This window comes from Neltuma alba, unplaced genomic scaffold, assembly GCF_004799145.2.
Source record: "Neltuma alba isolate B1F8T4 unplaced genomic scaffold, ASM479914v2 tig00011426_pilon, whole genome shotgun sequence".
NCBI classification, from domain to species: domain Eukaryota; kingdom Viridiplantae; phylum Streptophyta; class Magnoliopsida; order Fabales; family Fabaceae; genus Neltuma; species Neltuma alba.
In genome coordinates, this window is record NW_021636109.1 from 39985 (window position 1) to 154127 (window position 114143).

The 114143-nt window shown below is 34.0% G+C and overlaps 11 protein-coding genes and 3 pseudogenes across 18 annotated transcripts; 9 read left to right on the top strand and 5 right to left on the bottom strand.

Annotated features, from left to right (window-relative positions):
* Window positions 1–8578: 8578 nt before the first annotated feature.
* Window positions 8579–12405, top strand: LOC114713440 (methyl-CpG-binding domain-containing protein 11). Of its 2 annotated transcripts, XM_028898088.1 has the most exons (3): window positions 8579–8641; window positions 8765–8857; window positions 11317–12405. In XM_028898088.1, exons 2-3 carry the CDS (start codon window positions 8771–8773, stop codon window positions 12142–12144), a joined length of 915 nt encoding a protein of 304 aa, XP_028753921.1. In that variant the 5' UTR covers window positions 8579–8641; window positions 8765–8770; the 3' UTR covers window positions 12145–12405. The 2 variants fall into 2 exon arrangements, with proteins under 2 accessions (XP_028753921.1, XP_028753920.1); XM_028898087.1 differs by having other exon boundaries at window positions 8628–8857.
* A 6918-nt stretch (window positions 12406–19323) lies between these two features.
* Window positions 19324–23744, top strand: LOC114713439 (methyl-CpG-binding domain-containing protein 11-like). 5 transcript variants are annotated; one of them, XM_028898081.1, is made up of 3 exons: window positions 19324–19395; window positions 19522–19614; window positions 22526–23744. In XM_028898081.1, the coding sequence occupies exons 2-3, from the start codon at window positions 19528–19530 to the stop codon at window positions 23486–23488; spliced, it is 1050 nt and encodes a 349-aa protein (XP_028753914.1). In that variant the 5' UTR covers window positions 19324–19395; window positions 19522–19527; the 3' UTR covers window positions 23489–23744. The 5 variants fall into 5 exon arrangements, with proteins under 5 accessions (XP_028753914.1, XP_028753915.1, XP_028753918.1 ...); XM_028898082.1 differs by having other exon boundaries at window positions 19335–19401; XM_028898085.1 differs by having other exon boundaries at window positions 19373–19390.
* An 89-nt stretch (window positions 23745–23833) lies between these two features.
* On the bottom strand, window positions 23834–25578 carry LOC114713441 (thylakoid lumenal 16.5 kDa protein, chloroplastic). The gene is made up of 4 exons (XM_028898089.1): window positions 25123–25578; window positions 24662–24801; window positions 24338–24410; window positions 23834–24117 (listed from the first exon to the last, which is right to left on the bottom strand). Exons 1-4 carry the CDS (start codon window positions 25496–25498, stop codon window positions 24008–24010), a joined length of 699 nt encoding a protein of 232 aa, XP_028753922.1. The 5' UTR covers window positions 25499–25578; the 3' UTR covers window positions 23834–24007.
* A 5575-nt stretch (window positions 25579–31153) lies between these two features.
* LOC114713461 (glucan endo-1,3-beta-glucosidase 14) lies at window positions 31154–35339 on the top strand. Its single transcript, XM_028898115.1, has 3 exons — window positions 31154–31541; window positions 32081–33108; window positions 34939–35339. The coding sequence occupies exons 1-3, from the start codon at window positions 31436–31438 to the stop codon at window positions 35020–35022; spliced, it is 1218 nt and encodes a 405-aa protein (XP_028753948.1). The 5' UTR covers window positions 31154–31435; the 3' UTR covers window positions 35023–35339.
* A 2478-nt stretch (window positions 35340–37817) lies between these two features.
* On the top strand, window positions 37818–39310 carry LOC114713463 (early nodulin-like protein 1). The gene is made up of 3 exons (XM_028898117.1): window positions 37818–38084; window positions 38176–38529; window positions 38630–39310. Exons 1-3 carry the CDS (start codon window positions 37889–37891, stop codon window positions 38989–38991), a joined length of 912 nt encoding a protein of 303 aa, XP_028753950.1. The 5' UTR covers window positions 37818–37888; the 3' UTR covers window positions 38992–39310.
* Window positions 39311–44641: 5331 nt separating this feature from the next.
* LOC114713428 (umecyanin-like) lies at window positions 44642–45692 on the top strand. Its single transcript, XM_028898071.1, has 2 exons — window positions 44642–44852; window positions 45209–45692. Exons 1-2 carry the CDS (start codon window positions 44669–44671, stop codon window positions 45493–45495), a joined length of 471 nt encoding a protein of 156 aa, XP_028753904.1. The 5' UTR covers window positions 44642–44668; the 3' UTR covers window positions 45496–45692.
* A 2083-nt stretch (window positions 45693–47775) lies between these two features.
* LOC114713456 (putative FBD-associated F-box protein At5g50270) lies at window positions 47776–49417 on the top strand. Its single transcript, XM_028898109.1, has 3 exons — window positions 47776–48741; window positions 48885–49040; window positions 49133–49417. Exons 1-3 carry the CDS (start codon window positions 48490–48492, stop codon window positions 49415–49417), a joined length of 693 nt encoding a protein of 230 aa, XP_028753942.1. The 5' UTR covers window positions 47776–48489.
* Window positions 49418–50915: 1498 nt separating this feature from the next.
* LOC114713438 (stellacyanin-like) lies at window positions 50916–51792 on the top strand. The gene is made up of 2 exons (XM_028898079.1): window positions 50916–51160; window positions 51299–51792. Exons 1-2 carry the CDS (start codon window positions 50980–50982, stop codon window positions 51625–51627), a joined length of 510 nt encoding a protein of 169 aa, XP_028753912.1. The 5' UTR covers window positions 50916–50979; the 3' UTR covers window positions 51628–51792.
* A 1456-nt stretch (window positions 51793–53248) lies between these two features.
* LOC114713465 (umecyanin-like) lies at window positions 53249–54241 on the top strand. The gene is made up of 2 exons (XM_028898120.1): window positions 53249–53492; window positions 53752–54241. Exons 1-2 carry the CDS (start codon window positions 53315–53317, stop codon window positions 54069–54071), a joined length of 498 nt encoding a protein of 165 aa, XP_028753953.1. The 5' UTR covers window positions 53249–53314; the 3' UTR covers window positions 54072–54241.
* An 80-nt stretch (window positions 54242–54321) lies between these two features.
* Window positions 54322–58142, bottom strand: LOC114713452 (uncharacterized; annotated as a pseudogene).
* Window positions 58143–61962: 3820 nt separating this feature from the next.
* Window positions 61963–63916, bottom strand: LOC114713436 (protein LURP-one-related 5-like; annotated as a pseudogene).
* Window positions 63917–67173: 3257 nt separating this feature from the next.
* On the top strand, window positions 67174–79815 carry LOC114713457 (WD repeat-containing protein 11-like). Its single transcript, XM_028898110.1, has 20 exons — window positions 67174–68171; window positions 68928–69396; window positions 70459–70546; window positions 70664–70848; window positions 71076–71212; window positions 71525–71591; window positions 72323–72472; window positions 72567–72679; window positions 73433–73508; window positions 73595–73777; window positions 74346–74506; window positions 75033–75135; window positions 76017–76221; window positions 76324–76607; window positions 76734–76855; window positions 77738–77882; window positions 77993–78085; window positions 78645–78718; window positions 78934–78987; window positions 79058–79815. Exons 1-20 carry the CDS (start codon window positions 67174–67176, stop codon window positions 79353–79355), a joined length of 4005 nt encoding a protein of 1334 aa, XP_028753943.1. The 3' UTR covers window positions 79356–79815.
* Window positions 79816–81606: 1791 nt separating this feature from the next.
* On the bottom strand, window positions 81607–84511 carry LOC114713446 (probable clathrin assembly protein At4g32285; annotated as a pseudogene).
* Window positions 84512–86577: 2066 nt separating this feature from the next.
* Window positions 86578–95428, bottom strand: LOC114713445 (topless-related protein 4). Of its 3 annotated transcripts, none has more exons than XM_028898093.1 (26): window positions 95268–95428; window positions 94945–95104; window positions 94641–94820; window positions 94440–94553; window positions 94203–94361; window positions 93924–94101; window positions 93698–93821; window positions 93260–93369; window positions 92357–92528; window positions 92125–92234; window positions 91946–92015; window positions 91740–91813; window positions 91471–91566; window positions 91303–91398; window positions 90842–90969; window positions 90510–90744; window positions 90260–90424; window positions 90097–90195; window positions 89842–89988; window positions 89488–89598; window positions 89193–89372; window positions 88360–88488; window positions 88178–88273; window positions 87608–87796; window positions 87302–87468; window positions 86578–87226 (listed from the first exon to the last, which is right to left on the bottom strand). In XM_028898093.1, the coding sequence occupies exons 2-26, from the start codon at window positions 95022–95024 to the stop codon at window positions 87028–87030; spliced, it is 3408 nt and encodes a 1135-aa protein (XP_028753926.1). In that variant the 5' UTR covers window positions 95025–95104; window positions 95268–95428; the 3' UTR covers window positions 86578–87027. The 3 variants fall into 3 exon arrangements, with proteins under 3 accessions (XP_028753926.1, XP_028753927.1, XP_028753925.1); XM_028898094.1 differs by having other exon boundaries at window positions 92357–92525; window positions 94945–95056; window positions 95268–95355; XM_028898092.1 differs by having other exon boundaries at window positions 94945–95056; window positions 95268–95355.
* Window positions 95429–114143: the final 18715 nt, after the last annotated feature.

Here is a 114143-nt window from a genome sequence, read left to right on the forward strand (position 1 = left end):
GTGGATCACAAAGTTTACAATTAAATTGTGTTCATATGGATACTCCATTTCTATGTATATACCTTCATTACAACGTACGCCAGTTGGGACGATCATCTTATTTGCAAAATTCAAGGCACATGTTCAAACTTATTTATTTCCTTGAATGAAACACAGCTACATGTCGACTGCATTTTTCCAAAAACCGAAATTCAAGCGTATTTATAATCAGGCAAAGAGACGAGGTTTTTTAAGTCCTGTTATAAATCACATCATTAAATTTTTAACATGGATATTCTAGTTTATCTTTTATTACATTATTATTTTCTTAAAAAGTGTACGTCTATACTAAATAGAAATAAAGTTAAAAATTTATTATATTTTAAAATAAAATTAATGCCATTTAAGTTTTTTTTTAATTTGTAATTCGTGTGAAACATGTTAAAAATGTTTTTCAGATAGGTGAAGAAGCAACTTTTTTTTTTTTGGGTTAACATACATGAATCTACCTCAATGACGTGCCTAGTTTTAAATTGAAGCCAGACAGTTAGCGTTGAAAAATGAAACTGAAAGGGAGAGAGAACAGAATCAAAAAAATATAATAAAATCTATGAACAAGATTTGGATTCCAAAAAGATGAGGGTTGTCTTCCTCTAAGTATGGCAACAAATTAAGGACCAACCTATATATAGCTATGGTGATATATATCACTTTCGGATTTCATATTTAAACTCTGTATATTCACATAGAATTCGACAAGATCAGCTGTACTATTTAAGTTTTGTGAATAGTATGACTTTTCGTAGTTTTGATATGTTATATGGATTTTTTTTTAAGATTATAATTATTCATCTATAAAGTCCAAGAAAGTGAGACAGATGTAATGAACGGCCAAGATGTTTGATGGGATAGAACTAGTGGAAGTCTGAAATTGCTTAATTACATTAATAATAATAATGTCAAAAACAAATAGAGAGAGGAAAAAGTGATAAGTAGGTAGCAGCCAAGGCTAGCATTCTAGATGGAGCCTCCATGTTTCCTCTCTTTTGTAGCAAGTGGCCAGAGAGACCAAAAGCATGTACAAACGAAACATGTAATCAATAATAATATTGGACACCCAAAATTACTGAAAGCAACCTTAAAGAAACACACATAATAATTAACATGCTGATTTATGGCAGTTTTTAGTCTTCAAAATCAAAAGCAATAGGTCAGCTGGGAAAATTCTATATGTTCATTCACGTTCATCCTATCAAATTAAACTCCCAGACAGATGTAAAGGTCAATGTTTAAATAAATACTTAAAATTTTCATATTCATACTCTTTTTTTTTTTTTGTGCTGTGTATTTATACTGATTGATATGATCAGTTAGCGTATTATATGCAATACTGATGAGAAATTGTAATTATATTTCTTAACTCAAGCACACTGTTCTTTCTATAATTTGAAAAAGACCTATAATAACGTAATTCATCAGTATAATTATAAAAAATATGGCTGAATCTCATAAAATTGAAACTCTGCTAAAACCAACACACCGTAGAAAAAAGTAATATCAGATTAACACTTTGTTCCTTTACTTTCTAAGTCTTTCTTTGATGATCATTTCTTACTTTATGGTCTTCAAAAAATGCTTCCTTCAATGTAATTCCACAAACAATTTATATTTATTCTCTTTCGCTTCAAGAGGATTGGTTGTGGAGTAATTGGCCTCCTTCTTTTCCCTTTAATTTTAATTTCTCTCTTCTGCCATCTCTCTCTCTCTCTCTCTCTCTCTATATATATATATATATATCTACGCATGAACTTGTGAATGAGAGGAGTACAAATTTTGTTCTTTTGATGAGGTCTAGGAGTGAGAGTATTGTGTCGTAGGTGTACATATAGCACACAAGTAGACCAACCTTCAATTTCCTCTCTCCTCCACCATCACACACACACACACACAGATGAAAAGTTAACACCCTAGCTTCTTTCTTGTTTCATCCTACCAATTTTTCATCCCACCTTTCCCTTTTTTGATTTATTATATATATATATATATATATATAACCCTCACTTGAATGGGGAAGAGATATTCATTCAAGTTTGGTGATCACAGTGTTAATTTATCAACAGTTGTCGGGATGCTTGAGTTAGACACTTCCTCAAAATTTTCCCTTGTACTCCAAAGAAGAAAGTGAGTGCCTTTTAGGCAGTCATATTTTAAGCATCCCCACTTAAAGTGAGATGCGTGTTTTTGATCTGTCTAAATCAATTAAGTGTGAGATCCCCCTAATATAATTATCTGGTCTCTTTTATGATTACATAAAAAAGGATCTGAGATATATATATCTTAACCCTCATCATTAATGTTTGCATGCATGTTATTATATTATCCACTGAATAATGCTTCAAATTAGTCATCTTTCTCTTGTCTTTTTTGTCCTCCAACGACCGTTTTAGTAGTTAATAAATAATAGGTTTTGAAACTTCTCCTGATTATTAATTTAATCAAATCATAGAGAGCGATATATGTCAAGTGTCGTACGTTGTCCTTACCAATGACCCCCATAAAACTATACTAATTAACTTAAAAAGAATCCCAAAACTATGAAGTACATATCAGCAAACGACATAGAGACATGTTCACTTCTTTCAACTTTCTGCTCTTTCGTCGCCATATAACAGAAAAGCTTGCAATTGCCCTCATAACCCAGTGGACAAAAAAAACCAAGAGAAATAAAACCAGCTAGACTTTTTACCTAGCACTCTCGCGGTTTATACCATGTGGATAAAAATTTTGTACTATCCCCCAATTTAATTTCTGAAATTTCCTGTCCAGAATATTCATATATCTTGCACCGAATTTATTGCACTTTTTAATCAAATCTTTGAGGATTCTTTGCTAACAACATTGTTCTGATTAATAATGATCAAACTTAAATCTAGTCATAGAACATCAAATTCCTTCAGCTAAGACACACACACACACTTGCATATATATCCATATATCTAACTACAAGTATCAGCTGACATATTTAACAGACATATATACACTTTACGCTGATATATTTCTTACTGTATTTAGTTAGCAGAAAAGGCATATACAAACAAATCAAAGCCGTCCAAACATATATAGGTAGCTTTAGCAGCTAGCTTGGCTATGCCTGATAGGCTATGTTATTAGGGTTCTTTGGAATATGTGGGGAAGAAGAGGAGAGGCTAAAACATGAATGGATGAGGAATCAAGGCTAGAAAGAATAGCATCGATCTCATGAATCCCAATAAACATTAATGGTCTTTTGAAACCAAAAGTGAAGGCTTTTTCAGAAACAAAGGAGCGTGATGGCTAGCTAGCTGCTCAAGTTGTGCCCACTTGATGTTTGCAAAAAGCAAGTGTGGGGAATGACCTGAAGAGCACGATGAACTCGCATGATTCCTCAAAACTTCTGCAACATCTTAACCCCATATATATGTATATATATCCGTCAGACACATATCTAATTTATCTACATATATATTTTGCAAGTTTCAATCCATATATGGCCCATACATAGACGCACGAGTCATTGAGTCTCATGTGAAGGCTGTTCCCTGATCACTATATGTATGTATGTATGTGTATATAGTGATTCCATTCGATTATCACGGACCAACAACACTACCTTTTCACTTGTTCAGACACACATGATGCTTTCTTTATCTGCAGTTGTCTGTTAAGGATGCACGCAACCCGAAGGTGGGGGTGTGTTTCGTTTTTTTGTCTGAATGCTATTCTGGATTTTGACGTTATACTATAACTTGATTAGTGTAAGGCGGTTCTATGAGAGCTAGGGCATGAAATCATGAATTAATATAGTATGTGATTCACTTGATTGATATGTCTTTTCATGCAAAGTGTAGTGATCCCTCTTAGATTCTCAGAAAAATGACAAAAAAAGAAGTTAAAAATTATTAAATCCCAAATCAGGTTTAGTAACAACTCGTTATTTGTTTGATGTTGATAATACTAAATTTGTAAATAACAAATTTTTATTGACATTCTTGATTTGGCATTTGGTAATTTTCAAATTTTTTTGTCATTTTTTTTCTAGATTCTCTATTACGTTTTATTTAATAGTCCTTATTTGTTTGACAGATATTATACGGTCTTTTCATGTTTAATAATTTCGCATGATCCCTCGGCTAATCTATATCATTTTTTTCGTCATAAAATTAAATTTGTGAACAAACTTTCTTTCTTTCCAAACATTACAATTTGATTCTCCCCTTTGATTATTTAAAGTAACGGGACAAAAGTATTCTTATAGATGTATGTAAAATTTAAAAGAAAAATCATATGCAATGAAACATACACATATATTAGTGTTAAAGAAAATAACAATTATTTAAATGAATAAAAATAAAATGGTAACTTAATTGTGACAAGTAATTTTATTCTATATTGTGTGTGTGTGTTGATATTAATATTACATTTTTACCATTTCTCTTTTTATGTGTTTCTCAGTATATGTGTGTGTGTGATGCAAGCTACATGTGCACTACTATCTCCGGTTTTAAATATAAAAGCTAGTTGACTAATTTGAGTAGATTAAGAAAATAAACTAATTTAGTTATTTGTAATGAATATGTATTATCTTTCCTAAAATATCTTTACTAATTAAGTTTATTGGTTAGAACTACCATTAGAAGGACTATATTGGAAAAAAAAAAGATAAATATGAGAGACCAAATAGATTAGGGTCTTATATTAAGAATCAAAATAAAATTCAAACGAGGTCTTATATTAAAAATCGGAAGTAGTATTTGTTTTTCAAATAGCCTAGCTAGAACAATTGATCGTTATTTCTAATATGGTAATAAAAGCATTCTAGTGATTTTACTTTTGAAAAAAATGAGTGAATAGTTGTTTTGTATAAGTCATAAATGTTACTCCTCCGATTCTAAATATAATACCCTTATATACACCGGAAGAGTTAGTATAAGGGTCTTATATTTAGGACCGAAGGAGCATGACTTAACTTTTAGACTTTTTTCAGAGCAAAAACCTACAACCTACTATTTAGCTAGTTTAGCAGAAATTAAAGTGCCGTTTGGTTTCTATGATTGTCGTCGATTTAAGTTGGTAATTATTTTGATGAATGCCAATTAGTTATTAAATCTGTAGTTTGAGGTAAATTATTCACATTTCACACAGAGATTGTTGATTTCGTGCCATAACAAGCAAGGGCGCTTCCCCACAGAGAATGAACAAATTACTGGATTTTGCATCGGCAGAGTCATGGGTCCACGTTATCCAATGGGCCCGTGAAGCCCAATTTATGCTGTGTGCTTTTAACTTCTTGTAGGCCCATAATCACCGGAGAGGTATATATTTAACATTCAATCAACTCATTTTTTGTAACCAACAAGTGTTGGCCCAAGTGAAAAGAACTTGGACTCCTTAAAAATCATGTCCTAGGTTTGATCTTTGGGGCAGTGCGTATAAAAAAAACACTGTTAGGAGCGGTCCTTGTTACTGTTCCTGACAGTATCCTGAAAGATTAATCTCTTATCGTTAGGGTGGGAGGATGCTCTTGACAACAACCAAAAAACTCATTTTTTGTAACAAAAAAAAACTTTGGGTGGTGAAATGAAACAAATTTATTATTTTTTTCCTAAAGCATAGGTATCCTTCTACTGAGACAATCATATTCGAAACCCTGTTAGATGCTAAATGTGAGCTCCTTTTCTTGCAAGGATTGGAACCTTGATTAGTCACGTTGTGAAGAGCTAGCTCATTAGACCTAACCTTTATTTGCATTTAGTAGATGTGTTTGTTTTAATTTTGAATATAATATTTTTAACTTATTTTATCTTTCAAATTTTGACTATTAAGAGGAATTATTAATAAGAGAGTCAATGCAAAAAATTAAAATTTAAAAGAGGTACTTCAAAAAAAAATAACACATATTTTTTAACTAATAACTAATAACTAATTTAACTAATTTTTTAACATTTGCAATTTAGTTATTCAGTTTCTACATTTAGAATTGGAAGGAGCTGGAGAAACAAGAACTGGGGGGATTACTTAAAATAAGTAAAGAGATTAAAGTGAGTTCTACTCATAAAAATTGTGTGTGTTTTAACCAGGTGATCTTTACGTTGCGGCACAAAGCCAACAAAATATAAAAACAAGAAAAAGAAGTCAAATAGGAGAGGCCAAAAAGGGGTAATCTGGGTTCGTTTGATGGACATTAATGGACATTAATGGGGACGGGGTTGGGGGGCCATGGCACGGAGACTAAAATGTGTGGTGGGTTTTTGCCTTTCCAATTTCTGGGATTTTCTCAGACTTTTGTGGGGTGTCCTTCCCCGCTTTATTATGATAGAGAGAGATAGAATGTTCCAGATAGTAAAAAATGTCCTTTTCGATATTGTCCCATTCATATTGCCACCTATCCAATTCTCTTTATACCCACACCCACATTGGCACGCACCTGATGTAATGTTGCTCTTTCTCTGATCTTCCCCGCTTGTTTTCCTCTAACCCTGCAAGCTTAGCGCATACTCTCAAATGTGAATGGACACCTTTTATTTATTTATTTTGGTATATTTGAGACTAATTTTCTTCGGGCTGAAAGTGTTGTTAAGATTAAATTTTTTCCAATAAATGCATTTCTTAAAAATCAAACTTATATTTTCTTTTTTATAAAAGTCAGACCACTTATCATCTTAACCAACAACTTATCAGTGAATAGACACCATTTATAATTATACTAACCCAAATCCTTAATATAACATCATATAACTAACTTCTAAATATTAAGAAAATTAGTTAAGTTGATTACTTATCATAAATATATACTCCTCTGATCCTTAATATAGGACTTAATTATTGAGTTGATTTTGGTCCTAAATATAAAAACTATTTTTCATTTTTATCGATTTTTTTCTAAATTATCCTTATGGATATTCCTTCAACCATGATTAAATAGAAGAGGAAAGGAGGATATTAAGAAAGATAATTATGGCGTTTTAAGAAAAATATGTCATATTTCTTATAATTAACTAATTTACCTAACTTTCTTAATTTAATCAAATTAGTTAAATAGACCGGAGGACTATTTTTTTTCTTTCTAAACTATGATTTTTAATAAAATATCTTGGATTTGGAACTACTCATTAGTGAAAGATCCTTAATATGTACAATTGATGAGAATGTTTTAGGAAAAAATTATAAATTTGAAAGACAAGATATATTAACGTCTTACATTTAAATCTAAATTCCAACCCCCTACTTTAAATACCGGAATAGTAAAAATTATTTGATTTCCTCCCAAAAGGAACATAATTAGTTAGCCAGTGTCCTAGTGCATTAAGAAATATTTGAATTAACTTTTTAAAAATAATTTTACAGTGTATAAAATAAATCTGTGAAAAGAAATGAAACGTCCCAAAAACTCAAACGGCCATGCGTCTTGACTATTTATCCGAAAAGATTTGTTTTGTCTCTTTTTGAGCGTAAAAATACCTTTTTAATTTTTTTTAACATGGCTCGAAACTTTGTATGATCAGGGAATGGGGATTACCCACCTTTTGTTTTTTTTTTTTTTGTTTTGACCAGGGGAATTACCCAACTGCACCTAAGCCAAAGCAACGAAGTTAAATGAAAGTTAACTGATTAAATCTGTAGAAAAATTATAGTATTTTCTTGAATATATGTTGCAATATTTTTAAAATCACGCTTCTTAACTTCAAAACTACCTTCTCGTAGTATTTAGCCGTAAGCCAGGAAAAAAACAACTATGCTTCATTCATTGTTAAACGATTAAATCAGAAAAAATCAAAAAGAACAAATTAATCTAGCAGTAGTATTTCATTGAATTAAAGGAAAATGAATTAAAAGTACACAAATCAAATAAATAATTTTTATTAAAAAATGATGGCAAAAAAATTCTTAAAATATGTTTTTAGTTTAATTTTTATTTCTTAAATAAAAATGTGTTCAATTAAAATTCTTCTTGCGCAAAATTCTTGGCCGAGTGATATCATATGTCATTTTTTAATAGAGAAGTCATAAATTCAAATTCGTATGAGTGTTTCATTTGACCTTGATTAATATAATTTGAAGTCTTCATCTTTTATTTTTTCAAGTTAGAAGCTTGATTTGTTTAAAATTGTTTATAAATATGTTTACGATTTTTTCAGATATTTATTTTATATTTTATAAATTATGATTAAATATTATTATCATTTTAAACAAGGCCAAAGTCTGGAAGAAAATGTATTTTTTAATACCTAAATACCTTTTTTTTTCCCCTCCAACTTAATGCCTAAATTATTATATTATCAACATGTTATCATTTTATTTATGACTATTATTCGCCGAATGAAATATGTGGACACGTGGCAGTAGAATATAGCACTGTGACGCTACCTGAAGCGCCGCAGTCAACACCCGCATGTAACCGAAGCATTCTGGGACAGAGAAACGCATTCGTGACTCCCCAACGTGTCCCCCGCAAATTCGCACCCGCTGGCCGCTGCTTAATTCTCTTTTCGCCTCGTTATTTACTCATTTATTTATTACTTATTATTTGTTTATCCATTTTTCATATTTCATCTTCAACTTCTTTGCCCCTCGCGCTCCCAGAAACGACTACGACCCAATTCTCTGAGAAAAAGGAAATTCTCAAGCAAGTGGTTTCCTCTGCACCCGTGGCTTTTTTTCCTAAATTCCTCCTTTTGGGGGGTAAGAATAGGGAATTTTCAGTCTCTCATGTCTCATGTTTTGTGAAAATTTCCATCTGAATTTGTAGGTGAAAATGGCGAGCTCAGTGGAGAAGGAGAGTTTAGCGGGGGAGGAAGCTCTCTCCGTGGAACTTCCTGCTCCTCCTGGTTGGAAGAAGAAGGTCCGCTTCTATCTCGCTCTGTCTCTCTACTTAGGCTAGTTTGATTTTACAATTATTTTATATGGGGATTGATGTTTCTTGCTATAATTCGTTGTGATTGTGCTCTAGTTCTTGCTTTGACGTTAAATTCTGACGTGGATTTGCTTTATTTTGGTGAATTCCGGTCTTTCACGGCCTAATTTGAGGCTTTGCTCGTGGGACCTTAGCTAGGGCATCTTTGCATTTGCTTGGTTCGTCTTAAATTATGAATACTTTTGCTTCGAAATTCACATCGAAGCTTTAGGGTTTTCGAGTAACGAAATTGGAAAATTATGCTGCTGCTGTGTGATTGTAATCCGTTGGGTTTTCTAGACCTGCCTAAAATTCCTATATTCCGAAGTGGTTAGGTTCTTACTGTGTCCGGTGCACTTTTGTGATCGACACATTTACTACTATTGAAGTGGTCAGACTTTTACTGAGTCTTCACTGTTATTTTTTCTTAAAGATGTTTAAGACTATTGCTTTCCTAAATCAGTAAAATATTTTCGAGAGTGCTTCTTCCAGTTCAATTTCGCAATGGGAGGGTTACATTTAAATTTTCCGCACGCTTGTATCGGAAATTTAGTTTCGCTCTGTTATCTTAGAAGGTGCCCCGAGCCTGATCAAGTATACTGAAGTTCACTCTCTATACATCACCATGTCGTGGGAAATCAGAATCGCACTGTATATTCTAGCTTATTTCCTATGACCATTTTTTTCTTCGCTATGCTAACGAGTTGTTTAGACCACATTACTGAAAATATTCGGTGATGCTGTTGCTTGCAGTGGCTGCGTGCCTGCACCCTTTGAGTTGGTGAGGTTGGAATCCAGGCTTGTTGTTAACTAGTTAATCACTTAGTCCAAGACTCATGAGAGTCTGGGCCTCTCAGTTTACCGGAAAATCTAGTATTTCACTTGCAGTTTGTGGGAGCCAATGTGTCACTTTAATGCAATCTTGTAATGATCGATTTAGTAACCCACTCTCAAATTGTCAATTATACCTTAGTTGATCTGGATTATACTTCGTCCTTTTTTTTTTTTTGGTAGATGATAATACTTATCCTTAGATTCTGCACATTTCATTATTATGATTGTAAATGGACACTTGCTATGATTTTAAAAGTAACAGTTTTATGCAAGCGGTACAACTTCTGTATTACTATCAAATTAGCTCGACTAACATTTAAGTATGTCTTTATGCTTTTTTCTAACTTCAATTGCGGAGGTTAAATTACTTCCACTGAAGTAAAACATATTGTACATCGTGAATATCTTCTCTTATTCATAAGATGCTGTTAAGATCAATTCCTGGCATTTAATATGAATATGCAATTTCGTTGCATCATATTGAATGGTTGTTAATAAACCCCTTTCCGGAAAGTATATTGCTTGTGATTGTGGTAAAAACAGTCAAGTTCTGAATCATTTTTTTTGTTCTTTTAACAAAGGAGTTCTTGAGAACTTGGAAGTCAGTAGAGGGAAAGAGGCAAGGGTGGGGATTCCCTTTGACAGCAAGCACAATTCACTTTTTAAAGATTGAAGTTGGCGCTAGTCATGGTCTCATTAGCCTTGCCATTCAATCTTAATCTGAAAAATTCAGAACATTCCTTCTTTTCTCATTTCAAATTTTAGTGTACGCATGACTAAGCCACCGTATGCAGAGTAGAACAACAATTGTCTTGTTCCTTTTTTGTATGTCAACTGTAACAATGTCATATTTACAACTTTATTTAATCTTTTTCTTCTTGTGATGATCACTTGGATTAATTTGACATCTTTCATCTTCCCTCTCTTGCAATTTGAAAACATGAGAAAGCCTGCTTGTGGACACATTATGACATTTTTGTGGGTCAATTCTGGGCTCTTTCAATCCATCACGTTTGATTTCAATTGAAGGATTTCTATATTAAAAATGGTTCATAAGCATTCTGTATCAAATGTGCTGTTTTTTTGGCACATTATGGACATTGGCCTATGGTGTTGACTTTATTGCTGGTCGTCTAATTTTTGGTTCCTCTTAATCATTTCCCAAGTAGAGCCTGAGTGGAAGAATTAAGGAGGGAATGAAAGCCTTCTGACTAGACAAGGTTAATTTGGCTCCACGTTACTCTTTTCCTCAAGTTAAATACTGAATTAGCCAGATTGCAATAGCTCATATGATGTATGGAGTGGTCAATTGTTCTGAGTCAATGGAGAATCATTCTGCCCCATTTATAGGAAGATTTAGTTGTATGAATTGGGCAAAGAATGAATAAAAGACCGAGAAAGAAATGATAGATGGATATTATATAGAGCTTGAGACACAGATATTGAAACCCTCTGCCTAAGCCAATTCCAGTCCAAGATAGGATCCTCCCCGTCCTAAAAACCATTTTATCAAGCAGTCATTTAGGGATTTTGCATCCTTGGCGATTTCTAATTCAATTGTGATCTTTTTGCAGTTCTTCCCCAAAAAGGGTGGAACCCCAAGGAAAAACGAGATTGTATTTACTGCCCCAACAGGAGAGGAGTTTAACAACAAGAAGCAGCTGGAACAGTATTTGAAAGCTCACCCTGGTGGCCCAGCTGCTTCAGAATTTGATTGGGGCACTGGTGAGACCCCAAGAAGATCAGCAAGGATCAGCGAGAAAGCCAAGGCTTCTCCCACAGAAACTGAACCCCCAAAGAAGCGCAGCAGAAAATCATCAGCTTCGAAGAAAGATGCTTCCCATGAAAACAAGGAGACAACAGATGTGCAGATGCAAGAAACTGAACCAAAGGAAGATGCAGTTGTCAAAGAAAATCAAGAAGAGAAAAGAGAGGAGGGTAGAGATGTCAAAGACGAATCCTTTCATCCTGTGGAAGATAAACCTGAAGAACATGTTAATAGACCCAGTGATGAGGAGAAGTCCGGGACTACTGGTGGAGAGCTTCCGGGCCTGAAAGATAACCTTGGCGGGAAGGAAGCTGAGGCTCCTGACAATAAAGATGAGAAGAGTGAGGGAACAAAACTGGAAGACAAAACCGAGCAACCTGAGGGTGAGACGAAGAAAGAGGATGGACCTGAGGTGCTGAAGAAACATGAAACAGACAACCCAGTTGAGAAGAAGGTTGAAGTGGAAGGAGAGCATAAAGATATAAACAAAGCTGAGGAAAAGGAAGGAACAAAAGAAAACAATGAAGGATATCACAAGGCCATTGAGGTAAGCAAGAAGGGTGAAGCAGAGGTCACTGAAAACGGCACCAATGGGAGCGCTCCTGGTGAGGCTGGAGCCCCGAGGAATGAATAATGAATAAGCTTTGCTTTATCCCCTCTCATGCTGACCCCCTAAGATTTGTCTTAAGATGACTGCGTCTTTTGTTGTTATTGATCTGATTGTTCATTGAAATAATCACATACAATTATAGAGTAGGTCTATAATGTACCATCCTTTGGTGTATTAGATGTGTAGCGTTTAGTTCCCCTGTGTAACATTAAGTTGTATCTATCTTGTAATATGACAAGAACCTATGATTATGTAAGTTCCTAAATACTCCGTTTACTCCTAAAATTCCCGTTCGCTATCCTCTGCCTCAGTCTGAGCCTGTACATGTCATTCACCTTCATGGATCACAAGAGAGAATTACCAAGGGGTTTCAAGAAAAAAATTAATTATTAAAAAACTCTAATGACCAGTGATCAGTTTAAACATGTTATTATTCCTTATTTTAAAACTTGCTATTGTATGCTTTTCACTTGTCAATAAATTTGAAGGTAATTAAATTTATTTTGTAGGACCTGATTGTAATTTTTTTGGATCATGACTACGTGTTAGAAACTGTGATGGTTTCCTAAAATGGGTAATTTTGCACCGCTGGAACAAAGATAGCAAAAAATTATATCTATGAAATTGCGTCAAAGTTGCAGTTCGCAGTTATCGGGTGCAAGATTAATTGATTAATTCATACTCGTTCCTGTCATGGACGTCCATTTGTCAAACGCTCTGGTTGAAGGAAGGCACGAGGGCGACTTTGGTGGCTTCAACATCCTTCCTAAATTGATAACGTACCATCCCGCACGAAAACAAATTCTAATTATTCTAATTATTTTATAAAAAGAAGAACATAGGAAAAGAAATTGAAATAACATAAAACACATTTATCAATTTGTAATCATATTTAGCTATTTACCGCTTTCATTTTAAACCAAATAATAATAAAAATTATTAAAATACCCCCTCCTTCCATCTTAAAAAGTGTTTGGATGAAACCAAACCATGGTTTGAAGAATAGCTTCTGGAGAATAAATTCCAGGGAGAATAGATTTTGTGAAGAATAGATTTTCTGAAAAGTGATTCTGATAAGTGAGAGTGTTTGGATAGTTGTTACCAGAAGCACTTTTTACATGTATCAGTTACTAAAAAGGGTATAAGTTAATATGATAATTATATAAAGGATAGATTTTATAATATATTTTGATTTGAAGAAACAAAATTGTTAATAAAATAATTTTTACTAACATAATTAATAATGTAAAAGATAATATAATTAATAAATAATTAATATGTGTATATATATATTTATAAAACATAATATTATAGAAAAATGATTTTTTTTTGCTAACAGAAAAATATCAATATCCTTTAAATATTTTAAACATGAAATCCCATAACATTTTTTCACAACTAATTTTTGTAACAACATACTACTTCCGATCTTTAATATAATTAATTAATTGTTACTACATGTATATATATTTATAAAATATAAGATTAAAAATATTTTTGGAGAAGATGAATAATTTTCCGTGAACAGAAAATTATTAATTTTCCGTGAAGATTATAAATATGAAATTGCATGATATTTTCTAATAAAATTGAATAAACACACATTAAAAACAATTTATTAATTATTAAAGTAAGTAATAATTGTCGTGAGAATATAAGGTATAATATTAATAAAAGGAATATAAATAACGAAGTGTCTTGATAATTAAAATGTTGCATCGATACATAGCATTTGTAATAGTTTTTTCTTTAACTACATATTACAATCTATGATAAAAAGAAATAAATTAGATATGACTACTATCCTTGTGTATAATTAATAAGTTCATCTCTTATGCTGTTATGAACCCGAGCCATATAAGATGAGATTGTATTGATGAATGTATATATGAAAATCCAACTCCATCATCATCTTCTTGTGCATAAGTACTTTCTTCTTCAAATTGAATGAATCTAGAATCAGTAATAGGCTTGTTTGACACAATTAATAGGTGGTTAATGGGTAGTACTCAATGACAGAAATTCACAGCCTTACTAGTACCCAGAATATCAATTTATATCATTTATCAAAAAACATATTTATTTTCAAAATTCTCGCATGCCATAGTTGAGTATACAAAGAGGTCATATACTAATTAAAGACCTACAATTAAATACTCCATCCCTATTCATTTAAATACACACACAAATCATCATAGGCATTTGTCACACTGATCTTATATCACAATTATTCTATATTGACAAATGATCAAAACCTTTTACACTTGAATTGCCCTAACAATATCACAATTTACATTTAAAACAAAGTTGAATGTACAACACCAAATGAGCAAGCCCCAAAAACATTCATACTTCAAGCATATGTAACTAAAATGAACATGCTCCAAAAACACTCCATAAATCTTTAATTAATAGTTTCAAACATATCATGCCTTTCCCCTGACATCACTCTACCACCGTCAAAATCATTTCAGTTTGCCCAAAATATGCAATTTGCACTTGTACATCACAAATATAGCAGAATTCAATTAATATAAGATGTATATTTAACCAGAGTTAAAGCAAGATGCGATTGTAGTCCAAGTTTTTATACATTTTCCATTATATATATATATATATATATCTCATAGTGGAGATTTAGAATTCACCATCTTAGCATTTTATAATTAATTAGCTAAGACCAAGAACTCTTCCAAATTATTATCTGAGCTCTTTTTTTCTTTACTAATACTGGTCATAATTCAGGCAACGATGGCCCTCAAATGAAATGTTTTAATCAGGAGTTCAGAACAAAGGAAAGATATTCAGAACATATTGCTCAGACAGTGTGGTCAATGTTTTTCGAATCAAAATAATCTCAAGGTACACAGCAGAATGCATAGGCTTTTATAGAAATAAAATTCTTGTACATCGATATCCCAAACATTTGCAATTCATAAATGTTTTTCTTTGTTAATAATCACCATTCATAAACCTGATTCAATATAATATCACAAAAGAAATTTTTGTAAACAATATCAAAAGCTCTGTTTGTCAAGTATCCATCATGGTCAAGATTGAAAAGACCTCTTCTTAATACATAATTATAAAACCATTTTTAAAATGATAACCATGGTAGAAAAGAATTGAGTTAGAGCTTTAAAATACTACCATGGTTATAAAGAGTTTGGCTTATTCCGAAAACATCCCAAATGGCTCAAGATACATAAAACACCCATGGGTTTAACAACACGTAGAACAAAGCCTCAGGGCACAGTAACCGCCCACAAGCCCAACATAATATTCATCCCACAAAGACTTAGGGCACAAGAAACATAGGGTGCTCAACCCAGCCCACAAGTCATACACATAAGAGTATCACATACAGCAGAGTCTTATGACCTTCAACCATTTTAACAGCATTCCATTAAATACAGTCATCCAAACAAAAGAAAGTAGACGTCAACACAGTCGTGAGCCTAAGATGGCAATATACATAACATTACATGCCTAAACCAGAAGAGGACTACTAGACTATGCTCGCCTATGCCTCTGGTTGCTTCCCTTCATGCCGAGCCAAACTAGATGGCTCTCCTGAAAAGCATTGAGGAATAGCGAGGTGAGACATAAAGTCCCAGTAACCAAGTATTAATTTATGACATATACAAGTAGGATGGCAAGTTGGTGAAGTAGTGCTTAAATATAGTTTAAGAAATAAATGATACTTGAATAGATACAATCACATAAAAAGAGTATATCTCTCCATTCACAACACAACTCATATAAAAGTACATATACGCAACAACACAATGAAATATGCCCTCCCATCACCTTGCTCCTCTTTATGTCTCCTTGATAAGGACCCGGGCTTTCTGTGTTGAGTAACCCGGCCAAAAATCACCCCACTCATATCAAGCTACGGGCCCCCTCCTGTACCTACACCGCCCAAGAATGGACTATGGTGCAAGAGGTGTCTACCCAAGAGTTCGTTCTCAATTCCAGGCCAAGGAAAAGGAAGAACCACAGGGGCCTAACAATAAGGTCAAACACTGGGATCCGTAGTGTAGGCATGCCGCACGGGCTTCAAGAACAATTATCCTCACATAACAAAATCCCATCCTCCACATATGAACCCCATGCATAGTCACAATATAAATCAAAATATCACAATCTTCAAAGTAAGATGATATAATTTCAAACAAAGTATAACACATTTTCATTTCATTTAATAACATAATATTAGTATATTAAATTCAGTACTACACGAAAACATAATTTCCAATAAAACACAACTCAAACATAATTAGATCATCATACTTCCCACTTCACCAAAATTTGTCATATAATAAAATATATATTTTATTTACAGGCATACTTTTACAAATTAACTTAAGAAAATAAAAACATAATAAACACCTTACAATCCAAAGCGTGTATATAAAATAAATTAACCCCGGTTACCTCTATTCCAAGTTTAACCTCACAGCTTGAGAAATAAGAGCACAAATTACAAACTCCGAAGTACAAGATAATCTACAAATAATATAGATACAATTTAATGTTCATACAAATAATTAACTTAAATTACATAGAATTTATTATTAATAATATCTATACATATATTTACTATCCAAAAATTCTTACTTCAAATAACAATTTTTCTCTACCCAAATAACTCATTTAAATTATAAATATTTATAAAATATTGTTTTTATCTAATATTGTAAGAATCTCAATTTATAACTTAAGTTTCCAGTTTCAAAATTTTTCTAATAATATAGTCTTAATCTATTTTACATTTTAAACCGATTAAAATATCAATAATATATTAAGTAACCCAAATAAGTTATTTAACTTAAATTTAATCGGTAAAAACATTCTATATATCTTGAATAATACATTTTCCAACCAAAATCTTAGTTTAAAATTCTCAAAACAATCAATAAACAAATATAAACTGATTAAAATTTCAATAATATATCAAACAACCCAAATAAATTATTTAACTTAATTTTAATCGGTATAAATATGATGTATATCATAAATGACAGATTTTCCAACAAAATAAATTTGATTTTAAATACCATAGGTAATAAATGGACAAATCTAAACTGATCAAAATTTCTTAATAATAAATCTTTAAATTTCTACGGTCAAATATTTTCGAAACTCAATACTTACTCTATACTCAGATCACAAAATTTTCTCTAAACATTATAATGATACTACTAATATAAAGCTCTAAATATATAGAAAATATTCATAGAGAAAAATTTAATAGAAAGAAGTGTTTAATGTACCTATATGATCCCCAAAGCTTGTATGACTCTTCAAACTGCTAACACTTCTTTTCTCTCAATCTCCCCTTCTGTGCATCTCACTCTTTCTTTCCATTCTTTGTGATCACTCTCTCTTTTTATCCTTCAAATTCCATTGTCCTTCATCAATTTTTTCTTCATTCATTAATGCTCCCTCCATATTTTTCTTCCTTCAGTCAAAAGCTTTCCCCTAAATTCCTTTTCCTCTTAAATATGTTCAGCTTTCGGTGGAAAGCTGAACGTGTTGTCCCTTCCCCCTTTTTTTTCCCCGAAATATTAATAAAATATTATTATTTAATCGTAATAAAATGTAATATAATATATATATTTTTTTTGAAATAATAGCTTTTTTTTTAAGGATGTTACAAAGATCAAAACTTTTAATCCTCCCTTTGAGCTCACACGTGAGACTAATAACACATTTGAAATAGACTACCCATTTTACAGAGCAGACTATATTTACACAAAATCAAATCGATGCAATGCATGAGTAAAGAAAATGATTGTTCAAGAGGAGAGACATTACCTAAGCGATAGATCTGAGCACCTCCACCTCACTTATGAATGATTGCCCAAAGTGAAGAATGCAAATTGCACACCAACAACGGATGGATCGGACAACCCAATGTGTAATCTTGTTCTTTCAAGCCGACAAACACCTCACCAACGCCTCTTCTTGCGAACCGATGACACAAATCCCACCATCAGGGACAGCATCTATTGAACGAGCAAGAAAAAAGGAGGAAAAAAAAGTGAAGCTTTGATTTTAATGGAGGGGCATTCTTGCCTAGATATCGTTGCCCACCCTCTCACACTCGTAATAATTACACCAACGAAGCCTTAGAAGTGAAATGTTTTCGCTTTCTACAAAATCATGGTTTTGGAAGCTGAAACCATGATTTCAGCTCAAACCATGGTTTTTTAAAATATTGGGGTGTTTGGACGGTTTTGGGTCCAAATCATGGTTTGAGTCCCAAAACCATGATTTTCTATGTTATCCAAACAGGGCCTTAATCAGAAGAGATGACTAAAATGCTCCCGCTCCCTCTCCCTCCAATTTTCAAGGGATTGTTTGAATTAATGTTGGGAGAAATGATAGAAAAATACTTGCTAAATTTCAAAATGACAAATAGGTTATGCTAATTATTCTTGTAATGATTTTTACCACTCAAAATATGTTAAATCACCCATTTATTATCTTAAAATTCAACAGGTATTTTTCTGTCATTTTTTCTTAATAGGTTGACAAAATAATTTTTATCCTAATTTTGCACTTTGAATTTGGGGTAACAAACAATGTGATTCATATCTAGATAAATTTTTATTAAAAAAATTCAATTTGAGAGAGATTCATTTGGATGGATGAATTGAAAATTCATTTCAAAAAATTTAAATATATAAAACAAATTAATAGCCCAAAACTGAAAAAGAAACTTCAGCTTTGAAACGATTTTTGAGTGGAAAAATCAATTGTTGTGAAAACGACGTTAAATATCAATTTTTTCATCAAACTAATGCAATTAACTTCTTCCTAACATTATCCAACCATGTGAATGCAATAAATATAGTGTTTGTTTGAGATAACAGTGAAAATCCTGTATAAACATATTTTATGTAAATTGAAACAAAATTTTAACTGAAACAAAATTCTTTTCATATACTTATCTGGTATTGTTTAAATCATGATTAAAGATTTACTTATAACAGTTTTATAAACAGTTTTAAAGAAGCCTGTAGTCAACTTGTTATTAGTTATCCCGAGCTCCTCAAACAAACTAACCAAGCAACGGCGCCCAATGAAATCTGGGGACACGTGGCAGAAAAAGAGAGCACTGTGACCCTCCCCGATTAACTCTCTTTTTCTCTCTCTGTGTCTTCGTTATTTATTCATCATCCGTTTTTCTCCTCCCATTTCTTCGTTTCCCTCGTTCCCAGATACAACAGCCACTGCCCAATTCACTGAAGAAGAAATTGTAAAGCAAGTGTATTTCCCCCTGAACCCGTGGCTATTTTCTAATTTCCTTTTCGGGGGTTTAAAAAAAAGCGATTTTTAGTCTCTTCTGTGTATCTCATGTTTTGTGAAAATTTCCGTCTGAATTTGCAGGTGAAAATGGCGAGCTCAGTGGAAAAGGAGAATTTAGCGGGGGAGGAAGCTCTCTCCGTGGAACTTCCTGCTCCTCCTGGTTGGAAGAAGAAGGTCCACTTCTATCTCTCTCTGTCTCTACCTGGGCGTCTTTCGATTCGACTATTCTTTTATATGAGGATTGACGTTTCGAGTTATAATTCGTTGTGATTGTTCTCTAGTTCTTGCTTTGACGTTAAATTGTGACGTGGGTTTGTTTTATTTTTTATTTTTCGAATTCCGGTCTTTCACTGCGCAATTTGACGCGGTGCTCATGGGACCTTGGCTAGGGCATCTTCTCATTTGTATGCTCATCTTAAATTATGAGCACTTTATGCTTAGAAATTCACATTGAAGCCTTAAGTTTTTCAAGTAATGAATTTAGAAAATTATACTGCTGCTGTGTGATTGTCATCTGTTAGGTTTATCTAGACCTTCCCCAAATTCCTATTTTCCAGAGTGGCTAGATTCTTGCTGTGTCCTATGCATTTTTAGGATCGACATGTCTACTACTATTGAAGTGGTCACTCTTACTGTGTCTTGTACTTTTATTTTTTATTTTTTTCTTAAACACGTTTACGACTATTGCTTTCCTCAATCGGTAAAATTATGTGAGAGTGTCGCATCCAGTTCAAGTTCGCAATGGTTAAATTTTCTGCATTCTTGTATAATGAATTCAGTTTCTCTCTATTATCTTAGAAGATGTTCTGAGTCTGACCGATTATACTGAAGAAGCTCACTCTCTGCACAGGACCGCAAAATGGTAAATAAAATTGGCACTATATATTCTAGCTTATTTTTTCGAATATTCTTTCTCTGATTTTGAAATATTTGGTTCAATAACTGGGATTTTGACATGAATGAATCTGCTTAGTTTAGATTTAGTGATTGCACCATTGGTCTAGATTTGCTAAATAATTTCATCAAGTATGGCTTCTCATGTGCTTGCAAAGTTGCAATTGTGGGTGCCTAATTACATAGTAATGATTTCTTTTCCTGTGGGCTGTGTCCATCAGTTTAGTTTGATGACATGCCTTACATTTGAAGTAGTTGTCAAACACTCAAACTATTTTCTTTATGACAAGCGACCTTAAAATATTGGTTTTAGTTGTAGGTTTGGTGAAATTACCTGTGAGTTAAGTTTCATAAATTTGCCAGGACACTCTGCAGATACGCACACTTATACATAGCCATTCTTGGAGGGACATGGCTGAGTTTTCATGCTTTTATTAGAATTAAGAATCACTTATATACTCTCTCTGCTTGTCTTCCCACCAATAAAAAATGCAGTGGAAAAAAGGATAGCTGCAGAAAGCAGAAAATATCTTAAATTTTGGGATCTGAGGAAAATTTTCATTTCCAAAACATTGTTAGACCATTTATTAAAGGCATAAAGCTGCTAATTGAAATTTGAAAGTTGCTGAAATGTTTTTTTAGAGTCGACTTGATCTCACCTTAAGGGGAAAACTGGGGCATCAAGTCATTAAATATTGTTTTTATGACCTTTTTTGATCTTCATTATACAGACCAACTAGTTTTTTAGACCTCACAGTACTGAAAATATTCAGCAATGCTGTTGCTTAACCAGCTCTGTTCTTTAAACTGGTGAGGTTGGAATCTAGGTTTATTGTTAATTAGCAAGTCCAAGACTAATGAGAGCCTGTGCCTCGCGGTTTACTGGAAAAATTTAGGATTGCACTTACACTTAGTGGGATCAGATGTGTCAGTTTAATGCTCGTGATCAATGTGTTCCACTCTTAAATTGTAAATTCTTGTACCTTAGTGGATCTGAATTATACCTAGTCTTATATTCTGCACATTTTGTTCATATAGCATGTCATTTTATCATAAGATTTTGTTGTTTCAGTTGCAAATAGACACATGCTATAATATTATGGGGAACATAGCCTTGTGATGCAAGAGGTGCAACTTCTGTATTTCTATGAAATTAGCTTGAATAACATTTACTTATGATTTTATTCCTACTAATTTCAGCCTCACTCCAACTTTAAAGACTGAAATTGATGCTATGTGAGCTAGCAGCTCATCACATTTGCCATCCAATTTTAATCCCAATTTTTAAGACTTTACTTATTGTTTTCTCACTTCAAATTTTGTGCCTTTCACATTTCTCTTCTGTACGCATGACTAAGCCACCATGTGAACAGAAGAAAAACAATTTTCTTTGTTCTGTTTTGTGTATCTACTGTCACAATGTTGTCAATGTCATAGTTAGAACCATTTTATTTTAATCTTTTCCTTCTTGTGGTGATCGCTCAGATTAACATCTTTGATCCCGCCTCTCTTGCAGTTTGAATACATGAGAAAGTCTCCATTCGATTGCTTTATTACATTTTCTTTTGGGTCAATTCTCAGTTATTTCTTTGCACGACATTGTTTGATTTCAACTGAAGCCTTTCTAGATTGATAAATAGTTCGTAAGCATTCTGTATCAGATATGCTCTTTTTCTTTTCTTTTTTCCCCCCTTTTTTGGCACATTATGAGCCTTGGTCTATGTTGTTGACTTTAATGCCCGTCTTCTAATTTTTGGTTCCTCCTCGTCATTTCCCGAGTAGAGCCTGAATGGAAGGATTAAAGAAGGAATGAAAGCCTTCTGACCGGACAAGGTTAATTTGGCTCCATGTTACTCTTTTACTTAAATACTGAATTTGCTAGATTGTAATAGTCCATATGATGTTTGAAGCAGTCAATAGTTCTGAGTGAATGAAGAACCATCCTGCCGTATCTGTAGGAAGACTTCATTAACATGAATTGGAGAAAGAATGAAAGAAAGAAAGAAAGAAAGAAAGAAACGATAGGTGGGATATTATATAGAACTTGAGCTATAGATACTGTCACTTTATTTAAATAAGCCACTTCCAACAAAAAGATCTCTTGCTCGCCACCCTAAAGACCATTTTATCAAGCATTCTGGTAGTGATTTTGTAAACTTGATGATTTATAATTCTTTTTTTTTGGTTGCAGTTCTTCCCAAAAAAGGGTGGAACCCCAAAGAAAAATGAGATTGTATTCACTGCCCCTACAGGAGAGGAGATTAATAACAAGAAGCAGCTGGAACAGTATCTGAAAGCTCACCCTGGTGGCCCAGCCGTGTCAGAATTTGAGTGGGGCACTGGTGAGACCCCAAGAAGATCGGCTAGGATCAGCGAGAAAGCCAAGGCTTCTCCAGTAGAGACTCAACCCCCGAAGAAGCGCAGCAGAAAATCATCAGCTTCAAAGAAAGATGCTTCCCAGGAAGATAAGAAGGAGACAACAGATGTGCAGATGCAAGAAACTAATGAGCCAAAGGAAGATGCAGTTGTGGAAAAGGTTGCTGTGAGCAAAAATCAAGAAGAGAAAAGAGAGGAGGGTAGAGATGTTAGAGACGAATCCTTTCATCCTGTGGAAGATAAACCTGAAGAACATGTTAATAGACCTAGTGAAGAGGAGAAGTCCGGGACTACTGGTGGAGAGCTTCCGGGCCTGAAAGATAACCTTGGCGGGAAGGAAGCTGAGGCTTCCAATAAAGATGAGAAGAGTGAGGGAACAAAACTGGAAGACAAAACCGAGCAACCTGAGGGTGAGACGAAGAAAGAGGATGGACCTGAGGTGCTGAAGAAACATGAAACAGACAACCCAGTTGAGAAAAATGTTGAAGTGGAACGAGAGCATAAAGATACAAACAAAGCTGAGGAAAAAGAAGGAACGAAAGAAAACAATGAGGTACTGAAGAAACTTGAAACAGACAATATAGTTGAGAAAAAGGTTGAAGTTGAAGGAGAGCATAAAGATATAAACTTGAGAACTGAGGAAAAGGTAGAACGAAAAGAAAACAATGAAGGATATCACAAGGACGTTGAGGCAAGAAAGAAGGGTGAAGCAGAGGTCATTGATAACGGCACCAATGGGGGTGGTACTGGTGAGGTTGCAGCCCCGAGGAATGAATGAGATTAATAAGCTTTGGCTTCATCTCTCTCCTTCTGACCCCCTAAGATCTGTCCTAAGACGACTGCAGCTTTTGTTGTTGTTAATCTGATTGTTCATTGAAACAATCACATACAATTATAGAGTAGATCTGTAATGTACCATCCTTCTGTGTACTAGAGATGTTTAGCGCTTAGTTCCCTGTAAACATTAAGTTGTTTTATCTTGTGATAAGAACCTATGATCATGTAAGATCCTAAATGTTTCGTTTACTCCCACATCTCCAGTTTGCTATCCTCTTCGCCTATCTCACAATCTGTATGTATAAGTCACCGCCAGAGGCCTAAGCGACCACATTTTTCTTGCAGATGTTGGAAACTGGCTGGCTTCCTTAATTGGGTATTTATACACAGTTTGAACAAAAATTTAGTTCTCAAGTTTTAGCATCAAAATTGCAATCTGCATTTATCGGGTGGAAGATTGGATAATTTATCCATATTCATTCCAGGACGACAAGAAGAAATAACCATGGTTTCCTTCCCTTCAAAGTCCCTTCAGCTGTGCAAACAGTCCTGTCAATGACGTCCACTTCTCAAATGCACTAGCGGAAGACACAAAGGCGATTTTGGAAGACTCCACATCCTTCTTAGCAACTACAAAAATGTAACATAGGGAAGGAACCTCAGTGCAGTCGTTTGACTTTGATGTACGCAATAAAAACAAACAAGTATATAAAGAAAAACGACCCAAAATTCTGGAAGGCTTCCTGTGAGGTAAAAAGTTAAAAACCAGCTTGTTTTCTATAAATTTCAGCATTTCTTTCTTGCATGAACTTGACTATCGGCATATATCATAAAGGCGGATGCAACCCACCTGATGAAATCAGAGATGCCAGTGAAGAATTGAATATATCCACCTCATCTTTCTCTTCAGGACTCGAGCTCAGCTGCATGATTTTTGTTTAGAAAATGTGATTAAACATTTAGAGGCTGGAGGAGCAAGAAAAACAGAACAAGAAGAAATCCACCCACATTCAAATAAAGATTAAATAATCAGTATCAATATAAAATCTAAAATATATGGCTAACCGTATTGTTGGCATGTCCATGTCTTATTCACCAAATTATATGTCTAGTTATTTGCGATTCATTTGTATCAATACCTTGCTAATGCAGTAATTTTAGACAGTAAATTTACCTTGTTAAAGGCTATATTAGCCTTTTGAACCCAGTCTGTACTAGTGCTTCCGCCAAGAACAGAACCGGCAGTAGCCAGATCATCGTTTTCAATGGCTTGACCAACTCTGCTCAGATTGTACACCAGGTCTTGAAGATATTCTGCATATACATTTCAAGTGGTTCGGACATTTTGAAAAATCAGTTCAAAAGAAGGCTTCTTTAGTTAAGTCACTCAGATGACAACTTTCCAGTATTTTTACTTTTCAATGGGGCTGCAAACAAGCTCTTACAAAAATAATGTTTTTCACTCAATTCGTGGCAGATCTGAACTTACATTGTGATGAAAATGGAGATATCACAAGATAAGACATCAAACTATACATCTTACCAGCCATCAGTAAAGATCTTGGGGGGGTTTCTACATTCACTCAAAAATGAAGAAAATATCAGGAAAAGAATCGTAAGAGAGAGGGATTTAACCTGTTTCTTTCTTGGATGAACTGATCACACCTTGCCTCTCAAGTCTCTTCTTTCTGTCCCTCTTCACTTTTTCCAAGAGCTCCTCATCATCGTCTGCCTCCAGTATAGCTGCATTCGCATCAGAGCTTCCCTTACCACCAGCAAATGAAAGCACGAAGCTAGTGAAGAAGCTAAGAGAGAGGATTCTTTTGGTTACAACAGGACGATGTAACTCCTCCGGGAGGTTCACCGATTTGCAGAGAATTTGTTTCCTCTTGAAATTGCATTTTAGGGGGCAACCATATGCTAACAAAGAAGACGATGAGGAAGAAGATGGTGATGGTGACGATGGCGGAAGAATGGGATTAGCTGCAGTGGAGAGAAAATTTGTTGCCATTTCTCTTTCTGTTTTTTTTTTAATGTTTTTTTTCTCCCCTTATTTTCAGAAGGCATGGCCATTTTGGAACTTTTCGAAGATAAGGTTGCGGGATTCTGTAATCTGATCCAGTCATTTTTGAAGATGCCCAGGGTCGGGGTTATTGTACTCTCTCTCTCTCTCTCTCTCTCTCTCTCTCTCGACCTGTAGTTTTGTCGAAAGTTTGAAACTTGAAACGTAGCTATGTCCATTATCGTCCACGGTGAAGGACCCAACCACGAACCATGCCAACGAATAATTGGGGGGTTTCCCTTCTTACTTTTTATATGGGCCAACCACCAAAGGAAAAAAATTTTCTTTTGATTTTTTTTTGGGAGAAGGAGGGTAAAAATTTTCTTTTGATCTTTGATATAAGCAAATTCTACCAATTTTTAAGTGCATTTAATAAAGATTTTCAAATATGCCCATCAGAAATACTCTTCCTATTGTTATTATAAATTTTAAATAACTAATTCATAAAGAATAAATAATTAGTTAAAATTAGTTTAAAACAATAAATAAGTTAAAAATATATTTTTATTTCCAAATATATGTTTATAATAAATAAAAAAAGAGAATATAGGAAAAACATTATAACAAAAATAAAATTAAAAAAATATACTAAATGTTAATATAGTAGATCGCACTCATCTCCTGATTTAGGGTGTGTTTGGATGAAACCAAACCATGGTTTGGAGAATAGATTCTGTGAAGAATAGATTTTGTAAAAAAGTGATTCTGAGAAGTGAGAGTGTTTAGATAGTTGTTATCAGAAGTACTTTTTATATATACAAATTACTAAAAAAAAACATAAGTTAATATGATAATTATATAAAAGATAAATTTTATGATATATTTTAATTTGAAGGAATAAAATTGTTAATAATATATTTTTTAGCAACATAATTAATAATACATAAGATAATATAATTAATAAATAATTAATATGTGTATATATGTTTATAAGATATAAGGTTAAATATATTTATAAAAAAATAATTGAGAAATGTTAAAGTCATATTATTGTTGAGATCTACTCTGACAAGCACAATCATCTCTCCAATTTAAGCTAGAAGCAGAACGAATTCACTTTTCCTGAAATCATGGTTTGGATCCAAAGGCCCAAACCATGGTTTCAGATTATTGGCCCAAAATTGATACTGTTTGGGTGACATCTCACCAAAACCATGGTTTTACCTCCCAAACCATGATTTTGAGGGTCACCCAAACATGCCCTTAAAGCCCATAAATAGACCTAATCGAAATATTTAAAATATATAAATACAATTTTCAGGATGCGATTGAGGAAGCCAGATTGCAGGTAGGAAGAAGCCGGAGATGTCAATTTTCAGGTTGTACAGATTTTTTTTTTTTGAATGAATGTACAGAAATTTTGTTAGATGTACAGATCCATTAACTAGCTATGCCTTGTCCTGTTCATTCACTTAGATATCTTTATCATTCTTCACTTCAATGTTCACAGGTGGAAGAAGATGGGTGGTTTTAAGTTCGCCACTCCTAAACAATGGTTTGTGGGTATTAGTTACTATCATCTTTGCATTCCAAAAACAAAAGGAAGGGAAAAATATCCCTTCCTATCCCTACGCATAAAAGTAGGACAAGTGCATGTTGAGCTGGGAAGTTTTTTTAAAAAATTATCTAATGACTGATTTGGCCGGATTATAAAACAGAAAAAGAAATCTCACTTCTTTAAAGGGCGACGCGCAAGTGAAAGAGAGAAGATCATCAAATATAAGTATTATGACACTTGACCATAGCAAAATCAATATTGTTTGGACCAGTTCATGGTTTGTAATTTTTATGAGTATTTTTAAACTATAACAGACTAAACTGTCTAAATAGAACAATAAACGTATGTATGAATGAACAGTGTTATTTTTTCTTAAAGATGACAAAAAAAAAAAAAGGCACTGCAAATACAAGGCTTTTGGGGAAAACGTTAACAAAGAAAGTCCAAGAGGCAATGGGTAGCCGACAGATCAGGAGGATGACTTTTTCTACGGCAATCAGCGTGTTTGTGTGTGTCAGTTTCAGCTTTTTCGATGACGGGAGAAGGATGAGGAAGCAGATTCTCTGGTGGTTGGTGTTTAAATCCTTCATCTTTCGTATTAATATTATCACCAAAGTGCTTTCCTTTATTTATGATCGTAATTCTTAAAGCAAGTAATTAACTATCCTGTGTGTGGTTTTCATTTTCAAGCATACATAAGTAGTTGTTGATCTTTTAAAGTTCCCATTTCCTCGTACTTTACGGTGTCCTGTTGCTCCTTTTTCATGCCTTCACACTGCTTTGTTACCTCCTCCTCCACTCTTCTTTGTAGCTTTCATCTTTTCTTTGCTTTTAAAAATCTCATTAATTCCTGAAAAATTTGCTGAAAAAAAATTCACCACTTCAAAAATTATTACCCAAAAATATGTGAAATCTGTTTAAGAACCTAGATCTCAAGGGAAGATAAAATTTCATAGTTGAATAACTAAATTACTCATATTATTAATAACTCTTCTATCTCTTATCTTGTGTTGACTCTTGTATTCATAGCACATTATTTTTCTTTTTCCTCGCCGTTATCTTCTAAAACTTGTGTAATATATCTTTCATGTCCATAACCTTTCGTTGTGTTCAGCTTAAGGGCATTTTGGTTAGGGAGAATTTCACACAAAAAAAAAGTTTGAAATTACTAAATTTCAGATTAATTTTGTTAACAAGACTTTAATTAAGGGTATTTTGATCCCTAATCAAGATTTAAGGGACTTTTGGGCAGTTGTACCTTAATTCTTTTATGTTATTTTACTAAACCCCTGCTTACATGCTAAGTATCCAATCCAAAAGAGCTTCGCCACACGGCACATACACACATATGCACTTATATAATACTATTATACAAACAGCTTATGTACTAAGTTATCACCATCACGAGTTTTTACGTGTGACCTCCACTAGTTCGGTGTTTTTTTTTCCCTTTCCCTTTTTGCGTTCGTGTGTTATTTTTTGAAGTATAGACTGAAAATTAAATAATGGCCCTTCTTTTATGCTTTAATTATGCTCATGTGTTGAACTACGAAAGCATTATTATACAAAATTAGTAATTCAACAAGGTTAACAATTATTATGCTGATTTATCTAAGAATAAAATTACAATGAGTTCCCAGCAAAAATGATTAGTAGCTCTATTTACTAATATTTTTAGAATGTGTCCCTCATTATTACACCTTTTATATTATTTTATGTTGATACTTAAATCAATAATCCGTCATAGAAAACTATCTATTTTTTCTTCTGCTAATTTGATTGAAGTTCGTAGCTTTTTTTTTTTCTCCTTTTTTACACAAGTGTCTCTTCTGAGACTCAAATTAAAAAAATATTATATCATAATATGTACGGTAAGTTTTAAAATTATTTTAATAGGTGATTCTAATCCAATGTTACTAACCACTTTCTCAAGTCTTTCCTAAGTATGAGCTTATTGTAATTATGTAAGTTTGACTCTCTATAAATACAATATTACAGTAAATGCATGATTTTTTTTGGAGTCATTTTTTGTTGGAAAAATCCTAGATAAAGCACTTCGAATATATATAATTTCAGATTGGGTCATGGAATTGTGTAAATGATAGAAAGGGTTAATGACCTAATCTGTCATTTGTAAAATTAAGAGAAATTAACAATTTTGTCCTGATTAAACAAAAGTGAGTAGTTATTCTCTAAACGAATCTAGGTAACGCTTATACTATTCTAGTGATTACATGATTAGTTGTAATTAATAACAAGGCATCTTCTCATGGGGCATTCTTGACTACGAAAAAATGAGTAGTTATTCTCTACACGAATCTAGATAACGCTTAAACCCTTATAGTAATTCTTTAAATTATTGTAGTGAATGAATACAAATGAAGGCAACAGTGAGTAGTTATTCTCTAAATGAATTTAGGTAACACTTACACTGTTCTAGTAATTACATAATTAGTTGTAGTTAATAACAAGGCAATTTCTTATGGGGCATTCCTGACTATGAAAAAGTAAGTAACTATTCTCTATATGAATCTAGGTAACACCTAAACTTTTATAGCGATTCCTTAAATTATTATAGTGAATGAATACAAATAAGGACAAAATTGTCAATTCCTCTTAATTTTACAAATGACAGATTGGGTCATTGACCCTTTCTGTCATTTACACAATTCCAGAACCTAATATGAAATTATGTATATTTGAAGGGCTTTATCTAGGATTTTTTCTTTTTTGTTATGTAAAAAATGACAAAAATGTTTTAAATAATTTATATATGTAAATTTTTTGCCACCAACATATATATATATATAGAGAGAGAGAACCAAGTAAGGCAAGAAGTAAGTTTTAAGAAAGATGAATAAAAACAAAAAGTGAGGACAAATAATTACAGAGAGAGCGCGCATCATCATAACGCGTCACCCCTGAGTTGGAAAGGTAAACGTTTACGTTGACTAGCGCCTCTTTGTGGCTGGCGCCGGGTCGATTCGCCTCTGAGGAACCAATCTTTACCTTTTTATCTCGAATATAATTATGGCCTGGTTTTATGAATTATAATGGTGATGTCATATTTAAAATCTTATTCATATCCTAATTCCCTACCACATCCTCATTACCCCCTGAATAAAACTCGAGATAATTCATGATTGTTATAATTTGCAATATATTTTATATTTTATATTGTTCCTGATTTTAATTTGATTAATTATAGTATTTAAAATTTTTAAAATTATTTAAAATTCAATTATAAAATTTAATTTTTTATTTTTTTGAATTAAAAGGATGGGCATTATCGGTCTAAGATTTTTATACTTATAGGAAAACACTAATACCATTAGGCTATGAGACCTTTAAAAATTTTTAAAAATTTAATGATTCAGTTAGTTGGTTTTGATACATCCAACAACCATCCAGGTTTTCATGAATCAAATTTAAAAAAGAAAAAGCTGTAAAACTTGAGAACATATTGGAAATCAAACTATAATTTTAAAAATAATTTTACCGTATATAAAATAAATATATGAGAAGAGTTTTATTTTTATTAGTATAAAAAAAATTTTAAAAAATACTTTTCTATTAATCCAGACGCTCTGTAAATAAGTTATATCTTTCGCCAAAGAAAAGTTGTTCTTGCAACAGCAGCATCTGTTTAGTCGACAATAATATGCGCATGTCCTATGTATTTAAATGTTTAATTTTAACAACTAAGTTGCAGGATTAAATTATTATTATTATTATTTTTGTTGGGGGATAAAAGCCCCACGCCCAATGCCTGTCAAACCGACCAAATGCCGCACGATACCAATATGACAACTGACCACCGGCATCCTAAGTCGGTCAGTAACAGTTAAAGTGATCAAACCATGGCCGACCTATTTATTTGCTAGCATCCGCTTTCTTTCAATACTTTCACTTCCTATTTCTTAGTCATACTTCCATTTAGGTTCCTTAGCAGCCCCTCCTGTACGGCCCCGCGTTTAAAAAAACCAGTACACTGCGGAATTCCACGCAATTATCTCTTTTTTTTTAAAAAAAAAAAGACACTGCCTATAAGGGGGCAAGTCTCGCCCGCTTTCTCTTCCTTTTCCCTCTCTAAACATTCACATTCACATTCCAGAGAATCGTTGCTGAAGTTCTCAACTTTGCTCACTTGTCCGCTTCAACTCACTGTTTAAAGGGGGAAAGATCGTTTTTTTTATATAGGGGTTGGAAGAGAGAAAGCAAATGAAGTAATGGAGGCGGCGAATCTCTAGTTTTTACGGCAGAAAGGGAATCTTCGTCTTATGGCATGGCATGCCTGGTGAAGAAGAAGAAACAGTGTGTTGTAGCCGATTCGAATCTCGACTCTGACCTTGCTTTGACCTGCTCCACCAACTCTTATACGGTTTTTGATGGAAAATTGCATCGCCTTCCCCTGTTTTCTTTTCCAGGCGATGACAACTTTGCGATTCTTTGGCTCTTTCCTTCTCATGTTATTTGTCGTCTTCACCCAAATTGGTACTTTCTTGCTGTTCTTTTTCGGTTACAAAGCTTGAAATTGAACTTATTTTAAGTTTTGCTGAGTTTTCCCCCTTTATGTAGAGACATCTTTGATTCTTGTGTCGTAATCGTTTGCCCCTGCGGTAGTTTTTACTGAAATTTCGCCTTAGATCGCGAGTAAGTTCTTGTTCATATTGCTACTTCACCTGTTTGATTTCCTTTTTAAATGCTTTCCTGTTATTCCGTTAAGTGTGTTTACCTTCTTTACCTGTGATCACCGTGTCTTACTATTGATTATTTGTTGAATTGTATCGATTACTGTTCCAATCATCTTTCTCTTCCTTTTCTGATATTCAAATTGAAGGCGTCAGAACGTTGAAACTGTCAGTTAATTCCTGTCCTGTGTGTGCATCCCCTAGTTTCTGATTTTGCTCATTAATTTGTTAGGTCTCTTATCGTCTTAAGCCAGCTGATATTGAGATATAGTTGTTCCCTGGTATGTGATGATATATGACTGAGCCATCATCTTAACAAAATTTTCCTCTGCTTGTTTTCAGCACCCAATACTGTGCAAGCATTTACTGGAACTTATGGCATCAATTATGGGAGAATTGCAGATAATATTCCCTCACCAGATGAAGTTGTTACGCTGCTCAGGGCTGCAAAAATAAGAAATGTTAGAATTTATGATGCTGATCATAGTGTTCTTAAGGCCTTCGGTAAAACTGGTCTTGAACTTGTAATTGGACTTCCCAATGGACAGTTGCAAGACATGAGTTCCAACCCAGACCATGCTTTGAACTGGGTGAAGGACAATGTACAGGCATTTCTTCCTGACACACGGATTCGGGGGATTGCGGTGGGCAATGAGGTTTTCGCTGGTGACTATAATTCGTGGGGAGCTCTTCTGGGTGCTGCAAAGAATATACATAATGCTACCCAGAAACTCAATCTGGATGGTATTCAGATTTCTACTGCACACTCATCTGCTGTATTTAAGAACTCCTACCCTCCCTCCTCTTGTAGATTTGCAGATAATATTAATCAGTATATGAAGCCACTGCTGGAGTTCTTCTCCCAAATTGGCTCTCCTTTCTGTTTAAATGCTTACCCCTTCCTGGCCTACACGTATGATCCAGAGAATATTGATTTAAATTACGCACTTTTCCAGCCAACAAAGGGAATTTATGATCCCAAGTATCGTTTACATTATGATAATATGCTTGATGCTCAGATAGATGCAGCCTATGCAGCTTTGGAAGATGCTGGATTTGATAAAATGGAAGTCATAATTACTGAGACAGGGTGGGCCTCGCATGGAGATGAAAGTGAACCTGCAGCAACTCCAACTAATGCGAGGACATATAACTATAACCTGCGTAAAAGACTTGCTAAGAGGAAAGGAACCCCACATAGGCCAAAAGATGTTGTGAAGGCTTACATTTTTGCACTTTTCAATGAGAATCAGAAGCCTGGGGCAGGTTCTGAGAAGAATTATGGACTTTTCAAGGCTGATGGGAGCATATCATATGACATTGGGTTTCATGGACTTAATGCTGGAGATTCATCTCTTTTGTCCTTCAAGGTACGATATTTCTTATGAGCCGTTTCCATCTTATCCTAGTGACTGTCATGCATATTTATTTTAGGTTCAATACTAAAAGTTTCGTGCTGCTGTTTGATTGCAAGCATAGGAAAAAAGTAGAGAAAATAAAACACGGTAATCTGTGCACATTTCTGTGCTGCATATGGTTTTGGGAAGTAGATGGGGGAAATGAAGGATTAGGACCGGCCAGCTGATCCTTTTTTTTATACAGTTTTGATTAGCATTTTCTAAACTCTTAATTCATGATGAGAGACTAACTTCAAAAAATTCGAGTTAATACCAAGTGATAGCACTTTTTGCATTTGGAAGAGAGATATGAGTTCAGCATCTGCAGATTTACGCAGAAAGAAGGCCAAAAAGAAACTTAATAAGGCTAGAAAAAATAAAATTTGAAGAGATCTAACACACCAGTCGTCTATCTCCGGATAGCCCTGACCAGTTGACATACTTCACATGAACAACTGTAATATTGCGCTGCATTTAGCCAGATATATGTTGCATCTGGCATTTTATGTTGCTTTTATCTTTCCGTTTGGCTTTATAATGTGATGGGAAGCCTACGTATTTCTTGGAGTTTTGTCAAACAACACCCAAACAAGTTTGATAGGGTGAAATTTACAGAAAACAGTGAGAAAATAACAAAGAAACCAGAAAAAAACAAAGTAAAAGGGCTCCTTAGCTTGGCATAATTCTTTTTTTCCCACTCGCCACTCAGCCTGTCCAGCTCAAATGTCACGCTAACAGCCTTCTTTCTTCATGCCCCCTTCATGTTATTTGTGACTAGTTAGGCTTGGGACACCTCATCACAATTCTCACTGGCCTCTCATTTTTCTCTGGATCGCTCCTTATTTTGTGCTATACCTCTACATGGCCTTGGTCCAATGGGATCGGTCTCATCATAAAGTCAAAATGGATTTCAATTTTAAAAGATAATACATGAAGGATTGTTACGATGTATTCATGTTGCATTTACACATTTTAGAAAACCATATATTGGAGGCACTTATTACTTGGCCTTATCACTCCAAGGCTTTCCACCAATTTGATCATTGCATCTGAAACGGAGTTATAATGCATGGACTCCGCTCTGCTGTGTGTGAGAAGGGTGTTGAAGAAATATATCTTCCCATTATATAGAGCCAACCCTGTTCAATGCATGGATATACAATAGTTATCAGTTAATTTCTGTCTCGAATAATTCATGAGGAAAAAAAAAAAAGGAATTGTCTATTGGTTCTGTTTTCTTGATTCATTCCGCTATCAGCTTTTTAGCCTGATAAACTGCCATGACTCGTGTTTGTTACTGTACTGTTCTTGTTAATGCCATCATAATTTCATATTGTTCTTAGATACAATTCCTACATTTATTTCTCTCATTTTCATCTCCTGTATCATTTGATGTTAGAATATCCACATCTCAATAAAGTGGAGAACCTAAAATTGTGAGACAACATTTGAAGTGAAAACTGATATATATGAAAGGAGTCCCAAAACTTGGTTAAACTTTAGGCCTCTGCCTCGGGAAAATAAACTGAGGTCCAACTGATGAGGGATGCTGTAACTTAAGAGACGCACTTGTGCTTAGTTTTTTCAACTTCATTATATCAATAATATATTTTTCAATGAAGGGATAGTTGACGTTTAGCTCCCAGTTTACATGGTGATTAAACGACCCTTTTTCTTAATCATTTGAGGCTTCATTTACTGAAAAAAGTCCTATGCCATCTTCCTTATGCAGTTCATGGAGTTTAATTTCTATATCTTCTTTATGGTGTATTTATTGGTTTCTCTTTGCTTTCTCATTTGCAGAATATTTATGCTCAAGGCTTGTCTAGATCCTACGCCACGGTATTATTTCTCTCAACTTTGGTACTCCTGCTTTTCTGGAGTTAGTGATAAGAGCATCGACTTCTCTCATTTCTCATGGCAACAATAAAGGGGTTTTGGATTCAGATGTTTTTTATCCCACCCTGCAGATTAAAGTCACAGCATTTTATGTAGTCGATAGTGTAAAGTAATTTTTAGCAACGAAGAATTTTGTTCAGACTCAGGAGATCTGTAGTTATTTTTCTTTTGAGAAAATTTTCCTTAATTTTCTCACTTCCAGTATAGTTCACCTGTTTTAATTGCATTGGAAATGATATCAATGCATGGATAACTGTTCAAAGATGATGCTTTAAAATGGATGGATGGGCTCTACCTTTTAACAATGATGCGATCATGACCATACTCAGAAAGTGTTATCAGCCAGCACCATATTTTATTATAATTCATTTTAAAGATAACATTTGTGTATATATATCCTTCTTGTTGTTTTAGGCAAAACTCTTAGTGGCGCATAGAGACACACACACACACACTTCTCCGATTCTTAATATGAGACCTAATTGTTGAGTTGATTTTGGTCCTAAATATAAAATCTATTTCTCATATTTATTAATTTTTTCTAAATTACCCTTATACATCTCTTTCAACCATAATCAAGTAAAAACGAGAGAGAGGATATTATGGAAGATGATTATGATGTTTTAGAAAAAACATGTTATATTTCTTATAATTAACTAACTTACCTAACTTTCTTAATCTAATCAAATTAATTAAATAGATATTATATTAAGGACCGAAAGAGTATATATATACTTCGCTGAAACTCTTGTCTTTAACAAGTCTATGACTTGTGTACTGTATACTGATCATCCAATGAGAATAAGCAATTTGCTTGACAAAGATCGAACCCAAATTCAAGAATATAGTACGGTCGTGTGTTCTGTTCTCAATATAAAATCTACTTTGGAGTTCAGCAAGTTAAATTTTACATTAAAGATTGGAGGTATCATGTAGATTTGTTGGGTTAGAGTTATTGCAGGTGACTGAATACCTTCTTTTTCCCATGGGAGTTCTCGTCTTTTAGCATTATCCTATAAACGTTGAATCTAAGTGGATTCTACAAGTGTAAAATCTTATAATCAGTGAAGAAGTTTTAAAAATTTGGCAAGTGAATGCAATTCACTACTTCTGTTTCGCAAGCTCCGTTTGAAAATGCCATGACTGTACGATTGTTCTTGGTTCTGCTTTTGCTCCCTATTTTTGTATTGTAGGCTCACAGAAAGGCGTACAAACTAATGAATGGTTAGCATTTCAGATTATAACTCAACTCTCTCACAGGACATTGATGTTATGCATTTGCTACAAATCAAGCCATGTAATAGTTTTCTCGTATGATCCAAAAAAAATATATATATAGTTTTCGTGTGTGGGGGCCTGTGGGGTGACAATATATATAATAAAAGCAATATTATTGGCAGAACGACGTCATGAGGATACATCTGTCAACATATATTTGCTTCAAAATTGATGTGGCAACCAATGAAAGTTATGTAAGGTAGCAAAAATTGTGAATTGATGTTAAGTTTTATTGTGCGAAACTTTTTTTGAAAAAAAAAATAAAAATAAAAATTGATGGCTACTCCTACAAAATTCATGAGATAGTTACGTATACTGGCCTCCAACACTGATTTTAAATTTTTAGAAAGAAGGATAAATAAACATCTGATAAGAAATAAGCCACCCTAATTGCAATCAATAACTCATAATCTTGGTAAATAAAATCATATATATTTGCCTAAACTTTTCCTCACAAAATGATGAACCTTTTTCCTCCTCCTACTTTACATGCATGTTTTCCTCTCTGGAATCTACATACATCATGCTTTAATTTCCACTTGGCAATACAGTACCGTTTATTACAAATTAAATAATACTCGTAGAACATTGAAGATTGATTGATTGATTTCACATTTGAAACCATACAAACAAATGCTGAACTGAGAACCTTCTGTTGAATTTGTGAGTTCTATATATATTTGTCTCTCTCTGTGGAATGTTCTCCCCGGAAGAAGAATATGGACGAATTATTGCCCAAGTAATTATTATTATTATTATTATTATTAAAAATAGTTGTTGCTGTAAGGCTTGGTGGGGTGTACGCCCGTTTCTCCGAAAATAAAATAAAAGGAAGAAGTTTCTTCTGAGGAGAATATGGCAAGTCATCAAAGAAACTAACCATGAACTCTATCTGATCTGACATTAACAGATATTAATATTGCAAGATGCATTTTTTTCAAAGGAAAAAGGCAAACTACTGGCCGTATATAGAAAATTAAAAATGGTCAACACACGGCATTAGAAAATCTAATAAATTGTACTAATTAACATAACAAATTTTTAAGTTTTGTTTACTCTGTTGAATTATTTGCAGCTTCCAGAACCTTGATGGCTATCAAAGGATTAAAGACAGAAGAAAATGTACTTTCACACAACATTGAATTTTGTTCATCATATGCAAAACTTTGCGTCAAGATATCAGCCCTTTTTTCCACAAAAAGCAGCTATAAGTAACACATTCGTCAAACAACAAGTGGATCGGAAGAAAATTAATATGTGAAAAAATATATTATTTCGCTGCCAAGTCATTAGTTATCTTCCACATGTCACAATTTTTTATTGTGTTAATAAACATGCACGTTTCGAGAAACTATACATTTACAGAACAAGATATTGCTAAAATTATGAAAAGATCTAATTAGGAACTCGTAGGTACTTTGTGTGGAGCTTTCAGAAATATCAGAATAATTTAACATTAATTCACAGAACAAGATACTGCTAAAACCTCTATTTCTTCTGTTCTTTATATAAAGAGACACAGGGCAAGTGTTAGCTGTAACAGAGAGCTTTAAGAAGAAAGAAGACAGGAATAATAATGGCGAGAAACATGAAGATGACGACGATCACAGCGGCTATTCTAGCCCTGTCCCTGTTTTCTTTCGCACAAACCATATCATCCCAGCAAGTGCTCGTCGTCGGAGACAGATTGGGGTGGACGATTCCTCCGGCAGGCCCTGCACCCTACGACGCCTGGGCCGCCTCCCACATCTTTGTCGCCGGAGACATCCTCGGTAATTAACTGTCCCTCACAATTCTCTCCCTGTTTGTTTCCCGAAGAAAACAAACTTATATAACGAACTATAATTCCCGCCATTTTTTCAGTGTTCAACTTCAAGAACGGAGACCAAGACGTGGCGCGAGTGACGAGGGAGGAGTTCTTGACATGCAACACGACGAACCCTATGGAAGTGAAGAAGACGAACCCTGCGAATTTCACGCTGAACAGTAAGGGAGACTGGTACTTCACGAGCACGTTAGATAGGCACTGTGAGTTAGGTCAGAAGCTGGCAGTACACGTGTTAGCTTCTGGGCCATCGCCCAGACCCCAACCCAAACCCAGAGGACCTCGGAACTTCACCGTCGGTGGTCCCTTGGGATGGATCGTCCCTCCAGCCGGTGAAATCGTCTACATTTCTTGGGCTCGCACCAAAACTTTCAGAGTCGGAGACGCCCTCGGTAAATAAATGTTCTTACATAATGTTTTGAGGAAGGTTATATATACATATATATATATATCACTCAAGAAGACAATCTTTTGTTTGTGTGTGTGTTGCAGTGTTCTGGTTCATAAATGGAACACAGGATGTTGCAGAGGTGAAGAAGGAAGATTATGAGAAATGCGAGACGAACAAAAGCATGGCAGTTTACTCAAGTAGTCCAGTGAGGATCGTGTTGAACACGACTGGGGAGCATTTCTACACGAGCACTTACCATGATCACTGTGCCTTGGGACAGAAGCTAGCCATTAATGTCACTTCTAATACCTCTTCTTCTCCATCTTCTTCTTCATCTGAGTCTGCTTTCTCTCCTGAAGCTGCTATGCCTCCGTCTACTCCTGGAAGCTCTGCCTCTAGGGTTCTATCTGCATATATGCCACCCTTCTTGGCCTTCATTGCCATGGCTTTCTTCTACTATTGATATTGATTTCGTGATATACAGGATTACAGATTATTTGACACGTGCGGGTTTATTTTGGCTTTTCTGTGTTTATATATATATCGGATGAGATCACATATATATATATATATATATATATATAGTTGTTGTATACTTGTAGTGAGATTGTAGGTAGATCCATCCATTGGATTCACCATTTCATATAGATCGATAAATTATTATCCATGATGTGGGTTTTGGATTATTTGAACAGGCCAGATTGGCTTCTCCTTCGTTTTATCTGCGTATAGATGTAATAAATCCTGTGATTCTATTATACAGGGTACCTTTCTTTCTTTTCCATTTTATATACTGATTTTGTGCAAAAACTCTTCGCCACATATTACAAGTTCTAAGTGTTGTTATAATACTCCTCCTGTCCACCCAATATTTGAATTGGTTTTAGTTCTAAATATAAGACCTATTTCTCATATTTATCAATTTTCGCTAAATTACCCTTATGGATACTCCCTCAACCATAATCAAGTAAAAGAGGGAGAGGGGATGTTAAGAAAGATAATTACGGTATTTTAGGAAAAATATATCACTTTTCTTATAATTAACTAACTTACCTAACTTTATTAATCTAATCAAATTAGTTAAATAGGTTTTATATCAAGGACCAGAAGAGTGTATTTTTCGAAGACTTGTTTATCCCATAGGACTTTAGTTCAGACGAGTGAGCCTTAGATGAGGTAGAAACATAAAAAGTTGAGTTTTAAATTTTGTTAGTAATTGAATTAAACTCTTTTGATATTACTAAAAAATTTATATTTATTTAGAATTAATAATTATTTATTTATTATTGGGCTCAGAATAATAATTTGTAAAGAAATATGTCGTTTGCAATATAAAAGGTAATTCAAATTCAAAGTGATGAACTAACAGAATTGGGTCTAGCAGAAATAACTAATCCGTCATAACATGACGAATTAATATTCAAATCTCTACTAGGAGAGGTACTCATATTTAGTACCTGACAGTGCCTTAAATAGGATTACCTCCAATAAAAAGAATACCTATGTTTTAGCCCCCAAAAAAAAAATTCAAAGTGATGAGCGCGTTTTGTTGAGATTTCTCTTTTTCATTGACTTTAATTTCCTCACTTCCTCTCTCCGGATGTGTATATACTATGTCCTCTCTTTTTATACACAATAACTATTATCTCTTTCTTCTCTTTAAATATAAATAATATTTATAAGTTGTTTTAAATTTTTATAGCAAATTTTCTATTTTACTCCCATTAATTACTTATTTTAATACTTAATATATTTATTATCTTATTTTTCAAAACCTTGCTCTCTCCATCACACATTCTCTCTCTTTTATAATTCTCTTTATTATAATAATTTTCTTATTCTCTTTCTTATACTCTCTCCCTCCCATAAATAAGGGTATTTTAGAGAAAGAACTTTTAATTTCTATTTATTTATTGTCTTTAATTAGCTTTTTGATCTACCTAAAGGAGCCAAGATTATTTTTAAAAAGGGACGGACGGGGTATATGTGATGTGTATGTGAGATAAAATTCCAATCCTTACTATCATATATTTAATGTATAACCTCCACTACCATCCAATATAAGATTTATTTTAATGAAAAAAAAATCAAACTACAAAATAAATCTTATATTAAGAAGCAACAATAGTACATATTATAAATGAGACTTTCTTATTGGAAGATTGGTGGTGTCCCCTCTAATTTAGAAGGTGTTTGAATGAAATCAGAACTATAATTTTAAAAGTATTTTTATGGTGTACAAAGTAAATATGTAGAGGAGTTTACGGTGTACTTTTAGATGCTTCCAAATACCCAATTAATGATCATGTTAATGGCTTTCATAGATTGGCTGCTTATCACTAATTATCACAATCTCTCTAATGACCTCACCTAACTTGCATTTTACAAACTTTGAAATAACATCCTGCAAATTGGCATCAACATTAGTATTTGCACATACAATTATTAAATAATTGACGTAAGGCAGACATGATTAAGTCGCATAAAAAATAATAAAGAGTACAGGGTGGTTGAGATTTTTTTACGTTTAGAAAAGGCTGATGTTCAAACAAATTAAAAATTAAAAATTATAATTATAATCAAAGACATAATAGTACGACAGGACATAATTAAGTTGCATCATCAACGACTTCCTTTTGCAATTTTGTTTCCGTTTTGGGAAAGGTAAAAAGATATAAAAAGAAATTAGGAAAGGTAATATTTCCATTTAGGTACCTAGGAATTCAAAATCCTAGGAGAGGAAGTACGTAGTGTCCAATCTGATATTTTGTAAATATAGTTAAATGACAAAAATATCTTTGTATCAGATTTTTTGAAAAAATCAAAACTATTAAACTTATCATTACCAGTACATTTCTTGTCATGGTTTTTCAACACTTATTATTACCAGCTCACAACTTATTAATAAATAACTTGTTATTACTAGTCATTACCAATTTACAACTTGTTAATAAACCTTTTGGTATAAAGATATTTTTGTTATTTAACTATATTTGCAAAATGCCACATCAAGTATCACTTTCTACCTTCAAATTTTGAAATCTTAAGTGCCTGAATTAAAATATTGTAATTTTTAGAAAAAAATAGCAAATAAAAACCCCTAATATATGAAATTATGATTTGGGACCCTTAATTTAAAAAATAGCAAATAAAGACCCAGTCCCATATTATAAATATGAAATCTTGATTAAATGTTTAAAATATCTCTTAGCCAAACGACAAATTAATCATAGAAAATAACAAATTCGCTTTAACGAATGACAATTTCAGTAGACCAAATCACAACTTAATTGAAGAGCATTTCAGACATTTTACCAATATTTCATATTTGTAATATGAGATGGGGTCTTTATTTGCTATTTTTTAAATTAAAAATCCCAAATTATAATTTCACATATTAGGGGTATTTATGTGTAATTTCCCTGTTTTTATTTCCTTTGCGAAATCATAATTATGACATTGGTTTTGATTTTAGTTGTTACGTCAATATCCAAATGTCACGCTTTGATTTGATTCCAACCTCCCTTGCGTTTCTTCGCTTTACCATATTGTTTGATTATTGACAAATTCTCCTCTCAGTTTTTCTCCCAAATCCTTTCAACTTGTTGTCCTTAAATCTCCCAAGACAGGATAATATAAAATTATTTCTCACGGTTAACTGGTATTTTGACTACTTCTCTCTAATAATAATAGATATGATGGGCTCCTACAACCAAAAAAAAAAAAATTCTTGATTGGTCACAAGGGAACGCTTTATCTTTCTTGATTAAGTTTTAAAATCTTCGTTTCCGTTTTTCTTATGTTGAAGAGAAAGATATATGTGTTGATAACGACAGATTAATTCCTGTGATTTTATAATTGTTCCTCTAAGCAAGATTTGAATTTTATAACAATAAAATTATCACTGAATAAACATTTACACCCATTCGCAGTTCAATCCAATTTAAACCAAACTAATCGAAGTTTAGAAAAATCATTGGCATTAAACCGAAAACATAGATAATTAAGATTCATCAAATTAGTAAGTTTCTCATATTTTGTATCTTTTCTCTTTATTAAATTGGAGAAAAAAGATTATAAATAAAAATACGGTGCATAAAAACTTATCTTTGGCAGCTACTCTTTCGGTCCTTAATATAGGATCTAGTTGTTAATTTAATTTTGATTCCAAATATAAGACCTATTTCTCATATTCATCAAATTTTTTTAAATTACCTCTATGGATACTCCCTCAATCATAATCTAATAAGTGAGGAAGGAAGGATATTTAAGAAAGATGATTATGATATTTTAAAAAAATATATTATATTTCTTATAATTAATTAATTTACATAACTTTAATACAAAAGGATTAGAGGTAAATGGTCCATAACTCGCTTCGCATTGGGCCCAACCCAAAGCAGGTTCACTGGGCTTATCCCGCTTTAGTCATTCTTGTACTTAAGTCCAAAATCGTTTTTTTGGGGCTAAAACCTTTTTCCTCGCAGTACGCCTAACAATACGGAAAATTTATTTCAATGTTTTTGACCATTGTATACCAATTTTTTTTTTTTTAACCATGATAATATTACGTATTTACGTGTATGTATTTTTTTTTTTTGGCCAAGAGAAAGTCCATCTCATTTATTAACAAAAGGAAGTTACAAACACTAATAGCCAATTAAGACCGGGAAAGAAAAAAGCACTCAAAGATACTAACAAAGAACCCAACACACAAACTCACCACCTAAGAAACACAAGGACAAGAGAAAAAAACAACACAAACAAGCAGACCAAAAACCAATTAACCAATACCACTTCTGTCAAAACCGTGAGCAGCAGCACCATCAGTGGGCGTTGCAGAACTTCTTCCCATCATAGCATCAGCAACCATGATCCTATCAAACCCATTATTTAAACTGGACAGCTGGGATACTGGAACCTCTCTCCTTCCTGCAGCATTCATTCGAGCCTTCACTGCTTCCCAACACATAGCATCAGATGCTAAACATTTAGCAAGAGAGGGTGATGGTATATGATGCAAAATAAGACATTATAGAAAAATAAGACAGTAAATGAAATTTTAAATCATAAACTAATATTAAAAAAAAAAAGGATTGCTGCGTATTTACGGGTTTATTCTTTCCATGATAATACATAACAAGTCGTCAATAAATTTTTCTGGGTCAGATAAATCCCGAGTGAATTATATAAAAATCGCACAAACAAAGTTCAAAAGAAAGACTATTACATCTTTCTGATTACATTTTTTTTTCCCTTTCTTCTTTAGAAAAAGTTAAAAAAAAAAAAAAAAGACCAAGAGGTAAGATTAGCTTAATCAAGGGACATTTAAACCTATAGACATGGAAAAGTCATTCTGCAGTAAAGATTCACGTGTTTGACCCAAAAAATGCAAGAGAGAGAGAGAGAGAGAGAGAGAGAGAGAGAGCAAGAATTAACGCGGCATACCCTTAATTTAAAAAAAAAAAAGAAAAAGGATTAGCTTTCACATTACCTATTAAAATGATAATAATTGGTGTTAACATCCTGATATTGATAATATAAATTTCAAAAAAGTCTTGGCTGTCATTTTCTCATGTCAAGCTTTTACATCTTCAAATTTATCTGAGTTGCTGTTCAAAGAAGCAACCTGGAATCTGGAAACCACACTGTATTATATTGTTAATACTTAATACTTGTCCCTTACTTACACATATTATAAAAGAATTAAGGGCACGAAAGCATCGTGTTGATATAGTTATTTGAAATGGGATGGTTGGTCGCACTTTCTAAATAAATTACAAAATTTATATAATGAAGAAGTTCTTCTTCTTCTAGAATATATTCTAGAAGAAAAATCAAATCAAAATGCCTTAGTGCCATCTACAGCACGCAATAATAATATTAAACACGAAAATAGTGGACTCGAGGAATTACCAAATAGGCAAAAAACTTCTGGGGAAAAAAACTGCAGAAACAGGACACATAAACTTGTTCAAAAATGGAACCTCATCGTTGACAATTCTAATTCCCAATGAGATGACGTGGAAGGCCCATGCTAATACGGTGTATGTGTATATATATATCGTTTGCTGCAAGCTCACAATCTCACACCGTCTTGAAAGTAGCAAAAACAAGAGAGTTTCAAGAAAAAACAACCGATGACAATGGCCAAACGCATGGGTTTGATAGGTTGCTTCATGGTTGCACTGTCTTTAGTATTTGCAGCGTCCGAGGCAACACGATACAATGTAGGGGGCGACTTTGGATGGGGCATCCCTCCCAATCAAACCTTCTATTCAGACTGGGCTTCTTCCAAGACCTTCATCGTTGGAGACTCACTCGGTATGTGTGAATATATATATGCTTCATCTTTATCCAATCCTTCCCCAACATCCATTCATTTTATTTCTATCATTTTCATCTTCATTATATTCTGAAACATGCATATATATATATATATATTGATCTCAAAATGACGATGTTGTTTATATACTTCATCTAACTTGTTACCTAATAAGGACACATGGCGTTTCATGTTAGAACATATCTGATACGAGATAACACTATGATTGTAGTTTATAAGTTTAAGAAGTGTTACCATCGAACAGGCTAATGGTGATTCTCCAATGATACTATGTTGTCATTATGATTGATTTTTAATGTGTTTTCTGGTGGTGTTTGCGGTGAATATGGAACAGTGTTCAACTGGACTGGAAACCAGAATGTGGCTGATGTACCAATGGCGGACTACAACAACTGCAGCACCGACGTGATCACGTTCACCGGCAGTCCCAACCGGACGGTGTTTACGATTACCCTGTTGTTTCCGGGGCCTCGTTACTTCATCTGCACCGTCGATGATCACTGTGAAAGAGGCCAGAAGTTCAGTATCAACGTTCGATGGCCATTCTCTTCTGATGCTCCTTCTCCTTCAGCTCAGCCACCAATATCTTCCTCTGCCCCAACCCCCTCTTTTAGGGTTTAAATATTCTCAGTACTGTCGTTGTCTATTTCTTCGGCCGCATCTAGGTTTTTGTAGTATGTTTCATCTTCATGATTAGAGACGACAGGTTTATGGATGTATTGTTCTAATGTCTGATTATTCGGAGAGTGCAGTGTTTTGTTTTTTTTAAATACAATAATGGATGTACTGCTAGGCGCGTGTGCGATATATGTTAAATAAAGCAGTTGGTTTTTTTATTCATGAAACTAGAGACAAGTTGCTTCAGATTTCGTAATAAATTTTACTTGCAATTTCTTGATCATTATATCAGACATATATTACCAGATATCGGCTATATACGCACCACCTCAAGTGCTATTAGCGAAATATAATACTCTAATTCATTTTCACTCTCACTCTGTCTGTCAAATTTATAATATATTCTAAAAAATATTCTTATTAATTATAAAATATTTTCACCTGAGTGTAGTTTCAATGTATATGATTGAATAAGAGTAATTTAAAAAAGTGAAAAACATTTGTTATAAATAATTAATTTAACAAATTTTCTTAATCTTTTCAAATTAGTTATTTAGTTCTTATACTGCCTTCAACCTTTAATATAAGAACTTATTTAATTTTAATTTAGTCCTAAATATAAGATCCCAATCTACTTTCTCTCTCACATTTATCCTTTTTTTTAGGGTAGTTCTTGTAGTAATGGTAACTCTAACTAATACACTTGATTAGTAAGGATATTTTAGGAAAAAAATACTTACTTATTACAAATAACTAACTTAACTTATTTGCTTAATCTACTCAAATTAGTCAACTAACTCTTATTAAGGAATGGAAGGTAGTATTTACTACCTGCAGTCCTTAATATAAGACATTGTTGGACTTTTATTTTGGTCCTAAATATAAGATTATAATCTACTCTGCCTCTCATATTTATCTATTTTTTTCAAGATAGTCCTTTAATAATGATAATTCTAGATAACAAACTTGATTAGCAAGGATATTTTAGGAAAAACAACACTTATTCATTACAAATAACTTAACTAAGTTTCTTAATCTCCCCAAATTAGTCAACTGAGTCTTATATTTAGGACCAGAGGTAGTATGTTAAAATATTCATGGTAAAAAAAAAATGTGCGTTAGAATATTTTTTTGCCAGCGGTATGTTAAAATATTAAGCTATTAAAAATAATAAAGTATCAAAGTAAAATTATATTAAATCTAGATCGTCTAATTTTAATTTGAATGGTTTAGGCCCAGCCCAAGAATCGCGCGTCAAGTTCCCCGCCCCTTCCCTCGCCCTCCTTAATGCTAATTGGAATTGTCGCTCTGCCCCGGCCTGCGTTACTTCTCTTCGATCGTCACTCTCTCAGGCTCGTAGCTTTCGCCCTCTGTCTGACTCAAAACATCCGATTATTTCTTAGCTAAGTAGAAATGTTTCATTGAGTTACGCTTTCTGAATCAATCGGTATAGTAGTGTACAGAAAGTAGCGCAGAAATTGAATTATTCTGTGTTGTTTGACATAAGATCATAAAAATCTTTTGCGCGCATCGCAATTTTAGTTCAACGCTTGAGTGTTACAGCAAAATGCAATCAGCATGCACCTTCTTATTATTAAATGGCGGGGTACAAGTCATTCGTTATCCAAACAGTGTGCTTTCTTGCATTGATGTACTTTTTTCTTTCTTCCCCCCCTTATGCTCCCTTCTCTTAATGCCTCGGTTGATTAGATTTTAATCATATAGATAAGAAAGGGGGTTTTGATGAGGTTCTGCCCTTCATTGTGATTCAAGTTCAAATATAATAGCATTTTTACCTGAATCGTCTAATTCCTACTCTGTATGAAATTATTGGAGATGAAAATTTGTAGCGAAATTCGTGACGTCGACATTCCTCAAAATTTAGGTTATGAATCTAATGATTCTTAATGTTTTTATGCTGGAGTTTTAGTCAAGTGTCTGAAATTCAAAAGTTATATAATGGTACTCCCTTTGACTAAACAGGGATACTCCAACCAGTTTAATTTTCTGGACTGTTACATTTAGTGGAGGGTAAACACTGAAAGAATTTCTACTTGTAATAAAATAGCTTGATATGCATGTGATCGCCAATGCGTTATAATTTATAAATGTATCTATTTACTATCAACCCGAAAGCCAGACTTTTATTTTGTCCATTAAGGGGAAGCTGGCTTCTCAGCTTCTCATTACTTGCATTCAGCTGCTGCTCTTCTGTTCCGTTCATCGGTTTAATGTATCATACTGACATATTTCATATATTTATTTTCTCAGGGGGTTGTTATAGTAGATAACTAATCATGGACAATTTAGTCTCGTCACCTGATTCCTGTTAGCGTTACAGACATGGTGTGATGATTAACAAAAAAGATGTGATCAGCAAATTACCTGATAGCCTTCTTCATCACATTCTTTCTTTCCTCTCAACCAGAGATGCCATTCGAACCTCCTTATTGGCAAGAAGGTGGAAGTTCTTATGGACCTACTTATCTGACTTTAATATTGAAGTTTTACTGTCAATTTCCCACAAGAATGAAACTGAAAAGAAGATGATAAATTATCTTTTCAATCAAGTAGACACAATACTTCAAAAGGCTAAATTTATAAAAAGGTTTCGTTTTGTGGCTTATGGAACTCCAGTTGATGTAGACCGAGCTCATTCTTGGATCTTTGCTTTGCTAAAGCATAAAATTCAGGAGCTGGGACTGTCCTTAAATCTTAGACCTTCCTTTCTGTTAGCCAATAACTTGCCACTCCCTAAATCATTGAATATGATGGATCTGGAGTTTGGATGCGTCTTAAAGGTCCATAGTTCCGTCCATTTCCCATGCTTGAAGACCTTGACACTTCAATACATAACCTTTCAAGACCAAGCGTCAGCCCAACAACTTTTCCCTGGTTGCCCAGTCCTTCAAAAGCTGACCTTGCGTAGTTGTGACTGGAAGAATGTCGGCGTGTCAGCATAAAAATTCCAACGGTTGACAACCTTAATCATTGAGGATGACTGTTGGCGAGATGATTTACTCAATTGTAAAGTTACAATTGATGCTGTGTAAATCTCAGATCATTAAGTTGCACAAACTTTTTGAGCATAGAATTATCCCAATCAACTTAATCTCCTCAGCTGATGCGTATATTGATGTCTCAAATGGCTGGTTATCCTTGGCACAATCTACTATTCCTCGGGCAGTAAAACTTGTAAGTGGAAATTTTCATGTCAAGTCTCTCATACTCTCGAAAGATGCTCTTGAGGTATGTCTACCGATCCCCCTCCATTCACTTATAACATTCATAAGATAGCTACAGACAATATCGCTTTAAATAGGCTATCCAAACAATATCTTCCTCGTTTCCTTTGTACGACAATGATCAGTTGCTTTTATTTTATATTGTAGACTCTTTCCCGTGCAGAAAATCTCCTTTGGCGCCTTCCTACATTCCACAATTTGACCCATATTGGTGTTGATCAAGGAATGTATGACTTTACGGGCGAAGCACTGGTAGACATTCTTGAGAAGTCTCCTAACCTGGAAGTTCTTGACATTGTTGATGTAAATCCGTATCATTATACTGATATATATGTTTCAAGGTTAACAATAGTAATATTTCTGTTCATGAACATGTTTCTTGGATATACATTAAGGGATTCGACCCAGATTTCTGCTCAGATGGGGAAGCCTGGACATTGCGCTCAGTGCCTCGTTGTTTAAAGTCCAGTCTGAAATTGGCTAGCATCTCGGATTTTCGGGGCGGGGAAGCTGAGATGCAATTCCTTAGCTTTCTGCTAAAAAATGCCGTCGATTTGACGAGAATCAAGATTTTCTGTGAGGATTGCTTGTCAGCAGATTTAAAGAAGCAAGCAGATATCAATAGTCAATTGCAGGTAAAGCGTAAAGGCTTAGCAAGCTGTGCGATTGAGTTACGGTAAAAAGCTCGGCAGAATTTCCGAATCTTAATGTTCAAATTTGTGTGGACTCAAAAAAAACTAAAGGCCTGTTTGGCCAAAAAAAAAAATCACTAAAGTGCCTTGTACCAAAAACACTAAAGAGTCTTGGGTTTTAATTTTTTAGGTACTTTTATTGGGCCTGAGATGATGTGATATGTGTCGATTATATCAAATTTGGAGTTTTAGAAAATGTGTCCACCAAGCAAAAACGACAGAACTCTAAAACCAACATTGAAAATTTTACTGGCATAAGCGAATTGATTATTAAAGCAATTGAAAAATTGATTTTTTTTTAATACCCTAAGTTGTTTAGGTACAAATATTAAAATATATCTGTCTGCTGTAAAATATCTTATGCTTGTATCTTGCGCGTATACGATTATCTTGTTGAATATTGATCAAATTTGGGTTCAAAAGTAACCTCGAATCTCTAGAAGTATATCTTTTGTCTTGATCTTGCTACCAGCCCTAAATAATACTACTAAACTAGTTTGAAAAATTAGGAATGAGGATATGAATACAGACGAATCTCCTTACAAGAGTGTGTGTGTGTGTGTAAACACGTAATAAAATTTATAACAATTTGCGTTATATATAGACAAAATGTTTGAGCATAAAACTATACATATATACATATTTTATTTATTACAAACAGAATGAATCAAGGGATTATTAACACAACCAAAGGACATTTTAATTAATATGGATATGGAAATTGAAAAAGTCTGGAAATTGAAAAGGTCAGTCATTCGTAATCGTAAGGATTACATGTTTTGCGGCGTTCCAAAAAAAGAAAAAGGTAAAGGATTAACCAGGAATATATAGTATTCCCATGGCTTTTCTAAAATGTTTAATAATAATAATCATAGATCTTAATATCCAGAAAATAATCATTTTCAAAAAGTCTCTTGATCAAAAATCGCTGCCTCTGTGATGGTCCATTGGTCTTAGCATATGACATCTTCAATTTTATCCGCGTTATTGTTCAAAGATCGAAGCAACGTCGAACTCCCAAGTAACACCCTATTATTCTTTGGGACTTTTCCTTCCCATGCATATTCCTATTGTTTTTTTCATTTATCTTGGAATTCAACTTAACTGTTCTCAATTTTTAATAATTAAACCGTTCCCTCTTGTATGTAACCAAACAAAAAGAAAATCTGACTTCAACCTTTTTATTAGTCCAGAACGCAACAAAAGAGATATATGAGGCAGTGTGTTAATAGAAGGGGATTAAAAAAAGACGTCTTCTTAGAATATAATATAGGAATTGTCAAAATGCCTGTGTCATCTACAGCACGTAATAAAATTCTAAAATAAACCCCATTTTACCAAAAATATGCTTAAAAACTCGTTCAAAAATGGCACCTCGTCATTGACAATTCAGCAAGAAGGCTCCATCCCACACCTATATATATGTCTCTAGCTGCAACCTCACAAATCACAATCCCATCGACTTACCCAGCAACAGGACTTGAACAACAGAGAGTTCATTTCAAGATAAATACAACCAACCGCCTACGTACGTAACAGAGACAAGAACAATGGCCAAACACCTTGGCTTCATAGGTTGCTCCATTATTGTTGCACTGTCTTTATTATTTTCAGCAACAGAGGCAAGACAATACCATGTTGGTGACAGCTTTGGATGGAACACCCCTCCTAATCAGACCTTCTATTCAGACTGGGCCAGCTCCAAGACCTTCTTCGTTGGAGACTCACTGGGTATGTTTTCCATTAATTTGATCTTTTACCAGCATCCATTCATTTTGTATAAAAACATTAATTAAAACCTTCATGATAACATTCTATAGACGCTGATCGTATTGATGTTTTTCTTCTCTTTTCTCTTAAATCCACCAGTGTTCAACTGGACTGGAAACCAGAACGTGGCTGATGTAACAATGGCGGAATACAACAACTGCACCGACGTGACGAGTGTGTTCACCGGTCCGAGTGGGACGGTGTTTACGATCAACCTGTTGAATCCAGGGCGTCGCTACTTCATTTGCACCGTCGATGATCACTGTGAAAGAGGCCAGAAGTTCAGTATCAACGTGGAGTGGCCCATCTCTTCTGGTCTCTCCCCTTCAGCTCAACCAACACCATTTAGTTCTGCTCCAACTCTGTCTTATGGGATCTTGTCGGCATTTCTCTCAATCATTGCTGTCTATTTCTTCACCTGCGTCTAGGTTTATATAGTGTCTCATTGATAATTAGAGACTACATTTGTTTCTTTGTATTCGTTAAATGTCTGATTCTTCGGTATGTGCAGTGTTTTTCTAGTTTCAATAATAGATGTACTGTTATGACATGTATGAGACTTTAAGATGAATAAAGCAGTTTATTGTGATTCATGAAATTATTAGAGAGAAGCTGGCGATTTCGCAGTTTTTATAAGTTTCCAAAAAAATAACACTCCACACGCTAATAAATTAAAGATAAAATTATATATTTATGTTTTAAAAAAAGTTAATGATTTGGCTTGAAAATAGAGTAAAAAATTTTCTTCTATCTCCTATAATAGGCCAGCAAATGCGTTAGTACTATGTCTTCAATTTTCATACTCTATTATATATATGCTCTCTTCTGTCCTTATTACAGACACTTCCAACAGGTTGCCTAAGATAACATATTTTGTTCAACATATTAATTTTTTTCACCAAGCATCTCCAACTAATTATGAAACTTCCTAACTACAAACTCTTCTGACTAGTAACTTTGATTGAGGATGATGTTTTATTAAAAAAATATTGATTCACGTCACTAATTTATGTTAAATTGTTATTGTGTGACTATAATAAGGATTAAAGGGAGTATAGGTATGTACTCTTTTGATTCCTAATATAAGAATCACTTAACTAATTCAAATAAATTAAAATAAATAAATAAAATATTTAATTTTAATAAATACAACATGATCTTCTTAGAATAACCCTATGTAATATTAGATTATATTATTTTTGATAAAAAATATTAAATTATATGTTAATTTCCTTTTTCGTCTTGCATTTTTCATCCCGAAAAAAGAATACAAGGGATAAAAAATTATAACCTTATATTCAAGATAAAAAAAATCAACTTCCTAAAAAGTCAAGGGAGTGACAAAGACTACAAGGCACATTTTAATTCATTATGAAAAAGTCAACCATCCTTAAGGATTAGCGTGTTTAACTTTGACCAAAAAAGAAGTCAAGAACAACCCGCCATACTGCCGTACCCCTAACCAATTATGGACTTTAACTTCAGGTTGTTTTTCTTTAATTCAGCACGGAACTAAATTAGTTGTTCTCTTCTTTTAATAGTTAGATAACTTCAGTAACATGTAACCCCAAAAAAAAAGAAAGAAATCTGTTTCAAAACTTTTCATTAATCATCTTCACCTCCCCACACCCAGTAACTTCAAATAAAACTAGAACAAAAGAGGCACGATATGAATATGTCGTTATTTCTGTCACACGGATCATTGCATTTGTACGAAGCAAATGCGTTAATACTTAATAGAATCTTCTGCACTGACATAGTCGACCGCACTGCCCGGATGACAAAATATTAAATCCCAAAAAAAAAAAAAAGAACGACTTCTCAGAATAGGAGAATGGTCCAAATCCCATTCGACGAAAATGGTCAAAAATGGTACCTTAAAGTTAACATTTGAGAATTCTTAATTCCTTATAAGATAGGAAGCTCCCTCCCAATCCTACCCTCTATAGCGTCTCTCTCTCTCTCTCTCTCTCTCTCTCTATATATATATATATATATATCGTGTAGTTAGCTGCAATTCAGGATCTCATCGCCTTGAAGCAGCAAGAAGACTTGAACGTACAACAGAGTTTCAAGACATAACCAACCAAACTACACAGAAAAAAGAGAACAACAATGGCCAAACACACTGGCTTCGTAGGTTGTTCCATCGTTGTACTGTCTTTGTTATTTGCAGCAACAGAGGCAACAAAATACAACGTTGGTGGCAGCTTTGGATGGAACATCCCTCCCAACCAGACCTTCTATTCAGAGTGGGCTAGCTCCAAGACCTTCGTCGTTGGAGACTCTCTGGGTATCCTTTTTGTTTATTAAAAACCTTGCACCATCATTCATTCATTTTGTTTCTGAGCTATAAGAACATTAAATTCGTCAAACGACGACAACCCGGAATATGGTAGAGTGGTAGACTCTCATATGGATGTTCTTTTTGACTCATGTTTAGGATTTTATAAAACAAGGTCACACAGCATTCCATGCATGTTAAAAGGCCACATGTTTGCAATATGTACGTAATATTGACGTTTCTCTTCTCTTTCTGCTGAATCTATCAGTGTTCAACTTGACTGAAAACCAGAATTTTGCTGATGTAACAATGGCTGATTACAACAACTGCAGCACCAAGACGAACCCGTACGCCGGGACGGTGTTTATGGTTGATCTCTTGCATCCGGGGCCTCGCTACTTTATCACCACCGTCGATGATCACTGTGAAAGAGGCCAGAAGTTCAGTATCAACGTTGAGGGGTCATTCTCTTCTGGTACCTCTGCTTCAGCTCGACCACCATCTATTAATTCTGTTCCAATTCTGTCTTGTGGGGTCTTATCTGCAATCCTCTCCACCATTGCTGTCTGTTTCTTCAACCGCGTCTAGGTTTTTATAGTGTTTCATATAATTACAGACCAGATGTACTTTCTGTATTCGTTAAGTGTCTAGCTACTCGATTTGTTTAGTATTCTTCAAGTTTCAATAATGAATGTACTGCTATGAGAAGTTTTGTTTCAATAAAGCAGTTGATCACTTGATGGTGAATCACGAAAGCAGAAAGAAGCTGGCTTCAGATTTCACCATAACCATTCAGTGCTTAACGCGGGGGGGTCTAAATAGGAACAAGAAAACTAGTGACATGCACAAATGCCAACTTCAATAATTTTTCCTGGAAATTTTTGCACAAGTCTCAGCCCCATCTTGAAAGACCACAACCATTTTGAACACCACCTAACCCCAACCCAAAAAAGAGGCGCCTAAAGCATCGTCTTGGAGACTTTTTGTTCTCATAATCTGCAAGGAGCAAGGTATAAATTTGGAAAGAGAAAAAAAGTAGAGATGAATAAAAAATATTTTAAAAAAAAGGATTTTGTGCAAAATTATGTACTCTACTGTCACTTTCTCTCAATTTCCTCTGAATCCAGTTAGTTAGCAGTTACTCGATTGATAAAAACGACATTTGTTGTCCCTCTCATAATTGGTTGTTTTTTCTACTTGATATTGATTTCATCAGAGTAGTCAACTGTACTTGATACATACATAGAGCTCTTAACCCCCCACCTGGGAATGACACCGCTCTTCTTATATACGGCCACATTAAAATACTCAACACTTTCCGGTCTTAAATATAAAATTTATTTTATAATGTAAATTATATTACGAAATAAATCTTATATTTAAAACAAGAAGGACTATTTATTTTGTGTTTAATACAACTCCTAATATAGACTATGAAAGGCATACCCCATTATGCTTTAGGTCTTTTATTTATTCTTCTACACGGATTAGTTCCTCAAGATTTATAGTTTATACCCATTAGATTTAAATTGCCTCAGTCAGACCAAATTATAAGTTTACAAATCACAAATTTTAAAGGATTATATGTCAGTACAGATGCGTCGCAAGTTACAAATTTTGAGAGACTAATGCGTAGAAGAAACAAATCTGAAGAGTAATGTTTTTCGATCATCAATTTGTATATTTACTCTCAAAATGTCGATTCTGAAAATGTTGGGACCAAAAGGTCTACGCAGTTAATCAATGATGAGACATTTTAGGTTCTTGTCATTTCATTGAAACATTGTCTACAAGCTACCAGACTTGATCAGACAACACTTTAACCAGATTCAATGTTAAGTTCAATACCAAGTGACATATCGTTAACTGTCTGTGGTCCAAAGTAAGGTTCAGACGTGGATATTGAATAACCACAAAAGCTGGAAAACTTTTTCTAACATTGGTTAAGCATCAAACCCTTCATCTCCTCCTACCTATTTCCCAGCAGAATATCAGAAAATGCACCCCAACCCATCTTTTAAGGTGGGCTTTTGATTAATGAGAACATTTCACAACATTTTCATGTCTGCTTACTTGGTTTGTTAAATTTGCCTCCCGATGTGATTTCCATGTCATCATTCAATAGTTGTCATCTGCATCTAGAGTTGGTCGTGTTTAGATCAGCAGATCTATTTCTCAATCATGGGGTAATATTAAGTTTGTCCATAACTACTTGGCGAATGAAAATAATAATAATAATAATAAAACACCGCGGGGCATGCCCCTTAAGTATTTGCAATATCTAGTACATTGCTTAAAGCAGAGGTGCTAATAACAGATTAACAAATCCCAGTCTTCAGACAAGCTGAATTATGCTGGTTCAGATCGCAGGTCAAACATTATGCTTTCCATGCATTAAATATGATCTTTTCAATTTCACTCTTGATCTTGAGTTAGCAAGATATTAAAAAAACAAAGATAAGGTCTTATTTACAATTCATATTTGCAGCAATGCATTCGGGAACTCATTGTCAACTAAATTTTTTTCACAAACGGGGCTACATATAGAGAGAGTCTACATACGTGGATTCAGCAGCATCTATAATCATCTTGAACTGCAAAAGCAAATATGCTACAACAGGAAAAGAAGACTGTCTACAAACCTGGCCCTTGGCTTCTACCAGGAACCTGGTTGGATGGAACTCCTAGTTGCCGGCAAAATTGTCCATCCTGCTCCTCATTGTTACATAAAGGCACCTTGCGCTTTCGAGAAGTTGCCTCCAAGTTCTGGTATTCACCCTCTGAATTGCATCTTGTATAACTGCGGTCAAAGGTATTGAAACCTGTCTTTCTAGGATAAAAGCAAAACTCCTTATTTGTCTGCAAAGATAGATGACTATACTTGTTGACCTCCTGAGAACTCCTTAACCTAACACAACCAACATCTTCGGTTTCACATGCTGAGTTTTTGCCTCTGTTGGAACATGGCTGCAAACCCAGACCCAGTCTCAAAGTTAAATCACATTCTCTCTCAGGCGGTGTCCCCTGAATCTCCACAGAAGCTTCTTTTGCAGCACAGTTAAGAACAAGTTGAGATCTATTATGAGAGAGGTTTTGCAATAGACCAAAACTGGCCGGCTCAGGGATGGGAGTAATAATCGGTGTGCCAACAAATTTGGTCGGATGAAGTGTTTTCTGGGGTCATCTGTAGCCCGGGTTGTTTGGATTCATGCTGAGCTCCATAATACAGGGGATAAACAGAACCCAAATTCATAGATGGGTTATTTTCCATTGTCAATTGTTGGTGACGTGCAGCAGGAAAAGTATCTGAGAAAGGATAGTTACGTGAGCCCATCAACCAATGATTATGCAGGGCAAGCTTACTAGAATCCGATATGGGAAGTGCTGAAAAAGCAACATGGGATTTTGCTAAGTTTAACGGATTGCCAGACTGAATGGGTGAAAATTGAGGGCGTAGTTCCCCAACAGTCTTAGGAGATCCAGAAGCTTGTTCTTGCGTTCTAGGGGTTAGGTAAGTTCTGGGGTTATTATGCCTTTCGCTTCTTGAGGCTCTTACAGGTTTGCAGCCCAGGTTAAGTGCAGCTGAGAAGAAAACAAGTTCAGAATTTACTAATTTTTAGCCAATATTCGTTTTTCAAATGACAAGAGAATTTAACACAGCATAGTTCAAATTTAGATATAAACTGATTCAGCAAGTTCCAGAACTGGATCCAGAGAAATGTCAAGAAGGGGAACAACTAAATAATACCTTCAACACATGGAGGCAAAAGCTCTCCCGTTTCAGTACTCTCATCTCTCCGTATGATAGTGTTAATGGCATCATTCAAGCGCTCCGAAAGCGTATCAGGATTCAAATACTCTGCCTAAGCAGCAGATTATGAAAAATTCAGAGAAGGAGTATGCAATGCAGCAAAAGATCTAACAATCTGAACGCATTTTCTAAACATAAAACCTCGGAATTCGCTTTGGAGTACATGATTTCTTCTGCCTTAAGAACAACCGTAGGAAGCTTCTCCTGCCATTCCTTGTTCTTCTTAGTCGCAGAGCTGTGAGTCTCGTTGACGACCCTAATCAAACACGTGGTAGGCAATCAGCAAAATGCACAAACTTGAGCAGCTGAAACACACAAAAAATCAGAAAGCAACGAAAACGCAGACAACCCAGAACCTGAAAATCTGCTGAATGATGGAACCTCTCATGGGTTGGTGCCTCTCGCTGTGCCAAGCTCTCCTCACGCACTCGTAAGGTCGAGGGCCTGGCCTTGGCATCTTCAAAAGCACGAAACTTTCTCCTGAATATGGCAGAAACAAGGGCAAAATAACACAGTGCTATTGCTATGGGTGGTGGGTTTTGCAGGGTTTCTTCTCCTTTCTTGTTGCCCCTTTGGCTTTGTGTGTGTTGGCAATTTCATTCCCTAAATTGTAATGGGACTGTTTTGTTTGGGGGTAGGAGGAGTAACAAAAGAAAAAGAGTAGCTTTCTCATTCTTTTGTTTGTCTTCCCAAATAATTTAGTGAGTTTACCATAGTTTGATTTTGATGTTCAATTTCAATCTCTCCTTTTCTTTTCAGTGTGGGGTGGTAGAGAGAGAAAGAGAGATGAAGTGGGGGTTACTATCAAAAAGTACCTGGATAATAAAGTCCATTAAAGCCCTCTCTGCCCTGCCATGAGCAGTATGGTTACATGCATTTTATCTAATATTCGTACAACCCTAAAAGAAAATGACAAAACTCTCTCTCATATCACCTTCACTATAAAGCAGACCCTAGAGAATCCTGTTCACTCTCCTCCTTAAATATTCTTCTTCGTTACTATTAGCCTGATTTACCTTTTTCTTTATTTTTTCTGATTTTCTTATCCTCCTTCAAATTCTCTTCTTCACAGTCTGATGTGTTTCAAATTCCAGTGAACTGTTCCATTTCCTTGTGATGCTTCTTTTCTGATGTAGACATTCCTGTCGTTTCGTCTGTACAAGTCTCTTCACTCTTCTCAGCTCCATTTTGAAATCATCGCATTATGGGGTCTCGCCAGAATTGCCGCTTAAGGGATATAATACTGTGCTCTATTGATTCGGCATTTTTTTTTTGGCCTGATTGATTCTGCATTTGTTAGCTTGTCCATATTCATTTATCAAACTAACGGCTATGGATTTTTTTTTTTTGGATTACTCCATCCGGTATCCCAGGGAAATAGGCGTCTTTCAGCCGTGATAACGTTCCCAGACTAATCCGGATTCGGGGGCTTGCAAGGATCCATACGGACGGTGCCCCTGACTCCTTAGATGCTGCGTTCCCAAATCTCGAACCCGAGATCCGTGGTTAAACTAGGAGACCCAACCAGTCGACCTAACCCCGCGGGGTTAACAGCTATGGATTATTATTGTAGTTAACATATTAATATAAATCTTGAGCTTTTCTAATAAGATGGTATAAAATCCCACCTAATTTATTGATAAAACGTCAATATTTTTTTATATCAAGTGAGTTGGGTCTCGAAAGCCAAAACATTATCTCTCTAGACTCAAAGAATACTTATAGAAACACTTACAAGTCGCCTACTAATAAAATCCTTATGTTGACAAAAAGATTTAAACTCACGGTCTTATAAGTTATGAAGTGTATAAAACATTGATGTTAAACCATTATGATCAAAACTCACCAGCACGTTTGAGATTTGACGACAGTATTAAGGCCCAACATGCGAAATTATTTTCAAGCCCTTTCTTTCCTCCTTGTCTTCAAAGAAGGCTAATCAGATCATAAATTTGGGGAGAGATTTCCACAAAGGAAGATTAATTAATAATGAAGAAGAAATTTAATCCCAATCGGTTCAACTAATTGAGTCAACTTAGCGTAAACATATAACTACTTATAGTAATGGGCAACAAATCATGGTTAGTATCCCCTTGGAATATGCAGTAATTTGCTGGTCCTTGTGGGCACACTATGGTGTCTAGGTAAAAAGGAAAGGTGTGTGCATTCACACACATTATTAAAGAAGCTTGGTATAAAAATCAATATACTAGAACTAATCTTAACTCTTATATTATATTTAAGATAAGAGATAGTATTATAATTTTTAATAGGAGTTAGCTAACTAGTGTAAAGAGATTAGAAAACTAATTTAATTGTTTGTGAAAAAAACATGTTACTTTTATTAAATTACCTTTTTAACTATTTATAACGGTATTACTATCTTGATGATTTTCTTAATATGCAATCAATAAGAATAGTTTACAAAAAAAATTATAAATTTAACAAATAAAATGAATTTAACTCCTTTACTAATTATTATATTTAGAACTGAAGGGAATACAAAATTTAAATTAAGTCACATTACTCAAATTTTAATTAGTATGAATAACTGCTCTGATCCTATTCAATGCATGAAGAAAGATGTATACACTTTTCAGTTTTAGTAGAATAGATTACAGCGGCTTAAATGCAGAGTTTTGATGTTTGAATTATATGATTGAAGAAAATACCCTTGATGGGGAAAAGTTAGGCATAATTGAGAGTGTTGGGAGTACTGAAAATGGGATCACAATAAGAAAGCTATGGAGAAGAGAAGAATTTGAAGGTAGCCAGACTTTGACAGAGTACTGAGGCAGTGAGCTTGCAGCATCCAGCACTAGTTGCCCACTTTGTTGCAGCTAGCTAGTGGCTGCCCCCTACCTTAGCCCTTTTCCAATAATTTAAAACCAAACCCCTTTAGGTTTCCGTTTTCAAGTTTCATCTTTCTCTTTACTCTTTAGGTACCGTTCTCCCAACTCAATGTTTCATCACTAAAGTCATTCTCGTCACCTGCCCTTTGGTACTTTAGATTCTAAAGCTCCCCCCAAGTACAAAAGCCCTCCTCACCTTTATCCTACTACCCCCAACAATAAAAAGGAAGCAAAGATGAATATAGAGACATTATAGTATACTCTCACTCTTCCATATATCAGCCTAGCTAGGGATGGTTTCATAAAGCTTCTGGCTACTGATAGGAATGGTCTATATCAGTTAGCATTAAGTGTGCAGTGCTCTGTTATCAGCTACCAGCCTACCACCAAGTCTTGTACCCATTAATCCACCTCAATGCAAGTTTCCCACTATTCTTGCGTCCCATTCCACCCTGCACCGACAGTCTGCCACACCCTTCTCTTTTCCACCAAAGAGTCTGAACTCTGAAGTTGCTGGTAGGATTGAGCCCACCAGCTCTTATTTATAAAAGAACTTTCATGTTACCGGGATAGATGTGAACTTTAACCAGGTCTCATTACATGTGAGGTTGAACCCACAACTCCCTCTCCGCCCCTCTATTATTAGAAGGGCAAACGTTAACGACATAAATATAAATGGATTAGACTCAACCTTTTATCTGTCATAAGACCACAAGACATCAACTTGTTTCTCTTTGATAACAGAAATATGATGGATGGAATCTTAAAAGCAAATCCCATAATAAAAATTCAAATTGATAATCATAACGTGATATATCCACATCTCATAAATACAAAAATTAATCAAATAATTAAAATATGGTAAGGGATAAAGTTTAAAATACAAAAAAAAAAACACAAGTGAAAAGGAGGGGTAGTGGATGGAATTAATGGAGGCATTAAAGATGTCAAATCAAAGAAGGGGAAAAGAAAAATGTGGGAGGGAGTGAGGCAAGCAATGCATGGTACCAAACTTGTTTTGTATCATTAGTTTCATTTTCATGTATTTATGGTGGGGGTATTCCCACACCTCCTACCCACACATATACACCCTCCACACACCCCCCCCCCTCATATCTCCGTCACACTTACTTTAAGCCAGCTAGCTTGCTGCGACAATTTATTTGAGTCAGCACAGATCTCATTGTTCCAAAAAATGTTCATGAGAAATACTTTATACCGTAAACTAACTCTTATATTTAGAATCAGAAATAATATTTATAAATTTCCCATTCATGAAAATATCTCCTACCAACAATGGAATTTATAAATCAGACTAGTGCCGGCGCTTATGCTGTAATGAAATGGAGAAATAAATTACTTTAGTCACGAACCTTTTATATTAAAATTGAAATATAAAATTCATTCCTATGTATAAAATTAATTTAAGTTGTTAGATGCAACTATAGCATCGAAATATTGGATACATTATAAATAAAATCAAAATACTGAATCCACCTCAGAAATAAAATGTTGAGTGTTACTTTATCCTGAAATTAAAAAAAAAATCTGTTTTTCGAACGAGTTTTATGATGGCTATGTTCTATTAGTAAGCTTCGGTGGTGGAAATCAAATAGTGCCTTTATACATGCAAGGAGTATATGCAGGATTTTTCTTCATTATATCTGAAGGTTTTTATTTTGTCTGACTAAAAAATGTACGAGGTGATAAAACTTGAAGATTTTTTTTTTTTAACATATCACAAAAGAATTGGGGTCGTGGATTATACATTTTTAGAGGAAATTATATAGTATATGAATGGATTACGAGTTCACAAAACTCTCACACTCTGGAAGTTTTGCAAACTTGTTCCTTTTTCTTGTGTATGTGATGATGGAAGGGGATCACTTCGGTGGGGTAAGGTCCACCTCAGCAGCAGCAACAGCATTGTCCTCGTCGTCGTACATTTGGTCAAGAATGAGAATCAATCCCATGGCAAACGCAGCATCAAAGCCCGGCTGAAGGCTGGGCCAGAAAACATCCTTCCCCAACATGACATTCGTTGAGGGGTCCACCTTTCTCTTAATCTCAGCCACACATTCTCTCGATGTGTCATCTGACGACCTGCTGTAAATCTTACAGCACCGTTGGAATTAGGAACCTTCGATCTGATACTCCTCACTGGGATCACAGTAAAGTTGTACCGTCACGCTCGACCGTCCGATTAGAGAAGATCGATACATGCTGAATATTGGGTTTTGTTCCTCTGATTTCTCCCCTACGAATCCTTCCCACCGTTGACGCAGGCTTGGCTTCTGAATCCGTACCATGTCAACAAATTAAAATCGGTTGATATTATTGTTGGTCTTTTGATTTAATTTTAATTTTAGCCTCAATAATTTTAAATATTTGGTTTTGATCTTTATAACTTTATAAGAAAATGGGAATCAAAATTAAAACTCATAAAAAGTTCAAGAATCATTCATTAAATTTAGACTAAAAAAATTATATAACTATAAGGAGTAAAAGCAATGATTTGGAACAACAATGACCAAAACCAAAACTCAACTAATTATAAAAACTAACATTAACCTTATAAAAGTGTATACACTCTTCAGCATTAAGTACGTGAAGTAGTGCATATAACACCGTGTGTTGAATAAAATCGACAAATTAATTAGTCATCTTAATTATAATTGATTAATTATGCAACTTGTTAAATTTGTTATATTGTATACTAATAAACATGAACTTCTATATACACTAATTTATTGTTACCTGAATGAATTATATAAGAAAGAGCAAACTCTTAATATAAAGTACTAATTTATGGCTAATACAAAAAAGAAAAAGAAAAGGAGAAATATTGAATACAAATTCCATAATTAAAAAAACTCCCTTGAACTGTTGATGGTCAATTCCATAAACTAATCATATACATGATGATATAAACCATAATTTCAATTTAATATTGTCCACTCAAAAGTGGTGTTAGGTACTACCTCCGGTCCTAATTATAAGACCCCGTTCATAGTCTATGAACGGGGTCTTATAATTAAGACCGGAGGTAGTATTAAACATGCCCACGTCACTAATCAATCAACTTCATGCATGTATGGATGACTGGATGAGCATATATCCTTCACTGTTCCCTTTTATGCTTAAATATTCTTTAGCAGATATATTTGCACTACCTTAATCTTCTTATTTGACAGTTTAATTAAATTCCATATGAATGAAGGAATAATGAAGAATTATATGCGAACTAATTAATTAATTCGTGAATATATATAAATAAGAGAAATTAGGGAAGAAATTAAGAAAAACGGAGGGAGCTGCATACCTTACGGAGGAGGGTGACGAAGCAGGTTCCAGAGGCATCCATGAGAAGAAGGTGGTCGTTTTCAAACGTCTTTGGTGTCGATAACTCCTCCTTTCTGCAGGCAGATTGTTCTGGAAGACAGGCAACATCCTTGAGGCTCTTCTCATGCCTGCTTCTTTCCTTTGATTTCGTGGACTAGGACTGTTGATTCCTAGAATTTTCTCTCAGGCTTCGGCCTGCCTTTGTAATCCAAAAAAAAAAGAAAGAAGAAGGTGGTCGTTTTGGCCAGGATGAGGACCGTAAGAGTCGAAACGGAAGAGAAGGTTGCCGTTTTGATCGTAGGCGACGAAACCGTCCCCGACGAACAACAACGACGTTTTGTGAACAGTGAGCTGCGTTTCGTGTTCGAAGTGAACTTTGTCGTCTACTATCGCCACCCTCTTCCTCATCTTCCTCTCGCTTCTCTTCTATTCTCTATTTCTCTTCTCCCAGGAGCTGTACTTTCTCTGTCTAATATTTCTTTCAACTTACTTGTCTGTATAATTAATTAATTAATTAATACTACATCCTGTTCTTAATATAAGACTTTATTTGATTTTTATTTTAATTCTCAATATAAGATCTTGATCCACTTTATTTATCATATTTATGTTTTTTTTTCTTTTCAAAATAATCCTTCTAATTAATAATAGTAATTCTAGCAACTGCACTTGATTAGTAAAGATATTTTAAGAAAGATAATACATATATATTATAAATAACTAATTTTATTTATTTTTTAATCTATTCATATTAATCAACTAGTTTTTATAATCAGGAGGTAGGATTAAATATGACTTGCCACCACAAGATATTGTTTCCGAGTTCCATCAATTAACCAAGTGGGCCTTCTTTGTCTTTCAGCGTTAAGGCCCCCCTCTGTGTTTACATATGAAACACTTTCAGATATTGATTGATTTCCTGTCCAAACAACCCCCAAAATGGGAGGCACATACTTTTATTATATGCATGGATGTTTGGGTTAACTTTTTCTATGTAATTTTATACTCTTCAAATTTTTAATATAAAATTTAATTAATTAATTTGAGTAGATCTTAAATACCAGAGAAGTATTATTTATAAAGAACTAAATGAAATGCATTTTCGAAAAATTATTTTAAAAGATTATACTTATAAATCAATTATTTTAAATAATGCATGTGTGAGAAATAATGATAATCAGATTGGATGGTGATGGGCACATAACTTGTTTGAAACCCCAAAATAAGACTTCCAAACACAAAAGTATTCTTTAAATAAATTATTGTGTCGAAATGTGCGGATGAAACCGATTATGGTGAAAACAGGTTACTAAATTGAAATTTGATCCAACTCAAATTTAAATTAATTAATACTACCTCCGGTCCTTAATATAAAACTTTTTTTTACTTTTATTTTGATTCTAAATATAAAACCCCAATCCACTTTGTCTCTTATATTTATATATTTTTTTTCAAAATAATACTTCTAACAATGATAGTTCTAGCCAATACACTTGATTAATAAGGATATTTTGAAAAAAAACAACACCTATTTGTTACAAATAACTAATTTAACTTCTTTTCTTAATCTCCTTAAGTTAGTCAACTAGCTCTTATAATTAGGATCAAAGGTAGTATGTCATACCAAATACAAATATAATAATATAATATAGCTTAGTGTTGAAGGAAATGTTGAATATCCAGTAAGTATTTGAGCATTATATAATCAAATATGAACCGTTTATTTATATGACATGACTTTACCAATTTATATTTTCTTTCATAGTTGATTCACAATAATAACCATCTCTGAAACCCATGCACTGCACTGAATTTCAAAGACGAGCCGCACAGTAGTACTCTAGTTCACTATCTCTGATTCAAATTATAAAAGCTAGCTGACTATAATTTGAGAATATTAAAAAAAAGTTAAGTTAGTTATTTATAATAAATATGTGTTGTCTTTTCTAAAATATCCTTGTTAATCAAGTGTATTGGCTAGAAATACTATTATTATAAGGATCAAAATAAAAGTTAAAGTGGGAGATTGATTCATAGAGTGAAGTGTTTAAGACTAAAATAAAAGTTAAACGAAGTCCTATATTAGGACCAGAGGTAGTATATAGAATTTTTTTTTAACAAAGCATAATCTTTATTAATAGAGGAACTAGTAAACATCATGAATACTTGATTCATAGAGTGGGGGATTGATAACTAGTTAATTCTAATTAAAGTCGCATTTACATATCCCAGTAATACAAGAATGACTTCATCTCAGAAGTTATAAAGTCGCTTTTTAAATCCTTTAAACAAGTGCGTAATTAATCACCAGCACACATTTTTCATTTTTTTCCTGTCAACAACATATTTTTCATCTTTTAAAGTGTATCAAACAATATTTCACTGCAAAGATCGTAAGTCATATGTCAATACAGTTTTTTCAAAAAATCTAGCAGCTAATTAATTCGATAAGTTGGTATTAATTTTGATCATTATTGATCAATATTGTAATATCAAACATCAATGAGTTTCACCAACCTCTCAAACGTTAAATATCATCTTCCTTGAAACTAAGATCTAAGTCTTATACTACCTCCAATCCTTAATATAAAAATTAATTGACTAATTTGAGTAGATTAAATAAATAGTTAAGTTAATTATTTATAATAAATATGTGTTATTTTTTCTAAAATATCCTTACTAATCAAGTGTATTGGCTAAAATTATTATTATTATAAGAATTATCTTGAAAAAAAAGATAAACATTAAAAATAAAGTAAATTAAGGTCTTATATTTAGAATCAAAATAAAAATCAAACAAGTTATTATATTAAGAACCATAGGTAGTAATTATTATTGTCTAAAATACTACTTTCAGGACTTAATATAAGAGTTAGTTTGACTTTCAATTTGGTTTTAAATACAAGATTTTAATCTATATTGTCTTTCATATTTATTCATTTTTTTTCAAAATAGTTCTTGTAATTGCATATCTTAATGGTTCCATTATAGTAGTTTTAGTTAATATATATGATTAGCAAGAATATTTTTAAAAAACAACACTTATTTATTACGAATAAACTGAATTAATTGATGTTCTCAACCTTCTCATATTACTCAGATATTATATTAAATGGTGAAGGCAGTGCTACATAATGAACTGACCTTTGTATGTCCTAAAAAATGACATTTAAATAATTATTGTTGACATTTTTTATTTTTTTATAGACAAACACGATAATAAAAAGCATCGCTGATAATATTACTAATTAATGATTTGGGAAATAAATTTTTATTTATATTCCAGGTCAAAAATTACTACTTATGTTGTTTAATATCATAACTTAATATTCTAAACATTAGAATATTTTTATTTAGAGCAATAATGAATTTAAAATATATTTATGTTTTAAAAATGGGCCACCAAATATATGTCGTGTGTGATAAAAATATATAAATTTAAAAAAAAACAAAAAGAAAGAAAAGTTTCATGGTGACGTGGAGACCGTTTTCGCTCCGTAAGAACTTGGGAAGGATTCGTTACCAACTGTATTGGACGCGGCAAAGGTTCCCTCCTTTCCTCTCAACTATGGACTAGCACTTTGTCACTCTGAATTCTCCACATCAAACCCAATCTTCTCCTTCTCCTTCTCCTTCTTCTTCTTCTTCTTTCTGAATTTCAAAGATTGGTCAATCACCTAAGACAATGTCGACGTCGACTCCCAGGTTGGCTTCTACACCACAGAACCCACAACCTCCGGATTCATGGGATTTCATGCTTCCATGTCCGCCAAGTCGCAACAATTTTGGATCCGCCGACTTCAGTTCCCATGGCCTCATCGCATTTCCTTCCGGCAGCTCCATTTCCATCGTCGACTCTCGCTCCATGCAGCTTCTCTCTTCCTTTCCCATTCCTCCTCCTTCTTCATCATCGTCCTCGTCGTCATCTTCCTCTTCTCTTTTTGTTACCTCCGTTCGGTGGACCCCTACCCCACTCAGTCGTGACCTTCTCTCTTCTGAGCCTTCCTCCTCCCACCTCCTTCTCGCAGCTGGCGATTGCTTAGGACGCATTGCTCTGCTCGATTTCCGTCTCAAAACCGCTATCCTCTGTTTCGAAGCAGATTGCAAACTCGGAATCCAAGACCTTTGCTGGGTTCAATCTCGACATGATTTTTCTCTACTCGCAGTTATTGAGGGGCCCTCCACTCTTTCGATTTATAACACATATATGGGTCGGTGTATTTGGAAGTACGACGCTTACCCTGAATATTTTTCCTGCATTCGCCGCGACCCTTTTGATTCTCGACACATATGCGCGATTGGGCTTAAAGGTTTCCTGTTATCGGTCACGGTTCACGGTGAGTATGAAGACAATGTTGTGATCAAGGAGTTTCAGATTCCAACAGAAAGCAAGGAATTGCAGAAACTGGAGAAGGATGCAACCGGTGCGTCGACGTCGCCTGTATCCGCATTGTTTCCCCGTTATGTGGCGAGGTTCGCCTTTTCTCCGCTGTGGAGACACATTTTGTTCGTCACCTTTCCGAGGGAGCTGATTGTGTTTGATTTGCAGTATCGAACCATACTTTTTTCCTCTCCACTGCCTCGTGGTTGTAGCAAATTTCTCGACGTCTTGCCTGACCCAAATAACGAGAGCCTCTACTGTGCTCATCTTGATGGAAAGCTCAGTACTTGGCAGAGGAAACCGTAAGTGATGTGTCTTAAATTATTGACATTAAGTTATCTCTCTTCTTAATCATTCGTATAGATTAGTGTATTACCGTGCATATATTATAAAGCATTAAGCAACACCAATGAATGTAAAAGGAATTAACCGCCATAACGACACTGGAATCCCTTTAGATGGATAACAAAGGACTGAGTAAAAGAAATAAAATAACAACACGGGAATCCCTTTAGATGGATAAGAAAGGATTGAGTAAAAGAAATAAAACGGCCAGGAAAACATAGATCGAAATAGATAACGAAGTTGATCTTTTTCATAGTTTAGTTTTGTTACCTTAAGGAAATGAAAACAACTATATTACGCTCATTCAGAAACAGAATGCCAGCAAGAAAAGAATATCTTAGCAATCATGTTAGGTTCTCTCTGTTTTACATGCAAAAGTTTGTGCTCTGCAAATATGATCATTTTTTTAATGAACAATATGATCATATTTTATATCATCTGATCTTTCAAGGGCACTTTTCAGCTATAGCGTTGCATATGTGCATGCATTTCATTAGATGTTGGATATATACTGAAAATTAAAAGACTAAGAAGAATGGTTCATTTAAAATCTAACGCGTCATACATTAACCTCTGAAATATGCATGTGCATGAAATATAGATGATTAATAGAACCTGAACTCCCCCCCCCCTTCATGTTCTCATATAGTGGTCCTGATAGTTTAAGTGCCAATTCTTTTTCCTATTGAGTCATGATTATCTGCACTTAACAGTGGGGAGCAGGTACACACCATGAGCTCATTGGAAGAGTTGATGCCTTCAGTTGGCACCACTGTCCCATCTCCATCAGTACTCACAGTCCTTCTATGCCAATCAGATTCTGCACTTCAGAACATAAGCAGGAGTTGTTCTGATGTATGTAGTTCTTCCCTTGCTGAGGATTTTGATCATTCCTTTGATTTTTGGGAAGAATCCACCATTATTTCCAAGACACATGTGATCTCCATCTCTGATGATGGAAAAATATGGAACTGGCTCTTGACTACTGAAGGGAATGCTGACACTCAGAGAGTTAACGAGAAGTTGGGTTCCGTCAAGGATGACAATGCGATATCATTTGCTGAGACCAAAGCCAACACGACCGCATCTTCAAACAACCTGGAATTAGAGAGGCAAACGGAGAATGATGGTCGAAGCTACTTGTCAAGCTCAACCTTCAATCAGGAAAATATTACAATAAAAGTAAGTGTATAGTTAGAGACTTAAAATTATACCCCACATAAACAAATCAATGGGTTACACAAAGAACAAGATCTAAGGAGCACAACTTTTAGTTCTATTGGTCTCATTTTTTAATATAAATTTTCAGCATTGCCAATGTCTTATAACATTTTCCACTTTTCTTTTTGTCATTGGAAGCGTGTAGATCGAGTGCCCTAGTAAATCACTATCTTTTATTTAGTTATTGCATTTTACTTACTGCTTGTAATACTTCTTGTTCTCGATGTAATTGACTGATTTTTTCCCCCTAGGAATTAGGAGGATGAGGATGTGATCCTCCAAAGTTCATGGAGAAAGTGGGTTAGGTCGCTCCTTTTCCCTTTTCCGGCGATATGATGCTATGAAACTTCAGGATGTTAATAGACTTATAATAAACGACATGAGTTAAGTAACATGTGATCAAAGCACATGATTGAGAATATTGCCATGGAATCAGTAATCAGTTGTTCAACACCTTGATTTTAGCAATTGACTCATAAGGCAATTAACTTCGTCATTTTAAGTGAGACATAGTTATGACCACGAATTCTCACCTGCCTGCGATGAATTTAACATGCAACAAGCGCTCTCTAGACACTTGCAAGTATCAAGTGCATCCTTCATTGCTGGTTACATTGGTTCTATGTATCGTCTATGTATCTTTACAAACATGTCCTGATTAGCCATTCCTGCCCAATCTACTCTGCCTTTCTTAGAAGAAAACAAAGAAGCTGAATAAAGATGTAAAAGGTATAATAATTGTCAAAATTGTAAATGAGCTTTTCTTTTCCCGTTATTTTCCTGCACAGAAATGAAGATCAGTTGGGTCTAATGGACCCTCCTTTTCTAGGGCCAGAGACTAGGATCACTCATTCCAGTCTCACATGGTCAGAATTCTTATTTGTGTTGGTCTTATGATCTACATGAGAATGATATCCTGGTTTTTCTATCCTGTTAAATAGCATCTAAGTGCTAGGTGGCATTCAGATAGTAATGACATGCAAAAATTGACTAACCTGCTAAGAAATCTATCTTCTGATGCAGATCTGCCTAGTTGGACAGCTTCAGATTATTTCTTCGACAGTCACTATACTGGCAGTACCAAACCCTTCACTGACAGCTTCTTTGGCCCGTTAGTTTATCTCATTACTAATTCGGATATTTGTTGAAATCCATTAGTACTCCTTTATAGAGTTTATAATGCATATCATGCTTCTTATGTTGATCAATCAAATGGTCTAATGTGAAGGTGGAGGAAACACACCTGCCGTAGCTGTTCCGTTGGTTGCTCTGGGAACACAGAATGGAACGATAGATTTAATTGACGTTTCTGCTAATGCTGTTGCATCAAGTTTTTCGGTACATAATGGAACGGCGGTTAGGGGACTACGATGGCTAGGAAATTCTAGACTGGTTTCATTTTCTTATTCTCAGGTATATTGTAGTTTCTTTTGTGGACGAAGTGTTTCTGTTATTTTCATGCAGAATTTCTTTCTTGCGATTGCTGACTTAATGTTGAAAATATTCGTCTTGAGAGTCTTCATGACGAGAGTTACAATTCTTATCATTAAATCCTAAATACTTAATAGTTTTATGCTTTCTTTAAGTATTTAATTTTTCGTCACTGTTCAATTGAAATGAACTGGAAACTTTGGACTTAGGTTAGTGAAAAAACAGGAGGATATATCAACAAGGTTGTCGTGACTTGCCTTCGAAGTGGCCTTAACAAGATGTTCCGAGTTATGCAAAAGCCCGAGCGTGCACCAGTGAGAGCTTTAAGAGCATCATCATCTGGAAGGTGAATCACAAACCTTAATTTATTGTTGTCATTATTTAAGAGCAATGATCCCCAAAATTTTCATCTGTCAGAGTGTTTTCTAAGAAACATTTTGTAGGGATATTTGATCTTCCAAATCTTCTCAAACCTGATAGCTGAGGAGATTATTTTTATTTTTGTGTGATTAATATGAAAGAATTTATCATCTCATCTGATCAGACATGGGGCTAAAATTTTCAATTTTCTTCTGCAACGCTTCACTTCCACTCAATTTCCACAGAGCAATCCGTGACCACGTCATGGCTCAGTAATTAGATATCCACAATATTTCAGGTACCTTCTCATTTTGTTTCGTGATGCGCCTGTGGAAGTTTGGGCAATGACTAAAAATCCCATAATGGTAGGCTGGCTGATGCATTTGACCCCTCTTCCTCCCTTCCTCCTGAATGCCTCTGACTGTTGTTAGTTGAAATGTAACGTGATGACCAGCTTAAGTCTGTCATATATGTGAAATTACTAAATGCAGGATTTGGGTAATACTGTGACTTTTCTGATTTTGCATTGCCTAATTCTTCCTTTCTTTTAATCGCCATACACCAGGGGTAAATTTTCAGTATCTCTATTTTAATGTATTATTTTCTTTACGCCTTCAATGAAAAAGTTTTGCTATCACATAACAGATATGGCTAGGTAGTTGGGCGATATCTTTTTTGTTCTCCAGTTCTTGGGATCTTTAAACCATAAATAATATATACGTATTACATAGTGTTTAGCTGTGATTCCTTCTGTCCTTTAAAATGAAGAGTCATTATTGTACTGTGTATCAGCATTGCAGTAGAATGCCGGGTCCTCTATGGTAAATGCAGTCGTTACTTGGACCCATATCTATTATTTGCCCCAAAAGCTTTCTTCTGACAGCCAGTGGGAGTTGGCTAATTCTGAATCTATTTTCTCGATCGATGATTCACGTTTATTCTGTTTTTTCCCCCCCGGATAACCCAGCTTTCCAGCATTCTTCATTTTTATCACTAAGTGCATCAATCTTAGCTTCTGTGGTGTAATTGTTATAAATTCTGGTTGATACTACGTTGTTTCACGGGGATGTTTATAATGCTTTGTATCTCTATGTAGCTTAGATCATTAGCTCTCCCATTCACTGTATTGGAATGGACTCTTCCGACCGTTCCGCGTCCTGCTCAAAATGCAGCTGCTAGGCAGCAATCGGTTGAGGCGATAGATGAGACAGCGACCCCGACAAAGTCGTCTACATCAGATTCGAGTGTGTTTTAGAAGTTTGTATATATTATTAGGACTGTAGCTAGTCTAGAATCAATTGTTCCATTCTTCTTCTTAAATTTTATCTCTCTATACAGAGGGTACAGGCACGGAGGCATCACTTGATGACACTTCTGAAAGTTTTGCATTCGCTCTAGTGAATGGAGCGCTCGGAGTTTTTGAAGTTCATGGTCGAAGAATAAGGGACTTCAGGTGTTAAACTTTGTTTTTTATTTTTCCAATCAGAAAAAGGTGCATCGTTTTTCCTGTATCGTTGCCATGATATTTAAGCAGTTGTATAAACGCTGGTCATGTTTTATCCTTGTTTCGGAGGCAATTTTTCAGTTTATTTTCAGTAGTAATTCGTAAAATACAAATGCAATCATATTAAGCTTTTGCAACACGTCATGATCAACACTCAAATTATAGTGATTCAACTCTAAGAAAAGGTCTTGTTCACACAGAGAAGTAACCCATGATAATATTTTATGCAATTCTTCTTTCCACTCTGGGTTAACTTCTGAATTGCTAAAGCTCATGTCAGGCACAGTGGAGTACACAAGCCTTGCAATCAAGGCCATCTTTCTAAGTGATAAACATAACTAACGCAAAATGAGCAAACCATGCGATAATAGCAAGGTCCCCCCCCCCCCCCCCCAAACAAAAAAAAAAAAAGTTTACTCTTCTTGAAAATGAGTAACCCAACTTACCTGGTTAGGAGGAATTTTGCAAACTTTGTCTGAGGTTTAGGTAGAAATGTTCCTTGCGGCAATAAGAAACCACAGTGCATAGTCTTCTTCCGGGCAATTCAGAATTTATTACAGGAGGGATTGCCAATTTCTTTCTTTCTGTTTTTCATATCCGATGCATACTCCCATCTAGCAAGAATTAATCTGTCTTGTTTGCATTATTTTGTCGCGTTTCTTCATTTTTATCGAATAAGGTTTCGTATTTACCTGTCTGCAGACCAAAATGGCCTACTTCTTCCTTTGTATCATCAGATGGATTAACCACTGCTATGGCCTATCGTTTGCCTCATGTGGTACACATCATATTGACAGAGTTGGTTTAATATAAAAGACCAGTTGAATTTGATCTAAATTGGTTGTGACCAAGTTAGTAATTCAGGTCATGGGAGACAGGGCAGGGAACATACGATGGTGGGATGTGACAACTGGGCATTCTTCTTCATTCAATACTCACAGGGAAGGAATTCAGCGCATCAAATTTTCGCCTTACATACCAGGGGACAGCAGCCGGGGGCGTGTCGCTGTTCTGTTTTGTGACAATACCTTTTCTATTTTTGATTTGGTAAGCAAATATGGCTTTTCCTGGGTCATATGTGCACTTTCATCATCATTATATTCTGTTTTTTTTTCTTGGTTTGTGTATGTGTGTCTAACCAACATAAAAGATTACTTTAAATGGTGGCAGAACTTTTCCCCCCTCTGCGAAAGGAGAATAGGAATTGGAGCTTCTCCATGGATCGGAAGTGAAAATTGATATTTTGAAGAATATGGTGTCCTCAAACGAAAATTTTCAAATATTAACGACTTTGCTGAAACACAACAGTAGGAAGATTTGGCTAAAAACTAAACTTCTTCATTGTTATAGCAGGTCGTAATCAATTGATTCAAAAAAATAAAAACCAAGAAAGTTGCAGCATGGTCAAACATGCATACACAGCCTGTTATCAACTTCTTCATAACTTTTGACGAATTTATCGTGAAACTTGGTCCTACCAGAGGCTGGAAACCTTTCTCACAAGGAAGTTATATTCAATTAATTTCATATATATATATATATATATATATAAATATATATAGCTTCACTCAAGACTTGACTTTATCTATTCTTAGATCATTATGCTGTTTTGCAGGATTCACCAGACCCCTTGAACAATTCACTTTTGCAGCCCCAGTGTCCTGAAACCCTTGCATTGGAACTTGACTGGCTGCCCTTGCGTACCACTAAGAATGATCCGCTAATGTTGTGCATTGCTGGAACTGACAGTAGCTTTCGCCTTGTTGAAATTAACGTGTAAGTATCAAGTCTATCTATTGAGGGACAGGATAAGGTTGGTGGTCTAGAACTCTACTAGAATGTTTAGTTCAAAGTTAGGGTTTAGCGGGAATGTCGTTTACTGGAAAAGCAACTGTGAGCTTAGCTTCTCAAGCCTGAAGTCTTTGTTTAAACATTGTCAAGTAGAAAAGATTAGATAGTCTGAGCCCAGTGCGCATCTTAATTTGCTGTACTATGATGATATAATTTTACGGTGTAAAGTTCGATTTTTTTTGGCTTAAGGATAAGGTTTGAATTATCGTGGAGGATGTATATCAACTTAAATGGGCAACGAAAGATGTCTATTGCTTGTGTCAAATCTTTTAGATGTTTGGTTATTATCGTCATCAAGGTGGTTGAAATATGAAGTGCTCATAAATAGATGGCGCATTGATGACACTAGTTGTTATAGAATTAGTTTATCTCTTTTTTCAAATACCAATGCTTCCTTGGTTACCCAGTTCTTCCTTTCTTTTAATCAGTGACATCCTGCTTTTTTAAGCAGAAGTGGAAAACGACTTGGTCATGCACCCCATCTCAGAACTACGGAGAGATTCAGGCCAATGCCTTTGTGTTGTCCAATACTACTTCCTACACCACATGCCCTGGTAGTATGCCAGCATTTAATTTTCTGATTTTACTGGAGAGTTCTTTTTACTTCAATTGTTTATTATTTCAAATTTAAATTAAGGTATGATCAATCTATCCCTTTGTATATTAATCACGATAGGATACATGAGTATTTATTTATTTTTGAACATCAACTAGCCTTTTAACCAAAACAACCAAAGTTGTTATTTAATATTCTCCTTGCTTTTGCTCTAAGTTTCGAGTTGTCGTAGGCTTCATTCTTTAAGCTATCCTGAGAACAATGCGCTATTACCAGAATTGATGCGTGGTCTGCTTAATTCATCTTCCTAAATGGGCTTTTCTTTTTCTTCCTTCGTTGAAAGGTCTGCGCAAAATGATCGGTCTAATAGAATATATTATAACTGGCCACTTTGGGAAATATACATTTTACTCTCTGAATTAAAGCAGTAAAACCTCTAAAAGCATTTTTTTTAACTTCCTTTTCGTTCAGATATTCAGATGCTGTGGAATTTTTCCTGCTTAAGTTTTAGAATGGCTTCTTTTTTTTGTAACGGAATTGAATCCCACTCTGACTGCGGCATATCTACGTATCCCACTCTGTCTCTAGCAGTTTGGAAGTAGCTGATATATAATCTTTGCCACTTTGTCAAAACAGAGAAGGGAAGAAGCAACGTAAAATAGAAGTACCCTTGGGAAATTACACACTAACACACACAAGATGATAGTCCAAAGCTTAATTAGTGCTAACTAATATTGCTTCAAATTCTATAGTTTGTCATACGAGCATGCTTTATGTCTTTTCCTTATTATCTGACAATTTATGCCCATGATGTTTGACTCTATTTGATGTGTGGCTAAACTGCATGCGTCTTTCAATTGGTCGGTGAAATCGTTACAGGCATTGAGGATGATTTTGCAACTGGGAGTTGAGCCATCTTGGTTTAATACTAGTAGTACAACCATAAAAAAGAGGCCTCACTTCATACCTGGAGCTTCATCGTCTAGTGGTGATCTTCGTACATACATGATTGATTTACCACCTATTGGTGACACTGCAGTGCCAGAGATGCTTTTGAAAATCCTGGAACCATATCGAAAAGAAGGTCTATATCTTCTTATGCATGTATTTTCATCATGAAGATTCTTATATTTGGCAATCCGTATACTTGATGTTTTAACCTTTAACAACGCTCTCTCCTCTCAAGGCTGCATACTTGATGACGAGAGGGCAAAGTTGTATGCCAGTGTGGTGAATAAAGGTTGTGCCATTAGGTTTGCCTTTGCGGCTGCAATGTTTGGTGAAACCTCAGAAGCTCTGTTTTGGCTACAGCTGCCTCAAGCACTCAAACATCTGATGAACAGGCTTTTAAATAAGCCTCCATCAAAAGGACATGTATCAGAACCATTACCCGAGGTTGATGAGACATCTATGCTGTCTAGGATAACATCAAAAGGAAAGCCAGCAGAAAAGATGGGGAGAGATGTGATGGTAAGTTATCCCCTGTTCGATCGCTTAACATGCCTTGGTGTCGCAAATTTCCATTTTGTCTTGGTTTCTTTTGCATTTGAATCTACGTCATCTTCGTCAAAATGAGCTTGGCAATTTAACTAGCAGGGTCAAGGTCAGCTTAGGTTGATGGCGTTTGACCAGAAAGAGTTGTGGGAATGTGCAAATGAACGCATTTCTTGGCACGAAAATCTGGAGGGCGAAGAGGTTTCACAGAACCGTGTGCATGAGTAAGTTAATCCGGCATTACTTTACTTATAGCATAGTAGTAACTTTTATTAAGCGTGTTTAGTTCAATGTCGTGAGTGCAAATATGCAATAGGTTTTGCTTGACAGTTTTTAAGCGCTTGTGAAAAAGGAGAGACAGAGTGGGAAAAGTTGTTAAACAAGGGGGGAATGAACTTCATGCCCACACTCATATCTTACACCATTATTTCTCCCACTTTGAAAAAAAAATGCTATAATATTGAAGTTGATATAAAATTATAGCTTAAGGGTTTTGCCAACTCTACAGTTGTAACGCAAATAAGGGAAATATTTTAGAATAATAATTATATGAAAAGAAATATTTATAATATAACAATAAATGACCTCAACCTCGGTGCTAGCTTAAAACCCGGACGTATCGAGCCTGCGTGAAAACTCAATTCACAGCTGAAAATGAAAATTTTGGCTCTGAAAATATGACTGTCAAATACTTAGCAAAAGTAAAGTCAACACGTGGGATCCGTTCCTTGTTTACATTAACAGTGGTTTTCCTTGGGAGAGTCTCATGTGTATAATTGAATTCCAATTACTTTTGTTTGAATATACATCCAACACATAACTTAAAAATCTTTCCAAATATCAGAATTTCAGTTCAGGATTTTTTTTTTCATCATTAAGTTTTCAGTACTAAACTCAGTGCTAGAACTTAAGACACCCTCGGCTTGCCTGTGTGATTATGAACTCTGGCTTTGCATTATAATTTATTGATGCAGTGACTCGGAAAAAATAACGTTACGTTCCATAATTAGTTTGAGCAATAATATTATATCTCCGGTGTTTTAAGTTCTAATAATCTTTAGAGGATATACTCACTGGGGAATTCCTTTTATATTTTCTACTGTCAGGCTTGTGTCAGTTGGAAACTTAGAAGTTGCAGTTAGTTTATTGCTTTCCACTCCACCAGAGAGCTCTTACTTCTATTTGAATGCTCTCCGTGCAGTTGCTCTCTCTTCAACTGTTTCAAGGTCTCTTCATGAACTTGCAGTAAAGGTGAGTCTAACTTGGACATTGAATATGTTTTGGCACCAAACCTAAAAGTTCTGGTTGGCTGGTAAATGACAGTATTTCATGCTCTATGGTTGCTTATCACATCATGTCAGGTTGTTGCAGCAAACATGGTGAGAGCTGACAGGTCATTGACAGGAACACATCTTCTGTGTGCTGTCGGAAGATATCAAGAAGCATGTTCTCAGGTTGGGCTGCATTTTTAATGAAGTTCCGGTCATCTCTGTACTTTCAAGGATGTAGTAGTACAGTGCAGATTTCACCTAAACCCGGATGCCTATACTTTTAATCAGTTTTTACCTGGGGTGCGTTATCGATCATATAAAATTTTAGGTTAGAGTTGGTTGCTAGATGCATCTTCTGTGTAAATTTGGGTTACCCAGAAAGCCAACGTGATTCAGTAGTTATTATTAGAAGCTAGCATTAGATCCTTTTCACTTCTAGTCCTCCATTGTTTTGCTTCGATCTCTTGGAGTATGGAATTGAATTGATCACAATTCCTAAGAAATGAAATTAAGCTTTATGATGTGTGATAACATTGTTCACGTACTAATGATTAAAAAATCATAGTGTCCTTCCTTGCTACCACGCTTGGAAGAAATATTTTTGGCATGTTCGGTTTACAAATTGAACTTGACAGGCCCTTAGCTCTTTCAAAACTTCAATAAATAAATAAATAAAAGAAAAATCCTTTCAATATAATGCCCTGATTTTTCTAAAGAAACATGCCACCATATCTTTATGCAGCTACAAGATGCTGGATGCTGGATGGATGCTTCAACGTTAGCTGCTAGTCACTTAAAGGGATCAGATTATGCAAGGTCCTAGCTTCTATTGCTCCTGTTTCTTCGTATGATAAACTACTTTCATTTGACAGAATGTGAATTCAACACCATTCTTTCCTTTTAATCGCGAGTGTGACATATTTTTTTCCTTCTAAATATGAACACGTCTCTGAATCTGAATGAGCATGAGAGATTTTGAAACCACTATCATGATCAGGAGATTTTTTTACTTTTAACTTGTATTATTACAGAGTGTTACAAAGGTGGGCTGGACATGTCCTGCGTACTGAACATAATATCTGGAGGTACAAACTGTCCTTTGTTCAAATCTTGTCCCCATCAATTAGAATTCCGAGTCACAGTGATCATATGCAGGGCTCTGATTTTGTATGTTGCTGCTGGTGCACTACAAGAGGCATTGGCTGCTCTCCGTGAGGCTCAACTACCTGAAACAGCAACAATGTTCATCCTTGCATGCCAGGAGATCCATGCAGAAATAATTGCCAGCTTAGATGTTACAGATGATGAAAGTCCTTCCTTCAAGGAGAACCTTCAACACTTGCCTGGTTTAGATCCCCAGAGTGAAGATGTCATTTCAGCTGGGGAATATTTTGGGCAATATCAGAAAAAATTGGTGCATTTATGTATGGATTCACCGCCATTTTTTGACTAGACGAAGGTCTTATAGTGAGCTGATCACGTTTCTCATTTATATACATAAAACCAGTGGATTAACTCAGCTCAGAAAAGGAAGTCAAGTGGATGAATCCCGCATCTGTGCCGCCCGTTGGCTTGAGTGAATAATCTGTTGCTAGAAGTGAAGAGCGGGAGGCAGTGACCTAGTCCAGTCCTAGAGAAACATGGAGGAACAAGATACCAGATTCTGATATGAATCTTAATCTTATAGATCGCAGTAAATATATCTTGCACGAAGTTTTCTTGTCCTTTTTTTTTTTTTTAAATGTTTGAGAATACAACCATGAAAAATGGGTCGTCATAGTGCTGTTGTAGCTTGTGTAGAAAATTTTGTTGACAAATGATTAAGAAGTTGCATGGCATTTAATTAGACTTTTCAAATGTGGATAACCCTGTTCTTTAAAAATGACTATTTATCGAATAATGTTGTTCCATCAGTGCTGGACAAGTTCATGACTCCCATTGATTCTGCTTAAAGTTTAATCCTTCTATCATATTGGTTTTCTAAGCTAGCTATAAAGTTTATTCCTTCTATCATCTTGACAATAAAAATAAGACCTTTCTCAGTTTCTAAGTAGTTATAGATCATGCATCTAGCTTGTTTTCGCATTTATGTTATAATTTTTAAAATATTTAATACTCACTTTTTCTTCTAATGAGTATGTCTGTTTCTCAGACGCGCGCACACACATATTACTTCATATTCATATGATAAAATCTTAGAAATTAGCAGATGTTACAAATGGGGATTATAAAAATCAGAGTGAGAACAGTAAAACTTAAACGACAATTCACAGTTATTAAAAAAAATTAATTAAATAAAGTTCGGTAAGTTAACTTCCTCATCATTTGCCCCTTCCCCAACCCCGACCCCTCGCGTCTCCTGAGTCATTCATTAATCTTCTTCCTCTTCCTTACCAGTGCCAGCCTTTCCACTGCTTCCGACAACGGCCTACTTTCCGTTGACGTCGCTGCTCCGACGCGGCCGTCGAGCATGTGCTCTTCCGCGCCTCTCGGTCTTCTCTCGGATGATTAAGTTTGTTGAAGCTCGGGTCATCAGGTGTTAACCAGGAGGAGGATTCTGACGCTCATTTTGACGATCTGGCGAGTCTGGTTCCTCGCGAAGCTCTCTCTGCGAAAGCTTTGCTTCACAAAGATGCGACATAGTTCTGATTTTTTTTCATCCCTTAAGAACAATTTCTTTTCACATGCTTATCTCAAGTAACCTCTGTTAGTTATATAACATGTCGTTTATAGATTATAATTAGTTATAATTAGGGCCGGAGGCAGTATTCGTAAATTACAATCGAAAAATTAGTTGCAAACTATTCCAAACGGAGAATAATTAATTCATTACAATTTAGAAGAAGAATGGATTTTGAGGAAGTTTGCGCTTCCGCCTTAAGTTTGCTCCCATTTGGTTCTGTTGACAATGACGTTGACCTTGACCCTGTTAAAATGGCCAAATTCAGAGGGATGATATCACTTTGTATGATGCCGTCAGCGTTGTGTAAGAATATTTTTTGAAGTAAAAAAAAAAATTGACATTATATAAGCATTTTTTTTTTTAACTTGCTCTCATTTTTCCATTTATCCCTCATCCAAGAGACACAACGAATTTTCAGTTTAAAAAATTCCAATCATACGCCAAGTGATGCAAAGCCATCAGAGGCAACTTTCATAAAAATTAGACTTCGCGGCTAATGCAATTCATCAGGGAAGTAGTTTCTTCTTCATATTTCCTCAATAAATAAAACAAAATGGTGTCTCTTTATTAGTTCACTACGCGCACAGATCTGTGCTTGGTCTCACATAATTTATCCCTCAACAAGTTATAATCCATTTTGCGGATAGTTAACTTCCGCCTTGGGGAAATTACACCCGCTTTAAATCCAAACACATAAACTATAATTATATTTATTTTGATATAAGTATTTTTATCTAATAATAAAATAGTTGAAAACATTTTGATCATTTTTTATTTTAAAAATAGACTTGTATCTATTTTAAAACAAAATTGTAAAATATATATATGTAAAATTAGTGTAACTTTACTGTTGATTTTTTTCGGCTCTATAACATAGATCGTCATTCATTCCTTGCTAACGAAGAGACCGGCTTCTTTAATGGATCTGATTTACCTGAGTTTTGAGTATATCAGAAGCATCAAGAGTTGGCAAAAAGGCTAAAAGCAAAGCAAGATAAGGATAAGCAGAATTGTGTCCTAATTACACTGCACAAAGAAAAGCCCATCACATGGATTCCTCTATATATATATATATATAAATATATTGCTCTTCATGAAGTCTGAAACAAGCTGCTGTCAAGTAAATCGCCATGGACAAAATCAAGAGTGAGAAAATTAAATGACTTTAGCCTTCCAGACAAGTGTGAGGCGGAAACAGACATATAAACAGGGTCACGAGGAAACAAAATGAAAAAGACCGTTTTAATTTATTTTCACCTTCCTCCGCCGGAAAAAAAAAACAAAAAACCAGCCCTTGAAAACAGAGTAGCACCATCAAAATGGTGCATAATAGTATCCTCCTGCTTGTCCCATGCCATTATATTGTGGCATTCCATAAGGCATCATCATTGGTTGAGAACCAGAAGCAATGAAACTAGATCCCCCAGCAACCTTATTCAGACCCATTTGGCCTTGCATCCCATTTCTCCCATATTGCTGCCATATCTGCTGTTCCTGTACAAGCATCGCTTGCTTTCTCTCCATTTCTGCGATTTGCACATAAGAAGGTGGTGGCACTGAAATTGATGCTGCAAATGGGTCCTGTGGCCCTACAGCCTGAACTGTGCCGTCCGGCGCCGGCAGAGCCAGCACTGGGGTGGCACTCTTACCAGGAAGTGCCACGCTGCTAGCACTCCCACCACTTATTTGAGATGTGCTTACATGTTGCCTCACAGCACCTTGATCATACATGCCATTTAGAAGTAGTGAATCAAAACCTCCTGCTAAATCTGCTTTTTGTTTGGACAAATTGCTACCAGATTCCACCAGTGCCAATTCCCAATCTGCTTTTCCCGGTTCGGCTGCTGGTGTTTGCCATGCAGAAGTCACTTCAGATCCTCCATCTGAAGGAAATGCTTCCCAGGAACCTTCTTGATTTACAGTTGGAGGTCCAGAGAACAAAGCCAGAGCTAGTCTATTGCCTTGTTCATCAGCCGAATCGCCACCATCTCTTAGATCCACTAAATTATTCGTCACTTGTTGTTGAGGAGGAGGAGTCTTAGGTTGAGTAACCGGAGGGGGTGGAGGTGTAAAAGTTTCTGGAGCCCACCACTTATTTGAGATGTGCTTACATGTTGCCTCACAGCACCTTGATCATACATGCCATTTATTTAGAAGTAGTGAATCAAAACCTCCTGCTAAATCTGCTTTTTGTTTGGACAAATTGCTACCAGATTCCCACCAGTGCCAATTCCCAATCTGCTTTTCCCGGTTCGGCTGCTGGTGTTTGCCATGCAGAAGTCACTTCAGATCCTCCATCTGAAGGAAATGCTTCCCAGGAACCTTCTTGATTTACAGTTGGAGGTCCAGAGAACAAAGCCAGAGCTAGTCTATTGCCTTGTTCATCAGCCGAATCGCCACCATCTCTTAGATCTACTAAATTATTCGTCACTTGTTGTTGAGGAGGAGGAGTCTTAGGTTGAGTAACCGGAGGGGGTGGAGGTGTAAAAGTTTCTGGAGCAGGAAGAGCCTTCACCTCATTCATTTCTGGTTCTGGTTCTGGTTCTGGTTCTTTGACAGCTTCCTTTACTTCTATATGCTTCTCAGGATTTTTTGGCCTATTAGCCATTCCCTTCAGAAAACCTTCAAGTGTTCCCAGAAGCTTATCAGTAATCCTCTGAACTTCAGGGTACTCTGATGACCTTGCAATTCCCATATCTTTACACCAATTATAGAAATCTACGAGTCCATCAATCATCTTGGCCGCAGTGACATAACAATCAAAGGCTTTCACACAATATGCATATTCCATCTCTGTGAATCGATCCAACAATACCCCCAATACCTCACATATCTCTACATATAACTTGAAGCTTTCTTTTACAATTTGGTAAAGAGCAACGAGAATCAACCTGCTACTTTTTGCAGCACCACTTGGCCTACAGCCCAATACGCGATCAAGAAGCCGAAGTAAACGGTTCAACTGTCCAAAATCCTCTCGGGTTTCATGTCTCTCACAGGAGTAATCGCATTCTTCTGCTCTTTCTCAACTGCTTCATTCACGTCACCGTACGACCTCGTCCTCCTACCCATCCCAGGATCAAACTCATCCCTGTATTCACCATAACCGCGTCGAGATGGCCCCCAGCTATCGTCCCTCTCTGCAAATTTAACTTCAGCTGATTCAACACCTTTTAGATTCTTCTGATACACCACAAACTCAACCTTCTCATCAAGATACATCGCATAAAGCCTCACGAAACCGGCATGATCCCAAGAATGGGAATGCGCCTCGTCTCTGAAATCGGACATATTCAAAATCCTCATGCCTCTCCGAGTGGAATACACAATCTCCTCTTCAAACAAAGGATGCCCATCAACCAAAAGTCTATGAACAAGCATTAAAGCCTTGAGAGCCACGATCCAGTCGCGCGTCTTTCCGAGCCTCTTCGATATAGTGATCACACAAGCAGTAACATAACCCCTGGAATACGAAGTAAGATTCAAAATCTCACTGATATATTTATCATCAGCTGGGACTTCCTCATGACTGGTGGCTTTGACTATCAAGACTTCAAGTTCAGGAGCTAAATTCCCGGCGACTTTCGCTATGCTAATGCTAGTCTGGTCTTTCACAACACCAATCGCCTTACGGATCGTGCTGGATGCCATTCGCGATTGCGCAAACAACTACCAAGTACACCAAATTCGCTTGCTTTCGAAAACTGGGTGGAAATTGGGCTCAGAAACAACAGTTTTGGAGGTGAAAATTAGGATTACCTTGTATAAGAAAACTCTGTAAAAAGCGGTGGAAGATCGGATCTGCGAAGGGAATGAGGTGGATCACGATCGGAGAGGAGAAGGCTACGTGTTGAGAAGGGAGAAGAAGAAATGCAGGGAGGTGGAAGATGTGTAAGCCCCGGCCTCTCTGAGGACATGCGAGGGTGCAAGTGCTGTGTGCGTGAGACTGATCGAGAGAACAAAAGCGGGCACTGATCGCGAAACCGCGTAATCCCCGGGCAATAATCTTCTTCCTTAAGATATTTATTCCTTTGTCCACGTAATCCCGTGCAAAACGCAGTCGTTTTGTCCGTCGCCGTGATGGACGATTTCCACATGTCACGGTCAGGGTCCTTTTATTAATTGTCATCATCGTTTATTATTTTCAAAGTAAATTTATTTATATAATTAGTCTGTTTTCCTCCCCCACAGGGTCTTATGATAAAAACCATGGGAATTAATAAAAAGAAAGAGAGTATATACTTATGAATTTATATATAATTATTTTTCCAGCTACTGATAATTAATTTTTTGTGCATTCTTTGAATTATTCTTACAAGACTCTTTCTCTATTTGCTTTGTTTCTTTCTATATGACCTTTTAAAAGGAAATGTTAAAATATGCAGCAATCGGTAACGGACAAAAGGAAACGCCATGGTGAAAACTTTGTGTTACCCGTAATAATTTATGCAGAGTTGAAAACTTCTTTCAAGTGTTTGTTTTCGAAAGCATTGACTGTATCTTAAAAGGCGTCCACACAAGTCGGTATCCTACATGAAATATAAAAAGTATGCAGGAGGTTATGCTATTCATGAATAATAAATACTCCCTCCGTTCCTTATTATAACAGACGAATAACCGAAGTACGTTGATAAAAAAAATAGTTAAAATTAGTTGAGAACAATCAATGTGTAAAAAGTATAATTTTTTTTCCAAAAATGCCTTCATTAATAAGGAGAGAGAGTATCAGAGAGAACAATTAAATTATTAAAAGAAAGAAGTAGGAGGGGGAGAGAGTGTGAGTTGGAGATAATAAATATGGGTAAACTAAGAAATCAACACAAAAAAATAGAGACAACGTTTAAGTGTCTCTTATATATAAGAACATGCCATAAGCATCAAATGTCTCTTATAATAAGGAACGGAAGGAGTATTGAAAAATGATACCCATAACCTCCGGTCCATGTTTCTCTCCACATGCAATTAATGTATTTTCTTTTCTTCACTGGGCACGTATGAATGTGAGCATTACTTTTAAGGAGTTCTCAAACCTTAGTTTACTATGTGAGAGACTAACTTCATACTATATTATGCTTGGTTGATAATATACTATCTCTAATCTTTAATATAAAAACTTGTTTGATTTTTATTTTAGTCTTAAATATAAAATCTTAATTCACTTTATTTTTTATATTTGTCTATTTTTTTTAAGGTAATCCTTGTAATAATGATAGTTTAATAACAATATCTTGGAAAAAATAAAACATATTTATTAGAAATAATTTAACTTAACTAATTTTTTAATCTATTTAAATTAATTAGCCAACTCTTATCTTAAGAATAGGAGCTAATATTTCTTATGTGAGATAAATGAGCCAAGACTTGTATCAACAATCGAGAATCGACAAAATATAAGATCAATGAGTCACGGCATGTTTGTAATTTTCCCCCACTAGACCCCGAAGCTGTTGCGTTCCTTTTGTTTGGACTGCCGCTTGTGGACACCCAAGCGGTACTCGAGAAGTTCATAAAAAGTTCAAGCCGAGTTTTTTTTCTTTGGTGATCGAAGTTGAATTTGAATATTTAATTCAGTCTACTTGGGTTTAAAAGACTGAAAGAGACTCAAAATATTGAATGGGAGGACGCATTAATAAATAGAATTTACCGCCGGTTTGTTCACATTTAACCCAAAAATAATTGAGCTAAATTATATGGACAAAATTATTGGGATGATTAAAATTAAAATAATGATAAAGAATCGCTAAAAACTGTTGTTTTAAATTTAATTTGAAGATGACTTGGAAAGCTTGAATGAGAAATAATGGCAATCACCAAGCATACTTGCATGTGAGGCGCTCAAAATGAACAAGGAACTTGATAATGATCATTACAAGCAGGACAATCAAGTATTACTCAGTGGAGACTCATTCCACCAGGAAAGCACACAGTTCGCCGAATAACATTGAGTGATGTTATGATGAAAAAGTGACGTAAATTCTACGATTGATAAATATAAAAGAATCATAGCAAATAAGATAAATGACTGAATAGAACTGCATGTCAGTATCTAGCTTTAACTGGGTAAAAAATAAATTATAATGACTAGCTCAATATATACCGAAAAAACTAAAACAATTTAAAAAAACCAAAAAACAGGCCCAACCAAGAGGGAAAAGGAGAATGCAGACCTTAACCCTCCTCTCTCCAGCACCCCTTTTAAATTTACCCTACATAAACAGACTTAGGTCGTGGTCCTAATTGAAAAGAGACCCAAAAAAAAAAAAAACGAAAATTCCATGGAAATACAAATTGGTTAGGAAGCCACTAAGAAGGTGATACGTGATAGGTTCATCCTAAAGATAATAACACCTAAATTCCGCAGCTTCCCCTTTGCACAAGGGAGCGGGATCACAATCCAATACATACACTCAAGGTCCTTGGACAAAGACTACAAGATACACGGTCACCTTTGAGGTTGCTCCGTTACAGTGGCTCCTGACGGGGTGCTCGGACCAGCGCCGTTCTCTGTTGGAGGCGGAGAGCCCCATCTTCCTTCTGACTCTAGTGGCTCAAGAACATATACCCCGCCATCTGTAAGTCCCAATGCAAATTGATTGGCTTCGGAGGGATGTGCGGCAATGACAAGAGGATGGACTCTCAAGCTGTAAAATGAACTGTTAGATATGAGAAAGAAAATAATAAGAAGATCTTCCATTACGCTTGATCATAAAAAGAACCTTGGATTCGGATGAAGATATGCAGTTTGATTTATTCTGCACCGTAATCTGAGGGTTGAAGCAGTGAGTACGCCCACACTTCCATCTTCAAAGCTTACATATATTAAGTGACTGTCACATGAATACGTAGCATGTGTGATTGGACCACTGGCTTCTCGAGGAGCCCACTGATCAGATAACAACAAAATTCCGGAATATGTTAGTAGGCTTACCAGAGAAATCGCCTTGAAATACAGAAAACCAACGAAGCTAGGAATAATTAAACATAAGCCACTCTATCAAGTCAAATTTTGGAGATTGGCACACCTGCTTTAAGCATTCCAACTTAGGTGCCTCAAAGATGGCTATCTGGGTTTCATGAACAGCCAGCAAATGTATCTGATCTTGATGGAATTGGACTCGAGTATCACCAAGAGGCGCTGGTGCCCGACCACTGGGCATCTGCAGAAATTTACTCGCCTGCTTTTCCCATCCATCTGTGCTCCAAACGCACAACTGTGGGAGCATTCAACAAAAAACAAATAAATACACAAGAATGAACTTGATCTATACACAATGCATGGTGATTTTCATAATTATTTTTCTAAGAACGCTCATCAAAAGAAATCATTCACCACCCATAGATGCCATTTAATCTCTGATCCAACTACATATGCAGATGATTACCGATTACAGTACAACAGAAGTCGGGAACATTATTAAATGAAACACATTCCCACGTACAAAGCCAAAGAGAACAAAAGCTTAGGCTTAGATAACCACAGAGAACAAACTCTAGAGATGTAAACATCGTTAACCAGATGCAGTAACAAATGATGACCAGGAACCATCATTTCGGCAGTTCAATGTCCATAGCAACAGAAATAGATTCTTCACCTGAGAGTCAGCTCCCGATGATACAAGCACATTTAGAACGTGAGAAAATGCAAGACCAGTGATTCTCTTCTGATGACCTTTTAGCTTGGTTTTGACCTTGGATGAAAAATGAAAAGCAAAGGTAAGCTCAGGAATTTCTCAATCTGATAGTTTATCAAACTCAACCAATTATAGAGTAATACCTCATCCACCCTAACATTGTAAATTTGTATAGAAGAGTCTTCCATGCCAATGGCAATAATATTGTTGTCTTGAGGATGAAAAGCAAGAAATGTAGCAGCTGGGGGCGGTGGCATGAAAGTAGTCATTGTCTGCGGTTAGGAAGCAAATACATGTTAATCACACAAAATAAGTGTAACAAGACAAAGTGACATGTTCATAACAAAACAAAGTAAACCCTAAAAAAGAAGGTTAAAAAAAAATTGTTTTGAAGTGTCATTCAGTTTAGTTTAACATTAAAGTCGAAGAAGCAACTGATAGATGCAATAGATAGCAGATAGAAGCAAAATAACGTTTAAAGCAGGGCCAAAAAAGTTATAAATGAGAGATAGATAGATTAGGGGCAGAGGGAGCCAACATCCATGGATTTTAAAGCCACCAAAAAATGAGAAAAAAATGTGTGTGGCGGAGGAAAAATTTAAAAAATAGTAGCTCTCCCAAGTTCTTGTATGTCTGAACTAACATTCATGAAAGAGAGAGGAAAGGATCAGTGAAAAAATTTTTTTTAAAATAATCTTAATGAGCAGGCTCACTTTTTCTCAATCCTTTGCTTATGTCGGGGAAGCGCCCACATCTTTATTGGGGAAAGGGGAAATGAGGATGAAGAAAGGAAACATGGCACGCCATACTGACCATGCATCCTAATTGTCTTCATCGCAACTCCATTACTTAGTGTCATTTCAAGCTTGGGCATTAATATAGGAATTTTTTTGCCCCCTTTTTTTGGGACTAATAATTCTTCATATTCAGTTCATATAAGACAAGGAAAAAAGCAAATGGAAGGCAAGCTGCTTACCCTAAATGTCATCATATTGAAAAGGGAAATTTTTCCTCCCGAAGCTGACATGACATAGGAGTCATTCTTCGAGAGTGCAAAACATGAGACAGCTTCCTCTGGGTTTGTATCACTTTTATCATTAGTCATCAATATTCCACTGGATGGTTGCCACAGTTGTGGTGTAACTGCTGTAGTGGCCTGTTGCATATGCAATCGTGTCATTTAAAATTTTCTGGGACCACTATACTCCAGTTAAATAGTTCAAGAAATGATGAAATTGAAATCCAACCATGCATCAAAGAAGCGTCATTACCTTCCCAGTAACATTCCGATCATTTTTCTGCCATTTCCAAAGCTTGTGAACAGCATTTGCTGCTAATGCCAGAATGGCAACCCCTTGATTTGTGTAAATTAATCTAGAAACCTGAAACAATATTTGATGTTACATAGGTCAACTTGCAAGTTTGTAAAAGATCAAAAACTCAACAAAGAGCCAAATACTGCTAAAATCCACAGTTCCATTTCCTTTAAATGCACGTTGATGGTGATCCAAAAGTGATCTATATTTGTCTTTGACATGCATTGAAGCAAATTTGTAGGTAACATTATCTGCACCACATGCTGGTAGGAACTAAGACACTAATCCAATTTTAAAAGCAGATCTCACCCTTGTTGGTGATAAATTGTCAGGAAGCTTCAGTGCACGGCATTGTGATAGTTCAGTAATTTCTGTCAGTTTCCAGATCCTAGATTTATCAACAGCTTCATCAGCAATTCTGGGCTTTACATCAGCTAAACTTCGAGTATCATTATTCTACAGAGACAACAATCAAGTATTGGGTCAATAAAAATGCTAGATAATAAAATAAATGAGGTCCAAAATCATGCACAAATTAACCATATCAATGTACAAAGAACTCACCATTCCAACCATGGCTGCCACTGAAGGAGCTCGATCCGCAAGGCTTGTTCCCACAGTTACATTATTAGAAGCAAAGGTGCTAATTGGAGATGCCTGGGCCTGCATAAACAGGATGGATTCAGAAAATGCATTCGAGCAAGTAATCTAAATCTGAACAACCAACCTTCACAACAGACGCAGTAGCAACTCTAGGAGCATCAAATGGGCGATTCTCCACTGTCCGAAGTAGCCTAATACCATCTGTATTTGCTAATATTTTAATTCCATTGTCATTTGTGGAGACAGCCAACAGTATTCCCTCCTTGTTAAATCTAATACAAGGAGAAGACTGCAAGTTCCAAAGCAAGCCACGTGTTAATTTGAAGGGAAGGAATAACAAGGTCAACAAAAGATAATGCCAATCCAATAATAACCTGTAATCCACCCTCTGCATCTACACTCGTCAACAAGTTTGTACTATCCATGTCCCAGAATTTAATCATAAACTCATCACCAGCAGCTAAGAATCGATTCTTAGTTGTATCAAATTGCACAACACCTACGGATCTCTTCCCCAGACCATGATATGTACGCTTTACAGCTCCTTCACTTTCATTCCATTCCACTAAAAATGATTCCCCTTCTTTGTTTGTGCCGCATGAAAATAGCCTAAGTAACACATATAGGTCCCAACAAATAGTCACACCACAAAATCATGCATCAGCCAAAAATTAGAAACAAGAAAAGGTATGGTTAGTGTCTGAACCTTGTTCCATCAGCACTATATGCCATTGCAGTAGAGGAATGGCCTGGTGCGTCATAGTCAACCCTAGAACCCATGTTGTCATACAACCAAGCCTTTATTTTTCCATCAGTTGCAGTTGAAAAGATGAACTACACAAGCATATATATGGGATCAGACAGTATGTAAACCAAGACAAATTAAATGAATGAATACATGCAAGACCATGTAAACCAGAGATCAAGATGATCAAATATTAACATGAAAAGTAGTTCAAGAGAATATCAGTGTTATTAATCAATAATATCAGGCAACCAGAAAACGTAAGAAGCAGAGACTTCCAAATTCAGACATATTTGTTCCATCTCATGATGCTCGTCCATCAACTAACTGTGGCAGACAAAATTCTACTCACTTAACAATAGCCACATATTGCAGCCCAAAAAACAGAAGCCAAATAATTTGTAGTGCTGGGTTTAGCTTACCTGAATATTTTCTTTGTGATGAGGGCACACAGAATATACAGGTGCTTCATGACCCTCAAATATATACTGCTTTACACCCGTGACTGCATCCCATACCTGCAAAACTTGGACTCTTACAAATGATTTTGCATTGCAACCTCGTCATGAAATATTGTATGAGTAACAAACCTTGATGACCCTATCTTCTCCGCAGGTAACAACACATAGTTGTTTGTTCGGATAAGAGAAAGCAAGATCATTGACACTCCCAGCATGTGCCTCAATCTGTTACGACAAAAGCAAGTGAGCACCAATATATGTATCGAGTTATGGGTCTTGGTGCTTTTCATGTATAGATGGGAGATAAATTTAAAAACAAAATAACGTTGACAAATTTAATAGACAAATGATCAACTGGCATATAAAGCATATTTGCTGGACTACGGAGAGAAAACAACCTCTAGGTGGTTCCTAAGATCATCCCCACCGTGATAGGAATATAAGTGCACAATGTGCTTAGAATAAGCAACGCCTGAAATATTGAGAAAACAAAATTCAACCTGTTAACAACTTCAAATGACATAAGTATGGGATCAATAGAATACATCAAGAAGCAAATACGTAAACCGAGCCATAGAAAGCAGCAAATATCCTTAGATCATACCAAAAAGTGTTCCATCAGGACTCCACATCACACGGTTCACCGAAGCTGTGTAATCATTAGCCAGTGATGCCTACATTACGGTTAGATAACAGTTACTCATTAGTTGACAAGCTGACTTCAAAGTTCAAACGGAAACAATAGATATGCAGTGTTCATCAACTTTAGTTCAAGAAACACACCTGTAGAGGCATTGAACACACTCCAAGGTCCCAGACCTTGAAATTTCTAAGTGCAATCCTGTCACGGCTACCTACGTCCCACACCATGACATCTCCCATGTTTGTTCCAACTAAACATCAACAAAATTAAAAGATAAATCAATTTACAAATTAATTAAATATATACATTAATAACTAACTAAAAACTGAGGACATTACTGTTTGAGTGGAAGTCAAGAAAAAAGCAGCTTACCAAGAAGTAGGATTTGTTGAAGCGGATGGAAATCCATACTTTTGACAGATGACCCTTGGCTTAGAGTCATCACAACGTTCTTGGGCAAGTCATCAGACGAATAGGAGCTCTGACCGTGGCTTTGGCTAGAGTAAGCAACAGGCAGAATATTTACTGGTAGATTATTGACCTGCTAGAATTCATGAATGCAGGATGAGTTACAGACATTAAATTTCTGCAAAGAATCCATAATTGGTAGACTTCAAAATGAAGGAATTAATACCTAACGGTTTTAAAATAAATTTAAAATTTATTGTAAATGGCTAAGCAAGCATATATGCATCACACACTAGTCCATCCAATCCAGTCCAATTTAAATCCTACAAATCCTTGCCATCCTCCACCTGGAGAGCAAGGCAGCAATTTCTGTTCTCAGCATTAATATATCTCACGAATTGTGGAAACAAAAATAATATTGAAAAAAGAAGCAACAAACGTTTCCAATTTCCATATGAACGAGGTTTTTGAGCTTCAGTTCTTTGAAACTGTACACTTTACAACTTCCCAAAGTGTTTTTCAGTTTTGATAACAAGAAAAAAGGTTGTGAAAAGCGTAGAAAAAATAAATAAAACTTCTAGTTAATATGAAAATTTTAACCTAGATATTCTCTGACTATGGAGTAAATAAAGTTCCATAGTTCAAAGATAAGCTATGATATGATCAGGTGTGCTGCCAAGCAATTTGGAATTCCACTAACTTCCAGTTATATTAACAAAGTGCCACACTGTGAAACAAGCATCTTGCACTTTAAAAGACATCTACGTGAAGGATAATGAAAAAAGCTGACATGCATGATCATGAGATCCACATTTTCACTCTTTAATCAAAAAGACAGAGACAAACAGATAGAATGCATCTTTATACTTCATCTGATATGCCAAAAGGCCTTGTCCTCTTCAATACGTGATCTGAATCTGCAGTTTGATAGTCCATAGCTGGGTTATTAGTGGGAGTTCTGGGGCGCTTTAAAATAGCTGTTGCCATGACCAAAACAGAGAGCGCAAAAGAAAATCAGGTTGGAAAGTGATCGAGCACAAAGAGACAAAGGAAGATTGATTGCCAATCATTCAACAAGCATTATAGAAAAAGCCAACATGACATAACCATCACAAGATCTCTAGCAATTTCAATATTTTCTCAGTTTTTCAAATCTCACATCACTTTTGCAGTTCCATAATTGAATGTATTCTCACGCATGATTAGATTTATAAAAACCAGCACGAAATGACCAGATAGATGAGGCCAGTTCCCATTTTATGTGTTAGTCAAGGCCGACAAAACATTGACTAGATGTAAAATTACCTGCATTATTCGCTGCAGTCAAACCTATTGGTACTGCAGAGGCTGATGGGTGTGGAACAGGGGATGGATTGGCCATCCATCCAGCAAGTGATGTCTGAAGAGCAGGTGGTGTTGGCTGGAATGGCTATAAGATGTATAAATGGTATCAGGTATACAACATTTTATATTTATATATCACAAATTACCAGTGCAGCATAGGAGAATTGTTTCCAGTTCTGTTACTTACACCATGAGCACCAAGCGGTGGGAAACCTCCAGCCTTGGGGACAGCACCCATTAGAGGATTAGTAACAGGGGATGGAGCCCGTGCACCATTTGGCTGTCCACAGCTATGGTCTACAAATAGGGTCTTTATGTCAGGATTAGACCTTGGATTCTTACAGAGTTGATGTTGCCAGTTTAAACTGCAATCAACAATTAAATAAAAAACAAAAAATAATTGTTACATCAAAGATTAAAAAAATAATGGAATAAGTGCTAGAAAACATATGATATTTATAAGGACCTTTGATTGATTAAAGTCCGCAGCCTGGAGTTCTTCAAGGTAGGAAACTGAAGCTTATCACGAAACAAAGGGTTAGCTTCTATTAATTTCTTTAGTTCAGCGAGCATTATCCCCCTAGCGGACTTTGTATCTCCATACTTAGATAGCTGTTCATTATGTCTGTAAATTCATAAAAACCATTGTAATTCTAAGTGAAGAAAAAGTACCATAACATTATACCAAGCTTATTGCCCATACCTAAAGTTATCCAAAGTCAACAGTTGTGTGATTTCCTTGAAAAGATCCTCATTAAATGCGGCAAACACTTTCAAGTCCTTCACTAAAATATCCACTGCTTTTGATCGATCTTGCCTGCAGTTGTTTAAAACTTAATTCTCTCGCCCGTCATGAATAAAAAAATTTTAAGAACAGTAACAGCTTAACATCACCATAACATACTTATCTAAAGCTTCAAGGTATTTCTGCTTCCTAATCTCAAAGAAGATCTTCATGGAATATCTATTATCATCCACCTTCGTGAAACCAGACAAATATTTTTCAACCTCGTCCCACTCCCCATTCGTTACCATATCCTCGAAATATCTCATGTTAAAGAAAAATCCCGACTCTTGCTCCAACCTATAGACGTTCACAATTCAGATGAAAAATAATCAATTAGCCAGAGAGAACGAGAAGATATGTATGACTACCGAAATTAAAATTAAAAATTTATTAAAAAAAGATGAGTAGAAAACTAGCATACTTGTGAACAGACTCCTTAAATTTTTCTTCATCTAGAAACTGAAGTATAAGAAACACCAGTTCTCTGCTAAGCGAAGACATGGCGGTGTCCCCAGCAACTAAAATAAGTCCGCCTGAAAGATCGAAACCAGAATAGATCAACAACACTGGAGCATCAAAACCTTGAATTAAGCGAAAAATACATCAACATGAAAAAATTCAAGACTCTGTGTGAGAAACCAAAATCTATCAGAAAAAATTATTTTATTATCCAGATATTAAGCAGAAAATTCAGGAAAAAATTGCTGAGAAATGGAAAATGAGAAGGAGAGAAGGAGCTCGCACCTGTCTGAGATTTCCTACACAGATCGATAACCCTCGAAGCAGAACGAGGATAATTAAGGAGGGTTTCAGTGGTTTCTCGCTCTGCTTTCTCTCTCTAGCTTTTCCCGTGTTGGAACGCTTCTGGTGAAGTATTTATACAGGAAAGGGCTAGGGATTTGGGGAGAAAGGAGAAAGAGAGAGAGGTAAGAAGCGACGAAATGAATGAATCAAGACGGTTTAAATAGCGTGAGCGAGCACGAGATGAGATGGGAATCATGGCTCCTGTGTGATAAGCCATCGTACTTATAACCGATGCAATAAGTAGAACCACTTATCCAAAGTGAGATTTGCCTTCTGCTTATCTGGAGTCATAAATAAGCAGATTTAGATTTATTTTCGGCTAGACTTGCGGAGTTTTCAATCTGCAATAACGCTGATTTATTATCATTTCCTATATAATTTTCTGAGCACATACATAACACTGGTATTTTATTTTGATTCATTAATTGTATAAAGCGTTTTATTCATTATTTAATTCTAATGTTGTTATAAAAAAAATACTACCGTTAGTATTTTAAATATTGACAAATCATTACCTGACATATTTTCAAAAATAATAATACTTGACATAAAAAATTATTATTTGAGAGTAATAATATTAAAGTTAGATGACTAAAAAATATTTTATAAAATTTGGAGAACAAACTAAAATCTTATAAAATTTGGAGAACAAACTGAAAAATATGCACTTTTGCTTGATTTTCTGTGAGCACACTTCCATTTCTTTTCTAAAATATTTTCAATTTAATTAGAAAAATTTCGGAAGAGGACCTGGCTTCGTTTTTTGTCTATTAATTAATTAATAATCAAATCTAGTTTGTTGTCCGGGAGAGAGAGGGAAATCTTTTATTTTCTGTAGGTTGTTATATTTTTATAACTGTGAGTTAATCACTTTTATCTAAATTTTTTATTGGTTATGTTGAAATTATTTTCTATTTTTATTCTATATTTAGATTTTATATACGAAGCAAACAATTATAGACTAAAATATTTATTACAGAATCAAGTAAAATATTTGACTTTATAAATATGCATATACATATATATCTATAAATAAAAGGATACCTTAGTTATTGCCTAGCTATAGTCATCTAGCTTCTACTCTTGACCAGATAAATTTAAATACAAAAAGGAAAAAAAAATGGCCCCGTTAATCACACCATAAAGAAATATACTTCAAAGTTGACTAACAATAGATATAGAATTGTGATTGAGATTTGAGAGATCCTAAGACGCATGCAAATAACCCGTTAATTTTTGAATATTTTTGTTTGCTGAAAAAATTAGAATATCTTGAACTATTTTAGATTATCAATTATCAAATGCTTTTTATTTTTTCATTTGTTGGCAAAAACATCAAATGATTTTTATTTTTCCTTTCTTTCGCATCAAGAAAGTTTTATGCTGGGTTAGCACAAAAAAAAAATCATAAATATTTACATTTCATTCTCTCTTTAACATCTAAGCTTGCCTATTTTCAAGGAAAATTTGCCTTTGATTAGGAAAAAAAACCTAAATTTACTTGATATTGCTTTTCAGTTTCCCTTTCATTTATTGTCCTTAAGATACTTTTAAAAACGGAGGCTTACAAACTTCACTTGCTAAAAAAAGTATTATAATACATTATATTATAAAAATAGAAAGGTATTACACTAATCTCATTTATACAATTTCATTATTTAGAAATTATTAATCATTTTGTCCATATTTCTCTTCGCAATATCTGTTGTTCGCTTTAGTTTTTTCTATCACTTAAAAAACTATCCACGCCTCTTTTTCTGGGAAAAAAATCTGTATTGAATATATCCTAATCGACGTATATATTTAGAAATTGTGAATTATTTTGTACATATTTCTCTTCGTAAAATTAGTTGTTTCGCTTTAGTTTTTTTTATCATTTAAAAAATTCTCCATGCCTCTTTTGCTGAAAAAAAATGTGTGTGTGTGTGTGTGTGTTAAAGGCTGGCAAAAAAAATGAATACATATATATATGTACACACGTATATATATAAAGAAGTCCAGTGCAGGCGTTGATAATGAAAATCCGTACAGTTATACGTTTAATTGAGAAAGTTCATTGTCTGGTGACGTGTTTGGATTAGCAAGGAATCGTTCAGTTACCAAATTATCAGATAAAAATTAATCATCTAAAACTTTAGGTTAGAATCATTAGACATCAATTATTTCCAAAAGGATTGGTTTAAAAAAGCACTAAAACTTATCAATTTATTTATTTTTTCTGAAAAGTGCATTTACAATTCCCTGTGGGGTTAATAATTTTATATGTGGTAACTTCTTATTTGTATTTTGGAGGAAACCATTTTTTACTTTCATGGGGGGGGGGGGGACAGAGTTTTATTTTACTGATTACTCCTGTACAATTTTGATCAAATATTTTTGTGAAAAAATCAATACCATCAATATCTAAAAATATGAATTACAATTTTTGAAAAACCAGATATAATTGTAATATAGGCACACGGTTTTATTGGTTGATTCAATACTAATTTTTAGTCTTATGATAGTCCACTTTTACATATTTGATATATTCCTAAAAATTATTAAAAAATATTTTTTTATTGTAAACAAATATGAAATATCCTAATTATTTTATAACAAGCTGCGACTGCGTTGTTTAATGCGCAGAATAAATTAGACTAACATAAAAAAAAAAAAAGGAGTAGAAATGATTCCATGACAAAAAAAAAATATTATTCACATTCTGGGTAAAAAATAACAAAACAGATAAGTAATGATAATAAATGCATGAATATGATACGCATTAAAAACAAAAATTTTCATGAAAAATATCAAGTAGGTTTTAAAAGATTTCTTACTAATTACTTTAGAGATAAGAATGCATATTAAGATTAAAAAATGAAGGTAGCTATTAAGGTACAGCTGATTATTTGCTATATGAATTTCCATTCCTAAATATAGAAATTAAACAACTAATTTAAAAAGATAAAAAAATTTAAAATAGTTATTTATGAAATAATCTCGTATATCTTTTTTTTGGCTTTTAAACACCCCTATTTTTAGTCAAATATATTGAGATCAATTCATTAATAAAAACATATTTTAACATATGTAGTTATTAAAAATAGTTTGAGAAATTTTCAAGAATAAAATAGACTGGGATTTTATATTTAATATTAGAGTAAATTCTTTAACCAAATTTTATTTTTAAAAATGATAAATTAAATTCAAGAAACTGAATAAACTACTAGTCACTGTCACGAGCTTCAAGAGAGTCTAAAACCACAGCATGAAAAACACTATTTTCTATCCTAATTATAAAATTTAATTTATAATATAAAATTATATTACAAACTAAATTTTATAAATAGGATAAGAGATAGTAAATAACTGCAATTTTTTGTTTAAAAAAAACAAAGAAGCTGCGATTTTTTATAGTCAGGAAGCAAGTGGAGCTCAACGACAATGGACTCGGATAACGTAAACCGCGGGAACAACCCCCGGTTCATGGGCAAATAGGCAATACATCTTCGGCCAGGGGCAGATCTGCCATTCTGCTCGCAATTCCATGCAGAGTATTTCTCCGTTCTTGATATATACTATCTCTAATTTTAATTATAAAACCTTGTTCTAAACTAAAGATATTGGTTAACTAATTTGAATAAATTAAATATGTTAGTTAAGTTAATTTATATAATATGTTTTTTTCTAAAACTTTCTAAATATATTTCTTAATTCACTCTTTCTTTTTATTACTTAATTGTTGTTGAAAGAATATTAATAGAATTACTTTGAGTAAAAATTAATAAATATTTAAAATAGATCTTAGATATAGAAACAATATCAATTCTTCAATTATTTTAATTTTGATAAAGCGCTAGTAACAGGTTGTTTTTTAATGGAATGTGACAAAAATATAATGAAAGTGGAAAGTTAATCTCTTCCACAGTCAAAGGCGACCGTGGGATGGTCTTCCATGCTAATTTCGCAGTAATTTGCTGAAGTTTTACCTTCTGACTTTTCGTTCTATGAAAAGTAACTGTAATTATGATATACTGCTGTGTTATAAATGACATAGTATTAAAAATTACTTATTTAAGCATGTTATCACATACATTAAACAACATAGTCTTTCCGTAAATACATCGTGAGTATTTGTTTTTCTTCATTTTTTTATCATTTTTTTCTACCCACGGTTTTTATCTATGAAAAATAAAACATATAAAAAGTGAGATTATTCATGAGACATGCGAATATGTGTTATATTTTTTATTATTTGAATATTTCTCCACATATTTTATCGTGATCCATGCAACTTGTTTTTGTCATTAGATTTCCTAATACATTTTAACGAGGTTTCACAAGGAAAAAAATATAGCTTTTGTAAAAAAAATGCTACATTCAGTACTTAATACTACCTCTGGTCCTAATTATAAGAACTAGTTGACTAATTTGAGAAAATTAAGAAAATAAATTAAGTTAGTTATTTGTCATAAATATGTATTGTCTTTTCTAAAATATCCTTACTAATCAAGTGTATTGGCTAGAACTACTATTGTTAGAAGGACTATCTTGAAAAAAAATACATAAATATTAAACACAAAGTAGATTGGGGTCTTATATTTAGGACCAAAATAAAAGTCAAAAGAGGTCCTATTTTAAGAACCGAAGGTGGTATAAAAGTTAGTTAGACTTTCAATTTGCTTCTAAATATAAGATTTAATTCACTTTATTTTTTATATTTATCTATTTTTTTAAAGTAATTATTATAATATTTGCACTATTGAATATTTCATCAAATAATAGTTTTAATCAATACAGGTGATTAATAAGAGTATTCTACAAAAGATAACACATATTTATTACAAATAACTAATTTGATTAATTTTTTTACTCTCCTTAAATTATTAAGTTTTACATTAAGAAGCAGAGCTAATAATAACATTTCTTATGAAAACAAAAAGAAGGGACAATGTCGTAGAAGTGCAACATTCTTAAATCCTATGTCGTCCTCGTCAACCAATTAAAGATTTGTGGAATTTGACCGACCCATCAAAGATTTGTGCGTTTTGGTGGGATTCAAAAAGGATTTCTCCGAAGATTTATGTGTTGGAAAAGATTAGTTTCTAAACCGCTATTCTTATTATTTTAGAATAATTATATGTTATACAGAATAAACATATAAGAAAAATTTTATAAACATAAAAATTGTTTTTACATATTTTTCAAATTAAACACTCAATTAATTATTAAAAAAAGATTAATATAATTTTTGATCCATCAGGTTTCAAATTATAAGTTTTATTTCCTCAAAAAACAAAATAATCTAAGTTTTTATTAGATTAAAAAAACTAATATTTTAAATGAAAAAAATTTGAAAAATCAGAATCTATATTAAAAAAAAAAAAACAGTAGAAGAGATGTCCACGTCTTTGAGAATTGATGTGACACTAACTTGTCGAACTATACGAGAAAACGGACGATTTAACCGAGAAAAAACTGTGATAGCCTACCATCCACTCAGCATGTCACGACAAAAACAACGACCATAAACAATGGAAATTACGAGATAATGAGCATAATCCCCAAAAAATAATTAAATATTCGACCTTTGAATTAATCAACATCCTTCCCCAGTTTTTTTTTTTTTGGCCCCCAAACAATCTCGTCACTTTCCGCAAATGTCGTTGTCACATTCTTCTGGGAAACTTCATTCGGGGTGTTTTTTCATCACATCCATTTTATCACTGACTTTATTCCGTTTTATCCCAAAAGTAATTTTACAGAGAATTTTATTATTTTTAATCAATAAAACCAGCCCATGCTTATCTAGGGATTTATAAAGCTTGATTAGATCGGGTCACATCATACCACACACAAAAATATTGATATATTATTCACCAATGATATTTACATAATTGTAATATCTGAGACGCGCCTTTATAAAAATAGAAATCACTATTATTTCCTTTTCAAATCCTTTGGTCTTATGGAATGAGATGACCCGGATATGGTCAGCCCAGGCCTCAACCAGTAGTTCGGTGCACCGTAATTAACGCTTGTAGGATTCATGATGAATAAGTATATTCATACAAATTGAAACAATTTTTTTTATATATATTTATCTTATATTTTATAAATTATAATTAAAAAGTCACTTATAAATCATTTTAAACAAGCACTTAAATCCAACTTATATACTCCCCCAGTCTTACTCACAAGACATTTTTAGCATTTGTTGCACATGTCAGGAGAAACTTTAAATTACATTATATTAACTCTCTATTAAAATATAATAACTTTTCAAATTTTTCACTATCTAATTTAAACGCTTTTAAAAAATAAATATTTATACTATAGTAAATAAACGACACAATAATATATTCGTGTTAAAAATTTAATGAGATGCTTTATAAATAGGATTTAAAAAAATCTCTTTGCCTTATAAATGACACTAAAAAAACATACATATTGATTACAATGTCACTGTCTCTTGTCTTTAATGAAATAACTACTTTAGAAGTATTTCATCCATTAATTAAATTAATTATTTATAATAAATATGGATTGGTTTTTTTAAACTATCATTTTAGTCACGTTCCTTGTAACTACCTCCTGATAAGAACCCCTTATAGTTTAATAAGGATATTTTAAAAAAATTTAAATGTCAAAAAACAGAGTGAATTAAAATGGTATTTTAAATCAAATTCATCCTAAATTTTATATTCCTCTAATCCTTAATATAAAACTCATTTAACTAATTTGATTAGATTAAGAAAGTTAGGTAAGTTAGTTAATTATAAAAAATGTGACACTTTTTTTCTAAAACACAATAATCATCTTTCTTAATACCTTATCTCCCTCTTCTACTTGATTATGATTGAGGGAGTATCCATAGAGATAATTTAGAAAAAATTAATAAATATAATGAATAGGTCTTATATTTAGAACTAAAACCAATTTAATAATTAAATTTTATATTAAGAATCGAAAGAGTATTAAAGATGGGCGGTTGAAGTGAGTCCTGGACAAGAAAATTTTGGAAGGGGTGGTTGAGAACTTGAGATGAGGTGGTGCGTTGCTTAAAAAACACCGACAATAATTTATAACGTGTCAACATCATAGTTGCTCGCCGTTTAAACTTTTATATTTTCATTCACACATATATTTATTCAATTGAATAAAAAAATGGGACATGTTTATGGATTGAAACTTGCCAACTCATTCTCTCCCTCCCTATCAATACACCGCATCTTTAATTCATTCGTTTTTCACGCTTCCAATAGTCACTTGTTTGTTTCCCACATTCAATATTACCAGGACACTAATTTTTGGGATTTCTCCCGCCCAAAAAAATTATCGGGATTTTAGCCTTCCTTAATCTTCTATTTTTATTATTTAAAATTAAATAACCGATATATACCTTACGACTTACATTTCCCTTTTTCGCCTATTTTTAATTTTTATACATGTGCGCTTTAACTTGGGTCCCACTTTGTTCCTGGACATACATTGTGCACTTATTTACGTTACCTTTTACTTTTAGAAGTTTATCTTGTTTTTTAAAAAAAAAAAAAAATGGGCACATGCATCGCACGCAATAAGAGTGGAGTTACGAGAAATTTCTCGGTAGCTATGACTGTCCACTTTATTCCCTTTTTCTTTTCTTTTAAATCAACTTTCAGTCAATCATTTTAGAATTAGTACAGTTTAAAAAGATAAGTTTAGGAACACAATTAGTTAGGATAAATACAACTTTTCTGAATTTTACTTAATGAAATTAGTGACTTTTACCTTTTTTTTATCACTATTTAAAGATCCCTAGACCTAGAGATAAATTTGAATTTTTAAATACTCCATTGAAATTTAAAATGAACATTAGAAAAAAAAATTCTCCCGTTATAATTTTTTATTAGTGAGAATATCTAAATAAAAGTCCTAATATTCAGCATGTACAAAATTTGTAGAGTTGAAAATTAAACTTAATCTAGCAAGTTAAATGAGCCAACTGATCATTTTTTGCATTTAAATATTAAATTCACGTAGTCGTTGAAATCTCACACACAAACAGAAGTCTTAAAGAAGACATTGTACGTAAAAGTATTGAGTTTTATATTTAAAACCAAAACCAACTCAAGAATTAGATCTGTATTAAGGACCGAATGAGTAATTAATTATATTATAACTCACTTTGTGCGTAAATAAAATACCCAGTTATCAAAATCACATAGATTTAAAAAGTATCCTGCGGCTAAATGCTTTTGTCATTCCCAACCTACCCCTAATTAAATGTTTTCCTTCTTTTGTGATGGTGGAATCGTTTATCTGGGGCTAGAAAGAATCATTAATCAGTAACTAGAAATATATGCAGTCCGGTCAAAAAAAAAAAAACTAGAAATATATGCAGAAAGATCTTTTAAGGTATCATAGATTTTCGAACAATATATTATAAAGAAAAAAAAAATGTGACTGGGTGCTATATTTAAGGAGGAGGGAGTTACTTCTATTTTTTTGTCTAAGATTTAGGAAACAACTGAGGAATTTATTTTAATCATAACTGAAACTCTCAAGCCTCTTTTACTTTCCATATTAATGTGTGAAATTATAAGCGCGTTTTGGTGGGTGATCCGAACAGACCAACTTACATATGGGTACTACCTCCAGTTCTTAATATAAGATCTTATTTGATTTTTATTTTAATCATAAATATAAGATCGTAATCCACTTTGTCTCTCATATTTATACATTTTTTTTAAAGTAGCCCTTCTAACAATAATAATTCTAGTCAATACACTTAATTAGCAAGGATATTTTAGAAAAGACAACAATTATTTAGAATAAATAACTAACTCAACCTTATTTCTTAATCTCTTCAAATTAGTCAATTGGCTCTTATAATTAGAACCAGAGGTAGTATATTATAAGTAGTTACTTGTAAATAGAGTAATTAAATTTTCTTAAGCTGTACAGTGGATTGATTAAGCCGCGTCCTAGTCATATAAGGAAAAAAAATCTATTAGCTTGACAAGACTATCATAGCATCGAATACCTTAAATATTAAGTTATATCTAATAATCAAATCTCAAAGCACATTCAATATCAACTATGAGCCTCTTCTTTATTTAATTAATTTCATGAAAAGGACGTAGACACCATCCACACGGTGATGAAGACAATTGAACTGTGTATAACACGAGCTCAAAAATGGAGAGTGATAGAGAAACAGGTGCCCTTTCGGTTGGCTTTTAAATATCGTAGTTAGGGTTCTTATCTTAAATATAATATTTTAATCAATATTATCTTTTATATTTATTTTTTTTTCAAACTGATTTATCTACTCCTTCATCTTTATTATATCGCACTCTCAGCTAATTATTATATATCAAAAAATGACAATTAAGTCATTAAATTTGACAATTTGCCATGAATTGATAATTTTTCCCCAATTAACTTCTCATTCAATTTCTTTCAACTGTGAACCTCAATCAATAACAAGAATAAAGTGAGAGAAAAAATCCAGTTAATAAGACCATTGATGATTTATATTTATGACCAAAAATTACTTCTAGAAAATGTCCTATAACAGATAAAAGAGGGAGCAGCTTATTTTTTTGACCGGAAAAAAGAAGCAACTTATAAATGTTGCCTCTATTAGAAATAATTCATAATTAATTCTGGCAAAAAATTGGACTTAATTAATTTTTTTTAATGTATCTAAGAGTCTAATACATCATAGATTTTGTATGTTTTCTTTGAATAATAATTTTAGGGTGAAAAATAGTGGGAGAGACTTGAGCTGGAGGCGCCGAAGCAAGACGCACCTCACGTAAAAGCGAGCAGCAGTTGTCGGGTACTCGCGAGGGTAAGGGATCCGAGGACGAGGCAGTTTTCCCCATCAATGGTTTTGCATAATAATAATAAAAAAACAGGCGTGTGACAGACGTCTTCAATTTATCGCCTTCAATTCGTTTCGTTTCGTCGTCTCTCGAAATGTGTGGACGGAAGCTTTCTTCTCTCCAAAATATCCCATCATCTCGCGTTCTCGTCAGGAAACACCGCACGTCCTTTCATCGTGACGCAAGACATTTTAAACGGTTCCAATCACAACGCTTTTGTTTTTATTTAGACTGCAAAGAAAGACAATGAGGGCGCCAATCACATGGAAAGGCCCCCATCTTAAATAAAGTGAGACTTTCTCCCCATTTTACCCTTTTGCCCTGGTTTATATCAGAATATTGCTTCTCGAAACCGTTATATATACTTGTCGGCAAATAAAATAAATAAATATCGGTTTCCGCCGTGCAAGGCTTTGCAAAGTCTACAGCTTTTCCTTAATTATTTATTTATTATTATGTTGACTTTGTTTACATGAGGTATGATGTATATTAAATAGGACTAAAGTTAAAAGTTGTTGAATTTTAAAATAGAGGTAATGAAGTTTAAAGTTTTTCTTAGTCTGTATGAAATATGTTAGAAGTGACTTATAAATAAGACTAGAGGAGTAATATATTAAAATGGTCACTTTTATTTTTAAAAAAAAGAGTGAAGTATACAATGTTCAATTCTAAATATAAGAACTAGTTGATTGATTTGAGTAGATTAAGAAAATAAATTAAGTTAGTTATTTGTATTAAATAGATATTGTCTTTCCTAAAATATTTTTCTAATCAAGTTTATTAGTTAAAACGACTATTACTAGAAAGACTATCTTTAAAAAAAAAGATAAATATAAAAGATAACTTATATTTGAATTTTATATTTAAAATTAAAATAAAATTCAAATAATGTTTGTATTAATTCTTTTTGTTTATTTTCGGTTTTGGTGGATTATATCGTTAGATGGATTAATTGGGTTGATTTTGACTCTGACGACGTGTCGTCTTATCCAAAATTGGTGAGATAGATGCATGGGATCCACCCAGCAAGGCTAATGATATTTTATGTTTTTTGGCCCCTAGCTTGCTGTGTTCACAAATGGCAATATCCTAGTATTTCAGATTAGATACCATGTTATGTGTATATATATTCTGTTCACATTTCACTCTGATCAAGCACATTAACGTGGACGATTGATTTTTCAGACACCAAGCCGATGGTGGTAGTATATATGTTAGGTTGACAAGAACTGGTCAACTTTCATATACATCTTCATAAAATATAAAATTTAAAATCGCTTGTATTCTTTTTCCAATTTTTTTAATTCAGCGTCCGCCGAGTTATTTTGAACTTGAATAATGATATTTTTATTAAGCACAGGTATTATTGAAAATGTTATTGAGTAGTCAATGTGAACATCTTTTTAAAGAAGAATTTAAATATTGATTTGTTATATATATATATAGCCAGACGCAGGTCCTTTCTATCGTATCCAACCTCTTTTATTGGGAAAAAAGGAAGAAAGAAAAACATTCAGGTAATGTAGAAGGTGCTTTTGAAATCGTGATACGCGGAGTATGATTTTGTATTGCGTGGGTGAGAGGGGGAGGGATGGATTGGGAGGGACTAAAATATTAGGAAAAGCAATAAAGGGCGAAAATAGGGATTGAAATGGGAGAAAGGGAAGGGTGGGGGGGCTGTCAAAGTGGGGCCCACCAGCAAGGGAAAATTCAAAGATGGAGAAACGTTAAATTTGATTTTGATTTTGATTTTGATTTTGATATGCACATTCGCCACCCCCCCCCTCATTATCCGTCGCATTCCATCAGTTTTTCCTTCTTCCTTCATGCCCCTGGGCCCCCTTCCTCTCTTTCTCTCTCTCTCTGTTTATATTTATTTGTATTTTCTTTCCTCCCAATCTAGCTACCAGAATTTATTCTTCCTGCACTTAAAAAAACAAAACTCATGCGTCACATTTTTTAAAATAAAGTGATGCCTTTTTTTTCCCAATTGATGAGACTCGACCATCTAATTTAGGAGAAATCAAATATCTTCTTCTGCATTTACTGCTTTTTTGTTCTTGTTTTTTTTGTTAAACATAGAACTTTTGTGGCACAAAACTCTTTTAGTGCTTCTACTAATTTAGCTCAATGTGCTTTTCTTATAAAAATAAGATATATTCTTTATTATTTAAAAAATAAAATCACTAGAATATCTTGTAGTTACTTCGTTGTGCTTTTTTTTTTATTATTTGCTTTTTAAAACTTTTTTTTATCATAACTCATACATTCATTATATACCTCATTCAAAATTCAAATTTATAATCTCGCAATTAAAAGTATTTAAAAAATTATTAGTATTAATTGAGTTATAGGTCTCGACTAATTATTTTCCTCTCTCTCTCTTTTTTTTTTGTCACACTAGACAAAAAAGGGGGGAGTGAATAGGCCGCAAGAAGTCAAGAACCTTGCGTGGTAAAGGGTGCAATTAGAGGTTAAGGGTTTAATTTTTTTTTATATAAAAATTAAAAAAGTGACATTTCTAACTGAAACAATAATCCTTTTTGTGGTGTATTACTTTCGATTCTAAGTATAAAAGTTAGTTGACTAATTTAAAGAGATTAAGAAAAGAAATTAGGTTAGTTATTTGTAATAAATATGCATTCTCTTTCTTAAAATATCCTTGCTAATCAAGTTTATTAGCTAAAAGTATTATTATCGAAAGACTATTTTGAAAAAAAATATAAATATGAGAGACAAAATAGATTGAGATCTTATATTTAGTATCAAAATAAAAATAAAACAAGATCTCATATTAATGACTAGAAGTACTATGTGATTCGAAAAAGGTGTGAGTTAGAAAGAACTGGTCCGCAAAAGAAATATAAATATCTTCATAGAGCAAACGCTGACTAATGAGTATAGCATCCTCAGAATTGTAACCTTCCAATAGCATATAAAAATCACAAAAATGGTTATAATCATGAGAATGCAATAAATTTTATAAAATGAGACAGAATAATGCTTTTCCATCTTTCACTCCCAACAAAGGTGGGGATGTTTTTCTATTTAAGTTAGTATTGTAAAGGTGAAATTTAATGTTTTGGCAATCTCGAAAATATTTTCCTGATGATCATTAATGAAGTGTTGGACTTTGCCCAAAGTTTCTTGCCGAAAAAGCAAACTTTGTCTGAAACTACCCTTCCATTTTTCCTTTTAAGCTTCATTTGCTCATAATAACATATTGAATATGAAAAAATACTGATAAATAGTAATTATACTATTTACCCAATTAAGTTGGACTGGGTAATTACTAGTTATTTAGGTTCTTACCATTATACTACTTCCTATCTTAATTAGAAAAACTGGTTAACTAATTTGAGAAGATTGAAAAAGTAAATTAATTTAGTTATTTGTAATAAACAGGTGTTGTCTTTTTAAAAATATCCTTACTAATTAAGGGTATTGGTAAGAACTATTATTATGAGAAAGATTATCTTTAAAAAAATGTATAAATATTAAGGACAAAATATATTATAGTGTTATATTTAGAATCAAAATAAAAATCAAATAATATTTTATATTAAGAATTAGTAATAGGGATCGTTTGTGTATTACTGTTAATTACCAGCTTAGAAGTTACCTGTATAAATTTAGAATCATACTCCTGTCAATAATCATTAATCAACCATCAACAGTCAGCAATTTTGCAATAAAAATACGTTAGATTCCTAAATCTATAGCTCAACGTCACATCAAGTTCTCGAATATTTTTTTTCGCCTGACATATCTTCATTAAAGACTCTTTTTTTTTTGGACCAGCAATATCTTCATTAAAGACTTAACTCTTAAAATTCAATCGCATCGTAGACTTGTTTGGAATCACATTTTAAAATCTTTGCAAACAAATATCATGTACTTGCTATTTTAAACGGGTCTTGTATTATTGTATTTAACTTTATTATAAATTGTCTCAAAAGGAGTGTCCACGGTTTAACCCTATTTTTGGTGAGAGCAAATTGGAAGTAAAAGAAGGAAAAGAGAATATTAAGTTCGATTTAAAAAACTAGGAAAGTGAGATATAACATTTTGACAAGAAGAATATGTAAGATGAAAGAGTAAGAAAAATTAATTAAAAACTTTTAATTTCATTTTTAATTTTTTTTAAAATTCAACTCATTAAAATTTTTTCTTCTTTCCCCCCTCATTCATTTCCCTCAAACCATACAGATCCTAAATGAAATAGTCAGAGGTATTACTTCCAATCCTTAATATAAGAGCTAATTATCTAATTTGAGTAGATTAAGAAAAATAATTAAATTAGTTATCTGTAATAAATAGATGTTGTCTTTCCTAAAATATTCTTGCTAATCAAATGTATTGGCTAGAACTACTATTATTATAAGAACTATCTTGAGAACAAATAGATAAATACGAGAGACAAAGTAGACTAATGTCTTATATTTAGAATCAAAATAAAAAATCAAATAAACTCTTATATTAAAGATCGGAGGTAGTAGTATGTAATCCGATAAATGAAAATAATACTGTCTTTAGAAATACAAATTTTTAAATCTGTTTGATGCTTCTCATAAGATCAATTTTGAATTTATCTGAATATTAAATGTATTTTTCCTAATTTTATTTCTAATTAATTATATTATTTTATTTTGTACATCCTTTTTTAATTTTTTTAATTTTTACTTTCTCTCACTTATCCACTTATAACTATAGCCATATTTGGCAAAAAAAAATTTACATTCTTTATATATTTATTAATTTTAACGAACACTAACGGTGCAATTTGATTAACTAGATCTTGTTGAAAAGATCCAAGGCAGTGCCGTTCACGACTTTGCAGCAGTTCAACTCCGATTGATATTGGCAATTATAATTCAGGTTATCATGCAAATAGTTTTTTTTTTTGTAGAGACAAATAGTTTTTTTTTAAATGTTCAATTATATTCTAGTGCTTTAAAATAAGTAATGTTACGTCAAGTTCTTAACATAAAAGCTAGTTAATTAATTTGAATATATTAAGAAAACTAGTTAAATTAGTTATTTATAATAAGTAGGTGTTGTCTTTCTTAAAATATTCTTTTAGTTTTAAATATAAGACCCCAATTCAATTTGGTTCTCATATTTATGTATTTTTTTAAGGTAATCCTTTAATAATAGTAGTTTTAACTAATACACTTAATTAGTAAGGATATTTTAGAAAAAACAATATCTACTTATTACAAATAACTAACTTAACTTCTTTTTTTAATCTACTCAAATTAGTTAACTAACTTTTATATTTAAGACTGAAGGTAGTATTAAGTATCATGTTACGGAAATTTGATAAATTTGGTTGTCGGCCATTGCTGGTAGGAAACAATTCAAAGCATTAATTAAGACCGAAATTGAACAAAGATTGATAAGGTCAAAATCAAATGTCCTGTGCAAGACATCGACTGAGACAGAAGTGATCAACGATCAATATTATGGCAATTAGTGCCCTACTGCCTCACCTGTTCTCCTTTATCCTAACATCCACAATCTCTCATCATTGTTTCTGAATTTGGTTTATAATCAGTTTTTTTTTTTAAACCTATCATAAGAATATAAATAGCTGTTTTCGTACATTTTATTACAGTTAATCAATAATATTCTTAACCATTGTGACATAGTAAATACTCCTCTTGTTCTATTTATAAGACAGAGAGATAAGATATTTTTTTATCCTATTTATAGGACACTAAGAGAAATTTTTTGTATGGATGTACAATTTTACCCCTCGTTTATTATTGTGTTGATTTTATTTATATGAAATATAATATATATTAAATATAAATAAAATTGGCAAGTCATTTAATTTTAAATGAAAGTTAATGAAATTTAAGATTTTTCTTTGTATGCGTGAAATATATTGAAAGTACCTTATAAATAAGACCAGAGGAGTAAGATCTTGCCTTGAGATTAGAGAAGGCAGCATAAAATTACATCATGGGACCGTATTTTATAATTTATTTCAAGCCTAAACAAAGTCACACATACTATGTTTTGTCACTCACTCTTATAATCATTTTTACAATACAAGGTAAAGATACACAATTTTTGTCATGTTTATAAATCACATTATTAAATTCTTAGCATATATATATATCATTTTATCTTTAATTTTATTTTATTAGATAGTGTATATTAAATAGAGATAAAGTTAAAAATGCTAAAATTTCAAGGTAGCCTTAACAAAATTTAAATTTTTTTGTAATAAAATATATTTAAAATGACTTATAAATATAACTATATAAATATTAAAGACTACGCAGAATCAATAAAATTATTCAAAAATCAATTATAAACCTGCGAGAGTCAATGAATTAAATCCTCTCCTTTAGAATAAAAACAAACTTTATTTCGTACGCGCTTTATTTTTTGCGGGCGTGGGAGAGTTGAGCAGTGGGGGGCTTTTTTTTTTTTTTTTTGCCCTTTTCTGGCCTGGAAGAGACACCTTGTTTTGTTTAAATGTTTAAACCAAGAAAGGTTGAAGGAGGAGTTATGAGTACATGGTCATATATGGCATATATCGATATTCGTTTCGTGCTCTAATTGGCTACGTCACTTCCCATATTAACAATAACATTAAAGGAGCTCAGTGTGCTGTTCCACGATGCTGCATATATCATCGTAAAATGAGGGTTTTCAAATTGTAACTATAAAAATTTGAGCCGTAAATTTAAAGTTGTCAGTTGCAAATAGGTCCTTATTTTCAGGGGTGTTCACGGGACGGATCGGGACTGGGACATGTCCGTCCCGATTCCGTCCCAATGAACAGTAACGGGACAGGTTTTCTGTCCCGTGTTCCGGCCCGTCCCGGGGTTGTCCCGGTCCTGGTCGGGACGGGACGGATCCGGGACGGGACCAGGACGTCTCGAAATTAATTTTTTTTAATTTTTTTAAATTTTTTTTTAAAAACCTGATTTTTTTTAATTATATTGTTTTGAGCTTAAATCTTATAAAAACATCTTTTTTATTTGTTTGGACACTCTTAAACAAAAGCTCAAAATATTACATATAACAGTCATTAAAAACTTTAAACAAAAGCTTTTAACACAATAAAAACTTGCTAAAAATTCTAATTATCAATAATCTCAAATCATTAACAAATATAAAAACTCTAAATAAATATATCTATAGTTCCATACAATAGTCTCAAATCTTAAAAAAAATATGAAAAAAATGATATTATATAAAAAATTAAAAAAATTATAAAAATTATAAAAAAAAAGGAACCGGGACGGAACAGAAAACCTATTTTAATCATAAAAATGACATCTAAGGACGATGCAAATAGTCCACTCCTATTTTAATCATCCACTTATCTGTATTCATTTCAAAGTCAACTTCTTTCTTTACTCACCCATTCAACTCCATTTCATTTCATTTACTGGAAAATAGATAGTACTCTATTTTTTAATATAAAAGTTATTTAACTACTTTGAATAGATTTAGAAAGCTAAATAAATTATTTAATTATAATAAATGTGACATCATTTTCAGAAAATACCCCCATATAATATTATATTATATATCAGTTTATAAATTAAATGAATTGATTTAAAAATTGAGTTTTTTTTGGATAGGTACAGGTATTTTTTTATTGGAGTTAATTTTATTCGAGGTATTATCAAGCATTAAATGTGAACACCTCTCTTATTAGGAATTTGAATCGTGGTTCATTATGTTATAGAAGATTAGCTCCTTCTGCTGCTAGACCCAATCTAGTTGGTATTTGAAGAAAAATAAGGACAATGAGAAATAAAATTGATCAGAATCCTATATTTAAACTCAAAATCAACTTCTTAATTAATTTCTATATTTAGATTTGACAGTAGTACATTATTCCAACTCTAAATTACATTATCTTTTTCAGCAAAATATGACAAAATTGTACTCAATATTCTTTCCGTTTCAAGAGCATTACATGACTTGTTCCCTTGACAGTTTGATTCGTAAAAATAGCTAAGAGAAATGATTCAGTGCCGCATGGCATTTAAAACAAAATTACGGTGTCACGCGCGCGCGCGCGCACACAAAGAATGTAAAATCAGTTTATAATCTGGTGAAGGAAAACAAACATGCTGCGAGTCAAACGGGTCAACCGTCAATGGGCCGGATCGCAAACTATGGACCGCGTTCTAACCTGTTAGGGAAAGGGCCAGATTTTCAAACTATCGCTCCTTTGTCTGGGCGGTCCGCGGAGTTCTAGACGGTAAACCCAGATCCAACGGGCAACAGTAAAAGTGCAAGTTTTGATAAGACATAAATGTCAACGGCAAGTTTGAAAATTATATTTATCTTTGTTATGTGTGTGTGTATTTGGTAAAAAAAAAAGATTATGCGTGTGTGTATATATTTCATGTCTGTTGCCAAAAAAGAAAATTTTTCACCAACATATTGCCTCTTTTTTAAGAGATGTGTCCTAAACGCACATATTTCTTTTACTAATGATTAAAACAAATTTTTTAATTTTTAATATTATTGAATTAGTTATCTAATTCTTACGTTTAGAAGGGAAATATTTGGTATGTTATTAGATCGATTAAGTTAATAAAAAGTATCATTTTCAGTTTCAGAATGTCAATTGCCAAATGACTCTGACTATGAAGTTGCACCATGCTATGGGAAAGGATGGAAGAATCTAGACCCATATAGGTTGAGAAAATTAGCTAAAATTTTTTTTACCAATAAGAAAATTAAATAAATTAGTTATTTTTCAAATATATGTATTAATTTTTCAAAATACCCTCTTAAATTATCAGCTTCAAAATTATTTCTTGATGCAAACTCTATTAATATACATACCCAGTACATATGTAATTAATTAATAGGGATAGTGTGGTAACCAACGGGGGTTGGATCTAGTGGAGGGTTAGTTCCTCACAATATGGTGAATCAAGGTTTGAATCCCCATTAGGAGAGGTACCCACATTCAGTG

What these genes read in the sequence shown, in the direction of transcription:
- LOC114713440 (XM_028898088.1), top strand. Translation starts at nt 8,771, where the DNA reads ATGGCGAGCTCAGTGGAGAAGGAGAGTTTAGCGGGGGAGGAAGCTCTC. An exon ending in CTCCTGGTTGGAAGAAGAAG is followed by an intron (nt 8,858 to 11,316) that starts GTCCGCTTCTAT and finishes ATCTTTTTGCAG; the next exon opens with TTCTTCCCCAAAAAGGGTGG.
- LOC114713439 (XM_028898080.1), top strand. Translation starts at nt 19,489, where the DNA reads ATGTTTTGTGAAAATTTCCGTCTGAATTTGCAGGTGAAAATGGCGAGC. An exon ending in CTCCTGGTTGGAAGAAGAAG is followed by an intron (nt 19,615 to 22,525) that starts GTCCACTTCTAT and finishes TTTTGGTTGCAG; the next exon opens with TTCTTCCCAAAAAAGGGTGG.
- LOC114713441 (XM_028898089.1), bottom strand. Translation starts at nt 25,498, where the DNA reads ATGGCAACAAATTTTCTCTCCACTGCAGCTAATCCCATTCTTCCGCCA. An exon ending in TTCATCCAAGAAAGAAACAG is followed by an intron (nt 24,802 to 25,122) that starts GTTAAATCCCTC and finishes ATGTATATGCAG; the next exon opens with AATATCTTCAAGACCTGGTG. An exon ending in GGCATCTCTGATTTCATCAG is followed by an intron (nt 24,118 to 24,337) that starts GTGGGTTGCATC and finishes ACATTTTTGTAG; the next exon opens with TTGCTAAGAAGGATGTGGAG.
- LOC114713461 (XM_028898115.1), top strand. Translation starts at nt 31,436, where the DNA reads ATGGAAAATTGCATCGCCTTCCCCTGTTTTCTTTTCCAGGCGATGACA. An exon ending in TGTCGTCTTCACCCAAATTG is followed by an intron (nt 31,542 to 32,080) that starts GTACTTTCTTGC and finishes GCTTGTTTTCAG; the next exon opens with CACCCAATACTGTGCAAGCA. An exon ending in CATCTCTTTTGTCCTTCAAG is followed by an intron (nt 33,109 to 34,938) that starts GTACGATATTTC and finishes TCTCATTTGCAG; the next exon opens with AATATTTATGCTCAAGGCTT.
- LOC114713463 (XM_028898117.1), top strand. Translation starts at nt 37,889, where the DNA reads ATGGCGAGAAACATGAAGATGACGACGATCACAGCGGCTATTCTAGCC. An exon ending in TGTCGCCGGAGACATCCTCG is followed by an intron (nt 38,085 to 38,175) that starts GTAATTAACTGT and finishes CCATTTTTTCAG; the next exon opens with TGTTCAACTTCAAGAACGGA. An exon ending in CAGAGTCGGAGACGCCCTCG is followed by an intron (nt 38,530 to 38,629) that starts GTAAATAAATGT and finishes TGTGTGTTGCAG; the next exon opens with TGTTCTGGTTCATAAATGGA.
- LOC114713428 (XM_028898071.1), top strand. Translation starts at nt 44,669, where the DNA reads ATGACAATGGCCAAACGCATGGGTTTGATAGGTTGCTTCATGGTTGCA. An exon ending in CATCGTTGGAGACTCACTCG is followed by an intron (nt 44,853 to 45,208) that starts GTATGTGTGAAT and finishes AATATGGAACAG; the next exon opens with TGTTCAACTGGACTGGAAAC.
- LOC114713456 (XM_028898109.1), top strand. Translation starts at nt 48,490, where the DNA reads ATGACTGTTGGCGAGATGATTTACTCAATTGTAAAGTTACAATTGATG. An exon ending in TCTCGAAAGATGCTCTTGAG is followed by an intron (nt 48,742 to 48,884) that starts GTATGTCTACCG and finishes TTTATATTGTAG; the next exon opens with ACTCTTTCCCGTGCAGAAAA. An exon ending in AAGTTCTTGACATTGTTGAT is followed by an intron (nt 49,041 to 49,132) that starts GTAAATCCGTAT and finishes ATATACATTAAG; the next exon opens with GGATTCGACCCAGATTTCTG.
- LOC114713438 (XM_028898079.1), top strand. Translation starts at nt 50,980, where the DNA reads ATGGCCAAACACCTTGGCTTCATAGGTTGCTCCATTATTGTTGCACTG. An exon ending in CTTCGTTGGAGACTCACTGG is followed by an intron (nt 51,161 to 51,298) that starts GTATGTTTTCCA and finishes TAAATCCACCAG; the next exon opens with TGTTCAACTGGACTGGAAAC.
- LOC114713465 (XM_028898120.1), top strand. Translation starts at nt 53,315, where the DNA reads ATGGCCAAACACACTGGCTTCGTAGGTTGTTCCATCGTTGTACTGTCT. An exon ending in CGTCGTTGGAGACTCTCTGG is followed by an intron (nt 53,493 to 53,751) that starts GTATCCTTTTTG and finishes TGAATCTATCAG; the next exon opens with TGTTCAACTTGACTGAAAAC.
- LOC114713457 (XM_028898110.1), top strand. Translation starts at nt 67,174, where the DNA reads ATGTCGACGTCGACTCCCAGGTTGGCTTCTACACCACAGAACCCACAA. An exon ending in AGGAAAATATTACAATAAAA is followed by an intron (nt 69,397 to 70,458) that starts GTAAGTGTATAG and finishes CTTCTGATGCAG; the next exon opens with ATCTGCCTAGTTGGACAGCT. An exon ending in CGTCTACATCAGATTCGAGT is followed by an intron (nt 72,473 to 72,566) that starts GTGTTTTAGAAG and finishes CTCTATACAGAG; the next exon opens with GGTACAGGCACGGAGGCATC.
- LOC114713445 (XM_028898093.1), bottom strand. Translation starts at nt 95,024, where the DNA reads ATGTCTTCGCTTAGCAGAGAACTGGTGTTTCTTATACTTCAGTTTCTA. An exon ending in CATCGGGAGCTGACTCTCAG is followed by an intron (nt 87,797 to 88,177) that starts GTGAAGAATCTA and finishes ATGCTCCCACAG; the next exon opens with TTGTGCGTTTGGAGCACAGA. An exon ending in TATCTTCATCCGAATCCAAG is followed by an intron (nt 87,227 to 87,301) that starts GTTCTTTTTATG and finishes TTCATTTTACAG; the next exon opens with CTTGAGAGTCCATCCTCTTG.